The sequence below is a fragment of the Dermacentor andersoni genome, chromosome 1 (assembly GCF_023375885.2).
Source record: "Dermacentor andersoni chromosome 1, qqDerAnde1_hic_scaffold, whole genome shotgun sequence".
Classification (NCBI taxonomy): domain Eukaryota; kingdom Metazoa; phylum Arthropoda; class Arachnida; order Ixodida; family Ixodidae; genus Dermacentor; species Dermacentor andersoni.
Window position 1 is genome coordinate 18,447,741 of NC_092814.1, and position 144,179 is coordinate 18,591,919.

Genomic DNA, 144,179 nt, shown 5'->3' on the forward strand with positions numbered 1-144,179 from the left:
ACGTACATATCATACTTTCTACGTTTGCGAACAACTATTCTACCAAACAGATATATTCCCATGTGGTCGCTCAAGTCACAGCATATAACTCCACTACTTGTTATTGAGAGATCAATGTTAGGAATAAAGAAATGAATTAATGTCTCTGATGTCAGAGTAATTCGCCTTGGGTGTTGTCTAAGAACGTTAAAAGGTAAATATTTGAGCAATAGGTCAAAGTTATTGCTATATTGTGGGCTGGACAGCATGTCTATATTAAAGTCACAGCTTAAAATGACATCATATTTGCTTTTTGACGTAAATGAAAAGTAACACTCGAGAAATTCAAGAAATAGACGCCCATTTCCATTGGGTGGCCTGTAAAACACTGGTAATACCTTATTGTTGGCTAGCGCTAAAACAACTTCGACGTGCTTATACGTGTAGCAGACGTCTGGTAAGATTTCGCAAACTGATTTCTTTTTTCGTTGACAAGCATACATACAGCTCCACCGCGACTGAAAACACGGTTTACATTGAAAGTTGAAAACTGTAGTAGCGAAAGCAATAATTATTCAGCCATGACTCTGATATCATGATGACGTCAAATGAAGAGCCAAAGCTTTGCAGTAACATTTCAAACTCCTCCTATTTGTTATATTGTTATATTGTTATTATTATAGACCATGTGCATATGGGAAAGCACATCAAGGAACCATGATTGATCCGCTGAGATGATACAACTTTGTGTATGTCATAGGTAACGTGTAGAGAGAAGGATCCATTACAAACAATGAAATTTTACACACTGATACACTGAGTACATGAACCGAGACAAGCTTTGACAGTTCGCTATCATCGAGGACTACGTGCACTTTGTCCACTTCTTGTTTTCGAGTGAACACTCTGCCATTCTCATGCCAGACAAACCGGCAGTTGATCCATGTTGATTCCTTCGCAATTGCAAGCTGTGATCGGGATCTGCGGGTAAGGTTTTCACAAATATGCAAATTCTTCCGATGTTCATTGAGTGCTTTCTTTTTCCGGAGCCACTCATGTCCCTGACTTTGTCCTTCAAACCGAAAAATGATTGCTGGCACTCTGCCTCCCTTATCCGGAAGTCTATGACATGCTTTAATGTCCCAGTTACTATAATCTCAGGTACTTGAATTATACTAGGCACTTCATTAACCTTAGACAACACGTCTTCGTGCTCGTTGTAAGAGAGACCATGAAGCTCAAAATTTTTTTTCTGCTTCGTACTTCAAGTTCGTTTACGCCGGCGTTCAGTTGTTTCAGGTTGCCTTCAGCGTACGCGCATTGGTCTCTTTCAACACTTTTGCGTAGGTCAGCACGTTCTTTGTCCTGACTGTCAAGAGGCTTCATTATGCTGTCAAAGTGATCCGACATAGTCTGCACGGACAGTTCAATGCGGTTCACCTGCTGCCTCAGCGGCATCAGACAGTCAAGTTTTCTTCTCAGCTCGGCAAATGCAGCAGCAACACTCATATCTTCAAGGCTGGAGGCTGCGCTCGATGTGCCGCTGCGCATAGCACTCGTTTTACATGTAGGGGAGACGAATGCGTTTCAGAAAGCAGCGGTTTTTGTTTTTGCAGAATGATCCGTTATACGAGAGCATATCTCAAAGTCATAAGAATAGTTACGCTATTTGTTTGCATTTTACCACGCTACCAGTGGCATCTATAGACTTGCTAGCACAAAACAAATATCTGACTCGGGGCAGCCATCACAACAAACGCTCCAGCCAGCATGCTTAAGAGATGCGTCCGCTGGCTCTCACTGCTGCTGCCAAAGTTTGTCTCCGTCGGTTAGCGCACTCACATGTTCACTATGCACTTCTACTATGTTCAACCAACAAGCCCAACTGGTTACTTCCTAAAAAGGAACTGCAGAATGAAGCCGTGGATACGAGCACTCCAAAATGATCACAGAAAATTACGACCCTGATTACACACTACGTAACCTCCTCGCATACAAGTTTCGCTGCCTATGACACTTTGACATCGTATCAGTGTTGATCGCTTCTTCTTGACTTCTCCTCGGTTGATAAAACACGATGATGCCTCGCACCAGGTGATGTGTTTGTTTTATTCGGTGAACACAACGTTCTGTTGTTGATTGAAAGTGTTCTCGATCCTCTTTAGCTGTGGGCACGCAGATGCCGCATGCTTTGCATGGACGACCACGGGGTGTAATAGTACAAACCAATCACCGCTGGCATTCAAGGCACAAGGTGGTCGAACACGAGCAGGGCTAGCAATCGTGTGTGGTACGCCGTCGAAGGTCCCGCGCCGGCTTCGCTGGAGCGGCCGCCGATGGGGGCGCTCCGGTAGCCGGCTGCGCCGACGTGGTCGGAATCAGAACCGCGCGTGTCTCCGGGAGACGACGCCGCCGCTGACCCCTTTCGTGCAGGCGCGCACTTTCCCGATGCTGCTCACATCCCCCCGTCCTTTCTGATCGCATCAAACCTTAGTGCGCGCCGTTACACTGATTTCGTTCCCGAAACATTGTCCTGGCGTGGGAGCGTCGCCCTCATTCAGAAGTGAACACCGCTTCGCTCCGACGAAGCTTTATTCTAGAGGCATGCATTTCTTCTGAGAGAGTTCTCCGGGCGACGTTTTATTTCACGGCTCCCCCGTCTGTGTGCCGGCGAGAAAAGGTGAGTTCGGAAGCTTTATTTCTGGCTTCACACTTTGTCTTTCTGACGTTCTCTACAGAACGGCATTTACTTAACGATTTGGTTGTGTGCAAAGGTTGTTCTGACAACGAGCGTAAGAGGCGTTTTTATTCTGTAGGAATTTGGTCTTTCTCGTCTGGTGCAAACTTCTGGCGATCAATGCCAAAATTGGCGAGTAGAGAAAGCAGGATGCCAAACGAAAAAAATAAGTTTGGTTAGGGTTCAAAAGATTTCGCTCTATTTCAATTCTGGTTCGAAGAAATGAAAATTTACAATGCTTCGCAGCAGCGAACCGGTTCGCAAGGCAGATTGGCGCAATTCGTTTTATCCAGGCCCATGATGATACGCGGCGCACGCGTAAGTTTCATCAAGATGAGACACAAATTACCAAAAGAGTTACACATAGGCCGGGGAATCTTTGTGTGCATATTAAATACAGAGGCAATTAGTGAGAATCCCTGCACCAGCGTGTAGTCTGCGTAGCTTTGACAGCAGCAGACTCAGTTAATTGTCGTTTTGTTTCAGGCATTTAATTCATGAACGGTGGTGAGTGAACTGCGGCACTTGATGTACGGTTTCGAACACAGTGTGAACTCACATTGCATAACACAAATTACAGCTTCAAACTTTGAGTGTGTAGAAACTAAAGAAGCGAGCAGTTGAGATCGCGATCAGTTTGCTGCTTTTTTAGAAGCAGCTGAGGACATTGATGCTTCTGAGCGTTGAACAAGGACGGTCTGTGCTGAAACATGCGTCGATCTTCCTTGCGCATCTGCACGTGGCACGTACAGTCTTGCGCTGGCTAAGGGTCGACAATGAAATCAAATGCAAGCACATTGTGCCCCACGAACAATTTATGCAACTCGACAAGGGTCGTACTCTGCTTGGCTAAGCACCGAAGGTGCGTTGAACCATGGCACGTACCAAAAGCAGATTTTGCGTGCCGCTCACAGACAGCCGCATTTAGCGCGCCCTGTGAAGGTGACGGCTTTCATGAGATACCGCAGGTTATTGTTGCAACTCATGCAGCTGAACTTGTTGATATCACTCGTCGAGGAATTAGACTTTTCCGCTATCCGCGTTTATCTAGTTTATCTAGCGTTAGTAACAAGGTGACCTAACGGCCGAATTGCGAGCGTCACCAAAAATGTTGATGCCGCGGAGCCCTTAAAAAACTTTTCGGCCGCAGTGCGCAGCTGGCATGGCCGACTTCATAAGTGCAAGCGTCTCTGCCGCGATGACCGTAATTACCAGCAGATACACATGGCCTATCGCCATTATCGCACACAACGCCATTTGCGAGACGTGACAATGCGCTAGTAAGGTGCGCCGATTCAAAAAGTAGTCGTTCCAAGTATCGTGCAAACTGCTGAGCCCCAATTGTCGCCTTATGTACTTAAACCGTTTCACATCGAACCAGTAACCATTATTATTTATTTATTTATTAGTCACGTTCGGTTTGGGTTCAGGCACAGTCCAATAATATCGCTACATGTTCGGGCTCAGTTCCGCCCAAAATTGCGGTTCAGTTACGGTTTCGAGTTTGTATTCGGTTCGAGACACTGCGAGAAAGAAGAGAAAAACAAAGGGCTGCATTTCTAACCATGTTTGTTTCAAAAGTAGCCACATATGGCATTGTCACGCCAGTGGCTATCAGCCATGAACACTGACAGGCATTTATGCTTTTTATCTTCTCGAATATTCGAGGTTATACAATCCTTTCTCCGTCAGGTCCACAGAAGAGGGGCCAACGCATCTGTTCAATGAGCCAACTACTCTGGAAGAGCTACTTTTTAAAAGTGAATATACTTGCCTGCTGTTGGGACTCTTCAGTTGTACACATTGGCGCTAGAAAATACTTCCAAGTTAATTCTGTACATCATCTTTATAAATACCAGAAAGAAGAAAACCAACTCTTAAAAGCAAAATTGATGATTTTATGATTCCAAAATTCAATTTTAATTACTTAGTGCTCAACATAGAGCACAAATGCGTGATCATCCGCTGTAGGTCTGTTACACCTGTCTCAACCGGCTCTTGCTGTTCCAGCCACGTCTGTTCCCGATAATGTTCTAACGAATTAGTAAATAATGCATGCACCTACAGAGAAAACAGCAAGAATTTCATAATAAGGTTTTGTTCGAAAAATTCGACATAAAATACTCGTCTCCAACGTGCATGATGTAAAAAAAAAGAAAAAGAGACTGCTTGGTTGCTTATTAAAATACAATTCCACATGACTGCACACTTTTGTTGAGTCATCAGAGTCTGTAGCCAAAGTAGTGGGCGCGATACTTATTAACCAGGGTGCTCGGACGACGAATGTATAATTAGTGTGAATCTAATGAAAAAGCGATTTGGTTTGGAGAATAAGGGCTGTTTTGAATGTAATACGTGCCCAAAAGTAGGCTCAGGAGGGGATCCATTGTATCATAAAAGGCATGGGTCAATCACTGCTGCCGCGGCATTTTGGCAAGATCTTTTTGTTCTTCATGAGGCTCGCTCGTTCCTTTTCTCATCAAGCCATTTTCCCTGAACGATTCAAATAATGTCTTTTTCTAACCTGCGTATGTGTTTACACTTCGCAGGGCTTTTCATTCAATATTTGTTCAGCTCGTCTCTGAGCAAACTGAAAAACGCTATGCAGCCCAAATTTTTATACTTTTCAGCAAGAAAAGGCAGCTAGTGAACGAGAGCGGCCATTTGTGAGCTTCTTTCCAACCTTATTTTTTATGGTGACGAAGTAGAGATGTCAGAACAATACCAAGAAGTTTGGCACCCAGCTCCCATCGCGAGTACGGCAATGGCGCTTGCTGCTACAAATTTCCTGCCATGATGGTGTTCAACGTGATAGGCAGATTCTCCGGATCGTAGCTGACGCCAAGGTCTTTGAGAAAGGCGCTGTGTGTTTAAAGGCACCATGGTGTTCTTACCTCTTACCTTATCAGCTGTATCAAAGCTAACCTTTATTTGCCAACTCACGGCTAGGTGCTGTCTTGCCGAATAGCTCAAACTTAAAATAATATGCACATCCGACGCACATATTGAAATCGAAGTGAAGGGAAGGTTTCGAGAAGTGGTTAACCAAATGCCGCCAAAGCTTGGCCATTTACGCACGTCCTCTCGCGATACAACGTGAAACGCGCAGCGATCACCACAAAGATGTAGTTACACAATATGTGCGATTGTGGCCTAATGGTTAGCTAATCGGGCTATACCGTGCTGGGGGACCGAGGTTCCACCCCACCGTCGCAAATGTGAGTGGATGCTCAAAGAAAGCGTCGCTTGAAGGAATTGAAGCCGAACGGTCCACCCTCGAAGGTACATTGGATGTCGAAACACTCTTTCTGCACGCTTCTCTGAAATGGGCGCGTTTGCTGGGTTAACATCCTTAGTGTACCATTTCATTAAGTTCACGGTGCTAGAAGGTGTTTTGTGCGAAACACACTACTTGCAGACCTTAACATTGCTCGGGCACTTCAACGTTTCAAGTAAGTGAAAACTCATGAGCGTGTATTTCTCGGCGATTTCCGCGAAGTCCTAGTTCGAGCACATCATATAGTCCCAGTAGCTATAAATGCCAACCTGCCACTGTTATGTACATGGTGTCCCCGTCTGTGAAGTGGAAAGACACAAGTTTAAATAAAGCCACTGGCTTTATTTAAGTTGTTTCAGCTGGGTGTCGTTCTATAGATCAGCTGCCCATTGTCAGCGAATCAAAGAGCGTCAGCCAATCATAGTTCTTCAGCACATATTCTTTCTAGTGTAGCATAGAGGTGTGCGCAATATTATGCGCAATAAGTCTTGAGCTGTTTTCTGCAGTATTGGTTGGAGAAAACATTCACAACTGGATGCGGATCAGTTTACTAAAGATAAGAATACAGCATTTATTGTGGAGGTCCCTCGCCTGTCGTAAAGTAAGAAGACACAACTAATCTGTCATCTTATCTCCTTCCTGCTTTTGGCATCTTACACCTAGCTTCGCTTAAATTGTTTCACCTTCGTGCTCATATATGAATAAGTTGAAGCGCAGAAGAGCCTGGCGTTAGGCTATCAGAGCAGATAGAGGCATCCCTGATCTTGTTAAGTGCTGTATTACTCCCCCCGTAGCTGTGTCGAGAGAAGAGAGATGAAGAGACATAAATCCAATCTGGGCTGTCCTATATTACCGTACCAGTTTCATTCTGTGACCATTGTACGGTTATTACAAAGAGTGCTGAGAAATCTGTGACTAATTTCCAACCACAGTGGGCACTCTGTAAGCTTAAGCTCAGGGTTCCTAAATGACGAGGAATTTATTAATCACATGTGTATGACCTTAAAACTTCTTTCTCTGCAGACTTGCCTTTATTTGCTACTGGAAACTGTCTAACCAAGAGGTTCGCACAGTGGCTATAGCAATTTGTTCGCTGTGATCATTTTGTAGAAATAATGAGAAAGATAACGCGCGTCTTACGTAGCCTTTACGAGATGGAACTCGAAATGCCCGGCACCCACATCAATGACGTAGAAAATATGAAATGTCAGCGACAAAAGCACGACGGAGTGCGCTACAAAGGCGCGAGAGTTCGATCTCGAAACAGGCGCGCCCTGCACTCTGAGCAACCAACACGTGAAGCTTTACTCGAAGAGTGACGTCACGCTGTTTCCAAACTAATGCCAGAACTATATACTCCAAATACGAATTGCCTCATTTCGCAGATTGAATGTTACTAGATTGGGTTGTTTAATGCCCTTGCCGGGCGGTCACGATGCACGAGTCTTAGAGAGTTTTGTGCCTCTTGTAAAACCATTACAGGATGATGAGTGTACATTCATCAATCGAACTCTTACAATCCAATAAATTCAGCTAGCTATTGATTAGCCACCTTTATCAAAAACCCCTAGCCCTGATGGAATTTCAAGTGAATTTGAAGCTGTCAAATGAATTATTAGTCCCATAATATTGGATATTTCTATTACAACTTTAGAGGTAGACGCCCTTCAGGAGTCCTTGCAAAAGTTACGTATTTTTAATCCCAGAGTTCTGACAAGAAAAGCCGACAAATGACATTGTCAAACGCTGTTTGTAGATTTTCCGCAAATATTTTATCTAATAGATTACGATTTGCAATGTCTATTTTTATTGGTTCCCATCAGACGTGCGGTGGTGGTGGTATTTTAGGCCGATCCACCCAAAACAGCGCACATATCGCCCGTGCCCTTCTTCAATCCTTTTATGGTTCCACTTAGCAGCTTGCAGTGCTCCAGGTAGACTTTGCTAAAGCATTTGATAGCGTCGGTCATTACTTGTTCTTTTCTCGTGGGGAACACGCGAATATTAGCTACGTTGTGTTGAAAGGCGTTAGGCTTGGCTGCACCTGTTTTTGCTACACGCTTAGTCATTAATGGCCATCTCTCCGAACCCGTTTCTCTTTCCTCTTCAGTAAAACAAGGTCTCTGATATCCTTACTACTCTCTCAATCTTTGGCGTAGCTAAAGTGTGCAATTTCTTTTTGGCAACAAAACTCTTCCATGTGCTCCTCATAATTCATTGTTGAAGGGTTTACATTCAGCGGTTTCACCGAATCTTTGCAACCTATATTTGGTCATGATATTATGAGCCAATGTGGCCTGTCAATATTTTCAGACCAGTTATTGCAGGCGGACTTGGCCTGGTTCACCGTTGTGTTAGACAATTGGTGTCTTATTTCTTCTTTTTTCTAGATTGTTCTCAGTCATTACTTCGGGCGTTCTCGCAAGGTAATCTCGTCAACGCTTTACGAAATTTAGTAATTTCGGCAAATTTTGCTTCACGTCCATATTTGCAGCGATTCATGCGTGAAGTGATCAGTGCGCTCTTGGTAGCGAGGTTCTCAAATGAATGCATATTCTCTAACTTACGGAATAAAAAAGTACAAAGATCTAATTGAAAAGCTTTTTTAAACCTCCGTTATACCGATCGCTGTACATCGGCTTACCTGGACATACCATGTGTGCATGGGTTTGTAATATGCCTATTTCTCTACAGTCCGAAACATTCTTCTATAATATGCATACTGAGACGCTAAAGGATAGACAGTTGGGCGAGTTGGTACGGTAACATGATCTTAGCTTCTAGCGCGAAGTGAACACGGACACAGAAAGGAGCAATAAAAATTTAGTTGAGAGTTAGCGCTCGTCCTGTCTGCTCCTTTCTGTGTCCGTGTTCACTTCGCGCTAAAAGCTAAGATCATGTTACTGAGACGCTCCCTGTTAAAATGTACTAATTAGAAGAAAAAATTATATCTTCAATTAATTGTCTCTGCAATGTACCGGAATCTATAGAACACTGCTTTATTGACTGCAAAGAGGCCATTTTCTTTTGCGACGTTTTTCAAAGGACTTTTGAATACGACCTTGATGTAAATCCTCAAACTATACGATATCTTATGCCCCCTAAATGTGAAGATGTGCCTTTTGACATGCTGCTACTTATGGCGCTACACAGTTTATGAAAAACTCGCATGTTAGAACAGAATTCAGAGCCAATTGTATCTTCGCAGTCACATTTCATTCAGATGATTTCATAACTCGAAGACTTTTCAAGCGAGCTTGTATTGGCTCACAAGTTTCGGTAGCGATACGGTCACGCAAAAACCTCGTTGCTCTCAGAGCACGCCAGCTGCGGCACTGGGCGGTTTGATGAGTAGACAGCTGCGTCGGAGCGTGAGTGATTAGTAGTATTCCAGCTGCACAGGCGCGCGCTCACGCTCCGCGCACAACCAATCATAGCCGTTCCACTTTCATCGGGGAGGGAAAGGACAGAAAAGGCCCGGCTTCGTTTCCGTTCAGTTCATTCTCGACCCTGCTGCTCAGCTCAGACCAGCGAGACCACGTCTAGGCCGTTCTGCTAGCCCAAGTAATCGCTGAGACCTGCGGTGCACGGGATTGGAAGAGCAGTTGGCGCACGCGAAAACAGAAGGAAACAAAGAAGGAGAAAATTATTTTCTTTTTCTTCTGCGACCATTCGAAACGCTCATATGCACTATCTGTTTCCCGAAGGACAGGAGTATTTAGCGAGTACATTATTTGCGGCCAAGACAAGACGGAGGTCTGGAAACAAGTTTATCGTTTTCTCTTGCTCCCTCCCCTGAGTGTGTTTTATCCGCATTGTTTGGAGTACACCTAATGCAGCTACATTTTTATATGCTATTATGTGATATGAACATAATATTGGTTCACTATCCCAATTTACGAAGATAACCCTGCAAACTTTGGCTATGACATAACACGAAGCTCTGTCTTCACTGTTCGTTCCATGTGTGAGCAGTGAGGATAGAACGGCGTAGCTTGCACAGTAAACATTTCCGACGTTTGTGCCAGCGGCGTACAGGCAACTATTTACGGAATTATTTGCAGCATTGTATTGTGCTTCTTTCGTATGGCTTTGTAGTGACGCGCAGAAACTACTGTGTGCGCTTGAAGCCAATAATGGAACTTTCCATCTGAGCAGCTGCCTGATTGGACACTGTTATTGACAGGTCTTTCTTATTTTTCATGTGTCTGTATACTACAGTGCGTCTGTACTTTTTGTCAGCTTATTTTTTAATATCTTAGCCAATATTTCCCAGTGCATCTGTTATGAAGTGATCAGTGATGGTGTATAACGTGACGAAGCTGCTCCTGCGCTATGATGGACGCCACCCTGGAAAGATTTTGGTCACCTGAGCTTCGTTCGGCAGGCTACACAATGTGGTACGTTTTCTTATGGAGTTTCTCTTACAAGTGAAGTTGGGGTTTGAAAAGTGGAGTTGCGCGGACGTGTATGTGTCAACGGGACAACAGTACTAACGACGCCCACACCTGAGACTCTGCGACTATGGCCAGTGTCGGCGGCCACACGGCTTCTGGCCGTCTTAAGAGAAATGTTTAGCTCGGGAGCTCCTATGTACATTGCATAGCACTAAGAAATTTACTTTTCTTTCCACACACTCAACGCATTGTCGATTAGGCTTTTCACTTCTAAAAGATTGTAATATACGAATTGTGCAGAACCAACATTTAATAGACCACGGAAAAGAACTATTACCCAAATTCCTCATAAAAACAAATAAAAGCGTCTAGTTTATAACTCTGTGGTATAAAGGTTAAGTCTCTTGGCGTCATTTTCTCGAAAATTACGTGAACCGTCCGCGCGGCGTCGCCGGCGAGCTGCACAGCGGCCTTCTCAGCCCGACGTTGCCTGGCTGCAGCCGCGCGCGTAGCTCCACGACTCGCTTTTTCAGCAGCGGTTCGTGCCATGCGAGGAGGCGCCGTAACGCGTACCGAAGGGTAAGCACAGGCATCCAGACTACGCGCCGCACATGTCGCATCGCTTGACACGTGGCACGATGAATTATGCTGTTTCTGACCACTATGATGATGATGATTTATTGGCATTCCTTTTGAAACGGGCCGGTGAGAAATAGTCACGGAGCCTGCTTGAGTTAATCAGGTCTGCAATGTAGCATGCAACTGCTACATGTCAGGACACCTGGTGGAATACAACGAAACTGCAATGCAGAGTGTGCACGTATCGACGCTGCCTGGCGCGCATGTCACATCGCGTGACAGGTGGCATGATACCATCTTAATGATGAGGATGATGATGTATTGGCATCCTCTTTGAGAAGGGGCGGTGACAGACAGTCACCTAGACTGCTTGATTTAATCAGTTATGATTACATGCTTTCATTCTGACTTTTTGGTATACACCTCCTTAATCTTCTTGTTATTCCTCGAACCTTCTCTACCTACCTTTTACCGCTACCTATGTAACTGCTACATGGCGTGCCACTTGGCGTCATAATATGCAACTGCAATGCAGAGTGTGCACGTATCGACGTGCGCGGCGGGCATTTCACATCGCGTGTCTCCTCACGTCTTAGAAGCGTGTAAAGGGTATGTTTCGGCAGCAAGCTAGCCAGCTCTGGCATGGCGCAATGGTAGAGTAGCTGATTCCCGCGCGGCGGGCCCTGGTTCGATTACAGCAAAAACCCGAGTATTCTTTTTCTCATTCCTGGAGATAGCTACGACGGAAACCGGCTTCTGCGGCGGACAACATCGCCAACCGAAACGTCTATTGGAATGAGCCTTACGCTCTAAGAGCAGTAGATAATCCGTGAGCACAGAATGCACGAGCAGTTATAACCGAGTAAGAATTATTCTTGGGACACGTGAGAATCTTCTCTGAACTTTCCACAGCAGAAAACTGTTCGCTGCATAATGGGAAAATTCTATCCCTATCTAGGAAACATATACCAGAAAGAAATATTTTTTCACCACCGCTCAAGAAGAAAAAAAAGGCATGTTTCTTTGTGCGAGTAAGTGAACTAACAGTGCCGTTACTGTGTACCAGATAATCGAATTCACTGTGATTACACCTACGCTGTTGAGCTCGCTCACGATTCTTTTCCTGAATATCCTTTTGCCGTCCACGTGACAATTCGTAAGGTTTGTAGCCTTAGAGATGGCTCTACAACTCGAATCGTTCAACTGACGCATGGGAAGTATTTTTAGGCTCACCAATCCTGCTCTGATTTAAACAAAGCAGTTGTATCAAAACTTCCGCTTTATAATTACAACCACCCAGAATTTTTCACACGCGGATCCCATTTGTAACGATTGGGATGGCACAGCTCTGCACCAAATGAATACTTCGTATACCGGCTCTGACTCAATCTAACTCACCGGTCCAAAGTATAACTCACCAATATTCATACACAATAGGTTCAAAACGCTTCGCTGAATCATTATAGTGTTTTACACGGCGAAACGATTGGAAGGTGAGGAAAGTTGAGTTGTCCGTGTCTTCAAATCAGGTAATACGTATTCGCCAGATAACTATTGCCCCACCGCACATATTATTAACAGAGACTCCTTACAAAATGTTCGATCATATTACATACTCGCGCCTTAAAAAATTACTGGGAAAAATTGTTTCTTTACCTACCAGCATATATTTAGAAAAGTACTTTGAGAGGCCCATCAATATACTGACGACATCAAAAAAATACGTTCTCGCGTTTACGTGCCAGTACCAGAATATGATTAGGAGGGAGGCCGTAGTGGTGGACTCCAGGTTAAATTGAACAAGAAAATTTTTGCAGACCTAGGTTTCGACTTTGGCTGAATTTTTGTGGACTCCGCTAAGGTTTCTCATGACTTGCTTCTCTTAAAATTTACAATACGTAACAGAAACGTGTTCCTAGGTGTTGAAGACTGTCTTTAACGCAACTCAATACGTAACTACCAATGACTGCTTCCTTTCTTACCTATCGTGGTGGCGCAGTGGATTTTGCATTGCGCTGATGTAACTCGAAGCACCGGGACACAGCATATGACAAATCAGTCCTGCGGAATACCACAAGGTAGAGAAAAGTAAATGAAAGGAAGAATTGGCATCCTACTGAAAGTAGCACGAAGCCACATAGGAAGCCTATACGGCTTTCTTTAACAAGACAGCTTAGCAGTTGAGAAAAAATTCGTCCTAGTCCTGGTTTCAAACCTGGGACCTACGCCTTTCCAGGGTGATCACTTTACCAGCTGAGCTAAACAGGAGGCTAGCAACAACTCGAAGCGCAAGGACACTGAATATGCCAAATCAGTTCTGCGGAATTGCAAAAAGTGGAGGAAAGTTCATGAAAGAAAAAGAAATTGTCATGCATACGAATGTAGCAGAAGCCACAAAGGAAACCTATTCGGGTTTCTCAGGAAGAAAGCTTTGCAGTTGAAGAAAAGTTTGTGCTGGCGCCTATCGCGTATTGCCGCGAAAATACTTTCATACGCGACACCGTCCAGGCCCTGCGCTTTCGAGACAGCACGTGCGCACATTGACCCTACCAAATAGGTGCCAGCCGTATTTTACTTTTCATCGCAGGATTTATTGGATTCTATGTTGACACACCGCTGACTCTCATTGACCTAGTTTTGGTTCGCTAGGATTCTTGCTTGACTTTTATGAAACTGTTCACATTGGGAGGAAGGAGCACTTTACGCTAGACATGGCGTTCTAAGAGAAGTCCTTCGAGAGGTGAAATGCTCAGAGATAAAATCGCCACGCTTTGTCGGTCTTACCGCGTCATCGTCGCCATGGGGGTTCTTTCAATGGCCAGCGACTCTTCCCTCGACATTGCGAGGCTTTGTTCCTCGCGCGTGAGAGGCGCCTAGGCTGCTTTCAAACTCAGTGCGCTGTTCTAGACAGCAGCTCGGCAAGAGGTATACCGCTTGTCTTTGAGCCCAGGGAGGAATGCGTCCTTCTTTTTCCGCCCTGCTGCCGAGAAAAAATTCACAATGAGGGCAGTGAGAGGGCGTCTCGCACAACGCTCTCGTCGAGTGGCTGCTTTGCAGGAGGTGATCGCTTTTACGACGCCTCGCGCGGTGATTGTGCGATGTAACGTGGATGTATGGGGAATAGCTCGGGGGCACACTCGACCTTACAGAGATCCCGAGGCGCATATTCATCATTGCTGTTTATATATTTATTGTTACTACCTTACAGGGCCCCCGAGGAGCATTAAATAGGAGGCGGGGGATAATAAGATAACGGTAATGCAGTCCCCCATAAAACGGAACGAAAAAAAAATTAGATTTCAAGGAATCGAAATTGGTAATATAAGGCAGATACGGAAAGATACATTTGAAGGAAAAAGACTATAGCGTACGCAAGCGCAGAAACAAACGAAAGGGAATAAGCATTGGTATGCAAAACGAAGTTGGCATATGAATTTGCAGTTGTTTCGCGAAAGCTAATCTCGGCTGCCTTATCGGCTGCCTTATCGGCTGCCTGGAACTTATCGGCTGCCTGGAAGATTAGTCCATAAAGGACTTGAATATTCACCCACATTCTGATGCAGAAAGAGGAACACCACGCAATGTGATAAAATTACTGCCGTGATCTGGAGAGGCAGCTTGCCAAGCAGTTCGTACTAAACGCTGGCATGTTGGGTGGCGGCTTTACCAGAGCTTCAAGAACACCAGCGGCATCACTGTTTATTTACTCTAGTATTCTATTGAATAACCACAGCGGCGATGAATTATGCAAAGTGTATGACGAGGTTTGTGGTTCAGTGTGGTTAGTTCGCTTCTCAAAATGCGCAATTTTTGACGTACTAGACAAACAAGTGTAAAAACCGAATGGGCTGAACATTTCTTTTTCCGCTAGAAATCAAGCAGAATGAGGTCAATTAAGATAACAAAAAGGGTGACGCCGAGACAGCGACCGGGTGACTGCCGACCATATCTACTCGAAGTACTTTCCGCCTACTCTTTCTTCACTGAGCACGCAATTCTTTTCTAGTTTCCTACGTTCTTCCTTGCTTACTTTTTATGCGAAAAGAAATGCGATATGTTATTGTTGCACTAAACTAATACACGCAGCCTTTGAAAAGGCTACTGTTACTTATGCTGTTTCTGGACGAGTGAAATTCCGAAATGGGTTCTTCAATTGTGGTCTTATTCTCTTTTCTATGCCAAGATTGAATATCCTTCAAGTGTAAGTATCATTTCTTGTCTTTGTTGCCCCATTTAATTTGGAACCGCGCAAAAATGCTGGAAGCGAAGTAATCTACACAAAAAGAACGTCGGTAGGTTGTTTATTGTTAACAGGAATAAATAAGTTGAAAAAGAAATAACAAAAATTGTGTATACAGTACAATTATATTTCTCCGGATACCTTCTTTCCAACAGTGCTTTCTTAAATTGTTGCGTTGCCTTGCTGTGTGCAAAACTAATTGGCAGCAGTACAGTATGAAACAGATTAGTCATTTATTTTTATTTATATTAATGCTGCATATGATGCCCTTCTGAATACTTTGTTTTCTTAATCATATTTTTACTGTTAACCTGCTGTTGTTCTGTGTTATACTAACCTGCACTATTGAACAAATTGTCGTGGACTTGATGCACCACGTCGCTTCTACTTCCATGACGTGTGGTCTTTGTTCGGGCAATACGCTCTCGAAGGCCAAAATTTGTGGCTTGAAATTTCAGCGCGCCGCCGTGGACAGCTCGTAAGACAAGATCGCTGCTACAATCACATATCAGCTCCATGTGAAGGGGTATTCGGCCTTAGTTGAGCCCTATGACACCAAGAAAAGGGCGGCGAGCACAGCCGAGACCCATTTGCACGGTTCTCTCTCTGAATGTGTAGGCAACAGAACGACTTCCATATTCAGCATCGCTTTCAAGTCACGACCTATGAAGTGCAATGGCTGCACAAATGGTCTTTGTGCCGCAGTCGACAGATGCGTGAACCGCAACCAGGTTGGGCCCCCCACCGCGACAGAAGGCCTTTTCGTGTGAAATGAGCTCTTGCTGCAGGACGTTTAGTTGCATGCGCTCAGTATAAGCTAGCTCAAGCCGTGCTCATGCCAGGCAAGTGTGTCGTGCTGAAAAAGTTTAAAGTTGTCACACGGGCTCGTCTTTTTATATGCGTTACCGACCGAAAACTGTAGACGGCTTTGGGGATTACCATTACCGTTCTACACTTTCCAGAGGCGATATCACCTGCAACCAACTGCATCAACTGTAGGACCGTAGTGTAATGCTTAGTGAGGCGGACTACATTATATGGAATAACTATGCTATATTTCGTGCGGTATAACGGTGTACGACCGTAACACGATGCTTAGTGAAATGTAGTACACTAAAAGGAGGAAATATGCTATATAGCGTGCGGTAACGGTAGCAACGTAACGCTATGCTAAGTGAGACGGAGTAGACAATACAGATAAAGTATGCTATACATTGCGTGTTGTATCACGGTATGAGCATAACGCTATGCTTAGTGCGACGGAGCAGACTATATGGATGAAGTGCGCTATATTGTCTGCGCTATAGGTAGGCCCCTGAGGCTATGCTTAGCGAGACGCAGTACACTATAGAGATGGCGTATGCTATATTGTGTACGGTGTAATGGTAGACTGTGACTTTATGCTTAGTGAGACGTCGCAGTACACTGTAAGGATGAAGTATGCTATAGTAATCGCGTTACTGGGAAGACCGCAACGCTGTGCTTAATGGGACGGAGCACACTACATGAATGAAGTGTGCTATACTGCGTGTAGTATTATAACGGTAGGAGCGTAACGTTCTGGAGACGACGAGTGGAGCAACGTCGCGAACAAGGCGCATTTCCCGCCAAGCACAGACGGCTCTCTTTTTTAAACCTTCGGCTCGCTTGAGCGCCTCCAAATTTAAATGCAAATCTGATGGGGCTCGCTGGGTAGGCCGGACGTTGGCACGCACAGCACAACGCTCTCCGTCGATTTGTCGCTCAAATCCTTGAGACCAATCAAAATAAGGTAGTTAGCTACCAGGACCCTTTAGGCTTCGACGAAACACCTCGACTAGACGCCACGAACAAGAAACGCGTGAACGCGGCACCCAGCGTAAGAGCGGCCGTGAACCTGGATGTCGAAACCATGTTTGTTCATCTGGACAGTGTTGCCAGCACAAGTAACGGATTCTGGAGTTGCGAATAGGGATCAAATGTGCTATATTTCGTGCGATAACGGTAGGACTGTAAGCTTATGCTGAATGAGACGGAGTACACTATAGGGATGTAGTATGCTCTACTGCGTGTGGTAAATTGGTCGGACCGTAACGCTATGCTTAGTGAGACGGAGTACACTATAAGGATGCAGTATGCTATAGTACGCGCGGAATAACCGTTGGAACGTAACGCTGGGCATACTAAGATGCAGTAAACTATATTGATGAAGTACGCTGTATTGCGTGCGGTATAATGGTAGGACTATAACGCTATACTTAATGATACGGAGTACACTATAAGGATGAAATATGCTATAGACGCTTTTTTTTCACGCTGCGGCAGTATCGCATTCATAACCCCCGAAAAATTGCGCTCATGTATTTTTGACAATCATGTTCACCAAGAAAAAGGTAGTATTTTGCCGCGTAGTATATTGTAGAAACATATTCTTGAGATAGGCCATGCGGCGAGCTCATAGATGGGCATTTTTGTTGCACTTAGCAACAAAATTCGCTTGAAGAACACTCCAAAGCTACAAAAAGACTGCTGCCAGCTGGAGGGTTCTATAAATTTATAGCCTGTTGTCACTTCTTTTCCTCCAGAGGACTTAACCCGTAGTCTTCTAGGAAGTCTGTAAGCGTAGAAATGCTCTATATTGCGTCCAGTATAATGGTAGGACCACAACGCTATGCTTAGAGAGACGGACACACTATAGCGTTCAAGTATGCTGTAATTTGTGTGGTATATTGCTAGGACGGTAACGCTATGCTCAGTGAGACACAGTACACTTTTAGTTGAAGTATGCTGTAGTTTGTGCGGTATAATGCTAGGACCGTGACGCTTTGCTTAGTCAGACGGAATGCACTATAGGGATGTAGTGTGCTATATTGCGCGTGGTATAATGCTAGGACCATAACATGCTTAGTGAGACGGAGTACACTATAGCGATGAAGTACGCTATATTGCGTGCTTTATAATGGTAGTACCGTAAGGCTATGCTAAGTGAGACACGGTGCACTATAGGGATGAAGTACGTTGTATCTCGAGCTCCGCCACTGGAAAAGCTGGCGCCACCGTCGGCGTGACGTGCTATGAGGGATCACGTTGACATAGCGGCCGCGTCGGCTGCTTCGGGAGCGCCGAAGCGAGCTGAAAACGACAGTTTAAATTCCCTCGTACGCTGCGGTCCTCATTTAGTGGCGAGATTTTTCCCGCTTCAGGTGTCTCCTTTACAACGCTTGAAAGCACTACAATAGGTAGTGGCTGCCTTTGAAGGCGTGCAACATGGTAGGCTACTGCGCGGTGCCGCAGTGGCGGACGTACGCAACGGAGCCCGGTGTCAGCCTTATTCACACGTAGCCGCAGGACAAGAAGCTGCGTGAAGCTTGGCTCGCGAAACAAAAAAGCGGCAAACAGTCATCGGCTACAACTCGGGTATGCAGCAAGCACAGACGCGAGGAAGATTTCTGCTACGGCTCCGGGTCTGCAATTTTCGGAAGACGCGCAGTGAGACGCTCGCCCGAGTCCACTGCCCGACTAATGTCCTGACGGTTTGGTCTATGAACTTGTCGATGCTATAGATACTGGCAAGTTCACTGGAGTGGAAAGGAAGCGGTAAGAAGCACATTAAAAAAAACCATGGCATATGGTCATGTTTGTGTTATGAATTAATGCACTGGATTACAAAAAAGAAGCAGCAGGAAATCGCACGCTGAGAACACCGATAAGCATACATTGCGACGCAACTCGAGAAGTAATATTGAAACGTCCAATAATTTAGAAGAAAAAAAGAAGATTGAATCGTCGCGACGGCACGTCACAGTCCCCGTAGGCGTCGAAGTCTGTACAAGGAAATTATTTTTGAACAGTTCTGATAGCACCCACGCAACAGTCCATGGTTGCTTGTATATTGTCAAATGTTCATATTCTGCGGCCTAAAGCTCATGGCACGGTGTGAAAACGCGGACGTGGCGAAAGCGAAACAGTGCGCGGACAAGCATGCAGATCAAAAGCGTGGCAGTTTGGGCGAGTTGGTATGTCATGACTGTTTTAGGCTTGTAGCGCAGCTCAGGAAGAGCAAAAAAGGAAGGAGGTAGGGGTAATCAAAGGCAACGGAAAACAGAGTTTTCTCACTCTGTTTTCCGTTCCCTTTGATTACCCCTACCTCCTTCCTTTTTTGCTCTTCCTGAGCTGCGCTACAAGCCTAAAACAAGCATGCAGACGCGCAGTCGGTCGCTCCGAACCTGTGCAATCGCTGCATAGAGGCTTAATTCTATTACGCTCCGTTTAGTTATACAAACACTATAAGAACATATTTCACATATTTTGCTCTCAGCGGTTACCTACCTGTCACGCAAGAAGCCGGTTCGGGAGACTCCATCGCGGCGACCGCGCGCAGTGGCGTTCACTGTACGTATTCGGTAAAACGGTAGCGTCTGTAAACGACTCTGTGCTTTCAATTTGCCCAAGATTATTATTTAGACAGTAAAAAACTTATATAGTTTCGAAAATACTTACAGAAATGTCCGGATTAGCTACCGCGTGGTGTTTTCAGTGAGCGGTGACCTTAAAACCTATGAGGAGCGCGCCGCGTGATCCCTCATACTACGCCAGCGAGGCGCTTCCGATAGATGGCGACTCCATAACTCCTCGCCCCCAATAATGCTAGGACCGTAACGCTATGCTTAGTGAGACGAAGTACACAATAGGGAGCAATTGTGCTATATTACCTGCTGTATAATGGTAGGACCGTAACGCAATGTTTAGTGAGACAGAGTACACTATAAGGATAAAGTATGATATGTTACGTGCGGTTTAATGCTAGGACCATAACGCTTTGCTTAGTGAGACGCAGTACACTGTATATGCATGAGGGATGCTGTATTACATGCGCTATAATGCTAGAAACATAACGCTATGCTTAGTGAGACGGAGTACACTAAATATGCATGAGGTATGCTGTATTACATGCCGTATAAGGCTAGGACCGTAACGCTATGCTTAATGAGACGGAGTACACTATATATATGCATGAGGGATGCTGTATTACATGCCGTATAAGACTAGGACCGTAACGCTATGCTACGTGAGACGGAGTACAATATATATGCATGAGGGATGCTGTATTACATGCGCTATAATGCTAGGACCGTAAAGCTATGCTTTATGAAGCGGAACACACTATTAATGAATTCCGTGTGGTATAAGACTAGGATCGTAACGCTATGCTTAGTGAGACGGAGTACACTATATATGCATGAGGTATGCTGTATTACATGCGGTTTAATGCTAGGACCCTAACGCTATGCATAATGGAGGGGAACACTTTATGGATGAAGTATGCTGTATTACGTGCGGTATAAGGCTAGAACCGTAAAGCTATGCTTAGTGAGACGGAGTACACTATATATGCATGAGGTATGCCATATTACATGCGGTATAATGCTAGTACCGTAACGCTATGCTTAATGAAGCGGAACACACTATGGATGAAGTATGCTGTATTACATGCGGTTTAATGCTAGGACCCTAACGCTATGCTTAATGGAGGGGAACACTTTATGGATGAAGACTACTGTATTACGTGCGGTATAAGCCTAGGACCGTAAGGCTATGCTTAGTGAGACGGAGTACACTATATATGCATGTGGGATGCTGTATTACATGTGCTACAAGGCTAGGACCGTAACACTATGCTTAGTGAGACGGAGTACACCATATATGCATAAGGTATGCTGTATTACATGCGGTATAATGCTAAGACCGTAACGCTATGCTTAGTGAGACGAAGTACTCAATAGGGAGGAAGTTTGCTATATTGCCTGCTGTATATTGGTAGAACCGTAACGCCATGCTTAGTCAGACAGAGTACACTTTAGGGATGAAGTATGGTATATTACGTGGGCTATAATGCTAGGACCGTAACGCCATGCTTAGTGAGACAGAGTACACTATAAATGCAGGAGGGACGCTGTATTACATGCGGTATAATGCTAGGACCGTAAGCCTATCCTTAGTGAGACGGAGTACACTATATATGCATGAGGTATGCCGTATTACATGCGGTATTATGTTATTATGTTATTCTTAAAGAAGCGGAACACACTATGGGGGGGATGAAGTATGCTGTATTACGTGCTGTATAAGGCTAGGACCGTAACGCTATGCTTAGTGAGACGGAGTACAGTATATATGCATGAGGGATGCTGTATTACATGCGGTATAATGCTAGTACCGTAACGCTATGCTTAATGAAGCGGAACACACTATGGATGAAGTATGCTGTATTACATGCGGTTTAATGCTAGGACCCTAACGCTATGCTTAATGGAGGGGAACACTTTATGGATGAAGACTACTGTATTACGTGCGGTATAAGCCTAGGACCGTAAGGCTATGCTTAGTGAGACGGAGTACACTATATATGCATGTGGGATGCTGTATTACATGTGCTACAAGGCTAGGACCGTAACACTATGCTTAGTGAGACGGAGTACACCATATATGCATAAGGTATGCTGTATTACATGCGGTATAATGCTAAGACCGTAACGCTATGCTTAGTGAGACGAAGTACTCAATAGGGAGGAAGTTTGCTATATTGCCTGCTGTATATTGGTAGAACCGTAACGCCATGCTTAGTCAGACAGAGTACACTTTAGGGATGAAGTATGGTATATTACGTGGGCTATAATGCTAGGACCGTAACGCCATGCTTAGTGAGACAGAGTACACTATAAATGCAGGAGGGACGCTGTATTACATGCGGTATAATGCTAGGACCGTAAGCCTATCCTTAGTGAGACGGAGTACACTATATACGCCTGAGGGATGCAGTATTACATGCGCTATAATGTAGGACCGTAACGCTACGCTTAGTGAGACGGAGTACACTATATATGCATCAGGGATGCTGTATTACATGCGGTATTAGCCCTGAGAACCAACTACAGGGGCGCTGCTAGCGCCGCTCGCGTGACGTCAGGGCAAGGACTGGCGCCTGTCGTCTGCTACAGTTCGGGTGTTGTACGGGCGCTTTCTGCGGTGTTTTCGTTGGTTCGCCCTCATTCTCTCTGCTTGTATACTTATGGTGGTCGTCTCAAATATATTTTTACGACGTCTTCCTTTGCGAACATTTATTCAAAGAGCTAATTTCTTAGACAACAATGCAGTTCTCATAGGCAACGCTACAGTGCCAGCCGAATGAGCGCAGACCAGCCCATTGCGGGTTTTTCATGCGCGGATGGACAATCGCAAAAATATAGCATATAGGAGTACAGTTATGGTACCACACCTGCCGCGGTGCAACGAGTATGTCAGAAACGCTGGCTATGTAAGACGCCTACAACAGTTACGTTGATTTTAATCCGCTAAAACAGGTTTGCTCACGACGAGCAGTTCATGGTATAATATCGAATTTTTGCATTTCTTCACAGAAACGCTCGGCAGTAACACAGGCACTTAACTAATACTGGAGTTTAGATTCTACAAGCTCCACTTGCTTCTTTAACTGCTTGTCAACATTAGGCGGTTCTTCACGTGTTTATATTAAGCGGCGGAAATTTGAAGTAAAGTTAATGATGGCTTACAGCTATCTACAGAATACAAATAGGAATGTTCCAATGTATATTCCCTTTCCGTGCTATACGTTCAACTAACTTGAGAAAGTTACTGGTGCTTGTTGCTTGAGGAATATACATGACGAATCTGTTTGACGAACTGAAACAGGCTGCTCGGCCCAATTTTTTTAGTGATGTATGCCTGTTGGACCAAATGGCTGCAGCCAGAAAGAAGTCGAAGCGTCAATCACTAGTAGTATGGGACATATTGAAGATATCGAAATTCTCAGATGGAGGGTCAAAAATCAAGTGAAAGTATATGCAAGGCTTGTGTTGCTTTCTTTATGAATGTTTGCGATTGGATTGGAGCAAACTTTATTTAGCCTGCAGTTGGGCAAGGTTCTCTTTTATGTACCTACGAAGCGAATAGTTGTCCGCTTGTATAATATAAAGTACGCCGGATCGAGGCATGGTGAGAAAGAAGGTGCTTGAATTTTCCTTTTCAAGGCAGTCTAAGCTACGCTGTAGTAGTTCGGGAACACTTTAGCCATTCCAGTTGGCGCTGTAAGAAATGCTTTATGGTTTCAATTCGAAGTTGTAGTGAACTGATGGGTCTCGCGAACATAGCGTGCCTCGCCATACGGACAGTCGATTGCTACCGTTACGTGATCAGGGGTGTGCCATATTGTCGATGAAGGCTACTGAGGGCCACTATGAAACATTTCATCACTTTCAATTGATTGGCTGTCGATCTTAACAACGAAACTTTTCTCTCAGGTGATTTCTATTATGGTGTTTGTGAATTAACTATGTAAATACTCTACATGACGCACCGTCGTGTTAGCAGCCATGAGCAGTTCGTTTTTTGGAGGCCTGTTTCAGAGGGGGATGAAAGTAGCAGCAATCTTTTTCATAAGAAATACGTGCCTAACTATTTTTTACGCATTAATGAATGGCCATATTTGAATAGAACAACACGCCAGAGTAATAAGAATCATGATGCCAGCTTCGCTGGGCATTGTCTTTCTAACATCGGATAACATGCAGATGCCAATTACCAAAATTTTTCTTCCATGTAAAATCCTATGTCTCTCATAGCTAAATACTAAGCGAATGTTAAGTGTATAGCGAGGCATCATACACAACTTCGCGTGTTGAATCTGCAGACATTCTTTGTACGCAAAATTTACCGATAGACACGGCGCATATATACATTACAACACCAGTAGTCCCCTTTAACGCTACATAGCTTGTGATATCCAAACCGCAAAGTTTCTCGACTCACGCGCTCTTGAAGAAGAAACTGTGCTTAAGGTATGGCAGCTGAAAGAAGCCGACGTATCCTTCGATACGTACGGCTCGAGCCACCTGTACCCCAAGCATACACGAAGGGAAAGAGCGCGCGCGGCAGCCGAGCGAGCCGGAGCGAGCGGCGTCGTCCTGGCCGTGACGTCACTCGTGAGAGGGCACCATTCCTAATTCTCGCCGCTAATAATGCTAGGACGGTAACGCTATGCTTCATCGCCATCATCATCATCAGCCTGGTTACGCCCATTGCAGAGCAAAGGCCTCTCCGATATTTCTCCAACTACCCCGGTCATGTACTAATTGTGGCCATGTTGTCCCTGCAAACTTCTTAATCTCATCCGCCCACCTGACTTTCTGCCGCCCCCTGCTACGCTTCCCTTCCCTTGGAATCCGGTCCGTAACCCTTAATGATCATCCGTTATCTTCCCTCCTCATTACATGTCCTGCCCATGCCCATTTCTTTTCTTGATTTAAACTAAGATGTCAATAACTCGCGTTTGTTGCCTCACCCAATCTGCTCTTTTCTTATCCCTTAACGTTACACCTATCATTCTTCTTTCCATAGCTCGTTGCGTCGTCCTCAATTTAAGTAGAACCATTTTCGTAAGCCTCCAGGTTTCTGCCCCGTACGTGGGTACTGGTAAGACACAGCTGTTATAAACTTTTCTCTTGAGGGCTAATGGCAACCTGCTGTTCATGATCTGAGAATGCCTGCCAAACGCACCCCAGCCCATTCTTATTCTTCTGATTTTTTCAGTCTCATGATCCGGATCCGCAGTCACTACTTGTCGTAAGTAGATGTATTCCCTTACCACATCCAGTGCCTCGCTACCTATGCTAAACTGCTGTTCTTTTCCGAGACTCTTAAACATTACTTTAGTTTTCCCCGCAGATTAATTTTTAGACCCACCTTTCCGCTTTACCTCTCTAGGTCAGTGAGCATGCATTGCAGTTGGTCCCGTGAGTTACTAAGCAAGGCAATATCATCAGCGAATCCCCAGTTACTAAGCTATTCTCCATTAACTCTTATCCCCAATTCTTCCCAATCCAGGTCTCTGAATACCTCCTGTAAACATGCTGTCAATAGCACAGGAGAGATCGTATCTCCCTGCCTGACGCCTTTCTTTATCGGGATTTTGTTGCTTTCTTTATGGAGGACTATGGGGGCTGTGGAGTTGCTATAGATATCTTTCAGTATTTTTACAGACTGCTCGTCTACACCCTGATTCCGTAATGCCTCCACGACTGCTGAGGTTTCGACTGAATCAGATGCTTTCTCGTAATCAATGAAAGCTATATGTAAGGGTTGGTTATATTCCGCACATTTCTCTATCACCTGATCGATAGTGTGAATATGGTCTATTGTTGAGTAGCCTTTACCCAATCCTGCCTGGTCCTTTGGTTGACGGAAGTCTAAGGTGTCCCTGATTCTATTTGCAATTACCTTAGTAAACACTTTGTAGGCAACTGACAAGAAGCTGGTCGGTCTATAATTTTTCAAGACTTTGGCGTCCCCATTCTTATGCTTTCTTACGCTATGCTTAATGAAGCGGAACACACTATGGATGAAGTATGCTGTATTCCGTGCGGTATAAGGCTAGGACCGTAACACTATGCTTAGTGAGACGGAGTACACTATATGAATTGAGTATGCTATATTACTTGCGGTAAAACCGTTGGACCGTAACACTGTGGATAGTAAGACGCAGTACACAATAAGGATGAAGTACACTGTGAACAATAAGTATAAATATTTAAAAAATGACAGAAATTTTCTGTAGCGCGAAAGAAATCAAGTAAATAATTAACCACTGTTAAAGAAATAATAATAACCGGTAAAAAAAAAACAAATCTTTCCTTGTGATCTTTAGCATATACATCGGGCCAAAAATTAAATATAACAATTATGAGTTATATTTAATGTATATAAGTTGTTAAATAATATTTTAGACATTTCTTTCTTTTATGCAAGGCGTTGTCAGCGTACATCATGCGCGAGGCGCTGTCTGCGGTACTGGCTTGATGCCCTGTAGCATGAAGGCGGCTGCTCTTCAAGCCAACTCATGGTTGCACTGCTTCGTTTCTTTTTTTGCCAAATTTTAAGAAGTGAGTTGCTTTGTTTTCAAGTACGTTACAAGGAGTGCACAACATATTGTATTAGCCGATGCTTTCCGTGTGTTCCTGACAGAGAGCAAGGCTGCAAAACCCGCAGAGAAAATTCAAGCGGACAGTGACAAATTTTAGCAACTACGTGTTCCAACATGTTGCGCTTCGTATGATCTGGGTCCTAAATTCAGGTTTAGTTTTCTGTTATAGCACACGCAAAGGCTAGCCAGTGTCCTTGGCAAACTTCCTATTGTCTATGCTCACTTTTCGGAATGTATTTGTTTTTGCGCTGGCTGCGAGAAAGAAAAAGCGTGGGTGAGCTTTCAACGAAGCTCACTCAGCGACGTTAGCTCTTAGCGGCGATCAAGTGTCTAGTTTCTTGAAGTGACCACAAATTGCGACGGTTTTCTTCTTTGTAATATTTTATGTTATTTTCTTTGGAGTGATACGCTGGCACATGAACCCGCCAGATATGAGGGCGCATGACACCCACTATTGATTTAGTTTCGTCATTTGCCATGCTTTGAGTATTGTTGCGTTAACGGCGGCAAAATATTTTGCGTGGACGTGCGCTACACCGTTTTATTTTCAATATAGTTAGCAGGAACACTGGACAGCATGGCTTCGTATACTATTTTGGTCTACTATTTTAAAGGCAGAGCGGAAAAAATGCCTGTACCCATGCCGCGACGACGTGCTGCCATAATGCTCGTGGCCAGAAAGAATTGCTTGCCTGTCGTCTGCTTGCTTCATTTCCTGACTCTGACGAAGAATAATTGAATGTATGAATGACGGACCGAAAGAATGCGAAATAAATCGACCAAATTTGCATAGTCTGGACTGCAGCAATGAGTTTAATAAAGAAAGCGAAAAGGTGGCATGTGTCATTGTTTCACGTATCTAATATTCTACAGTTAACGTAATTTGTCCACCACTGTACATTATCAAGACATTTTTCTACATTGGGCCTTTTTCATTGATATTGTTACGTGTAGCTGAAGCCCAATGCTATATACACTCTATTTACAGGGACGCTAACGGAAGGCCAAAATGGCGACGCTATATCAAGCGCGCCCACGTCGTCTTCCTCCTCCTCAGTGCAGCCACACTGTGGCGGCTGTTCCGTAGCATCACCCCCGGCAGTAGAAGCACCGTCCCGGTGCTTAATCTACACATCCACGGTTAAAGGTGTGTGGTATGGCTTTAGTCTCGCCACGTGAACGATGTCACTTGCAGCCGACGATGACGCTGAGAGGTCAGCGGGGATGACTTCATACGTGACATCGGTCACTTGTCGCACCACATGGTATGGGCCAGTGTAGCGCGACAGTAGCTTTTCGGAAAGGCCCACACGTCGAATGGGTGACCAGAGAAGCACCAGAGAACTAGCAGTAAAGTGCACATCGCGATGGTGGCAATCATAGAGGCTTCTCTGATGCTCCTGTGAAGTCTCGAGGCGGGTGCGGGCGAGCTGGCTCGCGTGGTCAGCGTGTGCGATCGCGTAGCGGGCATATTCAGTGGCTGAATGCTTGGCCGAGGGCAACAAAGTGTCTAAGGGCAACGCGGGTTCTCGGCCATATAGGAGATAGAATGGTGAATAGCCGGCGGTGTCGTGACGCGATGAATTATACGCGAACATCACATATGGTAAGTGAAGTTCCCAGTCGTGGTGGTCGGTCGCGACGTACTTCGAAAGCATGTCGGTGATGGTCCAGTTGAGGCACTCCGTGAGGCCGTTGGTCTGTGGGTGGTAGGACGTGCTGAACTTGTGCTTCGTCGAGCAGGAGTGGAGGATGTCCTCGACGACTGCCGACAGAAAGCTGCGGCCACGGTAAGTGAGTAATTGGCGCGGAGCACCTTGCACTAAAATTATGTCATAGAGCAGAAAGTCAGCAACGTCAGTAGCACAACTTGTCGGGAGGGCTCTGGTGATTGCGTACCACGTAGCATAATCAGTAGCGACAGCGACCCATTTATTTCCGCAGCCCGAGAGAGGAAACGGTCGCGACGTACTTCGAAAGCATGTCGGTGATGGTCCGGTTGAGGCGCTCCGTGAGGTCGTTGGTCTGTGGGTGGTAGGACGTGCTGAACTTGTGCTTCGTCGAGCAGGAGCGAAGGATGTCCTCGACGACTGCCGACAGAAAGGTGCGGCCATGGTCAGTGAGTAATTGCCGCGGAGCACCGTGCACTAAAATTATGTCATAGAGCAGAAAGTCAGCAACGTCAGTAGCACAACTTGTCGGGAGGGCTCTGGTGATTGCGTACTGCGCAGCATAATCAGTAGCGACGGCGACCCATTTATTTCCGCAGCCCGAGAGAAGAAACGGTCCAAGCAGGTCTAGGCCAACACGGAAAAAGGGTTCCGGTGGGATGTCGATCGGCTGGAGACATCCAGCTGGAGGTGTGAAGGGCTTCTTCCGGCGCTGACAGGGCTCACAAGCGGCAACGTAGCTCTGCACGGAGCGGGCGAGACCCGGCCAAAAGAATCGACGTCGTACATGGTCGTATGTGCGCGAGACGCCAAAGTGTCCAGCCAAGGGAGCGTGGTGAAGTTGTTGGAGGACAGTCGAACGCAGGTGCGATGGAATTACGAGTAGAAGGTCAAGGCCGTGTGGATCGAGATTGCGGCGGTATAATGTCCCCTGCTTAAGGAGAAACATCCGGAGAGAGGCGTCGCCAGGCGTTGACTCCAGATGGTCGATGAGGGCTCGTAATGAAGGATCGCGGCGTTGCTCGTTGCCGATTTCAAGCAACAGATTTCAAAAAACACAAGCGATGGCGTCCGCATCAGTTGGTTCGTCGACGGGGTAGCGAGACAAACAATCGTCATCCTGGTACAAGCGTCCCGTCTTATATACCATGGAGAAGGTATATTCTTGCAGGCGTAACGCCCAGCGAGCGAGTCGTCCCGTGGGGTCCTTAAGCGAGGATAGCCAGCAGAGCGCGTGGTGATCAGTGATGACACAGAAGGGGCGTCCGTACAAGTATGGACGAAACTTCGCAACAGCCCACAAGACAGCGAGGCACTCGCGCTCTGTGATTGAATAATTGCGCTCGGCGGGTGATAGAAGTCGGCTGGCATAGGCTATAACGCGATCATGTCCACGCTGGCGTTGTGCTAACACTGCTTCTATGCCGTGAGCACTGGCATCAGTTCGAACTTCCGTTCAGGCAGACGGGTCAAAGTGGGCCGGAATTGGAGGCGTGGTAAGGAGAGTAGTCAGCTGCGAAAAAGATGCGGCATGGTTAGGTCCCCAAGAAAATGGGGCGTCTTTCTTCAAGAGGTCGGGAAGCGGACGTGCGATGGTCGCAAAATGCTTCACAAAGCGTCGGAAGTAAGAGCATAGCTCTACGAAAGTACGAACGTCCTTGGTAGACTTCGGAACAGGAAAGTTCGTAACGGCGCGAATTTTGTCTGGATCAGGTCTCACGCCCCTGGCGTCCACGACGTGTCCAAGGACGGTGATTTGGCGGGGAGCGAAGTGACATTTTGACGAGTTCAGCTGGAGACCGGCGCGGCGGAACACGTCAAGAATCGCTGAAAGACGGTCTAGATGTGTGTCAAATGTAGGCGAATAAACGATGACGTCGTCCAGATAGCACAAACAGGTGGACCACTTGAACCCCTGAAGCAAAGAGTCCATCATTCGTTCGAAGGTGGCGGGCGCGTTACAGAGAACGAAAGGCACCACCTTGAACTGATAAAGGCCGTAAGGGGTAACAAATGCAGTCTTCTCTCTGTCCATGTCGTCGACGGATATCTGCCAGTAGCCAGACCGTAAGTCGATAAAAGAAAAATAGGTGGCACCGTACAGGCAGTCTAGAGCGTCATCAATACGTGGCAAAGGGTACACGTCCTTTTTTGTGATTTTGTTCAGGTGGCGATAATCTACACAAAAACGCCACGTTCCATCCTTCTTTTTGAAAGTACGACGGGATAAGCCCAGGGACTACAGGAAGGCTCGATAATGTCCTTTGCAAGCATCTCTTTGACTTCGTGTTGGATAACAGCTCGTTCTGACGCAGAAACACGATTAGGACGTCGGTGAATAGGGTTCGCATCGCCAGCGTTTATGCGATGGGTCACGACGGACGTTTGACCTAAGGGCCGATTGTCAAAGTCAAAAATGTCGCGATAGCCTTGAAGAACGCGGCAAAGAGCTTCAGCTTGAGCAGGTGTGAGGCCAGAGGAAACCATCTTCTCAATGTCGACGTCAGTACCGTGCGATGATGTGACGGTATGGGCTGAGCTGTGACGATCTTCCACTGTGAATGGCTCGATCTCATCATCCTGCAAAGCGCTAATTATAGCCAATGAAATCCCCTGAGGCAGAAGTTGCGTGGTTAGCGCGAAATTGACAAGGGGAGGGCAGGTGCGGTTGCAAGCAATTGTCAGCACAGTGTGCGGCACGGTAACACCACGTGTAAGTATAACTGCCGGAATTGGTGCGACCACATAATTACCGTTAAATACAGCTGGCGAGGACAACAAGTCGACGTGTGTCACAGAGTGAGGCGGTATGCGAATAAAATCCGTGCAGCTCAAACGGCTTCGAGGCGGGTCCACAGGGCTGGCAAGAAGAGGCAAGTCAAGGCGAAGGGAGCCGCCCGAACAGTCAATGAGGGCAGAATGATTGGCAAGGAAATCCAGACCGAGAATGATTTCGTGAGCGCAATGCTCGATGACGGTGAAGAGAACGACGGTGTGTCTGTCAGCAATGGTAAGTCGGGCAGAGCACATGCCGACAATAGCGACAGTCCCTCCGTCGGCGACTTGTGCAACTCGGTTCGGGGCGGGCGTCAGAACTTTCTTGAGCCGACGGCGAAGAGCAGCACTCATAATGGACACATGCGCCCCGGTGTCAATCAACGCGCACACAGGAACATTTTCGACGAGAACGTCCAAAAGATTCTTGTTCGTGGGTAAGGGGAAGCGAGGATTTCGTGCTAATGTCGTCATTGCAGCTTCACCTCCAGAAGCTGCACTGTCTAGTTTTCCGGTTGGGGGTGCGGCGAGTAGGTCGGAGAAGGAGCACGGCGTGACGGGGGCGAGCGAGATTGGCGGCGGGAGGGACAAGGCGAACGGGAGTAGCGGGGTCGTGGCAAAGGTGTCGCAGGGTCAGATGATGGAGTGGGCATAGAAGGGGCGAAGGAAAAGGATGCAGTAGAGGGGCGAGTGTGGTAATTAGGAGAATAGCGTGACGGAGAAGTCCAGCGGCTGCGGCAGTGGCGAGCGACATGTCCAATGCGTCGGCAGTTAAAACAGATCGGCTTGTCGTCCACGGTTCGCCATTCGGAGCGGTTGCGCTGTCCGTAAGAGTAACAAGGGCGCGGTGGGGCCGTGCGTGGAGAGAGTGGAGAGAGTGGTGGAGTGCAGGCCGATGTTGGACAACTCTTGACGGACCACGGCCTGGATCAAGGAGATTGTCACCGGAGAATGATAAGGTGACGGGAATGAAGGGGCAGCCGGTTGTGCCGCTTCAACCTCACGACGAATGATGCGCGTCAAGTTGTCACATCGCGACGGCTGGTGGAAGAGGTCCTCACAGGATGACGTTCGTAAACACCAGTAAATTGAAGGCGTCGTCAGCAATGCCTTTGAGGACGTGATTAACCTTATCGTCCTCAGACATGGTCGGGTCAGCCTTAGCAGAAAGGGCCAAGACGTCGAGAATGTACGACACGTTGGACTCGGTGGACGTCTGTACACGTGTGGAAAGGGCTTTCTTGGCATTGTCTTGGCGACCGAACGGATTGCCAAAAAGGTCGCGGAGCCTCTTTGAAGAGATGATAGCTCGAGATCTCCTCTTCGTGAGTCTGGAACCATGCAAGCGGAGCTCCGTTGAGGTAAAAAAGAACGTTCGGCAGCATAATAGTCGGATTCCACCTGTTACTGGTGCTGACACGTTCGTATAAGCGGAGCCAGTCGTCAGCATCAGGACTGCCGACTCCGTTGAAAACACCAGGATCCCGAGGGGGTGAAACGGCAACGTAGGTCGGGGCAGCAGGCGGAGACGGTTGTGTAGATGAAGTGCCGCCAGCAGGAGCCGAAGTTCGTACTGGCGGCACTTCCGAAGTTCCGCCAGCAGGAGCTGTTCCTGCCTCCATGACGGGTACGGAGAACGTCCACCTCCACCAAATTAATGTTACGTGTAGCTGAAGCCCAATGCTATATACACTCTGTTTACAGGGACGCTAACGGAAGGCCAAAATGGTGACGCTATATCAAGCGGGCCCACGTCGTCTTCCTCCTCCTCAGTGTAGCCACACTGTGGTGGCTGTTCCGTAGCAATATTGTCGGAAAAATGCCTGAAGTGTTATTTGTTTGCGACGTATGGGCACTCGAAGGGTCGTGTGAGTGTTGTATATGGTAAAGGCTGCTAACATCTGGTAATGAAGTATAAATGCTGATTTTTCTTCCGTATCTGCTGTCCTACGTTAAAGTAGATGAGACATAGAGCATACGACACACGAGAGCTCGTATTAAATCGTGCTCACGATGAATATCGTTTTACCTTTCGTACCCTGCGCGCCGGCGCGGCATTTTCAGCGCTGATATTAAGGCGGTCGAAGAAACGGGCTGAGAGTAAGATATCTTTTTGTAGGGCGTAGGCCCGAAATTCTTTAGTGCTGTCCATGCACCGCCGACCAAAGCAACCCCCTGCGCCGGAAATCATTCCGGATTTTGTCTAGAATGTATTTTTCACGCTCGAAAAGACATTTATTTCACCGCGAACATAGCAGAGTCGGGCTGTATTTCTCGGCGACGCCAATGCACCGGGAGTCACATATCGCAATGAACCCCATCCGAGCACAAAGTTTCGAGGGCGTTTTGATGGCGAACGGGCTCGCCACGGCATCTCGCGGAGGCTGCGGAATCTACGGAGCGCATGTATGTGAATTCCAAAACTTTATGGGTATAAATCTCATAAACTTTTGATGTGAAACGTGCATTGGCATTCCCAAAGTTGTGCTTTAGATTTTCAGTTACGTAATTTTGTGGGTTTAATGCTGTTATAAATATTTGACGACAAAGGAGCATTGACTTTTCTAAATTCATCGGAACATACAACAAGACAAGCCAAATCAACACACTATCAGACAAGTTGACAAAGCACGCAGCGAGGTCCGATGAGACGAAGCTTTGTGGTGGATCATCTGTGTCGTCATGTCACATAAAAAAATACCGACATTTTTTTCACCTACGCCATAGCAACCATGTCAAGACACTAAAGCCAGCCAAGGTAAGAACGTTCTTATTTATTTTTTCTGCTTTGACTTTTATTCGCGCGGACACATTGAGCACCTTAAATTTTTTTGTTCTCGTTACCCTACCCGCGAGATGTTAGAGCCAGCCAGAGCGAATACATTTTTCTCGTGTTGCCCCGACCACCGCGCGGCGCACTCCGGTGCGCGTTCGGTTTGCTATGGCCGAGTGGCTTTTCACGTGGCAGAGTTTTGGACGCTTAGTGGCTAGCAGACAAGAAAAAGAAACAATGGTCGCTCGCCGCCATCACTGGGGACTCGACGGATTGCACCGCGTTCGCTAGAGCGCAGCCTCTCCGTTAAGTCTTGTATCACCGGTGAAGGATACCGAGCAGTATGCGTATGGTTCTCGGTAGACCAAGCCTCTCACGTTTTCTTCGATATTCCTTCAGTAGCTACATTAGGTGCCCAAAGTAGCCATTCGATTGCAGCCAACATACTTCCCTTTGCGTTTCTTCATTTCGGTGCCCCCGCTCCACAAGAGGAAAAAAATTGCATTGTTGCGGCGCAGCGAATTGGCGCATGGTGAAAGTTCGATTTTGTTACTTCTTCTTTTGCGGAAGATAATGGGCCACGGGACGCTTTCGTTGCCGTATACTCTTATCATATTATTCCGATACCAATTATATGGACACGCCAGGCACATTCCTGCCGTCGTCCTCATGTTTCGTATAAAGTCCAAGGGCGATAACATCGTGACCGAGCGCCGCATGCTGTATGTACGAGTGAAAGAGTATGGGAGGGGGGTGGGGTTGAATCGGTGAGCCGACGATGCTGACTCAGTCTTGTGTGTGCAAAGAAGAAAAGCGGGGAGCAAGCGCGTCGCGCGCGATACATCGGGGGAATAGGATGGAATGGGGGCGGGATCTAGGATTTTGTGAATCTGTGATTGCGCAACATGTTTATTTGCCTTGTTTGACGCATTATATACAGTGACTTTTTCTTAGATACGTAGATTTATTGGAGACTTATACATATATTTAAATATATTGTGGCGAGGTTTTGTGTATACGTGCACTGAACTTTGTTTGCACTGGCACTTTTTTGCCCTTTATCAAGCTGTATCTTCGCATTTGTATATCCCCTTGTATCTTCGCATTTCTAATGTACGAGGGCGAATCAAATGAAAGTGAGCCTACCAACCCCGCGCAATAATTGTTCGGTTCATTATCTACGAGGCATGCGCGAAGCAGAGAGGCATCTCTCATTTACAAAAGTGACACGCAGGTGTGAGGATAAAGGTTCTTTAATGCTCTCATACACTGGGTTGAGCATAGTTGCGTGACATAAATGACACTCCAAAAGTTGAAGAGCATATTGCCGTGCAGTTTTTGGCAGCTGAAGGTATGTCCCAAAAAAGAAATTAGTCACCGTATGGCTGCCGTATACGGTGAACATTGCATTTCATTGTCCACTGTGAAGTGTTGGAGCAAACGGTTCAAAGAAGGACGTGAAAGTAGCAAAGACGATCCAAGACCGGGCCAAAGCCATCGTGCAATCACCCCCCACAAAATTGCAAATGTTGATGAGCTGAGGAGACAAGAACGGAGGATAAGCATCGATGACCTTGCAGAGCGTGTGAACATCAATCACGGTTAGGTTCACGCCATAATTCATGAAAATATCGGTTATCGGCTCTTGTGTACGCAATGAATCTCCAAGATTTTGAACCACCGCCAAATCACGGGGAAGTTCGGCGCCGCCTTTACTCATCTGATCCGCTATCACAATGACGGTGACGTCTTCTTTTCTGCAATTGTGATCGGGGCGAACCATGGTGCCACTACTACGAGCCTGACACACGACGGCAAAGCTTGTAGTGGAAACATTCGAATTCACCACACCTAAAGAATGCAAAGGCCGTCATTTCCGCCGGCAAGGTGTTGAATTTCTTTTTTCGGTCGTCAGGGGCCATTACTGATAAAATTTGCTAAATCTTTAGAGACTATCAATTGTTTCCGGTATGGTGAAACGCCAAAACGGCTGCGTGTCGCAATTAAGGACAAACGACGTAGAAAATTGAAGAATGGTGTCATCTTGCTCTACGACAATCCCCGTTCCTACCTCGCTGATGTGGTTAATACAAAACTGGTAAAGTTCAAGTGGGAAACGCTGCAACATCCGCCATGCAGCTCAGGCCTGTCGCGTTGCGACTTCCACATTTTGGGGCAAGCGAAAAAACAGCTCAAAGGAACCAGATTCGTGTAGGACGATGACGTGAAAGAGTCAGCTACAGACGTTTTGAAGCAGCAACCCAAGGAGTTTTATGAGACGGGAATCACGCGACTCGTTAGTCAATGGGGCAAACATCTAAATGGTCATGGAGACTACTTTTTGGCTCACTTTCATTTGACTCGCCCTCGTACACTTTGCATAACTCCTGCTTTTTATACATGCTCTCTGTTGCGACTATATTTTCGGTGCAGTTACTCACGATAAACGACCGGTGATAGCTGCTATTCCGTAATACATTTGAACAAATGACAGCATCATTGAGATTTTTCACTGGCCGTTGCATATGTCCAATAATGTAAACACGGTTTTTGAATGACAAAGATATATGACAAAGAATGACATTAACATATTTATCTTGAACTTGTTCATTTCATGGCCTTTACATCTTTCATATCAATGGTATGCACTGTTTTGCTTGTTTCGAACTGATATAGTTCTAAAGTTCGCGTGATGTATTCTTTACTTATTGAATAGACAAAAACATGGAAGCATTGATATCAGTTATTTTGGGCAAACTTTTTGGTCCATACGAGTATATTCTTTTATGAAAAAATACATATCTTGCTTGTTTTGACAGCGCGTAGCGTTCAACAATTCATTTGCAGCATATTTGGCAATGGCAATGCAATTATTATTCATGTATTTGATCCCTCGACAAATTGTTTAACAGGAAGCTTTAGCTCAGGCCAAAGATCAGCGCGGCCTATTCAAATACATGTAAAACGCAGAAACGCTTTTCTGAGGTAACCCCTGGATCGCTTTTAATGAAATTTCTTGCATTTAAGAGGGAAAGTTAAGTTCTAGCGTCTATTGGAAGCGGAATTTCGATTTAGGGCGTGAATTTTGTGTAAAATATTTCGAAAAATTTGAAAGTTGGAAAGAAATGGAAGCACAACGTTTACAATCTAATAGCTCTGCATTAACAACAGATATTGCGGTTCTGTAAACAGCAAAGTGGACAAATTTCGTATGTCAATTTGTACCTTACGTGAATTGGTTACGTTGTGTACAAGGGTACTGGAAAAGCCGTATTTCCATAATACTACATTCTTTTGAGATTCATGTGTAACATATCAATTTTGTCCGCTGTAGATGTACTATTAAATGAAACTCACGGGAATTATGGTATAATTTTTTTTGTTGAGTTACAGAGTTCTAAACTTGATAGTTTCGTTTGCTGAACATGTGCGATTTCGGCCAATTTTTGAAAATGAATTGCCAATGTAAATGAAAAATTCGAAAACAGCAGTCAATAGAATTTGTTTTTCTTTTAAATGCAACAAAGATCTTCAAATTGGGTGCAGCGGTTGCCGAGAAAAACGAGTTCCTCTTATGCATGCATTTAGATCGCAGCTTTCTCAGGAGGCCGAGTTGCAACCCGAACGAGATGTCTGGCCACGCCACCCAGAGCGAGGACGCGTGGGCGTGCATGCACTCAACGTGGCCACGCCGCGTCACGCAGACGGCTGCTGGCCTTCGCGTCGGCTGCTACGTGTTATGAGCGCGCCTATAGCCTACGTTGCGGGCAAAGAAACTTCGCTTTAAGTCTTATAAATTAGTTGCAGGAAAGAGAGCTTCGTGTTTATGCAGCGGATATACTGTGCGTTCTTTGTTTTTTTTTAAAGGTAAAAGCCTTAGATCTTTATGTTAGAAGCTTGCGTTGTGAGATAGAGAAAATATCACGTGACCCAAGCAAGGCCTGAAGCGAACGAAAGCATGTCCAGCCGTGTGAAAGGATTAATAATTACTAAAGTTTAATTAATGATTGAGTTATGGTTGGATTCAGGTGAACTACCATGTATTATCGTGACTTTAGGTTGATTAAGGAGGATTAAGGTGCATTAAGGTCGACTGTGGTGGATTAAGGGGGATGAGTGAGGATTAAGGTGTATTAGGTTGGTTCAAGGTGTATTAAAGTGGATTAGGATAAATTAAGGAGGATTAAGGTGCATCACAATAGCCTTTACAAAGCCTTAACTTTCGCGTCTCCTAGGCGATGGCTAACATCACCTTGAAATTTTTTTTGCTGTCTGAAAAATAAAATAGCGCATGTAACATTTAGCGCAATTAGGTCTGTTGAGGTGGATTACCTGAAGAAGTTGACGTTATCTGAGCGACAAAGCGCAATTTTCAGATGGATAATTAAAACGATTAACTGAATAACTTCCTAATTAACTTCAGGGCATATGTTCCAATTCCACAACTAAGGCGAAGTACTAAACAAGTCATTGCACCGTAGGAGAAATTCGAACAGTAGCATCGTTTTCTAGACATCCGTATGCAAATTCTGCCATAAAATGCATTGACGTTACGGTCAAATTCATCCAGAACCGTTCCATGAACGCATTCTGGAAGATATAAGCTAGAACACCCATGAATTTCATTGCAGACATTAAGGTCGTGTATTTCAGAAGCCTCGAAAGGCATAGGATGGGGACACCTGGCGCAACACAATGGTAATGCGAGATCGCTGGGAGAAGCTTTCGTCCTCTGCAGATATAATAGGTTGACAATGATGATGCTATTAATGATCATCTCAGAAGTGGGGCTAGATTTACTGGTTCCGCAAAACAAGCCTCACTCTCCACTGATCAGCTTCAATTCCGTAATTTCAACGTGTACCCTAATATGAATGGTAAGATAGCTTATAACAGTTATAGAAGTGAAATCATGACAGGACGCGGATATTCGTGGTTAATATCACATTCTATGTGGCTACATAGTTTTAAAAAAATGTTAACTGTGGTTGCCTACAAGGTTTGTTAATATTGTCACAAATAGGTGACGTACAGCAACACAAAAGCAACAATACAACCAAGACAGTGGGAGAATCGTAGTTATGCACCTGCAACTAGATGGGTGGAGCCCCACATAGGATTTTTTGCTTCCTTAATCTTCATTAGCTGTTGGCTCCTTTTAAATGAAGCATAACTAAAAGAAACAGGTCCGGATACCGACCAAAATGGTTTAAAAATATACTTATGTTTCGGCTCCCACACGGGAGCCTTGTTCACAATGAAACAAGCGGCAGAGCTTGCGCCCTTATTATGTGCGGCTCAAGACATGACTAAGGCCCATGGGTGAACCTCCGTATTGATGCCATTGGCTGTTTTCAAGCAGACGCTCTTTCGATGCTAGCGCCAAGGTCCCCTTCAGCTACGGCCCTAGCGGAAGGGCTACTTTGGCAAAATGGCAGCGCACACAATTGTTTACGTTGAAATGGCAACAGGAACAGCAGCCGCGCGGTGCCTCCTCACCCTAGCACTCTTTGTTTTTATTTTTGTTTTTATTATGATGACCCACTCCGCTCCCTTTCCACCCTTCCCCATGCCCCACGCACTTTCACTTTTGCTTTCTTTTCGCCTGTCCACGGCGCGTACTTTTTTTTTATTGTGCGCACTACACCAGGCATTGTTAGTGAACTGGCACGTGGTGCGCCGTGCGTTCTTTAAGCGATAGCACGCACGCAGTCTTGTGCATACTTAGTCTGCCAGCGTATGCCAGAACATACATAAATTCCACTTCCAACGCAATAGACCTTTGGCCTTGCTTTACTGACTTCCGTTTCCGAAAAGAAATATTTTCGCATAGCTTGGTATGATACACGCTGAGAAAATGAACAAAAGTGAAAAATGCATGACATGTGCATGACTACTAAACAAGACAAAAGTTCGCAGACAGTGAAATGCCAAGAAAAAAACAAGAACTGATAAACCTGCACATACGTATATGAAAAGCGCGACACGTTCATTACTTCTGAACAAAATGAAAAAAATGCAGCAGAACCAAAATAACATGGCACTAAAAACCGAAATACACAGTATCACATCATTTTGCACTTGGGCCAACTTCAATAACGGTCGCAAGGGGGAACAGAAGGTGGTCAGCTTTTGCAGCAGACACAAAAAACATTAGCAGAAAGACCCATTCCTCATTCAAAGACCAGGTAAAATAAGCCAACAACATGACTTTTCTTTCACCCCGAATGCAATCCTTAGCAGTAAAATTACGTCACTTAAGATACTAAGTCATACCTACTGGGCCATCCTTTGTGTAATAAACACGAACTGCGAAAATGTGCATATAGGACAGTTGCAATGCTCATGCTTTCCAGAAGAAAAGAAAGTCTATCAAGTCTACACATGAAGGTTGTTCGCGCATTTTTCTCATCGGCGATTAGTGAGATAATACACAAAGACGAACAATAATTTTTCAGCTGTTAGTACGTTTGTGGAACGGTGACACACAGAAAAACACTGAGGGCGGAATGGAAAGATGGGCGAGCTACTGAAGTTGCAGGATGAGACTGGGCACAGAAAAATACAAGTAATAGACCAGGTGACAACGAGGAGGAACATTCATTTGTCAGCTTTCTCTACCGGTAAGAGGGAAATGTAGCACAATCAAGGCGCAACGACATCTGAAGACTCATGGAGCACACACATGGACAGGGCCGTGTTCGTCTACATGCGCCCTCTGACGTCCTTGGCTTTGCCCACTCACCTGTTGTCTTTACGTACCCGGAAGAACTTTGCAGAGCTTGTTTCTGAGGTATTCGTGCACGACTTCACGATGCACGAGCGGTGCGAGTCGTGAAACGGGTGAAACATCGCCGAGCACACAGCCATCGAGGACCCAAAAACTGCCCACGCCGGTCAACGCACAATAGCCCACGCTTCCCGATAACAGCAGATAACGAAAGTGCGTCGGGCCGGCGGGCGCCCGCGGAGACAGTCGAAGGTGAGGGAGTTGCGAGGGAGGGCTAGGGGAGAGGAGTTAAGAGAAGGGGTGAAAGGGCACGGCTTCCTGGATTGGCGCGCGCGGGCGCGCGCCGATCTAGGAGGCCGTACATGGGAAGCGGATTTGCTTTCCCGCCCTCCTGATGGATGGCGCCAATTACCTCTGCCACCGGAGCGGCCGAGTTTCCGAGGCTCGACTAAGGCACTTGGCATACATTGGCGGCAGACTGCCTTCGTTGAGATTAAGAGTGAGCGCCGCGGTTTGGATGATTAGGGACTCAAGATAAAGACGCGCAGCATGATTTTGTTCCTTCACAGTTACGTGAGATTTTTTGCAGTTAATCGTATGTCACGTAGTTGCGCAGTGCACGGCTACGGCATTCGACGCAACCTGTCGCTTCTGGAAGTCAACTCAGTGCTGTTCATGCCTTGCTTTGAAGTTGCCGGTTTTTCCAACGTAGACATACCGACCATCCGCACAAAGAATGACGTACACTACACCGGGCAACTTGTCCTTTTCCAGAGGGTCTTTCACATGCACAAGCTCGTGTCTAAGTTTCCGGGTGGGAACGAGCGCAGCGTGCACTTCTTATGACCGCGTTCAAGGATCTCGCTTACGTCGGGAACTTACGGTCAAGGGTGTGTGGGCACTGCGCGCGCCAGGTGGCACCCTACCGAGTCAATCAAGTACTGAGGGTATCGTCGATTCCCGCCGCACAAGTGCATTGTTCGCCAGGTGGTCTTCCGCTGTTGTGCACACATTTTTCGCCCGACGAAGAAGAGAGCCATGAACAGACCTATTTTGCGAGACACGGTGCACCGATGCGTAGCTGAGGTAGCGGCCAGTGTGAGTTTTCTTCCTAAACACATTGAATAACAGGTTGCGTACTGTTTAGGTGAGCCGTGAAAAGCTCAACGTACTGCCGTTGCGAAACACTCAAACAGTCGTCGACATATCTGAAGAATACTTTAGGTGTCGGTGAAAACAAGGACAGCGCCTGAGCTTCGATAGCCTCCATTGTTAAGTTAGCGACTGCGACCGAAATCCACGCGTCCATTGCCACTTCGTGAACTTGCCGACAAAATTTCTGGAATTTCTTGAAATTTCTCGAAAATGAGACAGTAGTCATTCTGAACGTGTCTTTTTTTATATACTTAGCACTATATACAAGAGAAAACCGCAGACGCCTAAGCTAACCTGAGGTTCACTCACAACAATAAAATAAAGCTTGTCATCGCAATGATCTGTTTAGGCTTCTAGAATTTTTAAACAAACAGCGACCACCAACACGGAGTAATGTCTCTGTTGTGCGTGTGGGTGGGTGTATGTTTTGTCCCATGGCCAGCGCTGTTAGTTTCAATGTGCATTCAGTGCCCGTTGACTGGCCATGTACTAATGTTCTGCACTACCTCAAAATAACTAGTCGTCTGGGTGGTGTAAGAAAAATATTTGTAAGTGGCTTAACCACAGGACTCAGACATGCACATACTGCACGGCTTCGTTTACTACTGCTAACAGAAAAACCTTGTGCTAGAGTGCGTGACTGAGCTATGTACAATCATGCTGCTCTCATATGTATAATAAAGCAACGCTATTGTTTTTCAGGTCAGTGGCAGAATGACACACTGAGAGAGAAATCAAGATCCACCGCTCAAGAAAGCAGCACGGCCTTGCAGCAAAAGTCTCGAGCTGCCAGTCGCGCGCCAATTTTTCTTCCATTCGCGGGCTTTTTTCACTCTCGGAGAAACACTTTTAACGCGATAGCGTTAAGGAGTTTGTGTTGCAGAAAAGCTAGTGTTGGCCGCGAACGAAAAATTCCGTAAGGCAGTTCATACATAAAAACAACTTGCAACATGGGCTGAGTGGGAATCGAACCAGGGTCTCGGGTGTGTAAGACGGAGACGCTACCACTGAGCCATGAGTTCGATGGTTTAAAGCAGGACAAAGGCACCTCTAGTGAATGCGGTGTTGCCTTAGAAACTTGCCGTAGAAAGTTATACTGCGGTGTATATCGGTAATTATGAGCATGTAAATTACAGAAGTCGCAGTTAAACGAGTAGCGAAGTACGTTTCCGCTACATTTCTTCTGCGCTTGGCGCACACGCAGAGCCATCTTGCGGCAAACACAGAAGACACCCTCCTCGCAATGTACGGCGATGCCCCGACAGATGGCGCGCCGCTCGCCTTATCCCCTTCGTCTCGTCAAGAGCATGGCGAGCGAATAAGTGGGCGGTGCGAGCGGAGTGCGATAAAGCTATCGCGTTCCACTCTTTAAGGCGAAGCTTAAGCGTCCTCCAATTTTTACGTAGCTCGTATTGAGCAACAAAAAGCTGTATCGGGAGTTTTTCATGGTGCTTCACAGTTTTCTCATTGATAAATGTTCGACAATTATAATATTTAGAAGTTTATTAATTAAGACTAATTAAGGTAGCTGTGGACCTTTGTCAAGCTGCCTCTATGGAGAGCAGATATTATCTACAGCTTCATTGATCAGTGTGATGATGAAAAATAAACATTTATTATTGTTATTAATATTATTATTATTATTATTATTATACACCTAGGCAGAATGCAAAAAATCTGAGTATCTCCAAGCGACCGGCTAACTTTACCTTGGTTCTGTCCAGCTACGTGTCATTTGCATAATTTTACTGAGCTACTGCATGAATGCATTCGGTATGTGCCGGTCTTCTATGAACCTCTCCCCTACTACGGTCACTGCGTTTGTGACCCTGGATATGCAGAAAGTAGGGGACAATTCTCAGGTGCTCGCAGACACCGGCGCGCCACGCTTCTCGAAAGCCACGCGCGGACTTCTCGGCAGCGCCACTAGATGGCGCAGCGTATTGAAAAAGAAGCGCGGGTGAGGAGCTCGGCTACAGCATGACGCGTTTCTCAGCTTTCGTACGCACCGGCGAGTCTTTGGAACGCTATGCGCAGGCTTCATGGTGGATTCGCTAGATGGCGCCGAGCGTTCTTGGGGAAGCGCGAAACAGGACTCCCGCTGCAGCGCACGCCTCATACATAAGTCCTTTCGATGGTGGCAATACAATGCGTCGCTATTTTGATGCAATGCTGAACCCGTTACCGTCGACAGTCATCGCGAAATGGGTTCCTTGAATTTTTTTCTCTTTTTAATGCGATTAGTGTTATGATATTTCACGTACTCTTTAGGGGAGTGACTGTCTATCTGCCTGCTTATCTATCTATGTCTCCAACGGTTTCCTCGGCAACCTGAGTCGCTGGGTAATCCCTCATTGAATGGCTAGCACATCAAGCTGCTTCTCTGAGGGAACAGCGTTCGAAACGAACCTTTGGACCAACTTGAGTCACTAGCTATCCGGCAAAGTGTACCGATGTGCTGCTCCTGAACAAACTGCTTTGACGGCGACACAAGCCATTGCGAATGCGGCCCTGGGCGTTCTGCAAGAGGCATGTACCAGTCTTGTGTGAACCTCTTTGACGCCGACTTGGAGCACTGAGTATTTTTTATTTAATTATTTATTTACTTTACCCTCAGATCTATTTGGCATTACAGAGGGTAGTGGGTTGTTATACAAAAAATAGTTGAAGAAGAAAACAGTCTGTAGAGTTAATTCATACAAATGAAGCTCGTAACTATCCAATGTATACAGAAATAATGGAACGAAATTAATTGAGTGAAAAAGAGCAGTCAGTACAGCTCGTACAAATAAAGCTCGCAATTATACAATGTTAGCTAATGCATCATCGAGCATGTGATTATCATTAATAGTAACAATGTCAACAGGAAGTTCGTTCCACTCCTTTGACGTACGACGCAAAAATAAGTTCAAGGCCTTTGTGTTGCATAATAGAATACCTACTCTGTGATAATGATCGATGCGGCGGGATATGTACTGCAGGTGAAGGAGGTCATGCTGGAAGGAATGGTGATACAACTTGTGGAACAGCGTTAAACGAGAAACTTTTCTGTGAGATGCTAATGAAGAAAGTGCTAGGGAAGTTTTCATAGCGGAGATGCTCGCAGTTCTGTAATAATTAGACAATATAAAACGACGGAGTTATTCTGGACAAGTTCAATGGGAGTTAGTAGATTGTCATAGCTGGGGTCCCACGTGGCTGTAGCATATTCCAGTTGAGGGCGCATTAGTGTACTATAAAGCTGCGACTTTAAGCCACATGGAGCAGTAGAAAAGTTGCGACGTAAATAGGCAAGCATGCGGTTAGCATTGTTAATTATGTACTCAATATGTAGTGACCAAGTTAGAGTAGTCGTGATGTGAACTCCTGGGTACTCGTAATAGTTAACAGAATCCAAAGGAAAGATTATTAGGATAATAATGAGGTCAGTTAGTTGAAGTTCTAGACACACGCATGACTTTGCACTTTTCAATATTTAGGTCCATTAACCATTTTGCACACCAGTTAGCTATAGTGTGAAGGTCAGAATGCAATACATTAATGTCGTCATCGTTAGAAATTTCTCAAAAAATAACACAGTCGTCGGCAGAGAGATGAAAATTGGATGTTAAAACTGATGAGATGTCATTAATATTAATGAGAAGTAACAGGGGGGCTAAGACAGAACCTTGGAGAACGCCGGAATGAACTTCGCAAAAAGATGAAGTATGGCTGTTTGCAGCAACAAATTGCGACCTCTTAGTGAGGAAACATGCAATCCACTTTAAGACGTTCCAATCAAGATTTAGTTGGTGCAGTCTTTAAACTAACAGTCTATGGCAAACCTTATCAAAGGCTTTTGAAAAGTCGAGGAAGATGCAGTCGGCTAGCGATGATTGATCAAGAATCTGATGTAAGTGATTATTAAAGTATATAACCTGTGTTTCACATCAATATGTTTTCCAGAAGCCAAGCTGTGCTGACGTGGAAAATGAATTCGATTCTAAAAAGATTAGCAAATTAGTAAACATTATGTACTCGAGCAGTTTACAAGAAATACTAGTTTAAAAAATAAGGCGGTAATTAGTTGGGCAGCTTTTATTACCAGATTTGTGCAGTGGAACCGCCTTCACCATTTTCCATTTTCTGGGAAGTGTAGACGTATCCAGTGACTATTAGAAAATTTTAGTTAGTATAATGAAACTGAAAGCATCAGTATTTTTCAAAAATGTTGTGTTAATACCATCATACCAGGAGAATAATCATTCTTAAGTGCTTCAATCAGTCGTACGACGCCAAATGGTTCAACAATCACTGGTAACATAGGTAAATAATTGTGAGCTCACAGTAAGTAATTCATTATGGCTTTCCACCGAAAAAAATTTAATGAAAGATTCGTCAAGAACAGTGGCGCAAGTTTTCACTAATCTGGTTAGCAGATGAGTCAATCAAAGAAATATCGTCGGACGGTGAGTTAATGACTCGCCAAAATTTTTTTGCGTTAGTTTGTAACACAGACGGCAAAAAGTTAGTAAGAAAGTTATCTTTAGCGGATTTCAGCGCGCCTATGTAGATAGTTGCGCAAATTTGTAAGCATCCCAGCTGGGGTGATTAGTAGGCAAACATCTGGCGGCACGATAAAGGCGTTTCTTTTGGTTAGATAGACGCTTGATATAAGCATTGTGCGAATGGTGCATATGCGTTTGAAGTGACAAAGCTAGTAGGGATATATTTCTTTGTTAGACGTTCAACTTCAGGGGCGCTATAACGTAAAACTATTCCAAACAATTCTATTCCAATTCTGCTATCTGCCCTCCACGATTGGTCAAAAACTTTTTTCAGCCACCCCCACTTCACCTGTCTGTCACGCGACGTCACGAAAATCGCGATACCTCCACATCTGATATGATGCGTACACACTTATTATGCATGATTTGATAGAAAAAAGAAAAAAAAAACAGTTAGTTTTGATTCGACGGCTTTTCGCCATTAGCCTCCGGCTATTGGTCAAAAGTTTTCGGGCTGCACCCACTTCACCTGCCTGTCACGCGACGTCACAAAACCGCGAAAACTCACCACGTCAAAGTGACGTGTACGCATTAAAGATGCATTAATATGCCGAACAAAACTGAATTTTCTTTTGAATAGCCGCAGGCTGCCCCGTTCCTAAAGGAATAAAAGATGTCTGCCGCCGATCGCTCAGGCGCTGGCTACTCGCACCTACCGGAGAGCATGGGTGTATTTGCGCGCAATAAAACTTCTTGCGTGGCCGTGTAACGTTTTCGAGCACTTTCGGCACGTTTACCACCTCATTCTTCCAACTCTTCTTTGCTGAGTGTCCCTTTTAGCGTCATTCTTAAGCTTCCGTTGCATGCCGCCGCGATTTTCGACCAGCCACCGCAAGCTATGTAAGGGAAAGCCGACCAATCGCAGACGCCGGCACCACCCTCTTTATCTGGTTATCGATTTTCAGTGCACTCGCTCTGCCCCATCGAATCCCTCTCCACTTGAGCGTTCTCCTCGCCTCTTGTCAGCCAATTAGATACGACAAGCCGCTCAGTGTAGGCAATGTTATTCGTTTTTCAAGCAAACAAAAGTGACCTCCTATGAACGAAGAGAGCGTTTTATTGGTGTGTTCAGAAAGCCCTGCGGGTGACCGCCCGGTGCTTGCGTCGGTGATTACGCAAATTTGACGTCAGGAGATTGGAATAGAAACATATTGGAATAGTTTTACGTTATAGGGCCCTAGCTACAAACATATCCCAGCTTGACTGCACTGAACGGGTATAAAAAATATTTAAGAAGATCTCTAAGAAATGTGCAAGTTCACTGTTAATCATGTCAAAGTTTGCTTTACTGTTGTCCCGTATCGTTCTCTCTTTTTTTTTTGCATTTGGACAGGGTCCAATAAATGAAAACGAAAGTAATGAATGATCACTGAATCCGGGTGTACAGGCTATAGCGGTAGCGAAGTCTGGTCGAGTCGTTAGTAGTAGATCGAGAATGCTAGTACTGTTAATGGATGTCCTGGTTGTCAACGTTACTAGTTGAGTTAGAGAAAAAACACTCAGCGCCCTTCCACTCTGTCAAGAAGGATGACCAGCGAAGCTGTGTTTGTGGGCCCCTTAATGGCGAAGTGCACCTCCGCCGCGGTTCTTGGGGATTGGCCCACACATGGGAAGTGCTTAACGCCTGCTTCACCTCCGCCGCGGGTCGGGCCGGTATTCCACTATCTTCGGGATCGGCCCACACATGGGAAGTGCTTAACGCCTGCTTCACCTCCGCCGCGGGTCGGGCCGGTATTCCACTATCTTCGGGATCGGCCCACACATGGGAAGTGCTTAACGCCTGCTTCACCTCCGCCGCGGTTCGGGCCAGTATTGCAGTATCTTCGGGATCGGCCCACGCATGGGCAGTTTTTTCCTTACCACGCCAACGACACGAAAATTTCCTTGGACGGTAGAGGTATACAGCTTCGCTGTAAAAACTGCACCTAGGTAAAGAAATTCACGAGATTGTAGCAAAGACGGCAATGAATAAGGTGGATTTGCGTTCGATATTATACTCGGAAAGTTAAAATCTTCTAGTAGAAACAGAGGATATGAGCGAATATTATTAATTGCGACATGCAGTTCATCGATAAATGTTGAAGGGGGGGAGGGAGAGCGATAGCATATACCTAATATAATCTTGTGGTAGCCAATAGTTACTATGGCCCACACTGTGCCACTTGGTCTGTGCTGCTTAGATTAAGTTAATTAAATTCTAGGGTTTTATGTGCCAAACCACGCTGTGGTTATGAGGCGCGTCGTAGTTGGGTCCGGGTTAACTTTGACCACCTGGCATTCTTTGACGTGCACCCAGTACGCGGACGGTTTCCTTATTTTGCATTTCAGCCCTATTGAAATAGCAACGCCTCGATTTGACCCCGCTACATCGGGCTTAGCAGCGCAACACCAAGGCCACTGCTCCACCACGGCAGGTTTCCGTGCTGCTCTTCAGTGAACCCATGTGACACCAACTTTAGTCACTGGGTATGTGGCGCTTTGCAATGACCAAGAATATCGTTTAAATTTATTCGATCCTCGGCGAGCGCTACGGGTGGACTCGCTGGCGCAGGGACCGAGAGGAGCTCGGCTGCATTTCGGCGTCGGAAACACGGTGTATCGCTGCATTGATTCAATGATAATCGCGCCGACATTTATTTTCAAATGTGTTCTGCCGTTTACTTTTACTCCTTCGATAAAAAAAACAAGCATACTGCCAGAGTTTTCCCTAATAAATCGTACTAGATGCCCTGCACGGACGCTGTGTATACCACATACGAAGATTAATTATCAAGCGCAGTAGAATTTCTATTTATTTCTGTTTCTTATTTATTATCATTTTCTCCGCTCTTGAATATGCACCCCTATCTCGTTTTAATAAACGCTGACTGGCACGCTCGCTTCTACGATGCATCCAAACCCATGTGGGGCAGTGTCCACTACAAGAAGAGAGGTTGATGGGCCGACTGGGGGCAACGAAGAGGGGTCAAGCACAACGAAATGGTGGAACAGCCATCTACTCCTGTTTTTATTTTAAAACCGAATTTTCCACCATACTTTAAGGAACATTGGCAAAAATCCTATGTACAAACTTAGGCGGCTACCAATTTTTCTCGGAATGCATAAATAATGTAAATCGATTGCTTGCCAGCGCCTGAAGCCGCTACATTGCGGCCGTCTGGTTTAAAAGCTAGAGAGACGAGAAATCACACTCGTAATTTGTGAAACGTCTTTAAATAATTTTCACTCATAGATGTCATGCCATGTCAACGCAAGTGAATGAAGCGGGATTAGGGTGCATTAAGGAGAGTTAAGGTGGATTAAAGTCGGTGAAAGTCGATTAGGGTGCTATAAGGAGGATTATCGTAGATTAGGGTGGATTAAAGTGAATGAAGAACGATTGGGGTGGATTAAGGAGGATTAAGAAGGACGCGCAAGGGGCGAGGAGGAGGCGAGAAGGGCGCGCGGCGGCGGCAGAGTTCAAAGAGTGGCGGTACTTAGAGACTTTAGGCCTAAAGCCTTTTGATAATTTTAATATAGCGACACTCTCCTCCCCTCTGGGCTTTCCTCCTCGATTCTCCTCGCCCGCCGGCGGCACGCGCTGCGCACGGCACGCTTTTTCTCCTGGGCTCCTGCGGACGGACCGAACCACTCTACGGAGGCGCGTTGTTTTAGGCCAGTTGCGTGCCCCAGTGGCGTTCAAAATTTGGAGAAATGATGATAACAGCATCGATAATGCTGAAGGTAACGTTTATGAGGAGGTTTTTTTTTTTTTAAAGCCATATGAACGGGGTATACTGACGTAAGAGGAGCTTTGAGGTGAGTTCCATACTCCAGAGAGTTATTCTGCCACATGATGAGATGTTTTACTTTGTGCGTCTGACCTAGTACTGCTTGTGGCACATCCCTCTGTGTGTGGCTTATTAAGCGAAAACCTTAGATTTCAGTTTCAAGGGCGCGTTGAGAGGTATAGAAAATATGACCCAAGGAAGGCCAGAAGCGAACCAAAGCATGTCCAGCCGTGTATAAGGGATGATTACTGATTATCTATGTTAATGATTGATTAGTGATTGTATTAAGCAGGATTAAGGTGGGTTAAGGTTGGTGAAGGTGAATTAGGGTGGACGAAGGTCGATTAAGGTGCATTAAGGAGGATTAGGGTGTATTAAGGTCGATGAAGAATGATTATGGCGGATTAAGGAGGATTATACCCTATTGCAAAACCCAGTGCCACCGTGACCCAGTGCGCCGGATTATGGGCCCAGTGCCGCGCGCTGGATGCTGGGGCGCTAGGCAGGTGCGGCGTACTGGGAAGCGCTGAGTACGGGTGCGAAAATGAGCTCCAGCGCGTTAAATACGCGGTGCCTGGCAACCATATATATATGTTTTTGAATACCGAAAGCAACAAAGAGCGTTTTAGTGCAATAAAAAAAAAAAACCGCTCTAACCAGGATTCGATCGTGCGACCTACAGATCTCAAGCTCGGCACTTCCCCGCTTCGCACGCCAGCAGACGAACACAAGCGGATAATTTGCCATGTCAAAATCGAGAAGCAGGTTTAGTTCCGCAGAGGTACGTCTCGCACAGACATGGTAAATGCGCTATCGCCCAGCAACTAAAACTCACGCCTGTACTACAAAGAAAAATTTGCTGTCCGTATTCAGTAGCATGCTCTGAAGTGCCACAACATCGATTTTCACTTGCGATTGGTATTTTAACTTCGAAAAAAAATCTTAAATGAACCGCCGACCCGGGACGCTGTATGGGCTGTTACTGCCAATTTCGATGGCCGTTTCTTGTTCATCACGCGACGGATATGCAATGTTTTCTTAGTTCAGTGATGCCTTTCAGTCAACACGTCTGTCTAGTCATATATCATCGTCAGAGAAGCGCAGGCTGGTGTTCTGTGTTTATGACGCGTCACATCGGCGGTCATCGCTTCTTGTGCTGGCACTGTAGACATGAAAAATTTGTTTATTTAAGAACACCGATGCAAAAGCTGAAATATAGAGGGATTTATCTTTGTTAGACTTCTTGATTCCTCAGGCTAGACGCGCCGATAGCGTGAAGACAAACTCGGCGGATACACTAGGCTTAAGCTTCGGTGGGGACCGATCTCGGCGCGCGTAGCTGGCGACAGCTAAAATGTGTGTATTTGAGCCTCATAACTTTTTTCAGTACAATAGGGAAAGTTCAAGCGCACGAATCACCTCAGCTTCGTTATCGGTGCGATAATATCAGTCAGCGATAGGCTTAAGTTCGAACTCGGAGTTCGTTCGCGTGCGTCTGAGCGACTTCTGCATGTCATGGCCACTCCACAACACTGCGAGAACGGCGACAACTCCCAATCATATGTTACGTGCGAACTACTAAAAAACGCGGCGTCCTCTGCGTTTGCGTGGTTTCGTTCAAGAATTTAGCTATCCGCCCAGTCAAAAGGGAAAACGCAAAAAATGAGAGGGATCATCAGTGTCAAATGCTCATGAATAAACAGGGCAGCTCACGCACCTTTATTCCAGGCTGCCACACGAAATAGGGTTTTATGACCCCAAGATATAGCATTATTTAGGACAACAGAATAGTGTCAAGCGATGAAATTGTATAAAGCATTTAATATTCAGCAGCGCTCGACCTTGCGTACTGGAACCAGCGCGGCACAAACACAACCAGCGCAGTTTCCAGTGCGAACCAGCGAACTGCAGCGAGAACCAGCGCCTGTACAGCACAAACCAGTGCGCCCCAGCGTCATGGCAGTGGAACCAGCGTCTCTTCCAGTGTGACCCAGCTCTTATGCAGTGTTCTCACTGGTGTCCCAGTGAGTCCCAGCGAGCGCCAGTGTACCCAGTGCGACCCGTGCCAAAAAACGCGCTGGTTTCACACTGGAAGACGCTGGTTTTTGCAATAGGGTAAGGTCGATGAAGGGGCATTATATATGAGTGGATTAAGGAGGATTGAGGTCGATGCAGGAGGATTAAGATTCATTACGGTGGATTTGGGGGAAATACATTCCAGTGCTAAAGCTTACTGCCTGCAGAATATTCTCTACAGTACGACATCATGACCACAATTATTTCATTTCATTTCATTTTATTACCTTAAAGACCCACGAGGGGTGGGTACATATATTTTGGTGAGCAAGCGTTAACACAATGAAATATGACTGGTAACATTATTGGCAAAGTTGGATGAGCACGTGATGGCTGCGATGTCGTTGGGTAGGTCGTTCCAGTCTGCTGCATTATGGGAAAAAAAATGATGCGGCAAAGGTGGTAGTTCGGGCACGAGGTCGGGAAACTTGAATCGGATGACCAGTGCGATGAGATAGATATACGGGCTGGAGGGACGATGTAGGGTGTGCGGCCTAGTGAACTATGGAAAAATTTATGAGACAAGCAAACGCTGGCAATGCGGCGACGAAGTGATAAGGGCAATAGGTCGGATTCAGCTTTCAAAGCTGACACACTGATGTCGTAAGAATATGATGAATGGATGAATCTGGCTGCTCTGTTTTGTACTGATTCGAGTGTATTTATAAGGTAAGCTTGTTGCGGGTTCCAAATGGGTGAGGCATATTCTAATTTTTGTCTGACAAGCGATTTGTACGCTAATAACTTCACATGTTTAGGGGCTTGGCGGAGATGACGTCTTAAAAATCAAATTATTTTATTAGCGGATGAAATAATGTTCGTAACGTGTGTGCTCCAGGACAAGTCGCCACACAAGGTAATGTCTAAGTACTTGCATGATAGAACCGGTTGACGTATGGGAAATGAAGTGGGTTGTGGCGACGCGTGAAGGACAAGATTTTACATTTTTGAGGGTTAAGTTCCATTAAGAAATTGGCACACCATTCCTGAATGCGGTTAAGGTCGTCTTGAAGAGATGTTTGGTCGTTATTAACCTTGCGATAAATTACACAATCATCGGCTAACATGCGAATATTACTAGAGACATGCGTTGGTAAATTGTTAATATAAATTAGAAGCAGAAGCGGACCGAGGACAGACCCTTGCGGGACACCTGACCTTACTGGGACAGGATTGGAGTTGTGGTTGTTAACGGTGACGTACTGTGAGCGGTTAGTCAAGAATTCTTCTGTCCATTTAAAGATATTAGAGGGTAGGTTCAAATATGAAAGTTTTAGTAGTAAGCGTTTGTGAGGAACCTTGTCGAACGATTTTGCATGGTCCAGAAAAATAGCATCGGTCTGTAGGTTAGAGTCAAGATTAGCATGCAAATCATGAATAAAAATGACCAGCTGTGTTTCGCATGAGAAGCCTTTTCGAAAACCGTGTTGCGCAGGATGAAAAAAGTTGTGACAATCGAGGAAGCTCATGACATTGGAGTAGATGACGTGTTCGCTGAGTTTGCAGGGTACGCTGTTAAGGGAAATGGGACGGTAGTTAAGCGGTGAATTTTTTTTACCCGATTTGAAGACTGGAACGACCTTACCGCTTTTCCAATCGCGTGGTAGTTGACCTGATAACAGTGACTGTGAAAAAGTAATAATAAAGATGGCGCACAAATATCCTTGTTATTTTTCAAAAGCTTTAAGTTAATATTGTCAATACCGGATGAAGATAAAATTTTCATGGTTTCAATTAGGGACGAAATGCCAGATGACGTGAAGACAACTAGTGGCATAGCATAATTTATCACTGAGGATGGTGCTGAAAATTATGGCGGTATTTCAGTTTCTTCCGTAAATATCGATGAGAAGGCAGAGTTAAACATAGTAGCGCAGTCAGCATCAGTGAAAACTGTGCCTGACTCGTCTGTGAGGGTTATTTTTGGTGCGTGATGCGGATTGATAACTTGCCAGAACTTCCTGGGGTTACTAGTTAGCATATTCGGCAAGTCCGAGTTAAAAAAAGGTATGTTTGGCATTAGAAATAGCGGCGACATATGATCTCTGAGCTTCGTGATATCTTACCCATCCGCTATGCGTCCCCTGAGACTTGGCTGAACGGTAAAGACGCTTCTTCTTGTTCTCCAAACGTTTCAGTGTTTTAGTAAACCATGGCTTTTGTGAATTAGAGTGAAAACTAATTTGGGGGATGAATCTATTAGTTAGACTTTCTAGTTTGTCTTTGAACAGTAACCAATTTTCTTGAACACTGTGGGAATGAAAACGTGACGAGAAGACTTGAAAAAACGCGTTAAGTTCATTATTTATGGCGTTATAATTTCCTTTGTCATAAAGACGGATGGTTTTATAGTATTTGCGGCGCCGGTTTGGCTTAAGGAGAAGGTTAGCGTGAATTACTTTGTGGTCGCTTATTTCAGGTAGGTATGTAATGGGCTGAACGCTGTCTGGGTGATTGGTTAATAAGATATCTAAAATATTTGCACAGTTCTGTGTTAGGCGGGTAGGTTCAAGTATTACCTCAGTAAGGTTGAGGTTGTTGCAAAAATCTAGGAATTCCCTTGTTTCTCCATTGTTAGCTATAGGTGCGGGCTGGTTATGCCAGTCAATATTCGGAAAATTAAAATCGCCGAAGAGGAAGATATGTGAATTAGGATGCTTTGTGGACAGTTGACTTAGTACGTTATTAAGCTGACGGGAAAAATCCTGGCTACTAGTGGCGGCCTATAACAAACGCCTAGTAAAACTGTGTTAGGTGCTGCGTGAAAGATTAGCCACAACATTTCGAAGTCAGATGAATCTTCTGTAAAGGAACATGATAAATCTTGGCTGACGGCAATGAGCACGCCCCCTCCTCGTGAATCTTTACGGTTTTTCCGAAAAACTTGAAAGTTGGTAGATCAGTCAGTATTTCGTTGTCTGTCATGTCACTGCTCAGCCAAGTCTCAGTATAAGTAGGTTGCTGCTTGATGACGAAACAAGGCTAGAAATAAGTTCACGCTTAGGAATAAAACTACCAATGTTAGTGTATATAACGGAGAACGAGAGGCTAGATAAAGAAGCGTTCTTGGCATGGTTTCCTGACCGTTCACGATGAGGTGATTGCTAATCTGATTGTGAGGGCCGAGTTGCTATTTCTTTGTCTATTTGCGTGGCGTCATCGAACATGTAGCGCTTGGGACCAATATGTAATGTCTTAAAATTCAGAGGAAACTTTGTTGTTTTTTATTTAGCGAACGCGACTATGTGCTGTCGCGCATTTCGTATTTTGAGGGAATAGTCCTCGCCGACGCTGAAGTTCGTTCCTTAAACTTATGACCATTCGATAATATGGCATCTTTAATCTTAGATGAAGTAAACTTGACGATGATTGGACGAGTGTGGTTAGATTTGTAACGCCCAAGGCGATGGGCGCATTCAATGTTCTCAGGGTTAATTGTTATACTCAAGTTCTGACAGCAATGGTTGATTACTGTTTCCTCAGAGCCTGCAAAATTTTCGGATGGTTTAGTATCGGGAATGCCATAGAATATAATATTACTACGGCGCTAGCGGTTTTCTGTATCCTCAATTTGCGCATCTAGAATGTCTAAATGTCGAGCAATCCCAGCACTCTCAGATTTCATTGCTTCGAAATCGGTTTGAAGATCTGGAAAAGCTTGGAAATGGGCCCCCAGATTGGTCATTCGCTAAGTCAAGCCGGCTATGGCAACTTCAGAGGAATTGATCTGAGTTTTGAGGTCTTGTATTTCAAAAATGAGGTCGGTTTGACCGGCGGATATATTTTTTTAATTCAGCGAGCACATCGTCGATAGTGTTAGGGCCTGGGTTAGATTCGACATCACCTGCCAAGAGCAGCAACGCACGCAAAACATTGCCGCAATCAGCTACAAGAAAAACGCAGCACTGCGGGCTCGACAGCTGTACTAAGAAATAGTTGGTAGTTTGTTTTTCTGAAATTATAGCCTTACAAGAAACCGAAGCTGAAGACTTCAAGGTCAGTGGTTACCTCCCTCATGTCACCGACGGTAAGACGAGGACAGCAATCCTGACCAAGACGGCCATCAACGCTTTACGACACGACATCCAACACCGCATCGAACATACCCTAGTCGAAATCGTACCTGAGAAAAAACAGCAGCAAAGCCTCTTTGTGTTAAACGTGTACAGCCCGCCAAAGGACCACCTAAAGGATCTAGACAAGCTAATGCGAGAAGTGAAGAAGCTGAGCAAGGGTAACGGACTGATAGTCGTTGGTGATTTTATTGCTCCCCATGTGGCTTGGGGATATGCGGCCTCAAAGAAAACAGGAGAAGATGTACACAACGTAGCCCAACAACACCTCCTCACGCTACTCAACTACCCGCACACCCCCACGCGCCTCGGCAACAGTGTATCTAGAAACACCAGCCCCGGCCTCACACTCGTACACGGACTCAAACAGTATGAGTGGAGCTGCATGGATGAGAATCTGGGTAGCGACCATTATATAATGCAAACTACCATCCCGCACCACAAAGCAACGATGAAGATTGGAAAAGCCAAGATCACGGACTGGCAGGCCTTTCGCAAAGACGAGAGCGCCATTAATGCGACGATAGACGACATAGAAATATGGATCAGAGGAATCGTGGAAAGAGCCGAGAAGCATACGAAGACAATCCAGCTGTCGCAAGTCACCCCCGCGGTCGACCCCCACTTACTCCACCTGTGGGAGGCGCGGAGGGGACTGGCGAAACGCTGGCAGCGTAACAAATGCAACCGGAAACTCAAAATTCGAATCTCTAAGCTGATCAAGGAAGCGCAAGAGTACTCTGAACAACTTGAAAAACAGAACTGGCGGAAACATGTAACAAGCTTCAAGGGACCTTAAGTAGGAAGCGCACATGGGCGGTACTCAAGACACTCCTATCAAAGAAGGAGAACAAGAACGCCACAAAACAGAAAGTGCAGAGACTTATACACAACCACCTGGGGAAAGAGGAAGACATCATCAAAGAAGTGAAGGAGAAGTTCCTCGGTACAGAGCGGAACATAACTGTAGATTCACACTTTGACGAGTATCGAGGCAAACCAAATATAGAACTGGATCGGCCCTTCACAGAAGCAGAAATCGAGAGGGCCTTGAGCAAGCTCACCCGCAACACGGCGCCGGGGTACGACAGAATAAACAACAAGACACTCCGGAACCTTGACGGACCCTCTGTAGACCCACTCTTTTAATACATCAACGAGTGCTGGGAACACGGTAAAGTACCACCGGAATGGAAACATGCCGAGGTAACCATGATACCTAAACCCAACAAGCCCATCAGCGTACAGAACCTTCGACCTATATCCCTCACCTCGTGTGCTGGAAAACTATATGAGCACATGGTGCACAACTGCATGATCGAACATCTCGAAGACAACGGACACGTCCCAAACACCATGTTCGGATTTAGAGCTCACCTGTCCACGCAAGACGTGTTACTGCAGATCAAAGAAAAAGTCATCGACAAACTGGACACGCACAGCAAAAGAGCCATCCTCGCACATGACGTGAAAGGGGCTTTCGACAACGTGTCACACGAAGCCATACTGCAACACCTCAACGTATGTAACTGCGGCAAAAATATATATAATTACATCAAAGCCTTTCTGATAGAATGCACAGCCACAGTGGGGATAGGCAACTTACGCTCTGAGAAATTCGACAAAGCGCGAAAGGGAACGCCACAAGGCTCCGTCATTTCGCCGATGCTATTCAATCTAGCGATGAGCTCGCTACCCAAACAACTGAAGCAAATAGAAGGGATTGGTCACGCAATATATGCTGACGACCTCACCATCTGGACTACGGGAGGGTCGACAGGTAAACAGCAAGACGCTCTGCAAGAAGCTGTTGACACAACGGAGAGGTACCTGGAAGCATGTGGACTGACGTGCGCACCAGAAAAGTCAGAGCTCTTGGTGCTAAGAAAGCGCACAAGAGGCCGACAACCGCAGCATATACCAGACCCGGAAGTAAAGGTGGGAGGCATCATGATTCCGCAGGTAACGAGGCTCCGCATCCTTGGACTCTTGATTCAAAAAGACGGAGCCGGGGGAGCAGAGTTGGAAAAAATTCAGAGAACAATGCAACAAATAACCCACTTTATCAAAAGAGTGACGGGCAAAAGGCACGGACTCAAGGAGGAAGACTGCACGAGAATAATACAAGCGCTGCTCGCGAGCATCATCACCTACGGGACCTCATACGTTGACATGAAGAACAGTCAACGACACAAAGTAAACGACCTCATCAGAAAATCCTACAAAATTGCGTAGGGCCTGTCCCCGTCCACATCCACAGTGAAACTACTCAAAATCCGAGTTCACAACACGTGGGAAGAGCTCGTGGAAGCGCACAACGTCAACCAACTGGAGAGATTTAGCTAACAAAAACGGGAAGAGCCCTGCTCCAAGACCTGGGCTACCAAGTCGAGGATGAGAGGCACCTACCTCAGCGTATTCCCCACGAGATCAGAGACAAGCTACACATACGTACCATTCCCAGAAACATGCATCCCGAGTACCACAAGGAAAGGAGACAGGCGAGAATACAGGTGCTCAAGCACATACTGGAACGCACCAACAGCAAAGAAGAAAATGTGAGATACACGGAGGCAGCTGCGTACAGAACAAACGACCGATTTGCAATCAGCGTGGTCGACCAGAAGGGCGAAGAACTTACAGCCACATCCATACGTGCGAAGGACGCGAGCACAGCGGAGGAGCTTGGCATAGGCCTGGCCATCGCAACATGCAAGAAGACACTGGTTACCGTGGCGACGGACTCGCAAGAAGCATGCAGGAGGTATGTGAATGGAAGGATCGGAAAGGCAGCACTTCAGGTCTTGACCAACACCGAGATAGAAACAGCACAAATCCTCTGGACGCGGGGACACGGGGTGGCGCACGCCGCGGCTCGACATCATGCACGCCGAGCCATCTCCGACACGCAGAGAACACGGGCCAAAGACTGCGACGAGGATGATGAACGGGTATCCAAGAAGTACTCGGACATCCTGGCGCACTACAGGAACTAGAGGCGTCGCTACCCGCCCGAGAATAAGACGATGAGTAGGGAGCAAGCGGTAACCTGGAAAGACTCCAGGCTGGAACCTACCCGCATGGAACACTGCTGCACGCCATGTATCCGGGCACCTACGGGCGAGAATGCAAGTTCTTCCCGCCGGACACACCCAACACTTTGCGCCATATGGTGCTGGAGTGCAGAAATAACCGCGAAGTACCACCGTCATCATCACCACCAGGCGATAACATGCAGGAAGAAGCGGATATAGAGGAAGAATCGGAAGAGCAGTGGGAGGCTCTGCTGGTGACGCAAGACCCTAACAGCCAGCTACGGTTGGTGAACAGGGCTCGGGCGGCGGCAGCGAGCCATGGCTACCTGGACTGAGGAGGCCACCCACCTTTGGGCTCAAGAAGCCTGGTCTAACAATAAAGTTTATTTCTCTCGCTCTCTTGGAAAGAGAGAATACTTGTTACCAACCTGCATGATGAATACCAGAGGATTAGTTACTTGTGCGGGAACACAGCCACCGAGCCCACAGAGCGGCGAAGGTGGTTGTAGCACTTTTATATCGGCGGGTGATGACTGTGGTGATGCGGCTTTTCATTGTGCATCCAGGAATAGAAAACCGGGTAGTGGCGTTGTCGCACAGGATGAAGCGTTGATGACGGGCGGAAGCAGGAATAGGATGCCGTTATCACAGCAGCTGGGTGCTGTAGTCGACACAGTGGCGGGGGAAAGGGTGCGTTGGCAGCGACGACGGCAAACACCTGCATGATGAATACCAGAGGATTAGTGACTTGTGCGGGAGCACAGCCACCGAGCCCACAGGTTGATTGATTGATGATTGATTGCTCAACAATCGTAATCAAAGCGCATTGATGCAATCATTTCGAATCGTGTTAAATCAATGGAAAAAGTTTTCTCTCAGAACAAAACCGCAGAAACGTAGTTTTAAAACATTCGCTATTAAAGCGAAGGTTCCCGGCCTCCGCCTAGATGTCGATATCAACAGCAAGCATGCACGACCATGTGAATACTCCCTGCACATGCCTGTATCCATGAGAAAACCAAATAATAATCGCCGCCCACTCATGCGTGCGTGGAAGTGCGGTTCACAGCCAATTCCAGAAATGCAAGGTGTCCTTAGGTATCGCCTAAGAGACGCGAATGCGAAAACCTTGTAAAGCCTAATGTAATAAGTTTTCACCACACCACCTACTGTAATTACCTGAATCCACCTCTATCAACCCTAATTTACCTTAATATCCCCTAATCGATCTTTATATTCCTTTATCCACCTAAATCCACCCTAATCCTCCTTAATACGACTTAATCGTTCTTTATGCATCTTAATCCTCCTTTATACACCCTTATTCACCTTAATCCCCTTAATCCCCCTAATCGGCCCTAATACTCCTTCATTTACCTTAATTCACCTTAATCCACCCTAATCCACGTTAATCTTCTTTTATCCATCCTAATTTACTCTAATCCTCCTCAATACACCTTAATCCTTGTTCATGCACCTTATTCTACCTTAATGCTCCTTCATACACACTGATCCAACTTAATACACCCTAGAAAACCTTAATCCTCCCTAATCCACCCTTACTCAATCACAAATGAATAAATAATTAACTTCGCTAATCATTAATCTGTTATACACGGCTAGACATGGTTTGTGTCGCTTCTGGCCTTCCTGGGTCACGTGATATTTTCTGTTCAGAAAGCGACCTTGAAACATAGATCTAAGGGCTTTCGTCTTAAAACTTATAAAAAAACGCAATGTGGACTAGATAGCGCTCATCACCTGCAATACCACAGGTATACTTGTCACTAATTATTTCAGGGCCTGCATTCACTGTATGACTGATGCACACATCGACGCAAGCTGAAGATAATAGCTCCTCTACAAGCCGCTATTTAAATTTTCAGTAAAACAGGCAACGGATCCTAACAATCGCCAAAAATGCAATGGAGAGACTGTATTTTCGTACAGAAATGTTCACAGCGGAAAGCAGAACGTATAGGGCTGCATTTCCCACTGAATAAGAACAGTTGGCATATTAGGGATATTAAGCATACTGAGGACAGCCACATTTTGAGGCAACGTACAAATTGCCGCAGCAAAAACGCTGGTGGGCAGGCCGGGAGAACTGAAGAATACAGCATTAGGGGATGATTTGACGCGAGCCATAAGAAAGACGCCTCACCTCGAAAACAATACTATTCTTTGTCGGAACGATGTTCTTTCGGCCAATGTTATGCAGCCGCTGCTTCCTGCGCAAGCCGTCACGCTTCCCTGTGGTATCTTCAAAACTGCATAACCATCTTCAAGCTTCTTGCTGCAGTGACTCAGCAAGAAGCCTGAAGCCAACAGCTACATTTACTCATGTCGGCACATACTCAGTGACTCATTTTGTCCGATGGTGGGTTTCGAACCCTGTTCCCTCGGTACAGCAGCGCGATGATCTAACCGTTCGACTATAAACTGCACAGGGACCCAACATGGCACGACAATGATTAGATAGATAGATAGATAGATAGATAGATAGATAGATAGATAGATAGATAGATAGATGGATGGATAGATGGATAGATAGATAGATAGATAGATAGATAGGTAGATAGATAGATAGATAGATAGATAGATAGATAGATAGATAGATAGATAGATAGATAGATAGATAGATAGATAGATAGATAGATAGATAGATAGATAGGTAACCGCAGGGTAGTCCAGGAAGTACTCTAAGAATGCTAACGCACAACTATTCAGGCACAACTTAGTTGAGATGCTCTTTACACGCTTTGCAAAATGAGAACGGGCAGGATATGCCGACAGTGGCAGGAGGAAGGCCTTTCCACGTTTCAATCTGCCGCCATGCGACCAACAACAAAAAAAAGCGAGGCTAAAAATATTGATGTTTGAGCGCATAGTTGTGAAACCTGCTGTGTGTGGCTGGTCTGGTACGGTATGCGCGATGCAGGTGTGAAATAGGGTGCTTGATGAAATATAATTTGAGCTAATAAAAGAGCTGAGCGATGCACCGACAGTGAGCGTGTGTTGGGAGACCGGATTGTACGTTTAGGAGGCCAATGCTGATGTCATAAGAGTATGAAGGATATATGAATCGAGTTGCGCGGTTCTGCACTGAGTCAAGAGCGTCGATGAGATAAGTTTGGGGCGGATTGTAGACCCCGGAGTCATAATATAAATTCGGTCCCACAAGTGTTGCATAAGCAAGTAATTTTATATGTTTTGGGACGCTGCACAGATGACGTTTCATCAGGTGATGGTGCATAGAGGACATGCCACAGATGACATTTCACGAAGTCATGAACATGCGTCCCCCAGGTCACGTTGTTACACACAATGACGCCGCAGTATTTATAGTTGCCAAATAATTGCAGAGGAAAGCTTTTATTAGCGCACAGAAACCTGAGAGCATTTTGGCCGCAGGTGAACAGCGTGGATTCGTATTCATCAGCATTCATTAGCCAAGAGACACACCAGTCTGAAGTAGTAGCAAGGCCATTATTTATAGGGATTTGATCAGAAGTGTTACGTACAGCGTAGTCTGTAAAGTAGTCATTGGCGAACATACGTATATTACAAGATACATGCAAAGGTAAGTCATTAAAACATATTAGGAATAGGAGCGGATGAATAACAGATCCGTGGAGGATACATTACGTTACTGCAACCAGGGCAGTAGATTGCGTCAGGGCAGTTGTCTTTTCATCCGCTTTCATTGACAGTAATTTATCATTTCTTTAATTTAATTAATAAGTACAATAAAGTAATTTCCGCTATGTTTTCCTTGGTGTCTTTGTTTTTTGGCTTCTCATGATCTGATTAATAAATATCAGGCCCTTCGCTTAACCCCATTTCTTCACGTTCTTATATAACGAGTCTCGAATCCGGCAACATTGATGCCTTTGGGTAGCATGTGCGGCTTTATTGACCGGCTGCCTTCACCCAGAGAGATCACGTACTCCTGACGCCTGCGGCAGAAAGGATGTTCCACATCCGCTGCTAAGGTTTCTATGTGTTGACACTGGCTAACACTCCCAAGGTTAGTTCTAGTAGTAACACATAAACACCCAAGAAATTGGATGGGGAAAACGTGCCGCGATAGCTCAGTTGGTTAGACCATCGCACGCGTAATGCGAAGACGTGGAATCGTTCGCCACCTGCGGCAAGTTGTTTTTTCATCCACTTTCATTGCCACTAATTTATCACTTCTTTAATTCAATTAATAAGTACAAGTAATATCCCCTGAGTTTTCCTTGGTGTCCTTGTTTGTTCGCTTCTCATGATATGATTAATAGATATCGGGGAACTCGGTTAACCCCATTTCTTCACGTTCTTATATAACGAGGGTCTCGAATCCGGCAACACTGATGCCTTTAGGTAGCATTTGCGGGTTTATTGACCAGCTGCCTTCACCCAGAAAGATCACGTACTCTTGACACCTGCGGCAGAAAGGATGTTCCACATCCGCCCCCAAGGTCTCTAAGTGTTGACGCTGGCTAGCACTCCCAAGTTGTTTTTTCATGCACTTTTATTAGCACTAATTTATCATTTCTTTAATTCAGTTAATAAGTACAATAAAGTAATTTCTCCTATGTTTTCCTTGGTGTCTTTGTTTCTTGGCTTCTCATGATATGATTAATACAAATCGGGCCCCTCGGTTAACCCTCTTTTTTCTCGTTCAGGGCCGCAGAAGGTTATTTGCCACAACAGATTGTGACCAATTAGGAAGAGATATTGTCATTCATAAGACAATAGGATGCAAATTTAGCCAGGATAGTTTCGCAAGCAATTGTCGTTGATAGTCTTTATGAAATGTTTTACTATTACAAAGAAAGGTCGTCTGCATTAGCATGGAGGTTTGCTCGAATGTTATGCAGGAAAACTAAGTTGTGTTACACATGACAACCCTTCGGAAAGCCTTTGCCGTGCAGCATGAAATGAATGCTTGTTGTCAAGAAAACTTAAGACGTGGGAGTAGACGACATGCACCATTATTTTACAAGGGACTCTTATTAAGAAGAGGGGGTGGTAATTCGGTGGGGAATCATCTGTTACCCGATTTGTAGACAAGAACAACGTTCCCTTCTTCCAGTTATCTGGATTGGCTCATGAAGAAAGCCACCGCGAAAACTTTAGTGATTATGTGCAGTGTTCTTTTTTAGTTTTCAGAATAATTTTGTGCACGCTAGCTGAGGATAACACCTTAATTAATTATCTTATGGGCGAAATTGAATTTTCACAGACGTTGATCGTCGACATGTCAGGACCAAAATCAAGCAAAGTTAAAGGTTCGTGGCCGTGCTCAGTGAAAACCGTGGCAAACATGGGGTTGAACAAATCAGCAGAATCCGCGTCGGTAATCACTTCATGCACAATTATTTCTTTTTAAAAAAATTACAAGCCTCGTTTGAGACATAGGGTAAGGTGGGCGTCACAGCAAAAAAAAAAAAAAGTAATTCATTGCGGCAGTCCAAATTAATATATACGTACATAATAATATACAATCATAATGTGCACACAACGCTATATACAAAGATTAGATTGTGGCAATAAAAAAAAACGTTACTAAAGCTCCTAGACAAAAAAGGCAAGAAGATACAGTCCAGACAACACAGAAAACAACGATGCACAAAAATAGTCACTCTAATGCCAGTCAAACTGATCAAACGCGGACAATAAATATAAGGATAACATAGTAAAGAATAAACTGACAATTACAACAGAAAATCGCAGGCAGCGCATAAAATTGAAAGAAACAAAAACAACAAAAACATCACACTGTTTGTCGCCGTTATTCGGTGAAACAAGAACTGATGGGCTGGCGGAATTTGTCACGATTTTTTTTGGAGACGAGCGTTCCATAACCGCATGAAACGAGGAAGCGCCGACCAATTCATTGCCTACATGTTTGCGTTGAATTGCGTAAGGTTGAGGAGATTATGCAATCAACGTGATAGGCAAGGTGCTCCTTGAAGCCACAAAGAGGATCCTCTAGTAGCACGATAACACTTGTGAAGTAATGATATGAGTGGAATGTCATGACGGGTACTTAAGGGTGGAAATGAAATGTGTAGTTTTAGTTCTGAGATGTTTGAGTCGTAGTTATAGTTACACGAAATAAACCTACAGGGCCTATTTTTAACTGATTATAATAAGCGAACTCGGTTATTATGATAATGTGGCTTAATTGGAGAGGCAAACTCGAGATACGGACGAACAAACGTCAGAACAGCTAGCCTGCGGATGTTAAAGGGTAAATTACCCAGGTTTCGGCGTAAGTACCCCAGTGAATCCGAAGAATTGGCACATATGGTGGTAACGTGATCGGTCCAAAAAAGGTTTGGTACGAGACTAATGCTTAAGCAGTTGCATGTATTAGCTAGGGACAACAGGTTTTTATCCATGTAACAAGAGAAGCTTGAGATTGTGTGTTTACGAACAAAGGATATTGCTTTGCATTTAGACGAATTGAGAGTCAGTACCCAAGTGTTATACCCATCCAAAGTAAGCTGAAAGTCGTTTTAAGAAAAAGGTGGTCATCGGGGCTGGCTATAGGACGGCCTAAAATGCAGTCTTTTGCGAGAATTCGCACGCGGGATGATAAGTTATTGGGAATATCATTTATGCATATTATAAATAGCAGCAACCCAAGAACGCTAAATTGTGGTACGCCGTAGGTGCCATAGAAAAGGGGCGAGGAGCGTTTGTTCACAATGGTGAACTATGAGCGATTGTAAAGAATGTGCCGGAGCCAAGTTAGTGCCAGTAAATGTAATTTTAGTGCGGTTAGCTTTGAAATCAGGCGGCAATGGTCTTCGCGGTCGAACGCTTAGGAAAGGTGGAGGAAGGTGCCATCAATATGTGGTTACGATTTATGTCAAAGTCCACGTTGGTTGTTATTTCTAAAGGCTGTGTCTCGCATTACAAACCTTTCCTGAAACCGTGCCGACAAGCAAAAAAGAAATGTTGTTTGGTTGGAGATGGTGGTATTCACTCGTATATGCTCCAGTATGTTGCAACAAATGCATGTTCGGGAGACTGGCCGGTAGTTTTCAGGTGGAATATATGTCGCTGTTTTTGAATGTAGGCGCTACTTTCACAATCTTTCAATCTGATGGCGCTCTGCTGTAGTTAGTGATTGCCTGAAACTATGATATAACATCTTGCTAGAAGTCAGAATTGTGTTTATTAGTATTTTGAAATTATTATCGGCGCGTAAAGATTGAAACATTTTAAGGTTCTTTAATAGAGATACAATGCCGTCGATGGTAATGTCGATAGGAGTCATGTACTGGTTCTTGAGATCAGTGAGCTACAGGTAATGGGAGTGACCTTTGTGCAAGATGGATGAAAAATATGCTGTGAAGGATGAAGGGCCCTCATTGTCTCAAAAGGAGGTGTGGTCACTATGGTGTGAAGAAATGTGATTAGTGTCGCAATCAGTAGAGATGATTTGCCACAGCTATTCAGGGTTTGATTTCAGCAGAGACGGAAGTTGACACGAGAAATACTTATCTTTAGGAGCGCATAAATCGGACTTGTAATTTCTTAAACACTGATTGGTATCTTTCCCAAGGCGATGGGGCGCCCAATTGTTAAGCGCTCTGGTGTGCGCGTTTCTTTTTATTTCAAAGCAGTGGAATAAAATTTGTGAACCAAGGGTTTGATTTATCACCGACATTCTGGTTACCGGGATGTGCTGATTTACCAAGGAGCGTAATTTGTTTGTAGCTGCTAGAAATTTTTACTGGTACACTAAGTTGTTTACTTAAGCTTCCGGCCATTTCGCAGTATTGGGGTTTTGGTCTTCTGAAAAGCATAGTTTAGTATTAAGGGCCCGTAGCGACTAGTTGAATGAAGATCGAGACGATGCGCGCCTTCTATATACCTCTTGGTTGAACTGCCTCTTATTGGCGACAAAGCTATGTCTCCGAGGCGGTAAGGTAGGTCGAGGATAGAATTTTTGACCTCGAACAATTATAGGCGTTCTTCATAGGGTCTTTGAACTTCCTATGGGCAGCGTGCTTAGTGCTAGTGCAAACTGTTTCCTTCACGCAAGGGTACCAGTGCCTAATGATCAGTTTCGTGATCTGTTAGTCTCTTAGTATGTTCGCTTATTCTTTTGTTAGTATTACTGAACTGAGCCTTGAAGCCCTGCATTTCTGCAGTTGAGTGCGCTTCGCTCGTTCACAGGTTACGCAGCTGAGCAACGAAGCTCTTAGAAACAGCGGAAGGCGAGGCGTTATCTTCAGTATCCCCAGCTAGATTAGTAATGAGCGAATTTCCTGAACGAATTCCGTAGCATTAGCGACACTGCACTGTGTGGTTGGTAGCAGAGCATAATGGCTGGATGTCTAGGCGAAAAGGGCGTACCCAACGAGGGAATTAGTGACGACTGCAGTGGGACTAAGCATTTTAGCTTAAGAGCTTTTATAGTTGATGGACTCGTTGTTATTGAAACCATCCATGCTTGGTGGAGTGTGCTGTCAAGCATCGCTCTTGCGGAGGGGAGGTGTTGATAGGCTGCGCCCCGCCAAGACAACTGAGGTCGCTGACGAAAGGCGGACAACGTAGGGTCAGCGAACGCACTTCCGTTAGGCGTAACCACGAGGCACACATAAAACGTCAGTTCATGTCAGTGCACCTCTTAATAGAATAGCGGACATAGTGCAGCGGCTTCTGTGATTTTCCTAAATTCTTGGGCCATGTGCGCCGGGCACAAATGCAGCTTTAGTCCTCGTGACATCTCAGCATGCGACTGATTTCAATTACGGCCCAGCGCAGTGCAGCTTCTACTCCGTCGAAATGAGGCACTTTCTCAGCCCAGCTGAGGACAACGGGCCGCGTCTCTCCAAACAGACGCCGTAAGTATACCCGTCCTTTCTCCTCCTCCTCCAGAATGAGCAATCGTGTCAAAGTGCACATTCTTAAGCACTCACCTTAAGGTGTGTGTTTGGCTACGTGTTTTTCGTGCGTACACCTCTCATCCGCATTCTTTTCTCGACAAGCATCATGCATCGTCTTAGTTCTCGTGACACAGTGTGTCGGCCTGATTTTGCCTTTATGCATCTTCTGGGCAAACATCTCATAAGGTAAATGTTGCAACCAGTGTGCGCAACACAGTGACATTTCTTTCCAGGTGCACAATAAATCAGTCGCTATGTCATTATCATCATACTATTATTGTCACCGCCGTCGTCACCTTGCTGAATTCGCCACACGCTCGCATCGCGGGCGCGATTTCTCGCCCTGCACAAACATGTTAATCCACCTGGCACGAAGAATGCGAAACAATGTTAGATGCAAAATGTTTCATATGAGATTGATTCCTCCAGTGCGTGAAGTCTGCATAATATTTTGTAGACATTTTGCTTAGCGCTGCTTAATCGCTTACTGCCGCAGCTCTAACTCGGCTAAAACTAGAGCTGCGAGCTAACACTGGGTTTCTTGTAAAGGCAGCACGCCTGGTCGCTACCAAGATTAGGCGTCTCTGAAAGTGTGACTGAAGTGGGTATTGTTACTCGAACCACGGACGCGTAATAAAGGACTACGATTCCTTATGTCTTGTACACGCCACAACGCTGGTACGTTGATGGCGTGAAGACATGAGCCAGCTGTTGCCGGGGTAGTATATTACAACTCCTACACCGAAGTACGAGGGCAAATTGCAGCACAGTCCTTTCGCGGTGCAGACAGAATGAGCCCTGCAGATGTTGTAAAAGGGCGAGGGAAGCGAGAGAGGAAGGGCAGCAACGTTGGAATGAGCCAATCACCGTTCGGACTCTAACGAGTCCAAATTGGCACCTGTGTTCGGGCCGAGTCCCATAGGGTGCCAATGAGTGAAGTACACACATTTGGGTCGTCGCACGGCTGATGGTTGACACGTTGATTGAGGGGAGTGAGAAAGCCATTCGGCCAGAATGGCGATGAGGCTCTCTTGCCTGACACGTACAAAGAAGAATGGAGGTCGACTCCGGGTCGTTGATTTCGGCTACGATTCGCCGGCCACCGTAATGACCGGGGTGCACAACTGTCCCCGAAACGTGGCACCAGCGAATGCAGCAAGGTGGCACTGAATAAAGGGCGAGGTTTCATGAGTTGAGCGCCACCATTAGCCTCAGGTGGCTCCTGTTGTTCCTCGTGTTCCAGGACAATGAGCGCACCGCGCTGACGAAAACCAACATTTCAGTTCTGTACACATTAAGAAAACATACCGCTTGCATACATATTGTAGATACAATTAATTCATAGTACTGTGCCTTGAGAACACAATACTTTGATTTAGCGACGATGAAATGTGGGGATGGAGTTATCTTTTTATTTAAAACTTTTTTATAGGTTCCATTTGCTGATGTAGCTTTTCGAGTAAAACACACGCATCGAATGCGAGAGTGGCAAAGTGCGGTGCTGCATATTTTTTGAGGTTTTGTAGCGGTTACTGAAATGATGATGCACTAACTTTTTTTTCTAACTCTTTGTTTTGCGTTGCGATCGCATAAAAATGCGGCAGCCGCCAAGAAATTATTCTGCAAAGTGGTATGAAATGCCCCGTGCACAGGCCGACGGGGCCCGGTCTGGAGCTGTGAGCAATCACGGCTCTCCGTGTTCGGAACCAGCACGGAGTCGGATAACCGGTAGTGATGCATTGCATATTCCGTGCTTCCCTTTCATGCAACAACAGGAAGGGAAGAAAGCCGAGTGTGGAGATGGTTGTCGACGTGTGCAGCGGCGCAATATGTCGCAAGTGGAGGCAGTCGAAAAGCACTGGAACCTCTTTTGTCAGTAAAAGTTGGGCAGCGTATAGTGGTATCAGAAACTGCTTCCAAAATTGCTGCTCAGTGAGAATCGGCGCGCTATAAATGCCCTTGTTTACTGTGGTTTGCTTTTACAACTCACTGAACATCATCACTCATCTATTATTGAGTTCTCACCCATTGGTTAGCTATATGACCATGCAGGTATGTGCAAGGAAACAAACGTATGCAGATCAAGCGCACAGGTTGAAGCCTACGTGAAGCAAAACATTAGTGAAGCGGCTATATAGATGCTACACAACTAATGGCAATACGTATAATTGTGCTTACTCTCACTTTATCCACCCGGCGAAGTGGTTTATCGGCCATGGTGTTGCGCCGCTAAGCCCGATGATCAAATCCTGCCCGCGGCGGCCGCATTTCACCTGTGTCCCATGCATTTGGGCACATTAAAGATCCCCCACTACACGTGCCTCAAATCCAGCCTGTAATCTTATGCAATGGTTCTGTTCAGGCACCGCAAAGGTCGCAAATTTTATATTGACACGTGCACTTGTTTATCTTTCTTAGGTGACCGCTTTTCACCGGCTAAGCAAAGTTTAACGTTACCGCTCCGCCCAGGACAAGCCTGCATGTACCGGAAGTTTCTCGTATGTTATCGATGATTCTATCCGTTGTCTGTTGCCACCGAACTTTGTGTAATCTGATTCTATGTGCGACACGAATTGTGTGGTATTTTCTGAAAGACACGCGGGCACCAGCGATTATTCTGGAACTTTCGACGAGTCGTCTATAAAAGCCGACGCGCTTGACCCGCCGATCAGAATTTCAACGATTGCCGCCTATGTTCGCCGCTATCGTTCCGCTTTGAATGTCACTTGCATCTGTCGGCACAAGCTCGACCAACAAAAAGTTAGTTTCGTCATTCACAGTTTTGCTGCTGTGTTCTTGATGGTCACTACAACGTGACAATATCCATATCTTTCAATTTACACATACATGAATGCACATGTATGGTCTCTATACCGTTTGTGCTTTTAAGTGACCCGTTACTATTCTCGAGGATTAGCTAAAAATGGGTACACACCCTGTCGCACACACCGATTGACTAAATAATAAAAAATAAGCTAAATAACAAACTGCAGTTTAGTACACTGCTCTATTCGATTAAGAGGTCACTGTGCTCTCCTATGAGCTGATATTAGGTGTTCACATTTTATTTCAAATTTTATTTATTACACAGAAAAGAATTGCGCTTACATGCACTAATTTGGCGGTGAGCATATAGGTTCATATAAGCCCAGTTGCTTGTAACTGCATTGTGAGCACATGTCTTCGAATATACAAGGTCTCCTAGTTAATTTTTGCCAAGGTTTAAGTCTATGCCAAAACACTCTAGGAGGACGCGACTAAGCTCGTGTTGTCGGCTGCCGCATGGAGAAACACCCTATTTTTGCATTCTGAATAATTACAGCTTTATTCAAGACTATATTTAATTAAGAAATTCCGCAAATATTAACTTTAGAGCACAACTGCGTATGAGAAATGGGCACAGCGTTCAAGAAAACATCTATGTCAGCCACTTCTGACATCCTCCCTGTTACGAAATATGTTTTTGTGAGTCCAAAAGGCAAACGACGAAATATACAAAAATAAAAGCACGTTACATGCCCGCTTGGGCACCGTGACTGTAATACTGTCAGACGTTTCGCGTTGAACGAACACCTGATTTAGCCTGGTTTGTTACCTCTAGAAAATTGGCAGGGCAGCGACCGCGAAGCCCGCTTATCGCTTTCATCATCAGCCGCTATAGAATCACTTCAACTCGATGAAATCTGACTTTTAGAGCGCAGCTGTTAAGCGCCCGTTCCTGCGTTTAGCTTCGGCGTCAGCGTACCTCGGTGGCGTCGGCGTAACCACGTGAACAAGTAGAGCGAAAGAACAAAGAGTGAACGTGAAGCCCAGCGGGGGCCGAAAAAAGTCGCAGTTTCGCCAGCAAAATAGACGAAACCTAGCCTTCGAAGACGTGTACATAAGAAGAGAGAAAAGACGCTGGTTATGTGGTTGTCTTTTCTCTCTTCTTCTGTATGCATTTTCGAAGCCTTGGTTTCGTCCTTTGTTTGTCAGGCTATGTACCAACAGGCCCAGCAGCAGACTCTTCGCCAGAAAGGTGAAACCTGGGATGCGATAGCAAATTAGCAGACAGCCATACGAAGTAAGGATATCACTTTTATCGACCGTATCAACTTTCGCTTGCTAACTGACAAGCATGGTGTCAGCGCGCATTGCAAACATGAACATGTCCCACTCGATGATCGCGGACACTTGTATTGGAAAGGCTGGCGTCAGCAAGCACGACATCAGCAGCGTGCGAAGTGACCTTTGTGTTGTCTATCGCTTCAACGCAAGCTGTCAACACACGGCACGCACAAAGGTATGAGCCGTCGACGCACCTAGACAAAACGGGTGAATCTCCGCATGGCTGCCATGGGCTGTTTTCGAGCAGACGCTCTTCAGGAACACCTTAGACTTGTGTCAAGCAAAGGATCAGGCAGGATTCTGTAAAGGCTACTCAACAATAGACCATATTCACACTATCAGTCAGGTGATAGAAAAATGTGCGGAATAGAATCACCCCTTATATATAGTTTTCATCGATTACGAGAAAGCGTTTGATACTGTCGAAACCTCAGCAGTCATTGAGGCATTACCGAATCAGGGTGTAGACGAGCCGTATGTAAAAATACTGAAAGATATCTATATCGGCTCCACAGCCACCGTAGTCCTCCATAAAGAAAGCAACAAAATCCCAATAAAGAAAGGCGTCAGGCACGGAGGTACGATCTCTCCAATGCTATTGACAGCGTGGTTACAGGAGGTATTCACAGATCTGGATTGGGAAGAATTGGGGATAAGAGTTAATGGAGAATACCTTAGTAACTTGCGATTCGCTTATGATATTGCCTTGCTTAGTAACTCAGGGGACCGATTGCAATGCATGCTCACTGACCTGGCGAGGCAAAGCAGAAGAGTGGGTCTAAAAATTAATCTACAAAAAACTAAAGTAGTGTTTAACAGTCTCGGAAGAGAACAGCAATTTACAGTAGGCAGCGAGGCACTGGAAGTACGTGGTAAGGGAATACATCTACTTAGGGCGGGTAGTGACGGCGGATCCGGATCATGAGACGGAAATAATCAGAAGAACAAGAATGGGCTGGGGTGCGTTCGGCAGGCATTCTGAGATCATGAACAGCAGGTTGCCATTATCCCTCAAGAGAAAAGTGTATAACAGCTGTGTCTCACTAGTATTCACGTACGGGGCAGAAACCTGTAGGCTTACGAAAAGGGTTATACTTAAATTGAGGACGACACAACGAGCTACGGAAAGAAGAATGATAGGTGTAACGTTAAGGGATAAGAAAATAGCAGATCAGGTGAGGGAACAAATGCGAGGTAATGACATATTAGTAGAAATCAAGAAAAAGAAATGGCCATGGGCAAGACGTATAATGAGGAGGGAAGATAACCTATAGTCATTAAGGGTTACGGACTGGATTCCTAGGGAAGGGAAGCGTAGCAGAGGGTGGCAGAGAGTTAGGTGGGCGGATGAGATTAAGAAGTTTGCAAGGACAACATGGCCACAACTAGCTCATGACCGGGGTAGTTGGAGAAGTATGGGAGAGGCCTTTGCCCTGCAATGGGCGTAACGAGGCTCATGATGATGATGAGTCGCCGAAATGGACTATGTCAAAATCTACTTCGACGCTATTTCGTAACATGCAGGATCATATCCGACGTATTCATGCACATGAGGTCGTGCGGAAGGCATTACGAAATCACAACGTCGCCGTGCGCGTCCTGACGCCGTCCACGGTGCGTTTTAAACCATTCTACGAGCGCTAGCGAACTTTGTGACTTCGCTTAGTGGTTGCTTTATATTTCTTTACTATCTTTAATTTTGTTTCTAACACGGAAGTGTTTCATGCCACACACTGTGCGACAGATGCATACGCTGTGCAAAAGATGCAACGGGCAGAGCGCCCAACCATCAAGACAGATACATTGTGTGCACACGCTCGTCACGAACGCTAATATTGATACCTACGAAACTGAAGATGTTAACTAACACTCGTGCGTTCAAAATTAAAAAGTGGCGGTACCATTTTTCGACAATGCTTGCCATAATGTCGATTACGGTCGCAGCAGACGCTGTGAGACAAGTGCAACGGGCAGAGCATCCACACTTCAAGGACAGGTGCCATATTGAGACAGGAAGAGGACGTGGTACCCGTAGGCACCGCGTTCCAAATTTCATGTACTCAAGAAGTCAGCATTATTCGGTACATTGATCTTGGCGTTCTCCATTTACCCGGGTTTACTGGGTGCGGTTCAGGCCAGCGGTTCTTCCCAGACAAGGGGGCTGCTGTGGAGCAGCACAAACTGAGCTACTGCGCTCACCACACAAACAGCCATGTCGGTGTTAGAGAACTTCAGCCCGACGGACCCTGCGATTGCCTTAACGCAGAAGAGGTCAAGAGAAGAGGTGCAGCGTGACCACACGAGGGTGCGACACGAGCGGTTCTGGCTCTCGGTTCCATTAAAACGAACAAAAAACACGTGGATCGACTGGCGCAACGGCTAAGTCAGGATACCATAGACGCATGCATCATCATCAGGTACATTCTATGCACACGCCCGTCATGAGAGCACGCAGGTGTGTTAAAGTCAAGGATATATCCTCATTCTAGTAGGGCCCTGCACCTGGTGCAAGTGCGTTATTGAAATAATTGAATTTCTCGAAGTAAACCGTGTCATAAAATTGGCAAAGTAGGACTTACACCTAACCTGCAGACATGATAGCATCGGTCTGTAATTAGAATATACGAGAAAACTTAAATATGTTACGCGGGAAATCAAACATAAAGCCCGTTTTCAGGTGATTTCCTGATATAGGTATTATTCTTTTAGTCTGGGAGGGAGGTGTAGGAGCACAGACGGAAAAATTCCGACCAACTAGAGGCTAACAGCAGCGCTATAAAAACAGAGTTTGACCAGTCCCAATTCCCATTCTTTCTTTATTTTTTTTTACTGTCGTGCAGACCATGCATGAGGAAAGAAATACAAACAGCTTATATGAGGCACAGTGATAAAATAAAAACAAAGTTAGATATTGATGTTCTATATAGAGACGATAAATTGTGTTGGGATGCACCTGCAATAAAAATTCTGCTTCTAATGCATCACTAAAAATTATTATACAGCCAAATTACTATACAACACTACAATACTAGGGCACAAGTATTGTAACAAAAGAGAAACCTTAACCTAAACACGATAGCGGAAACTAACACACAATTGCCGTAATATGCTGCAGCAAGTGCTTATGCAATATAATCTTTGGTAAGGTGCGTAATCCTTCCTCTGTTCACTTGTCTTCAGAATATGTGTTGTCCTGTTCACCCCTCTTGCATTTTTCTCTAAACCTGCTTTTGTCCCAGTTAATGGAGAGCTTTAGTACTGCGCGATGACGATACGTATGCAGCACGCAAGCGCTTTGCGGAACGTAGGAGCGCGCGTCATGTGAGGGCTTTTAATACTGCGAAATGCCTACGTACGTAAGCGGGCGAGCGTTGTTAGACGCCGGGCGTGTCGGACCGCGTTGGTCGCGTCCGGCAGTGCATGGAACCATCGGTCGAACTATAGACGCTGTTGATATTGCCAACGTGATGTAACGTGTGGATGCGTTCCTGCTACGTCGAACTATGTTTAGGCCTTTAAGAGACTCTACTTTTAATACGGATGCAATACACGAATCATATCGAGGAAAATAAAAACCGCGTACTCGCTTACTCATCTATGGTAGAGTGTATAAGCGCGACTGAACGAGGACGCAGAAAGAAACAGATGCACAGACACAGCGCTGTGTCTGTGCATCTGTTTCTTTCTACGTACTCGTTCAGTCGCGCTTATACACTCTACCATGGATTCTAACCAACTATAGCCCGCCAACGTGTTTTAACCAACGCTTACTCATGCTGGCACGGTCATTTGCGACGATCTGCGCCAACAGGAGGTCGAGCCTTTCGCGCAAGCAGTGCACACTGAACACTGTCTCAAAAACAAAGTCCCTATTTTTGCTCTGCTTTCCCACCGTGCACGATCCAGGAACGGCATCTGCGCGTTCACTTCACGCAGCAAAGCCAAATCGTAGGCCATTGAAAAGTACAGCCTTTCACGCCACCATTTCATAGAATAAAGAACCACCATTTTGTGAAACTCCTTTGTCTCGTGCTCTCCCGAACAAACGAGAACCACGAGAGCAGCACCCAAGACTCCCTACGTATGCATGCAAGAATCGGATGCGTGCGCACGCGGCGGCCGCTTACGCATCCCGTGCCGTTCGAGTTGCGTTGTGCACATGCGCAGTTTGCACAACGTAGCGATCTTACGTACGCAGCGTACGCAGTACTAACGCTGTCTAATCGGGAGCCACAATATGTTTCCGCACGAGAGCAGCGCGCCGCCCGTGGTGCAGCAGGTGCTGCCCCAGCGCTCCTCTGGCGACCTGGCACAGAGCCAGGCGCGCGCAGCACCCGAGGGCTGCTCGCCAACGACGTTTCGATTGATGAAACGCACCGAGGCGTCGCGCGCCCAGCCAGCGAAACAGTTCAAAACTTTTCCTGGCAGAATGCGGTGGAAAAGCAGTCTGTCGAGCGATCAATTTCAACTCTCGGTGACCGACAAACCCTGCTCTTAGCGCATGCTCCTACGCCTTTTCACCTTTGTATAGCGTCTTCTGGTTTGCAGCCTGGTCCAAGGAGTCTCCTCAGCAGTACCTCGATAATAAACAAACTTGCCTCGACGCCCCCGGCAGTATCCCTTCGGAACACACACACAAAAAAAAACGAAAACGTGTGGCGTGTGATGAGGCAATACAAGTACCAGGAGCACCAAAGTGCGAACGCCTGTCCTACTCGGCACGCTCATATTTCGCAATTTAACGAAACAGGAAGAAATTTTCACGAACATTTTAAAAAGTTTAATGAAAGATTACGCAAATATTTCTAGAAAAAATGCACTAAAAATTATGTGAGTCCTAGGTACTGTGGAATGAATGCAGCCATACATGTTTCGAATTTCGATCACGATACTTGTGTGCTAATGTTGTGCGTGATCTCCACAGATTTAGCAAAGAAAAAGAAACATGAGGAATGAACAGCAGCGGGAGGCAGGAGGTCCAGATGAAAAGGTTATCGAAGGAAAGCATTGCAATTTATGCACGAAGGAACAGTGACAGTACCCAATTATTTATTTGCTTGCTGGATTTTTTACTGGTTCGCTTTCTTGTGTTGATTTGTATGTTTGTTTGTATCACTGTGTGTTACTTAACTCTAGCAAGTAAAATGTTACAATCATTGGAAGCAACGTGGAATTAGTTCAGAACGCTACTTCACGGATAAAGTGAAATAGAGAGTGAAGAGTGAAATTGGACCAGTCTTGTATCGGCGTATCTGCTGCCACTGTGTTGGTGATAATTAGCGACCACTTGATAGGCAAATGTCTCGTCCTTCCCGCGCGTCAGGGCCGCACCCTGTTTGTATATAAATGAGCATGCATTGCACGTAAAGAACTTGTTTGACACTGACTTTGTTTTGGTGCTGCGCCTATATAAATACCTATTTATTTCCTGAGTGCCTATATATGCCTATTTTTGCTCTTAGCCCCTGAAAAATGCTTTTTTTTTTTGTAGTGCCTGTTCTGTTGCGAAGGTACATTCATCTTTCCACAATACCAAGCAGCATTGGCAGATGCTGTTGCTAAAGACAACGCCTTTATATTATCACCTAGCAAATAAGGGCTTCTGTTGTGATGCCTGTTGTTCTTTTGAGGGTCTCCGACTATCTGCCTGACACTAGTTATCAATACGTGAGGCGAAACGTCTGCTTCTTCAGCAACGGATGGGCACGCAACTCCATGTGACGCTGCAGGCGGGGATTCGAGAGAAAAGTGGGCAGCAAATTGACAGATGTGTACTGCTGGCTGGGAAAGAGTGCTAACTGTAGAGCATGCTGCACGCATTTCGAGCGGAAGCACGCCAAGTTGGCTGTAACTATTATGTACTCTAGCTCTACCGTGTCCTATTACAGCGCATCCACTTTTGCATGATTGTACGGAGATGACCAGCCTATGGCGTTTCCTGAAAGCAGTAAGCTCTGGCGCTCGCGCAGCTTTCTTTATTTAAATGAGCGTATGTAAGTATGTACACCGTGCTGTCTGCTGGTAATTGACTAAGAAACTTTCCGAAGAATAAAGTTGCATCAATATAGAAAAAGCACTTACGCAACAGTTCTTGGGAACAGTTCACGAGTCGTGACACAGCTACGACACGAGAAGGCAAGTTGAGTGCACACGATGTGTATGCGTGCTAATAATCTCTCTATTATAGTCTGCTACAATATAGCTTGTGTTGAACAAGAAACATATTTGTTTTTCCGCTCAAAGAAACTTCCGATGTCCTCACATCGAAACACTCAAGAATCCCACTAAGCGTGATAAAAAGAAAAAAGATGAAAAGTGAATGCAAATATGATTCATTTACCTCGGTCGATATTGAGTGCTTGTTTTCATGCTATACAAGCTTATTGCGAGTGAGAAGAGGCATAATGTGGAACTTCAAAACATAGAAATGATAATAACGTGCTACTGCGATAGGTTTTAAAAAGGTGTCTAAAGGCACAGTATCGAACGTTTTTTTTTTCCTTACTCGAACATTTGTTGGTTTCAATTATTAGGCACTATTTTGAAATTTTCTAATTAACGGTTTAGCGTAATTCCTGGTGTATTTTGTGTTTTTCGTCCTAGCTCCAATAGATATGATTGCGAGCAGGAAAGTGTGGCTAATAAATATACACTACCTGCTCATTGTGTCATAACATATGTATTAAACATTTCGGTTTCAATAGATGGTTTGACAAAAAGCGAGCTCTCGTGGGCCCAAGAAAGCCCTGGGAGTCGATGGCATGCCGAGTGGAGTGCGGGTCGCTGGGCCCGACGTTCACCAAGGAAGAGTGGGACGCGCTCCTGCGAAGTCCTGTCTTTGAGGATCAAATGCTGGCCGTCCAGCGCGCCCGCGATCGGGCCGGCAGACTAGATCTGTCAGTCCCGTCGTGGGATTAGCCGGGTGCGCGTTTTATCGCGCTTTGCTGGACCAAATAAAAGTTTATTCACTCACTCACTCACTCACTCACTCGGCAATGAATATTGAATACAGAAACAAAGTTGCGGTTTGTGAACAATCTATAGTGCGAATTGCGGCCCCTATGATACCTAAAATGAGGCTATAAGTGCCTATTTTAGGCGCCTCAAGCACGCAACTTTAGTTACTAAATTCGGGCCTCTCTAGCAGAGTCTGACGACATTAAAGCTGAGAAATTAACACCTGCATCGGTGCGCCGCAGGATGTAAATATTCTTGGTCACACAAACAGATGCGAGGCCACCGCTAGCACAATGCCAACGCAAATAGAAAATAAAACTCTGAATATATAAATAAGGTCTGACACTGGTTCTGTAAACAGGAATGCCAGTCCACGACGGTGAATGGGTCAAACAGGAAACACGCATCAGCGCACCTCGCTCGCTTGACATCCGTGACTGAAGTCACGCCGACTTTTAAAATGAAATACCTACGCGCTGCATAGTTCCGAGTAGCATTCAGACTCCGTGAAAAACAAGCGATTGTCCTGCGAACGAGATGCGATTCAAACCAGTGTTACCCGAGGGTAGATTTTTTGCTGGCTTTGTGTACCTTTCTTGTGTATCCACGAGTAATCTACAAGTATAATATCAGCGGGATGCCTATACTTAACCGACTGGCCGGAATAACAAAGAACCACATAACCACGCGACGATTCCTTCTGGGCTATATGTAGAAGCGCGGCGATGGCGGCGTTGCGGAAGTGCCGCCACCAAGCGAAATCTTTCACGGGCGCGGAATCGACGGGCCCGTCACGACTCGCCGCCTGCCGGCGCCATGCAGGAGACATTTGCATGAGCCGTCAGCAACTCTCGAGACCAACGGCGGCAAAGGCCATTATCGCTGTGAACTCCAGTTGAACGGCGCTCCCGTCTCGCATGGCGCCCACGCACAAAGGCACGTGAGCGCTGTCTTTTTTTATGCAAGATTGAACTGAGAGGCAAACTTGTTTTTCAAGCTCAACTTCAGAGCGATATTCTTTGTTTGCTTTTTTTTAAAAAATCTCTCGGAAGATGCGATATGCTGTGAATATATTATGTTGGAAGCCAAGAGTATGTGCGGCAGCACAAACGAATGCCACTATTGAACCTGGTTTGTTCTTCTTCTGCGCTATACAATCCTCCATTCATAAAGATTCTATGCAAAGCATCTGCTTCGCATGGATGCTCGCAGAGTGGCCTTGATTTGCGCACAAATATCACAAAACGCTCAAATATTTTTATACCGCATTGGAAATACCTGAGGTGTTCCTTGTCGATATGACGTCTATGCTTCATTGCAAGTCATATCTCCAACGTGATTACATTTCTCCTCGAGCTCCCTAAGCTCATTAAAATAAGTGTGCGCATTCTTCCGTGCTCGCAGACCTCACACGCAAAGGGCAAACGGGGGCTCCTTTCTCGAACGCCCAGGAACCGAAGCATGCCCGGCACGAGACAAACATGATAGTTTGTGTAATTGGGTGCCATAGAGTGACTAGTTATCTTGCTCTGACCCCTCATCGTATAACATTTTTCTAGCTAGACAAGTCTCCTTTCGTGGCAAATGCGTGTTTGCTTCCTTGCTTCACCTCTAAGCACGTGTTGAGCGCTCACGAACCCTCGGCCAAGAAAGGTGAGTAATCAGGCGCGTAACGGCTCTGGGCAACCAAATGCCTATATATGTGTATAGGATTGAGCCGTCCTTGAGTTGCCCTTGATATAAGTTCGCCGAAGCTATGAGCCTTCCCCTGGAAATGCGCGCTCGAAATGAGCACATCCTGAGGCACCACTCCCGCACCTTTGCTGCCCCTCGGCAATCAGGACGAACAGCTGTGAATAACAGCGGTCCCAACTGGTGAGAAATGAGATGCCACTTTCGCACGCTCAGTCATTTATTGCCTTAACTTAGCTCCTCAGCTCATGGTTACACGAGTGGGTATCTCTCTTTTAATCACACATTTTTTTTCAAAACTAACTCGGAAGCCATTACGCAAGGTATTCGTGCCGGATATAAAGCCAGATGCAGGCGGAATTGAATGGCGGTGGTTTACTGGCATAAAAAAATATTAACTTCTGGAGTTTTGCATTCCAGAACCACGATCTCATTATTAGGCACGCCGTAGTGAGGGACTTCGGAATAATTTTGCTCACCGGGGGTTCTTTACGTGCGCACAATGTACGGTATACAGGCGGTTTTGAACTTCGTTCCCATCGAAATGCGGCCACCGCGGCGGGGATTTGATCCCGCGACCTCGTGCTTTGTAGCGTAACGCCAAAGCCACTTAGTCACCGTGGCGGGTGTTTAGGCGCGTGGTTGTCCCGTCGATCAGTGAAAATCTCCACTGATTTAGTTTAGGCTGTTGTGTTGCGACAGATAGGAAAAAGGTCCCGTGAAGTGCCTGCCTTTCGAATACCGCAACTTGACACAAAAAGCCAGGATGCAGCATCAACATGCCACGTAACGTTACATCGCTGTGTTTGCCGATGCTGTGTCACATCACTGTGTTTGCCACTCGGCCCCTTCCCCCTCGGAAGCGCAGAAGAGGTCGCCCACGCGGCTGGGGATGCCGTGGCCGCCTGCAACTCAGCGCATGCGCAGGGCAGTGTTGCCAGGTCGGACAAGGTGGTGTAGCCCAAAGCTAGAGAAACTGTAGCCTAAATGTAGCCAAGTACAAAAGAGAGCAAAACAAATTTGTAGCCAATATAGCTATTTTAATTTGTATATCCGTTTGCCCATTAGACTGCGGTAATCCCTTTTTGCACAACCCGTCGTAAGAAAAAGTCCGTGACGTTGCGATGGTCGACCCTTGACATCCACTACAGCAACATAGTGCGTGTACATAGAACACCTTTTTGGTGGCTCCGGAAACTCAAGTTCCAATGAATCGCTGCTGAGGGAGAACCTGTCGAAATGAATATCGAATGTAAGCACGAACAAAAAACTTGGAGGACGCTTAAAGCCACTGAAAACTGGCCAGAATGTTTTGTAAGACGTTGATGGAAATGAAATGATCATGATTTCTAGTGATAAAACCAGGCACGCTGTTCGCAATTGAAGTAGGGATTATAACTTTAAATTGGCAAAGAAAATGTCAAACGCCAGTAAGTGGTGAGGTCTGGCAATGATATATTGGTACTTCGGATGTAGTCTATGAGATTACTGTAAGTAAGTCGGCTGTTATGAAGTACAACATAATTATTGCTTAAAATTGCAGTTGCTATAATATTAGACACTTGCGCATTATTCTGTGCTTCGGAAATCAAAAGCGCACGCATGGCTACGCCAAACGCTCAACTGCGTGTCACGTGTAAAATCGTCGTTCCGTTTTCAATCCGATTGGTTTCACTTTGACAGTTTAACTCTTTCTCTACCGCGCCCATTGAACATTGTTATCCCGCTAACGATAGTTTGAAATGCCGCTTTCGAGACCTTCCGCGCCGCTCACGGACAAATTGCGCCATTGGACTCGAACGACGAGAACCACATTTATGTTTTCTAAGCAGTTAGATTTTTTTCTCGGCAGGCGGTAATTTTTTAATGCGCTCCGAAGTTTCGCGTTTGCCGCGATCGTCAAAGTATAAAGCAAAGGTGGCCACCTCCGGGAGCGGTGCGTGCGCTTCGAAAGATCGCGGATGTCGCGATTCTCGTGAGTCGGCGGCTGATTTTATCGGTGGATGTAGCAGCAGCGAGTGTCAGGATGCTGCCGTCGGACTCTGATAGCGAGGACGGCACAGAACAGCCCGGAACATGCGCGGCCGCAGCCCGGCACGCCCTGCTGTAGTGCTCGCAGTTAAATCTGTGTAGTCGGATGCCTGTTCAATGAAAATTTTTATTTTTTAGTGCCCATTAGACTGTAATACATTTTGTACATCTCATAATTTGTGCTACATAATTTTCTTAGTATATACGAGCCTGTCCTTACAAACTTTGTTCAATTTTATCCCACAATCTTTGTTCTGGCAATTAGTCTTTTTTTAGGACATAAATCTCGTTAATAAAACCTTAATGCGTGAAAAGTGCATTCATTCTGCTTGTTGTTTATGTATTACTTAAAACATTTAGTGCAGCATTTCCTTCAGAAAAAGAATCTGGCGTAACCTACAAAATACACCTACTTTCCCCATGGTAGGGAAAGATTTAAATACCAAAGCAGCTGAACAGGAAAAAAATGAAAACACGTAGCTATTACCGCAAAAATCGTTAACACTTCGGAAAACATGATTCGCAGGAACGTTGAATTGCTAGGCAAAATACTTTGTCGCAGTTACGGCCGCGCTTAATTGTCGTCTACTCCCACTAATGCTGGCGTATAATCACTACCGCGCTCACCAACACCGCTTTCGGCAAGCTTTCAGTGAACGACTACATCCTCACTGCAGATACAAAATTCTGATAAAAAATGCTTCATGGCGTGTTCCGCGTTACCACTTCTTGATTAGACACTCTGACCGGTAAGCTTTCCATTGCATTAAAATATAGGTACCATAAAAATTGCTTTTCAGTCCGTTTAATCTTCACCTTTAAGAGTGGAACGGAAGAGCATTCAAAGATCCCTGGCTGCTTCCCACGCTTCCCGGCAACTGCAGCTTATGTGATCATAATGTTTACCTGCAAACGCTGGAGGCGACCGATATGCGCGAAGGCGAACTTTTTGGTTCTTTTTGTTATCGCACCCTCACGGCAGGCGCCGGCGCTGCCGCGGAGGCGAGTGCCATCTGGATGGTGTTGCAAGGGACCGAGCGGGGCACGCCGCTCCTACTTGGCAGTAACCGCTTGTCCTCGTTTTTTCCTGTGTCCCCTATGCCGCTTAGCACTGTACCAGTCTCATGGAAAACCGACTAGCCCAAGCCATCACCCTCCTAATAAGACGTCGAACGGCAGCTCGTAAAATGGTTTGTGTTCGAGGTTCCGCGTAGTAAACATATGTTTTTTCGTATATTCAAGTTACATTTCGACGCTACCATGTCTGCAGGTTGAGTGTAAGTCGTACTTTACGAATTTTCTGACGAATTTCACTTTGAGAAATTCTATTATTTTATAACGCATAAGCGCTAGCCGAAGGGCCTACGTGGTTCGGGATCATTTTTCTCACACATACAACGGTGCCGACGCCGGCTTTTCTGTGACACGGGGCCGCTAACGCTATCGCGTTAAAGTTCATCTCGCACGCAAAGGAAAATGGCAATAAAGCTTACCGTGAGAAACGCGGGGTAGGTCCAAAGCTGTGCCCAGCGCCATAGTTCAACCAGACGCCTTCGCTATGGACACACTGGAGCTTGTCATCTACCCGTGTTTTCCTTCTCTCATGCTGGCGCCACGATTGCCCGACTCCACTGCTCTCCGTATCTGAGCATAACCATGTTAGTACAGTGTACTGTCAAATACCCTCCACTCCCAGGCTCATCCTGATGCCCGGTGATCGGGTGTCGGGATAAGACGAAGATGAGACGACGTTGCTGGCGTAAATGTTAGCATGGTGAAGCGCGGTGTAAATTTAAGTGCGTCAAGGTTAAAAGCCATCGGCTCAGAGAACGATGCACTTGGGGGGTGGGGGGGCATTTCGCGCACACACGCACAGCCGCGCCGTCGGCTCAGCCAGTTGAAACATAGCCTTCGAGATTTGTTTCTCCTCGATGAGAGTCAGCTCTGGAGCGAGGATTAAGGTGCCACTTAAAGCCGAAATAAAGCCAAGTCACAGATTTTCAGTAGCCCAAATATAGCCACGTAGCCAACTTTCCCAAGTCGACGCCAAAAATTTTTTTCTGTAGCCCAATTTGGATATACATAGCCAAACCTGGCAACACTGGAGCAAGGCGCCTCCCCTCTGCTTCTCCTACGCTTTCCGCCTCATTCTTTGGCTGTAGCCTTCGCCTCCGCTTGCCTCCTCACGTTGTCTTCGCTCTCGCGTTTGCAATAGTTTACTTTTTATTGCGTTAGCAATTATAGGGACACTCCAGTTGCATTTCTGCCGTCGCCGTCACCGTGACGTTCCGTATAAGGTCCAAGGGCTGTAGCACCGTCGCCCCGCGCTGCATGTGCGAATGAAAGCGTGCGAGGGGAGTCGACAATCACCGCTCAATCTCGCCCACGCGAAAGGGAGGATAGCGGGAAGGTGGCGCGCCGTTTTCCGTTGCGCGTGGGGCAACCAACGCTGCCAGGCACCGCGGCAGGAAGGGGGGCATTTTACTCCGGCTGCACTCCTATGTGGACGCTGCGCCCGGTCGCGCGGTCGTATCTTCACAGCGATCTGCGTTGAGGGCAGAGTCTAGGCGCTCAGTGTCGCCATGGATGACACGCCGGCTGGGCCGTGTGTGCTTGCGCTTCAGCGCAAGTGAGAAGCTGAATCCAATCGTCCAGTAGATGTAGCTGGACGGCAGGCTGCAAAATCTCAAGCAACGGCAAAGTTGCCTGCTGAAACACCTGAGCAAAGGGAGGTCAGATTAGCACGTTATGAGGAGCTTACCAAGCGCGGAAGCGTGCCAAGATCGAAGCTACTGCAACCGCCACCGTCGTTCAGCAACACGAAGAACAACAAGGAGAAGGAGAAGAAGCCGTGGGTACAAGCAACGACACCCACAACGAACGTTTGACGAACCACACTCTTTAGCTGGCGGCAAGCTCGACTGCGATGGCTAGGTTTCACCGCGACTTCACGGACAACTCGTTCGGCAGCGTGTGTAACGTATGTGAAAGGCTGTGATCCAAGTTTAAGGAAACACTCTGTTCATAGCCTTTACAAAACCAAGCCAAACAGGCCTTTCGCTCGTGGTAACTAAGTTTACAAGAATTAAACCTCAGCCAATTTTTATGCATGACTCGCCGAAGCTTGCAGCTTAATCGCTGGTGCACACGTGCCTTCCGGAAATTACGACACAATTCGCGTCCCGCATATAATCAGATTGCACAGTGTTCATTGACAACAGACAACGGATAGAACCACCGCAAATATTCGAGAAACGTCCAATACATGCAGCCGCGTTCTGCGCTCAGCGATATCCTTTAACATTTGTTTGAGTTAGAGCGGTCGGAGAAAGATAAACAACAAGTACACGTGTCAATGCCCCCTTTTAAATAAAGCTACAGAAATTCAGGTAATTATCTCCTAATGCGTAGCATTACTTGCCTCGGCTCGTACTTTTCTTTCCCTATGTTTAGCTTAGTTTATGCTTGCTCATTCATCACCCCGAATATTCAGGTAGGCCCACTCCCCATATCACCTCAAAGTTTCGGTTTACCCACTCCCAAATTTGAACTTCGCCCTCCACAACCCCATGCGTTTTCAATGTAGCAGTATCTATTCCTATGGAAAAGTGTCGCTCTCTGGGTTACAGACACGACTTTGCTACCAAACTTGCTCGTCAGCGAATGCTACGCAATAAAAGCATCATACCGATGCTGCAAACTAGCGCAGGAGCGAAGAAACAAAAGTACACGTAGCTCGTCAGCGGGAGTAGAAAGGCTTAAGACTCATCACGTGGACTACTTCAGGTCATGCGCGGCGCCACTGTGAAGACGAAATGCCGTCTTAGACGACCTCATAGTCCAGTGCGCTAATACGCCGGAGAAATGGCGTCGCAAAAGTTTCTAAGTTCTCGTCAGCGTATCAGGGTCCAAACACGGACACAGCCACCGGGCTTGGATTCCACGTAGCATCGTCGAAGATTGTAGTGTCGGCTGTCTGTCTTTTACTGGTTCGTGATGCGCTGGCGGGCAAGTTCTGCTTCTTCAGCGCGTTGCAGATAGGTGGAAACGTCGGCTTCTCTTCGTCGGTAAAGTGTGGCAGCATGATGTCGAGAGTCGATGCCGCATTCCTTCCATAAACCAGCTTGAACGACGTGATCTGCGTTGTTTCTTGCACCGCCGTGCAGCAAGCGAAAGTTACGTAGGGAAGGACCGCATCCTATATGTGTTGTGTTCGACGTCGATGTACATGGATAACATGTAAATGGCCTAGGGACAACGTCGGTGTTGCCTTCCAAGTCCTCAACGAGGCTTTTCAGTTCCGGGGCTGCTCGTTGCTGTTCAGTGAAGGGGAGGATCTTCGTCAGTTCGACGTACAGCAAACGCCCCTCCATCGGTTGCTGCTTTTAGTTTTCCGGTTATGCGCTTGCAGACCGGCCCAGGGCTCGGCCAGCGTACGGTCGGCGTTGCGGGGACAGATAGTGGTCTGGTGACGGTGAACGCGAGGGTCGTCGAGGGCTCCATTCAGTGGCGGCGAGGTAGTCAGCGATGTCACTTGGGCGTTCCTCTTGCTGCGGGCGCGTTGACGGCGAACCCTGGCAGTCCCATCTCGCGGTAAGGACATCGGCCGGCAGATGTGGCCGGCTTCTCCGCAGTGGTAACAAAGCGGACGGTGGCCCGGAGCGCGCTATACGTCTGTCTTCCTTTGGGGCGTGGTCGGGGCTGTAGGAATCGCACCGCTGGCACGAGTTGTTGGGGTCTCGGTGCTGACGCCCGTTATTGCCAATGGGTCGCAAGCCCCAAGGGTAGCGTTGGCCTGGCGGCCTGGGGCACTGGAAGCATCCGAAGGTCCCGGCAAAGCAAGAGAAGACTGGTAACAGAACAACTTGTTTATTCTAACATAGCAAAAGAGCGGCCGGTCAGTTCGACCGAAGTGGAGAGACGGGAGAGCACGTAACTCAACAGTACAAATCGGAGCCTCTCTCCTGGCGTCCGGGGGCAGCTGCTCTTATACTCTCGGCGTCGCGGTCCAAAAGGGAAGGTCACGGGATGAAGGTCACGGGATGAAGGTCACGGGACGGCGGAGCATGAGCCCACGACGGCGCGCACGGTCGAGCCGAGAGACCTGCTGAACCGAGTGCAGTGACGCATCGCCAACCCGCCCACACGACGGCGCGAACGGTTGAGCCGAGAGACCTCCAGGCTCCTCATTCGGGGAACTCCGCTCCCCGGCTGCCGCGCTTTGACAAGCGAGGGCACACACACACACACGCACACACGAAGACACGTGGCACTGAAACACGCCTGGACACGCTTGGCGGGGAGGCGTCGCGGCGGCGTCGAACGGGCCAAAATGTCCGCCGCTTTGAACGAAGCCCCGGCGTCCGTTGCATCCGCGCCGGCATTACCGCGCGTTGTAGGCGAAACGTAACAGACCGCCCCGCCGGGGGAAGGAGATCCCGATGGTCAGGGGACTGCATCCGCTGTCCGGAGGGATGTCGCTCGATGATGCTCATAACCGAAGTCGGGCGTCCTTTGGCGTTTCTTGAGCGCAGCGCACAGAGAAGGCCTCGTTCTCACGTTCAGGTGCACACAGGACACTGCAAAGTGACTTCGGGAGAGTTGACATTTTTGTTCTCGTTTCCGGCAAGCGTTAGAACCACGCCTGAAAGTCAACCGCTCAGTCAGCAAGCACGGCACAAACCTCACTAAGCCCTGCCAGGCTCTTTCCCCTTTTATACTGCTGCCTAGTTCCTTACAGTAGTTTAGCAGCACTCAGAACGCGTCCACAAATCGGAAAATTGCACTAGAAAGCACATCATCACTTTGAAACACTATACAAAAGCAATAGGTTAAAAAAAATCCTGCCTCAGGAAGAAAAACATCAGTAACAAGCAATTTTGAGGCTGATTCCCACGTTAGGGGCTTCGACTTAAGCCATCGGCGTTACCGTTGAGACTCCCCTTTTTGTAACGCACCTCAAAGGAATATTGTTGCAAAGCGAGGCTCCAGCGCAGGAGGCGGCCATTTTTGGGAGAGATGGTCTGCAGCCATTGGAGAGGGCAGTGATCCGTTTCAATGATAAACCTCGAGCCGGCTAGGTAACATGACAATTTCTGAACGGCCCACACGATACACGCACACTCTTTCTCGGTGGCGCTATACGCCTGCTCACGACTGGTCAGCTTACGACTAGCATACAGGACGGGGTGTTCTACTTCTCCATTTTCCCGTTGGCACAGTACAACGCCCATGCCTCGCTCACTAGCATCACACTGAACAACGAACCCTTTTGTGTAGTCGGGCGATCGTAGCACAGGCTGGCTTGTTAGGGCGCTCTTTAGGGCGCTAAAAGCTCTTTCCTTCGTCTCATCCCAGACGACTGTTTGCGGCTCTGTCTTTCTTAGAGCATCCGTCAAGGGAGCCGCGATATCAGAGTACCTGGGGATGTACCTCTGATAGTAGCCGGCGACACCTAAGAACGACCGAATATCGGTCTTCGTGCGCGGTTGCGGGAAGTCTCGCACAGCGGCCACCTTTATTTCAGAGGGGCGGCGACGACCCCGACCAATCACGTGTCCGAGGTAGACAACCTCGGCCTGTGCTAACTGGCACTTGGGAGCCTTGACTGTCAAGCCCGCATCGCGCAGGCGGGTTAGCACTGCCCGCAAGTGCGCCATATGCTCAGGCCAGGATGCGGAGAATATCGCTACGTCGTCTAGATACGGTAAAGCGAATTCTTGCTGTCCCCGCAACACTTTATCCATGAGGCTTGAAAAGCAGTATGGCGCGTCCTTCAAACCAAAACTCAAAACTTTAGGACGGAATGTCCCCATTGGTGAAATGAACGCCGCATACCTACTAGCCTCTTCTGTAAGTGGAACCTGCCAATAACCCCTGACAAGATCTAGGGTGGAAATAAACTGAGCGCTACTCACTCTCTCAAGGCGCTCCTCGATGTTAGGGATCGGATAAATTTGATCCTTAGTGATGGAATTAAGCCTGCGGTAGTCGACGCAAGGACGAGGTTCCTTGCCCGGTACCTCAACTAAAATCAAAGGGGAGGTATAATCACTCTCACCCGCTTCAATAACACCGAGCTGTAGCATTTTCTTTACCTCAGCCTCCATAATATCGCTCTGGCGGGGTGACACCCGGTACGCCTTGGATCGTACTGGCTCTGGGGAGGTAAGTTCTATGTCATGAGTAAGGACAGAAGTCCTACCAGGCCTCTCAGAGAACAGACCTTGAAACTCTTGTAAGAGCTGGTGTAGTTCGGTTTTCTGCTCAGGCGACAGCGATGCTTTACTTATTAAGTCACTAATGACTTGATCGGTGTCTTTCCTGTTCGTCACTGAGCCTAGTCCCGGAAGCTCGACCGGAAGCTCTTCGGGCACGTTTACCATCATGCACACCACTGCTTCCCGTTGCTTATAGGGTTTGAGCAGATTACAGTGGTAAACTTGCTGTGCTTTCCGCTTTCCTGGCAGACTCACCACGTAGTTAACGTCCGACAGTTTTTGAACAATCCGTGCTGGGCCCTCCCACTGCACGTCGAGTTTGTTCTTTAGCGATGTGCGCAATATCATGACCTCATCGCCCACCTCAAAACGACGGGCCCTGGCTGTCCGATCATAATAAACCTTGGCCCTCTGCTGGGCCTCTGCCATTGCTTCACCTGACAACTCCTGTGCCCTTCTTAAGCGTTCGAGGAGCTTAAGCACGTACTCTACCACGACTGGGTCGTCGCCCCTGCCTTCCCATGATTCTCGAAGCATGCGAAGCGGAGATCGCAGCGAGCGACCGTACACCAGCTCAGCTGGCGAGAACCCCGTAGCCGCATGCGGCGCGGTTCTTAAAGCAAACATCACTCCAGGCAGACACAGCTCCCAGTCAGTTTGATGTTCAAAACACAATGCTCTCAACACGCGCTTCATGACGGCGTGGAGCTTCTCAACGGAATTCGACTGGGGGTGGTGCACTGAGCTGTGTAACAGCCTTACCCCGCACCTTTCGAGAAAGGCTGTCGTCAAAGCGCTAGTAAACACTGTACCCTGATCTGACTGGATTTCTGCAGGAAAACCAACTCGCGCAAATATGGACAGTAGTGCATTGACTATCTCAACTGAGCTGAGTTCTTTAAGCGGCACTGCTTCAGGGAACTTTGTCGCTGGGCAGATCACAGTCAAAATGTGTCGGTACCCCGTGGCTGTTACCGGCAGAGGTCCCACTGTATCAATAACGAGCCGTCTAAAAGGCTCCGTAATGATAGGTACCAACTTCAACGGTGCCCTCGATTTGTCCCCTGGCTTGCCCACCCGCTGACAGGTGTCGCATGTCTTCACAAAGTGGTCTGCGTCCCGAAAACACCCTGGCCAATAGTACTCCTGCAAGAGACGGTCCTTAGTTTTCTTAACTCCTAGGTGTCCGGACCACGAACCCCCATGCGACAAGCGCAACAGATCCTGACGATAGCATTGAGGCACGATCAGCTGATCGAACTCCACTCCCCTGCGGTCTAGATACTTCCGGTACAGGACCCCACCTCTTTCCACAAAGCGAGCATTTTTTTTTGCGATACCTTCCTTGATAATGCAGCGTATGTTTTCTAGGCTGCCATCCTTCTTTTGCTCGGCTATCAAAGCCGACCGGCTGACTTTTAGCAACCTGTTAAGTCCGTCTGACGTAGGCGCGATGAGCAAATCTGGAGACAGCTCTTCTAACTTTCCCGTGTCGGGAATTTCCTCTCCAGTATCTGCTGCCTTTAACGCTACAGGCTCAATTTTATTCAGTTCGGGCGTGCTCTGAATACCAGCTTGCTGCGCCTCTGACCCTTTTTCATCGTTCAACAACGTCGGCCCCGCAACTACCGCCTTTGCAGCGAGCTCCCGAACCTTCGATCTGGTTAAGGCCTGAACGCTAGCCTCACCAAACAAAAGCCCCTTCTCGCGCAGGAGGTGATCGGACCTGTTCGAAAATAGGTACGGGTACTGGGGGGGCAGCATAGATGACACTGCGGCCTCCGTCTCAAGTGCTCCGAAAGGTCCTTCAATAAGCACTTTTGCTACCGGCAGACACACGCTATGAGCTTCCACTGCTTGCTTGATCCATGCGCACTCGCCCGTGAACATATCGGGTTCTACGTAAGAGGGGTGAACTACATCCATTGTAGCTGCGGAATCGCGAAGCACTCGGCACTCTTTCCCGTTCACGAGGAGGTCTCGCATGTAAGGCTCGAGAAGCTTCATGTTCTCGTCAGTGCTGCATATAGACAAAAACACGACTTGTGTTTTTGTTTCTGGACACTGCGCCGAAAAGTGACCCGGCTTCTGGCACGTATAACAAACGCGTGCTTGCCTCGTCTCGAACCGCTTTCTGCGTTCGGCTTCGGTTGCCGCCGTCTCCTTACGTTCGGTCGGACTGCTTTCACTCGCATCCGAACTACGTGTGTCCCCCTTTGCTCTCATGGGCGTGAACTTTGGCCTCTCAAACTTGGAGCCAAATTCACCCTTTTGACCGTCCTTAGCTCCACGAGCCCGACGCGTCACAAACTCCTCGGCTAACTCAGCGGCTCTAGCCACCGTACTAACGTCTGGCCTATCCAAGACCCAGTACCGCACGTTCTCAGGTAACCGACTATAAAACTGTTCTAGCCCGAAACACTGCAGAACTTTCTCGTGGTCACCAAACGCTTTCTCTTCTTTGAGCCACTCCTGCATGTTTGACATAAGCCTGTACGCAAACTCTGTATATGACTCACTTCTGCCTTTCTCATTTTCCCGAAACTTCCGACGGAACGCCTCCGCTGACAGCCGGTACTTTTTTAGCAGACTCGATTTCACTTTGTCGAAATCCTCTGCCTCCTCTCTCTCCAAGCGAGCGACTACGTCGGCCGCCTCGCCGGGTAGCAAAGTGAGCAAGCGCTGTGGCCACGTTTCCCGAGAGAACCCCTGCTTCTCGCACGTTCGCTCAAAGTTAACCAGGAACAAACCAATGTCCTCTCCAAGCTTAAACGGCCGCATCAGGTCAGTCATTTTGAACAATACTCGTTCTCCTGCACCGTGTGCCTGACTTCCATTACGAGCGCGTTCCATCTCTAACTCGAGACGCTTCATTTCCAAAGCGTGTTGACGGTGGCGCTCTTCTTTTTCTTTCTCTTTTTGTTCTTTAAGTTCGCGCTCATCTTTCTCTTTCTGTTCTTTAAGTTCACGCTCCTGTCTTTTTGCCGTCTCCCTCTCCTCAATGGTCTCAAGGCATTCCGACAGCTCGTCATCCTCAGCTTCTAACTCAAGAATAGCCCTTAGCAGTTCTGGTTTTCTGAGTTTGTCTGAGACATCCAGACCCAACTCTCTCGCAAGCTCCAGCAATTTCGGTTTGCGCAACGACTTCAAATCCATGGCTGCTCTGAATGCTGCTTTCTCTACTGCCTACTATTGTCTTGCCGCAAACTAACCCGGTAGCAACGACAACCACAATTACCAGCTCTGTTTCTAACACTAACAAAAGCCTGGCAAAACTCAGAAGAAGAAAGTCCCGCACTCACCAAACCTTGCAGCCAAGACTTCAGCGCAGTCGTTCCGCTGCAGGCAACCAGTCATCACACAGGGCTCGTTGCGCTGCTCCCGGATGGTCGTTGTGCTGCTCAGCATACAGTCAACCGCATCTCTTCGCTGCTGGCCTCCGTTGTCGCGATCTCACCGCTGGCAACCAGATGTTAGAATCGCACCGCTGGCACGAGTTGTTGGGGTCTCGGTGCTGACGCCCGTTATTGCCAATGGGTCGCAAGCCCCAAGGGTAGCGTTGGCCTGGCGGCCTGGGGCACTGGAAGCATCCGAAGGTCCCGGCAAAGCAAGAGAAGACTGGTAACAGAACAACTTGTTTATTCTAACATAGCAAAAGAGCGGCCGGTCAGTTCGACCGAAGTGGAGAGACGGGAGAGCACGTAACTCAACAGTACAAATCGGAGCCTCTCTCCTGGCGTCCGGGGGCAGCTGCTCTTATACTCTCGGCGTCGCGGTCCAAAAGGGAAGGTCACGGGATGAAGGTCACGGGACGGCGGAGCATGAGCCCACGACGGCGCGCACGGTCGAGCCGAGAGACCTGCTGAACCGAGTGCAGTGACGCATCGCCAACCCGCCCACACGACGGCGCGAACGGTTGAGCCGAGAGACCTCCAGGCTCCTCATTCGGGGAACTCCGCTCCCCGGCTGCCGCGCTTTGACAAGCGAGGGCACACACACACACACGCACACACGAAGACACGTGGCACTGAAACACGCCTGGACACGCTTGGCGGGGAGGCGTCGCGGCGGCGTCGAACGGGCCAAAATGTCCGCCGCTTTGAACGAAGCCCCGGCGTCCGTTGCATCCGCGCCGGCATTACCGCGCGTTGTAGGCGAAACGTAACAGGGCTGACAGGCGGGCGGGCTGAAGGCGGCGGTGGCAGAGGCTGGGGATGGAATGGCGGCGTGACAGGGCCTTGGCGCTGTCGTGGATGCGGACCCTGACGGCGAGCAACGGAGGCGTAGATCATCGCTTCAGGCTGGGGCTGTTGTCCGGCTGCACTTTGTAAACTTCCAGTTACCGCTGGATTTATTCTCTCATTACGTCAGTCATCGAAGTCACCTGAGGCTGCGGCATTAGGAACATCCTCCGCAGCTCCTTCCGCACAATTTCTTGGATAACCTCATGCAAGTAGTCGGTGTGAAGTGCTTGGACCTCATAATTTGACGTAACCATTTGGCGATCGTATTGTTTTGTGCGCATTTTCAGCGTCTTCTCGATGGCCGTGGCTTCCGATGAAAATTCGGCGATGTTCTTTGGTGGGTTGCGAACTTGTCCGGCGAAAAGTACTTACTTTAAGACCCTCATCTGCAAACGAACTTTCTTTTCTTCTGGCACGTCAGAGTCAGCATGACGAAATAAGCGGGTCATCTCTTCAGTGAAGACGGCGACGTTTTCGTTATGCAGCTGCGTTCGACGTTCTAGAAGTTCTTCAGACCTTTCTCTCAGTACGACGCTCGTAAAGACCTCAAGAAGTCTGCTGCGAAACAGGTTGGATGACTGCTGCGTTAAGGTGGACTCTCTATTCTCAAACCATGTCCGAACAGATTCATCCAAAATGACATAGGCATGGCGCAGCGTGTCCTCGCAGTGTTACCTGTTGAACGTCACGACTCTTTCGTGGGTCTCCATCAAGGTTTCTTGGTTTTCAGCCGATGATGCGTGGAAGGTCGTTGGCTGCAGCAGGACAGGCAACGCTGAAAATGTCATCCTACCTACTGACTTGGTGTTGGTCCTTCTGGGAGCAGCCTGTAATCCGGCGGCAGGTTTTGTAGCCTGTGGCTAGCTCGATGGTCCACGGCCACGTTGGTAGTGTGTTTTCGGTTCGGACTTGTTTTACGCTTTTGCAGAGGCGTCCAGTACTGAACACAAAGCACCTACACCAGATGCCACGTTGTAGTGACGTTAAAGAGCACAGTAGTGAGAACTGTGAATCAGAAAACTAACTCTTTATTGAGCGAACCTGTGTGCAGAAAAAAAATTGGACGACGCTGAAGCTTCGCCTTTAAGAGTCGAACGTGATAACGTTCAAAGATCCTTGACTGCCTCTCATGCTTCCCGGGAACTGCAGCTTATGCAACCGTAATGCTTATCAGGAAACGCTGGCGCCGAACACTATGCACGAAAGCGAGATTTCTGGTTTCGGCGTCTTGCGTGGGCCGCAATGCGGCCGAGGCGAGCGCCATTCTGGAGGTGTTGCAAGGAACCGGGCGCGCCGCTCCGTGGCCTCCAAGATATGCGGTCGCCGGTGCGCGCGAATGGCAGACGCCACGGCCAGTTTACGAATGGTAGAAATGCTGGAAAAGGGGTTTGTTTGAGCTTTCGCGTAACGTAATTATGTTTCCTTGTATATTCAAATTAAAATCCTACGCTATCATGTCTGTAGATTGTGTGTAAGTCATACTTTACAATTTTTCTGCCGTGTTTTACTTTGACAAATTAAATCACGCTCAGTAACATTGCGCTACATGTAGGGCCTGCGTGGTTTGGGTTGCATGGTTGGGAATAATTTTTGCCGAAACCATGGTCGACGCTGGACGCGGAATTTTCTGCGACACTGGCATGTTAACGATGTCGCGTTAAATTAACAATCAAGCACAACGATAGTGGCGAGCACAGTCAGCGATCGTCGAAAATCCCATCAGTGGGTCAAGCGCGTCGGCTTTTAACGCGACAGCGTTAAGGGCCCTGTGAGGCAGAAAATGTGTCGGACGTCGTTTCGGCAAAAATAATTGTGAACCACACATGCCCAACGACGCAGGCCCTCCATCTGGTGCAATGAAGTTACTGACGTAACAGAATTTCTCAAAGTAAAATACGTAAAAAATCGTAAAGTACGACCTACACACAACCTACAGACATTATAGCGTCGGATTGTTATTTTAATTTACGAGAAAACATAATTCTGGTACGCGAAAATTAAAAAAAAAACCACAAGCTGCTTTTCCAGCGTTTCTACCATTCATAGAGCGGCCGTGGCTTCCCAGATTTGCGCGCGCTAATCTGAAAGGCGCCCGGTAGCTTGCAAGACCTCCACGTGGCGCTCGTTTCCGCCATATGGTGGCCCACGCAAGAGGCCGCGTTTCAACTAGAAAGCCCGCCTTAGTGCATAGCGTTCGCCACCAGGGTTTCCAGGTAAACATTACGATTACATAAGTTCCAGTTGCTGGGAAGCGTGAGTAGCAGTCAGGGGTCTTTGAATGCTATTGCGTCCTACTCTTAATATGAAGCTTAAGCGTCCTCCAAATTTTTATTACACCAAGTCGCACGCCATGTTGCAGTTCCATAGGTGGAGGTACAAGCTAGATAGAGAAGGTTTGAGGAAGAAAAAGAAGATTAAGGAGATGTATACAAAAATGCTAGAATGGAAAAAAATCACCGACGATTACGATACTCCCTAAGGCACACACGTACGTACTCCCTCGCACACATTCCTAAAGCGCCGCTAAATCAATCTCGAGACTTGACAGCTATACTGCAGTCAACATGTTCCTATCTATTTCACTCCTTTTGGGTGGCGGTAGTTATCGGCATCTCCTGGGGTGTGAAGGCCAGTTTTCTCATCGATGGGGTGTGAAGGCCAGTTTTCTAATCGCCCGCGCGATTAACTTGAGATGCGTTCAGTTGTCGCCATGTATTGCATGGGTCATGCGCATCGCTGTTGCTTCGTTAGTTCAACCTTCTTTTATCAGACTGATGCAGGGAGCAGAAAAGGGATTCGGCTCGTAATCAGCTGGTCTCTGTGCTCGAGGAACGAGTTTCAGCTGGAGAAAACGGCAGTTGCGTGTAGCTTTTCGTTTTGCTTCATTATTTCCTCGAGTAACGGCTCGCCGAGACGCTGGCAGATCCTAGGAACGATATACCCGCGATATGGGTTAGATAAGGTGGAAAATAAAATCATGCGAAACGGCGTCCATCATCAAGCTCTGCAATAACCGTTAAACCCATAAGCAATATGACTGCAACCCGTTACCTTGTCTGGTTTTTCTCTAATTGTACAGAACTTATCGTGCAAAATTGGCAACTAGAAACAAGAGTCGCAAGGAGTTGAGAAATTGTTGAGAAAGATTGTTGAGTTGAGAAAGTTGAGAAACAGTCAAACAGGAAGAAAAATCGTAAATTAACACAGTTAACTGTTGTTTGTGAAAATATTTATGGATGAACTTATTTTTTATTTAAGAAATCACCGCCCCTTCCACTCCGTGAAGGTGGTCGAACAGCAAATCTGTGTTAGTTACACCGAGTGTTACACGATGTAAGTCAAACGTCGCAAGCAGTCTATATTGTAAATTTTTTGTTTCACCTAATCAGGCAGCTTCTTCCTCAGGAGTACGCAGTACTCGTGGTCTCCCCATAGTCGTACCTTGGATGGAATGTGCGGAACCACTAATCCAAAGCTCCCTATATTCGGTGCAAAGCGCACCACTGGACATGCGGGCGCAGCAATCGTTTTGACGATTGGTTGGATTGGCTTGAGTATTAACGCGGCTGCAGGCACTTCATGTGCAATGCTTGCCGGCAGCGACGCTCTCCTAGTATGACGTTTCCATCACTGGGCGCTGTTCGATGGCCGCAAACCGCCAGCATAACATTTGTTTCCTTCGCAGCAGGGCGGAACCAATCGCCGATAAATTCGGTGCCCATCTGTCTCAATCGCCGAAAATGGACTGTGTGACAACCGTATAAGATTCGCGTATAAGACAGCATTCTCACAGGGGGAAAGGTCACTTCAACCTCTTTCCCCCTCTCGAGCTCTTCTTTTCCTCTCTTGCTATATCACGTGGCCCTTTTTTAGCGAAGTTTCACAACGACGACACAGGGTCCTCATAGACAGCTTCTCTGTAATAAATGCCAGCGTTTCTTCAAATCACTGGCGCCCTTCTGTCTGAGAATGCCAATCGTCTGTTTTAGCTCTGGCTCCTGGTGGGATGTACGCTGAAAGGTTCTCCCATGAAAATATAATCAGCGATGTCTTCTTTGGTGGCAGGAACATGAATGCTGCCAGCACTGCAGGTGTGTGTACGGTGCCACGACTACACACTGTTGAAGACACGAGCGTTGCACGCAAATTTCAATACCAGTCTCCTGGGTTAACACAACGATCACCTTAGTGCTAAGTTCCGATTTTTCAGAGTGCCAAGTTTTGTTTGCAATTGATCAAAGACGACAGCCGAAAAATAACCTAACAAGCCCAGGTTCGAAAAAAAAGCGACGGGAAGGCAACTGAACGTGCTCTACAACGTGTGAAAATGCCCGTTAGTAAGACGCCCCCTTGAGTTAGACTTTGGTGTAGTGGTACTGTCTCCGTCTCCCACGTGTAAAGTGCGGGTAGATCCTCAATGTCGCTGCACTTCTTTAAATTGTAGAGTAGAGAAAACGTTATAAACACTCAGTTACACCATGGTCACAAGTTGACGTTGGCGTTGCGGTTTTCCACTTATGGCTACGAAGGAATCTTACGAGCAGAATATACAGACGATCGTAAACGTACGTATTAATAGATATGTACAAGTTATCAGGTGGTTATCACACCGAAATAAAACCGGAAACAGCTACTTTGTAGTTTTTGTATTGCATATACGCTCGCAGCAACGCGGCGAAATCGTGTGGCGGCAGCCGTGTCTTTTGGCTTCATGTAGCGCAAGCCAGCGAAGATAGAGGGTAGTACCGCTGCGTCTGCAACCGCCATGCGCAGTTCACTTATAAATTTCGCTCCATGTAGCACAGGCTTAGCGAGAAAAGCTGCGTAGGCAAGAGACGTGGAAGCCCACTTGGTTCAAATCAACCGGAAGTAGACATTTGCGTCACCGCTTGAAGCAGGCGGAGCATGGCGACGACAGTGCGGTGTAAAGGCTGAGGAGGAACGTCGCGACTTGAGGGGAGCGTAATGTCTGACCACTCGTACCTCTTTTATCATAGCGCGCTCACGCGAAATTCCTGTCGGAAAGCATTCCTTGAGAGGTACCCTCTGTGTCTAGGCGTACGAGAAAGCCGTTTCAGGGACCCTTTAAATAATCAAACTAGGAATGCAGCATCGATAGTAGCCTCATAACTTGAGTAACAACCATGTTTGAAGATGTCAACGCCATGTCGACGCCCGCCACGTCCTTTCAATCAGACGTGCATCATTGTTCATCGCGGCTCCTCGTCTGTTTGCCGCGCGTGTGGCAGCGGAATACAGAACGCTGGCGGTGAAAGCCTTTTAGCCTTTTTATTGCGATAGCAATTATATGGACACTCTAGGCGCATTTCTACCGTTGTCACCGCCGTCGCCGTGATGTTCTGTGTGAAGTCCAAGGGCGATAACATCGTCGCCACGCGCCATATGCTGTATGCGCGAGTGAAAGCATGCGAGGGTGAGCCGTCGATGGCGGTTCAATCTTGCGCGCGTAAGGGAGGAAAGCGGAGAGGAAGCTCGCCATCTTCCGTCATGCGCAAGGCACCGGCTGGAGGGGAGGGAGGGGGGCGTTTTACTCCGGTGGCAGCTTCGTACGGCGCGGCCGCGCAGGCCCTATCTTGAAAGCGATCTGCGATGCGGAAGTGTTCCTAATGCTGATATCTTCGTGTGCGTTGTGTTCTCGCCGCTTAGTTCGCGTTGAAGCGAGAGGCAGCACGAAGGCCAATTAGCTCGCTCCTGCAGCCGCGCTTTCTCATTCCACCGTTTTGACAGCGAGTTTCTGTGGCCATCGAGTGAGATTTGTTCATGCTCGCTTGTGGACGCATGACATCATGCTCGTTAATTTAGTTTTTTTTTTATTTGTTTCCACAAGCAATGAGGTACATGGTTGTGGCGGAAAAAACAAGGGGAAAAAAGCTGCGGAGAAGCAGCTTGACTGGCCCCAGGTTCCGTTTACAATGGCAGCAGCAGGGCAGGTGGGAAACGGTAAGGGAAAAAAAAGAGAAGAAAAAAAGAAAAGAAGAATAGAAAAAAAAGAGCAAAAACACCAAGGGCAAAAAATTACTAAGTACAACGGTACGCAGTCAAGATTGCAGGAACATATCACGCAGATTTTTTGCGGAACAAGTGAGCACATCGATATTGCATCTGGTGAGATCATTGAGTAAACTGGGCAACCAGTGGGATAACATTTGCTGACCATAGTTAGTCCGAAGTTGAGGAACACACCAAGTCTCAGGAGCTCGAGTTGTGTAGGGGGTTTCTCGTTTTGTGAGATTAGCGAGAGAGCTGAGGGTGCCAATATTTTTCGCATATCTTCTGTAGGTTGAAAACAAGCGCAGGTTTATTAGGGCAGGCAATTTAAGGGTTTTAAGCGCGCTGAGTTACCGTGCGAGTGTTTGCAAGTTGGTGCAGTCAATAAAGCTACTATCCTTACTTCATATAGCTGTCTGCTAATTTCGTATTGCAATCGATGCTTTGCCTTTCGGGCGATACTGCGACATTTTTATCAACCTTTTAGCATGCGCGACAACAATAGCCTTTACTCATAATGTTAGGCCGGTTGTGTGCCACTGAGTTATGCCACTGATTTATTGGTACGTATAAGCCGTTCAGTTTGCACCATGAAAGGAATAGGCATATCCGTGCCACTGCTGGGCCACACACTGGAACGCGTCGGAGCAGCGGTAATGAGCAAAGCGAGGGACGCAACATCTCCTATTTATTCTGTTAGTGGGCCAGCCCGGCCAACAATTGCAAAAGAGTTATGGCGCACTTTGGCGCTCGACGAACGGCGGAGGGAGCTTTTGCCGACAAATTAATTGGGTCGCGCAGCTTTTACTGCAGTTGGCGCCGATGAGAAAGAGCGGCAGCCTCGCGTGGAGTTTGCGAAGCTCTGAATCCCTCCGGTCCTTTCGGCTTTACGAACAAGCTTTTTTCTTCCTTCGGGGCAATCGCGGAAAGTGGCTAGCGGCACGCGGACTTCCAAGAAACTATTTGGCAACTTTGAACACTGGGTTGTGTAGAGTTGAGAGCACATTTTAATTGGTTTCAATGCGAAGCATTCTTCGGCTGATCCCAGGCATTTAGCTCTAAATAGATACTGTCTCGGCTATAGAATAAAATTAAATGTCAAGTGTCCGATGGTGGGATCAAACGTGGGGCTCCCAGCGCAGCAGCATCCTGCTCTAAGCGTTAGGCATGCTTGGTAGCACGAGGTTCTCTCGTGCGAACGCCAACTAACTCTTGGAGGCGACTGGCGCGTGCGTCCCGTAACTTAGCGCGACCAGGTGTTCACTCGGCCACGGACTCGCCACTGTCTCCCCCGTGCGGATCTGCGAGAATGCCAGGCTAGCTCGTTGATGTTGCCTCGTGGCAGATAGCACCTTGCAATTCTATGTCAGGCTGCGCAGTCTTCGAGAGCAGCCCGCATTCCCCAGTCCTCGTATAGGAACTATTACTACGAAAGTGTTGTGCGCTTCGGGATCGACCCAGGCTGTCGCGTTTATTCGCGGGAGTAAATGCAGAACTGACGCCATGTCGTAGCTGTCGTTTGGCTTCTGTCATCACAGACGCCATTGCTCACCTTACACGCAAACACGTTCGCCCATCCGTCAAGATGCTGCACAGTCAAATGCCTGCAAAATGCTTCGTATAGCATTGCTATCTGCAGTGCACAATTAAGGATCTGCGTAATTTATTATTTTTCCTCCAGGATTTTAAGCATGTGTTTTTTATGCTTAGGCTAGCTTGTCTATGTTGAACAACAGAGAGTTATTGTGTAATCGAAAAATACCGCTAGTGAATAGAAAAAGAACGATGGTGAATATATGGAAACGAAGGCGCGATCTATTATTGACAGGTGCGCCTAACTTTGTTAGTGTCCCAAATCATGTCCGGCTTTTGAAGAGATAGTACCAGTACTTACCCGTACAAAAAAAATTATTGAGAAGGCATTGAAATATTGTTGGTCAATGTTGAGTTTTTTATTGAGGAAATATTGAGAGTATGTTGGAGAATTGTTGGGTTGAGTGTTGAGCACTCTTGAATATTGGCCACTGAAATCGAATTGAAACACCATTGGGTACCTCAATGTTGAATAATTGTTAAGTTACCATTGAAAGTCCATTGTGCTTAGACGGCCCGTTGTGTTCGTTTTGTTGAATGGTTGTTGAGTTACCATTGATTCTGCGTTGAACTAACGTTGTGGTAGTTCTGTTGACCTGTTGTTGAGTTATTATTGCCACAGCATTGAAAAGCATATTGTTGCACACTTGAGATGCCATTGAGATTTCAGAAGTCGCCATTGAAATATGATTGACGTTTCGTTGGGCGAGTATTTTTATTCATATATTGCAATTGCTTCGCTGTTCACACTTGCATGCCCCGGTGCCTGCTCGTAACTTTCCCAAACACAAACAAAATCAAAGGAGAGACTGATCAACTTGAAGTACCTTTATTTACACTAAAGATGCGTGCACGTGAAACATTATTACAGTACATAAGGCACCATTACATCGAACCTGGAGACATAGGCTAGTACCTACAGCACTCTAGCAGTGTAAATACATATGAAAAAACCTATACATATGAATCAAATCAAAACGATCGTTGTGCTCTTCACTTTCGACTTAAGTTTATGACTAGAAGGCAAAGCGACTCAAAAGCCAGGCCTTAAGCATACCCCTGTAACAACCAACTTTGAACACATGAACACTTGGAGCTGCTTGCATGTGAATACACAAAAGACATCTGAATATGTTACATTAAAATGTTGCGCACACTAACACATCACAGGAAGAGCTACGGCTGACTGTGAGAAGGCAAAACAACCAACTTGAAACAAATGACTTCACGTAAATATATACAACCTTTAGCACACGTCTTTCACCACGATTAAAATTTAATGAAGTACCAAAGTAGACTTGCCTGAGCATTGTCTTCAAGATATAAAATAATTGGGAAACATGAAAATATATATAAAATAACATCACTCAACTTAGCTATTATTTGACGAGACAATTTAGAAAGTTGTCGGGCATGATGAACACCTGAATCGTGTTTCTGACAAGCCAGGATTGCTTTCTTCAGAAATAAACTTGTAAAGCTTTTGTGTAATGAAAGCAGCTTATCTCCCTGGCACAAGTCAAGAACAGTACACCATTTGATTATGTTAATGTGGGGTACAGAAGAGTTCCTTAGTGGCATTTGCTCAATTTAGTGAGCTCATTTTCAGGTAATCTTTCTGGACCTGCACAAAGCTAATTAAAGCACTTTTTGGGGCCTTTTTTCCTATACCCAGCAACTAAGTGCTACCTCAGTCAATAAAGAGATAAGGAAAGGCTAATACCTTGAACGATAAGAGAAAAAATAATTATTTAGCACAGAAAATTGGTAGTAACACATGGCTAACACAATTCCAAACAGCCAAATAGATGGTCACCTGCACTTTCAGTATCAAGCACCCCAGAAATAGTCATAAAGTATGAGAAAAGGTTCCAATGACTCGACAGCCAGATTGCTTAGGCAGTGAAAAACGCCAATAAATGCATATACGAAACACCAATTACCTCAATTTCGCAGATAAAATGTTATTAAAATAGCACCAGAATTTTGCTGCATAAAATACATAAAGGTTGCATAAAAATTGGGACAAAGCAGTAACTGAAAGACAGAGGGAGCTACAGCACCCATGTTGAATAATATTACAAGGAAAATGATATATATGCATATTTAAGTTTACAATTTTCGCTCCAACATATAGAAAAAGAACGCATGCACTTAGAGCATAAAAAGGTTCATGTGCCTGGAGAATGCAGCGCAGTACAAAGAAGCGTCATGAGAACAGAAAAGTAGATCTCACTACGAATCAGGCATGTGCCATGTCATGCCTTGAATGGATGAAATTCATAAATCTTACACACAAAGGAAGTTACCATCACTCTTATTGGCTTCCTCAGGGGACTCCTTGAAATTGAACTAGAAAAATGTACTCAGTGTCAAAAACATTGAGAAGATAAGACCCTATAGCGTTCTTCCTGAAATAAACAGCGCAAATAACTTCATGTATCAATTCTATGGACACTTCGCCAATTCGATGTACATTTATATTTCACAACCACCCAAACAGAGACGAGAAGGGTGAATTAAGGTAGGAACACACATGAACGCTGACTCAAGTAGAAGTTTCTTCGTGAAGACGAAGATTTTAAACACACTGGCCAACTTCACAAAGAAAAAGCCATGGATGCGCAGCATACACAGCCCGGCACAACAAAAAAGGACCTAAATACGTCCTGTAGAATAAACATGTGCGTCAAAAACTAACAAAAACATGAAAACTGAAAGGTTTCTCCTGTAAGTGATATTAACGAGAAGTACTGCAGCAACTCTTTCCCACTAATGGTCACAGAAATCTTGCTTATGAATATTTCTTCGTGATCAATAAAAAATGCTTCCATAAGTCCTCTTGTGTTCTGGTCTTTGTTATGAAACAATCGTTCTTTCTGCTCTATACCGCAACACCAGAGGAGTTCCAGAAGCAATATTTATTGATCACAAACGAAACAATTGCATAACCAAGTTGTCTGTTGCCCTTAGTGGGAAAAAGTTGTTCTCAAAAGAGTATTTCCCGTTGGGTAGTATCACTTATCGGACAAATCTTTCACTTTTTCAATAGATTTGACCGATTGTTCTCGTTTTTCACGCACGTTTATTCTACATGACATGGCTTCATATTTTTTTCTTGTCGCACGTGGCTGTTTCTGCCACGCATGCACGGATTTTTACCTTTGCCAAGTTGACCAGTGTGTTTAATACCTTTGTCATCAAAAGCAAACTTTTAGTAGAGCTTGCGCTCGTGTGTGCTCCTACCTATTTCGTCGTCCGCCTCTGTTCGTGCTGCTGTTTACAGTACCCACGTATCACTTGGTTAGGCTGGTAAACATTCTCACAAACAAAAGTAAATGCCTCCCCTCAAAAGGTAGCCCATTCTTTACTACCAAACGCCAGAGCAAATCGAAAGTAAGCCTTCACAGCGTCCATGCGGCAGCTAGTACACCACAGAGCAACACAAAAGATAGTTGGAAATCCCACTTGATGGAGAGTGGCAACAGAGATGCAAGCTTGCTAGTGAATCAGCCACATATCAACGAGTGTCTCTTGCACGACGCCAAGGTGCTTTTGGCGTAGAACACTTTAGCATCTGGGAATTTACTGCATACGTAACCTGTGAGAAGGGAATGTGGACAGAAAATGATATTGCGCGGATTAAGAATCTGCCACACACTGCACATAACTACGCACGAAATAGAACTACACACTATACTGGCAAGTAAAAATTTGCGACTCTTTACGAGTGCCGTCGAGAAAAGGAAGAAATGGGTTGCTACGGTAAATGTTAGCTAAAACACGCACAGCGATGTTTCACAGTGGGGAAAATATTCCCGGCTCTCTCGCAGAACCAAAGACCACGCGACAGCGCATAGCCCATACCAAACAGATATCGAATCTTTGGGCAGAAGTCCAGTAGAAGGAATGACCTAAACATACGCCGACAGCGATGCGAGCGTGAGCGTGCGTGTACTTCATTGTAGCTAGCCGCTCCGGCGTGGCTCCGATCATCCCGCGCGATTTGTGTGCAGAACGTCGCGTACACGCCCTTGCGCGTTTTGCGCGGTAGCGTCCGCGCAGTGAGCTAGCTTTATGCACGCGTCATTCTTCACCGCGCAAACGGTGCTTGAGTGCGACGCTTAGCTCGAGGCGACAACGCGCCGATTGGCGCTCCTTTCGCTTCTGGAAACAACGCACATTCGGATCGGTCCAACTCAAAGAGGCAGCAGAGAACGGTGGCATGTTTCGGTTATCGCTTATTAAAATTGTACAGTACGCCTTCAACGGCAACCCGCCGCGCTAGACGATAAGGTGAGCCCGTCGGCGGCTGTGTTCTTTGACCACGTCACCACACCTCCGTTCATTTGCGCTGTGTATCCGTGTACAGTCACCGCGCGGAAGCTGTGACTAATCGGTTGGCCGTTCTCCGCAAATCCCAGAGAGGCGAAATATATTTCGCGGTGCGCCGCTTCATTAGCCGCAACCTAAATCGAGGCGCGCTAACCGCTACGGCACAAAAGGTGATCACACTAACCGTATGGTATACGATGAGCCACAACGGAAAAACAAATAATTGATGTTCCACGTGCCAAACCAACGATCTGATTATGAGGCACGTCGTAGTTGGGGACTCCGTATTAATTTTGACTTCCTGGAAATTTTTACGTGCATACAATGCACAATGCACGAGCGTTTTTGCATTCCGCTCCTTTGGAATGCGGCCGCTGCAGGGATCGTATCCACGACCTCGAGCCCCAAATTGCCACGGAGGCCGCCATAGTTACGAAATGCGTAAGCGTGAAGTGCAACACTGCCTTCCGGTACGAGTGTGGTACAAGCGTAGCACAGCTGCACACCTGCTGCACGATTATTTGTCGCGGTTCTCCGAAACTCGTAGTGCTTGCCTAAATACCTTGAAAGGCAGCGCGCCTCTCACGTAACGGAACGCGATAACAAGCGCTTAGACGGCATACGTGAGCCCCCATGAAAGATGACGTGGCCACTAGAAAATTATCACTGCGCAGAGAAGCCGATCCTTATGTTCCAATTGTGTTCTCTCATACAAATGAAGGAAACGTTATTAGACAGGAACAAATGAAGCAATGCAATTTTACGCACATGTGGCGCCGCTGCCTCTTCGCCTACCATTGTTTCAAACGAAGTGACGGCGGCAGCGAGAGTTAGTATCGCGCGCATTTGCTCCGGGGCATGCGGTTTGCTTCAAGAAAACATGTCACGCTCGTCAATGTCAAAATAGAAAAGAAGGCTACGTGCCCAAGAAAACGAGATTACTTACCTATCTTCAGAAGTGCGGCTGCGACTGTTTCGGGGTGCCTCCTCTCCAAGAGGCATCATGGCCTCTGCCGCGCAACTCATCAAAACCGTCAGGCTCGCACATCAGTAGAAGACTAGTTGTTGGGTGAGCCAACCACTTCACCGGATAAACGTCCCACTTATCGTCGTTAAAGCATTTCACTAAAATGTGCGTCATGATGTCCGAAAAGAAAATACTTTCATCAAGAAGCACGAGGCGTGAACCACCGCACAACTGCAACCGAATAACTGAGTCCGAGAGCCGTTCACAGCTTCACATGGCTTCACTATCGTATTCAATTATAAAAACCTTTCAAACACAATATAACGGCACTTAAGAACGACTAATTGATTAGCAATAATTTTTCATCAACTAACCTTCATAAATTTTTAAGAACTACCTAATTTATAGCGTAAACAATAAATACTACGACCAAAATATGCGACTACGAAACTAGCGGTAACCATGTGTACTGTTGCAAAAGTGTGCGCAAAACGAAGCTCGATTGCGCCCGTTTGCGCGCACACATACACACTTGAACCTACCTTAACGTTTGTCGCGCCACCTAGAAATAAACATTACTACTAGTTTTGCTATTTTTACAAAAATAAAACTTTTAAAATAGTTTGTAGCATCTTTGCAGATGACGAGGTGACAAGTAAGGTACAATAAAAGTCCGTTACCTGTATTTCTTTCATTTCCCTGTGGTGTTCTTAACTGAACATACGAGACCTGCAGGCTTGGAACATGAGAAGACGACAGTTCGGCGAGGCTCAAATAAATCGCGTGCTTCTTGCAAGGCGAGTAACGGGAGCAGCTGCAGATACAGCGATTAGCTGTGATACTGTTGCGGCTGTTGCTGAATCTTAAGCTCTTTGAAGTCAATGGTTATAGCGGCTGCGCGCTGCGATCTCAAAGCGCGTTCATTCTTTGATCTCTAGTACCACGGACATTGGACAAAAAACTATATTTGCTTTACGGACAGAGGGTACGTCGCAGGAAATTCGAAGACATCACCGTGTATGTTTGTAGCGTGTGCGCGCTTGCATCCTACGGTTCCCACAGTGCGTCCGATGCTCGAAGGTAGCGTCGTCGCCTGTCGGCACCTGTCTTATCGCCGGCCGCGCTGCCGCCGTGTCTACTTTTGGGGAACTCCACATGCGCGTAGTCACCGTGTTTGCAAGTGAATTTCGCATTCTTCTGCTCCCCGAAACGTGCTCATTTCGGATCGTACCAATGGTTATGTCATCTAGTGTATGTTAAAACGACGATGGCATTTGTACACCGGCGAAGAAATAAATCGTTATGACCTTGGGCGATCATGAATCTAGTCTAACGTTGCAGTTTTTACGTAGCGAAAATGGCTACGAAAGTGGGGCGGTCCCGGAGATAGGCGCTTCAAAGCGCCAGCTGTAGCGACAGCACCAGGAAGTGTCACGCGGCGCACACGCCAAGCATTTCAGATTACTAGCTTTCGAATGAGAGGATTATGCGCGCGCTCGTGGCTTATTGGTTAGAGTACCGGGCTCGACGGCCGACGTTCGATTCCACCCCGTCGGTCACACATAATTTTCTATTAATGAAAGCGAGGCGAAAGAAGAACCTACCTGCCGCAAAGTGACAGGAATTAGGTTGGAACGCATCGCAAAACATGTTTGGAATGTCTTCATATGCGATTTCTAATTATTGTATACTGGACTCAACTGCTACACAACAAAAGAACAACTAGAAAAATCAACACAAATTACCCAATAAATTGTTTGTTGAGAACACTCAACGGTAATATTGTTGTGCAAGGATTGAGTGAACTCAATTGCTCTTGAAAATTTGTTGAAGTCCGTTGTTTCAACAATTCCCCAACAATATATCAATGGTTAATCAACACTCATTTTTGTACGGGTAGTGTCCAGACATTGTTCATCAATGCAATCCTTTCAAAAATATTTCTGTACCACAGTGTTATCTACCTACGTAGTTATACCCAAAAAATTACAGTAGGAGCGCTATGCAGGAAGGCCCGAGTTTGGCGAAACTCTGTACTTTCCAAGCTCTGGCGACACGCACAAATAACCATCAGACAAGAAATTCGGATCGCGTGGCACTGTTCTGATTTATTCTACACAATGCGTCGCACGTCCCTCGATAGGCTGTACTCACTTTCGTAGGCATGTCTACATATTTCAGGGGGCATCTCCCACATTCAAGCATTTAAGAAAAAATGCCTTTCGTGTCCCAGTAGTACTACCACAGCGCAAATTTGTTTTATTCAACACAAGCGTCACAGCTTTTGTGCCGCTGCAAAGGGCGAAGGGCTAAGTGCGGCAAAGGGCAGTGACGGCCAAATCGAAACTGCCCTACATACGCCATTGACGTCGTAGAAAATTATCTTGAAGGTACGGGACTCCGCTGTTCCCCTGAAAAGTCGGAGCTTCTCCTATACCACCCCACACTCCGTGGACACCCCCCACAGGGCTCCACGAATAAACGCCAATACGAGGAAATAGAGCTCAACCTGAGGGATCATCATCATTATCATCAGCCTGGTTACGCCCACTGCAGGGCAAAGGCCTCTCCCATACATCTCCAAACACCCCGGTCATGTACTAATTGTGGCCATGTCGTCCCTGCAAACTTCTTAATCTCATCCGCCCACCTAACTTTCTGCCGCCCAATGCTACGCTTCCCTTCCCTTGGAATCCAATCCGCAACCCTTAATGACCATCGCATATCTTCCCTCCTCATTAAATGTCCCGCCCATGCCCATTTCTTTTTCTTGATTTCAACTAAGATGACATTAACTCGCGTTTGTTCCCTCACCCAATCTGCTCTTTTCCTATCCCTCAAAGTTACACCCATCATTCTTCTTTCGATAGCTCGTTGCGTCGTCCTCAATTTAAGTAGAACCCTTTTCGTAAGCCTCCAGGTTTCTGCCCCGCTATTATACACTTTTCTCTTGAGGGATAATGGCAACCTGCTGTTTATGATCTGAGAATGCCTGCCAAACGCACCGCAGCCTATTCTTATTCTTCTGATTATTTCCGTCTCATGATCCGGATCCGTCGTCACTACCTGCCCTAAGTAGATGTATTCCCTTACCACTTCCAGTGCCTCGCTACTTATTGTAAATTGCTGTTCTCTTCCGAGAATGTTAAACATTACTTTAGTTTTCTGCAGATTAATTTTTAGACCCACCCTTCGGCTTTGCCTCTCCAGGTCAGTGAGCATGCATTGCAATTGGTCCCCTGAGTTACTAAGCAAGGCAATATCATCAGCGAATCGCAAGTTACTAAGGTATCTCCATTAACTTTTATCCCCAATACTTCCCAATCCAGGTCTCTGAATACCTCCTGTAAACATGGTGTGAATAGCATTGGAGAGATCGTATCTCCCTGCCTGACGCTTTTCTTTATTGGGATTTTGTTGCTTTCTTTATGGAGGACTACGGTGGCTGTGGAGCCGCTATAGATATCTCTCAGTATTTTTACACATGGCTCGTCTACACCCTGATTCCGTAATGCCTCCATGACTGCTGAGGTTTCGACAGAATCAAACGCTTTCTCGTAATCAATGAAAGCTATATTGATTACGAGAAAGCGTTTGATTCTCTCGAAACCTCAGCAGGCATGGAGGCATTACCTGAGGGATGGCAGACCCATACCCGTGGTCCCTAGCATCCGCGTTCTTGGTATGACCATAGAAGCCAACGGAGCTAACTCTACGGCTATCTCCAAGATCCTTCGACAGACCGCTAATACATCCAGACTGCTGAAACGAGTGACCAACCGACGAGGGGGTATGAAGGAAGAAAGTCTCATCCACCTCGTCCAATCTTTTATCATCTGTCACATTACTTACGTTGCACCCTTTCTCAACTGGTACAAATCTAAAAAGACTAAACTGGACATCATCATCATAGGAGCCTATAAGCAGTCCTTAGGACTACCCAACCGCACCAGCATGGAACTTCTACTACAATTAGGTATCCACAACACGCTAGACGAGTTAATCGAAGCCCAACGTTGATTTCAACTAGAGCGGCTTACGCTCACGGAAATGGGCCGCAGCATTCTAACCAAGCTTGGTATCACCTACCACCGTCAACATGGAGACAAACACCCGATACCACGCGACATTCAACAATGGATACACGCCGACCCTATTCCTATTCCGAAAAACATGCACCCAGACCACAGCAAAGAACGCACGAAGGCACGAGCTACCTCCCTCATCAAAGCTTATGCCAACATTGCGGGCGTCAGCTTCTTCGACGCAGCTGAGTACCAAGATGGACGGCGCTTTATGGTGGTTACCACAGCAGGCGGCTTGCTCCGACATGCTGCCAGCATCGTTACCCAAAATGCTGAGACGGCCGAGGAAGTGGCCATCGCCCTGGCCACTCCTGACCCAGCCTGTCACACCATACTGAGCGATTCTCGCGCAGCAATCAACAACTGTATCAAGGGTCGTATTTCTCAGCAATCACTCTGTATCTTACAGCAAGCCCCGCATTCGTCTCAAAATCAAATCACCCTCGTCTGGATCCCAGCACAGGCCGGCGTTGTCCACCCTCACCTCACCAACCTCAACGAGGTTACACACTCCGTAGCACGAGGACTATAGTCAACCGTGCCGGAGACGGTGCAGGTGCACCTGCAGGACGCGACCGCCTTACAAGATACAACGACCTTGTGAAGTCATTTTACCTCGCAAGAAGAACCTTCCCCACCACTCACCGCAAGTTAAACAGAGCACAGGCAACCACCCTTCGCCTGTTACTGACGAATAGATACCCCTCCCTCACACGCTATCACACCAAATACCCCGACATCTACCCAAGCCAGACGTGCAAGGTCTGTAAAACTGAATCAGCAACACACCCCCACATGCTATGGGAGTGCAAACATCAATACCCAGACCTTGATCCCGTGACCCTCTCGTCGAGATGGCTCGCCGCCCTGCGCAGCTCCCATCTCGACGACCAACTCTGGGTGACCCAGCAGGCCTACGAAGCGGCGAAGAGGCAAGACCTCGACGTCCCATTGTGGGAGGCCTAGGCCCAGCCGACTGAACTGCTGGTGCTCATTAAAGTTCACTCTCTCGCTCTCTCGACATCCATTTTAAAGAAAGGAGACGCAATTACCACCATGCGAAAACAATAACCGCGGATTTTTCTATTAGCATCGCGTGAGCATTTACAGGCACATCATCTCAGTTCTCTGATTTCTCGTTTTCAGTGCCACGAGCATTTACGTGCTGCGTGTAGCAAAACGTTACTCAGGAATCGAGGCAGAGTTTGAATGAGCACCTTTCGTCAATTTTTTCCGCATTACACGGGGACCAACGCTTCATATAAGAAAGAAGGGGTGGTACAGTACAGCAGAAAGGAACGAGCGGGCACGCCCGAGTCGTGACACGCGATTGTAATTAACGCCCGTTTTCTCAAACACTCCTCGAATCGAACCTATCCCTCCACTCCACTGAGTTGAGTACAGTGCCGCCACTCGACTGAAAAAGACACTTCTCAAGGATAGCTGTGGAGTGTGTGTATGGCGCAGTGACTGCTCTTACTGAGGGGCGACCCTGCCTTCAACGTTGAGTAACGTTGAGTTACTCAAAGTAACAGTTGAGTAACGCTCTAGAATTAATGCAGGCGTAAGAATCAAGTGAAGTCAAGGCAAGACTAGAAAGCAACAAGACCACAAAGCGTAAGGAAGGACTGTCTGGGGAAGGTGTAGGCACAAGCGACTCGCACAAAGTGAGACGCGAGGTCTAACCGAGCACACGTGGACAAGCACTTATGACAGTCTGATCGACGCATTCCTTCCTTCCTTGTTGAAGAAGGCTAAAAAGCACGAACTGGACACAGGCGAAACACACACGCACGCACTCACGCACGCAAAATGTAAAAAGCACGAACGAAAAAGCGAAAAAGGCACCTCCAGTGTGAAGGCACCTTTTCGAAAAAGCGAGAAAGGCACCTTCACACTGTAAGATTTGGAGTCGGGCTTGTAGGACGATCGGAGCAACTTGGGGCGACAGGACAAGGCAAGCAGGGTTTATTTGCAGTATTTACATTTCAAACATGGGACACATTTACACAGTCTAGCGTGACTCCCAAATGGAGCCCGCAAGACGAAGCATACAGCAAACGAGCACACAGCTCACGAGTACATTGACGAGCACAGAGCACGACGACGAGCCCACACTAGCCGCCAACAACAGCTGGTTATATCCACTTCGTGTTCCCTAGATCCCTAGATGAGGCAAAACGTTCGACGTCAGTGTAAACAAACCGCCCCTCTGCGGGACATTTTACCTCTCTGCGGGACGTTTCACAAACATACACACGCACACATAGGTTTCAGTGCCCCCTCCGCGGGCAGACGACCTTTGCAGCGCAGTCGCCAGGTGGTCACGCCCGACCACAGCCGGCGCCTCTAAATTCCGGAGCTGCCTTTCTTCTGTTCTCCGAACGAGGCGCTTGGTGGATGAACGCCGCCGTAGTCAAGTTCTCCAAAGAAAGTTCACGGTTGGTTAGAGCTGTCCTCACTGGTTCTCTGAAGGGCGCCCCCACCGCGGGTGGATTGAAACACGTGCAGCGGGCTGAAATAACTTGCACGTTGCCGCCTTGACAGGCCCTTCCTAACAGCTCCTCCATGGCCCGGAAAATCTCGCCTGGCCAGTGCTGGCAAACGCTGGGCAGGAAGAGAATGGCTGGCGAGCAAGACGATGGCTTTGCTCTCTGCAACCCCTGCGCACTTGGAATGCCTTAACCATCTCACAACAACTGGCACAGAAGAGTCGATCCCGGCAACATAATACTGCTCAGCGTTCAAACGCCCGGAATCTGCTGTTAACCTACCAGGCTGCCCATCAAAATTTGAATACAAGCCACTCAACTGGGAGCCCTAAATTTTGCCCCGAAATTTCGTGCCGCCAAAGCGAGCGTTCACGTTCCTCTTGAGTTCGACGAAACCCGACCGTGGCGCTGCACAAGAGTAAAGGTTTACGCAGAACTGAACCGGAGGCTCTCAACCACCAATACCCGAACATATTTTAAGCAGCCTAACTTCACGAACAGCCTGTCCTTACCCTATCGCACTGGCGTACTTATCTCACGTACTGTTGCCACTGAACAGTCTGGCCAACTCCATAGGCACGTAATTACAAACGCGCTAGCTTTGTGGTCCCTATTCCGAACGTGTACTTGCGTCTTACGGAAACGTTTCATCACGCACTCACATTTGTTCCTTTCGTCCATACAGGACACGTTCCTTAAACGAACAACCAAAACTTCCGTAACTTACGCAACACAGAGGAACCTTTAAACAAATGTGTCTTCTAATAACCAGCTCTATGCACGGGTACTAGAGAAGTCAGAATACGGCTGCCCTCAACACACACGAGCAACCCAGATATAAACCTTCTGCTTCCTTCCGTCCGCACATGACACGCGCTAATGGACCTAAGAGCTCTTAGTGCAAATCACGTACTTACTGAAAACCTACACGCTTAAACTTAAAAAATAAAAAACACATAAATAAGAAGGTTAACTAACACACATGCGCGTTACCATAGGCCTCTCAACGATAACCTTGACCTTCAGGTTACTCACACACACACACACGCACAAAGGAAGCCTATATACTCATTAACTAACACTCGCGAGACTAAAGTTTTACCTAAACCTCATCTTTCAAATCTCGGAGCTTCTCAAACGAAAACACAAACAAAGCTCATTCGTTACACATTGAAAGAAATCCTAGTCTCAAATCGCGAAAATTTCCAAGTGCTAAAACAAACACACCACGTTTCACTTCTACGGAAGCTCTCTTGGCCTCCCGTTCCAAACGTTTCCGACTGACTCATACTTTTGAGCCGTACTCGAGGTGGTCGTGGTTCAAAAGCTACTCTGGCTACCGAGGAACAACAAAAGGGTTGACTCAGTATCAGCTCTTCCAAGAGGTTAGTCTCCTACCAATTTGCGTCCTGGCGCCCCGCTTTGATCACGAACTCGACTGACCGCGTCTCGACTCCCTACCACCTCGTCTCGTCTTGCCACCTGGAGCTCCTTCGCCCTACATACTGCACTCCGAAAAGAACGACGGAACGACGAGGAACGTAACTGCCCCGTGCCCATTGTCCGCGTCCATGCAGAACATGCTTCTCGGTCTCTTTTTGACCGGTGGCTCGAACGTCCTTGATGCGACAACATCGTCAACGACGACCGCACCTTTCTTTTTCTTGCGCCCTGGCTTTTTGTGTCTTTCGCCGTCTTTGGCTGCTCTACATTAGCCACCGCATTCCGATCTTTAGCGCGCTTCTTTCTGCGGCGCTTTCTCTTTGAACTCCCTCTCATGTCGCCTTCTCGCGCCTCGTGCTGGCCGGAACACATTTCGTCGGCCCGGATTGGTCTCTTACCTGCACAGTATGAATGATTCCTGACTAAATCATCGCTCTCGTGGCTACCTAGACTGGGGGAGAGCTGCACCGATCCCTGAACAATGCAGTTGTCTTCTCTTAAGCTACGCAGCTCGCAATCCTGAGAACTACCCTCAACTGCATCGTCCAGCTCGCACTTCACTTCGGCACGCAGATCTGACCTGACATGGGTGCTCGCGTCTGTCGGGTCAGCAGTACTCTCTACTTCGCTAGCAACTTCGCTAACATTACAAGCGACGCACACGCGCGGTAACCGTGCCAATTTGTTCGCAGCTGGCCTAGCTGTCTCTACAGTCCTCTGTTGGCACAGCACCTCGTCGCTCCCCCTCTGGCCTTTAACGGCCTCTGCTGCCACTAAGGCATCGTTAGCTGCTAGCACTTCGAGTTTACTTGTGAACGTGCTGCTAATCTCGAAGGTGCTGCTACTTCTCTCGGCTTTCGACCAAAATCTGCAGTCGACTTCTTCCCACTTTCGTTGCGTCCAGCCTACAGATTTCTCAAGCCGCTGTTGACTTCGCTCGATTTCCTGCTCCAAACCTTGAATCTCGTTGTTCAATTCAGCAACATACTGCCTCGTTACTTCTGTTAGGTCTTTTTCCTGCGAAATGCTTTTAGTTCCTGCCTAGCCTTTTCCTGTTCTTGCCTAAATTCTTCCTGTTCCTGCCTAATTGCTTCCTGTTCCCGTTTTTTTATTAGAATTCGGTTACCAATTTGTTCAATGAATTTCAAATCAATGTTACTTTCGAGAATGGTTTTACGAATATCTGCTTCCGTCAAGTCCTCCTCTACGTCTACCTCGATCTCTTCACACAACCACAACAGGTCAGCTCTCGTCAAACACATCAGGACCATGGTCGCTACTTTAAGCTTTGGCTCTGCTGTCACACAATACTTGCTGCGATACCCACGCAAATCAGGATAGAAGTAAAAGATCCCCAGCGAATCAAATCTACACACACAGAAAAATGGAAGCCTGGTAAATCTTACAGCCAAAACCAAACGCTTACCCACCGAAGCAGCACCATATCACCAGCCCTTCTCCGCCGTACCCAGTCAGTTGCAAGAGGTGGCCAATCCCAAGTCGCCTCCAACTTGATCAGGATACCGGTCGGTCACCATGTGCCAACGTCCGTGAGCTGCCGTGGCTGTCTCCTGAGTCGTACGCCGATCTACGAGCCGTAGGCCGATCTAGGAGCCGTAGGCCGATCCCACCGCTGCCATCCAGATGTAAGATTTGGAGTCGGGCTTGTAGGACGATCGGAGCAACTTGGGGCGACAGGACTAGGCCAGCAGGATTTTTTGCAGTATTTACATTTTAAACATGGGATACATTTACACAGTCTAGCGTGACTCCCTAATGGAGCCCGCAAGACGAAGCATACAGCAAACGAGCACACAGCTCACGAGTACATTGACGAGCACAGAGCACGACGACGAGCCCACACTAGCCGCCGACAACAGCTGGTTATATCCACTTCGTGTTCCCTGGATCCCTAGCTGAGGCAAAACGTTCGACGTCAGCGTAAACAAGCCGCCTCTCTGCGGGACGTTTAACCTCTCTGTGGGATGTTTCACCAATACACACACGCACACATAGGTTTCAGTGCCCCCTCCGCGGGCAGACGACCTTTGCAGCGCAGTCGTTGTGGTGTCCATTGTCCTGCGTCCCCGTAGCCAGGTGGTCACGCCCGACCCCAGCCTGCGCCTCTAAATTCCAGAGCTGCCTTTCTCCTGTTCTCCGAACGAGGCGCTTGGTGGATGAACGCCGCCGTAGACAAGTTCTCCAAAGGAAGTTCACGGTTGGTTAGCGCTGTCCCCACTGGTTCTCTGAAGGGCGCCCCCACCGCGGGTGGATCGAAATACGTGCAGCGGGCTCAAATAACTTGCCCGTTGCCACCTTGGCAGGCCATTCAACCACGCGCACTGTGCGTTTGTGTGCTTTTTTCGCGCGTGTCATGCAGTTCCAGTTTTTTATCGCTTTTAAGAATTGTCACCGTGCCCAAACTGGTACTGTGGTCTTTGTAGAAGCGTTCTATGTTGCCTGTGCATGAAAGTATGCTGCGCTATAATAACTGGTATAGAAGTAGTCTGAGCTTTTGATATTTTCCGTAGTATGTGATTGAGCTCTGACTCAGCGATCATGCCACTCTAACGTCACTCACAATTATTCGGAGATTCAAACTCACTAATGATTGGCAGACACATCGCATAGCTACCAAACCACTCGCGGCCCCAACCGATGGTTCAGGAACACACTATAAAAAAAAAGAAGGAAACGCGGTCACTAAGTGTTAAGTCCGCTGTATACTTGCTCAGTTTGGGCGCACAATTGAAAAGAGGCAGGACTGCGCCTCGAAAGGCCAACGTCATCGGTGGGCCCGCATCGAGCGGTCTTAGCCATGGCAGCCAGACTCGTTTGTCGAGTGGAGTTTGACCAAAGGGAAACGAGGAGTTGCGCCGGAAAGGTCGCAGCACGTGTCGTGAAGCAAGTATTGAGTCCATCTTACATACCTTGCTGGTCTTGTGAATGCATTTATTTTATCGGTGATTCAACTCGCCATCTGTGGCGGGGACGAATATCCTCCACCTGCAGGGAACAGGCGTAACCAACCTGTGTGACTTATTTACTCTGGACTACAAGCACAGGCGACCACACGCGTTTCTAGCCGTCGTAGCTGGTTCTGATGTCTTCGATTACGAAGCCATACTGGCGATGAGCCTGTAAGCTATAACTGTCCGAGCTCAACTCAGGTACTTCAATTTTTATCGAGTTTGCGCCTCCATTATGTCCTAATATCGAGCCCAGTGGAACTGTTTGTGATATAACAAGAGTATCTGATGCAGCATTATTTATTTGCACGTATTGTGGCCTGCTTGTGAAATATTCTGAGGAGGTCTAGGGCTTTACCACGGATGCCATATCTTTCCAATGTGCACGAGACAATATCCTACTGGACGCAGCAAAACTCTACGAATATCTAGGAACAGCCCACTGGTGCATTTATCTATACTAGCGACTATATTTTTTAACAAGAAGCAAAGCTTGTTCACAAGACCAATTCTTAAAAAAAATCCACATTGCAACCGTCTTATCAGATTATATTTATAAAATAAGTTTTTCAGTGTACTTCTGATCGTCTGTTAAAATAGTTTGGTAATTATTGGAAACACAAAAGTAGGCCTGTAATTTGTGATTTCATTTCTATTGTCTCCTTTATGAATAGGGTAAATTCGGGCTATCTTTAAAAGGCCGTGGAACACGCTAGTCGTAATTATCGCATTCATAATGTAAGCTACAATTGTGCATAGAAACTTTAATAGAGAAGTTGGTTTACTACAACCTTAGGCATCTGTTTGCTAGTGTTTCCATTCTAGTGCTATGCATGGCTCACCAGAGAGCACAGCGGAGCGTAGCTGCCGGCCTGACGCCCTCGAGGCGGGGATAGGCGGTGGGTGTCGCAGGCTGTCATCGTAGCAGTATGCGCGCTGTTCACAGGTTCGCGTTCACGCATTGCTCGTGGTGGACGCCCGTATGTCAGGCAACATGAGGGACACGACCTGTATGATCTGAAGGCTTTTTAACGTGTAATTAGTGTTGTTGGTGGATGTGTTAATTAGTGCGGAGGAAATAATGTGTATGCAGTCATAGAACTGATTATTTCTCAAAACACATGTCCCCAGTGCATGGGATGAAGACCACGGATCTCTCTTTCACGGATCTATCTTTCATTTATTTTTGTCATTACTCAATAATATAGCCCATCCATATGTATGAGAGCAGCTATGCACCAAATATCTGGTTTCACAATCAGGCTTCTAGAGGGGAGAGTGGGATATTGGTTTTGGTGAATTTCACTCTGTATTATATGACAGCAGGTTTTGCGCGTAAATTAGGGGAAGATAACACGTCAAGACAAAGGCACGAGCGTACACTTCCAACCGAATTTTTATTGGAGGGAGGTTTATACCGAGACATCATGTGATGTGCATCGTTGTCACCCACCGGATGTCAGTGATATCACGTGTGTACACAAACTTCACCCTCCTAATAATTAAGTTCAGTTGGAACTTTACACTCGTGCCGGCGTCTTTACGTGTTGTCTCGCGGTTCGCACGAATGACCGGTGGTCATGCAACTAGTGGCGTCCCTAGCACTGAAGGACAGCGCATGCTTTGTAGGTCTTTGCACAAGTTCGTCCTTATTATCTATCATCGTTTCATAATAATTTGCCCACAGAATTATTATGGGAAATAAAATTTCTTGCGTCATTTAACAATTACAGCCAATGTCGCTTCTTTGCTAAAGCGTTAGTACGCGTCACTGAATCTCGGTACAAATGGATTGCAACTGCAAACGCAAACTTTATGCGTATGTGCGGGCGCAAGGGGGCTATTATAAGCTATTCGTTTTCGCGATGCGAGCGTAGGAACTGGGGCCGCGGTAAGAAACAGTTAACATAACAGCACTTAGACGTGATCATATTATTGTTGCTCAGATAAGCATGATCCTGATATATGCATGACCTAAAGTGGTTTCGAAACAGCCAGCGTCTTCTAAGGATACAGGGCCCGTGATATTTAAGCTGTTTTCACCGGATACCCCACCTTAGGGATACAGATACATGATTACGTAGCTTTGCTGCCACTTCGAGTGGATGTTAAGAAAGCAGAGAAAGGCGTAATACAATTGCTAAGGTGAAGTCGAGTAAACACTGAAGACATTGAGCCGTATGTTTAAGGTAAATTGGAAAGCAGGCCAAATGAAGGCAGAAAATTAGCCTGTCCAAACTATGAGTTCGCGTTTACACAATCGGCACAAAGCCCTGCAAAAAATAACAGCGGTGATCTTGCACTTTTGGAGACGTAGCGTTGCTAGGAACCGGTCAAGCGAATCGCCGCTTAAGCACTAATGCGCACTAAACGTATTCGCTCTCCCATACTAGGGGTAAATGGCTGTATTTTGTCTACATCTATTGTGGCTACCCTTGAGCATTTGTAGGGGGTTTGCATGCAACAAGGGTATTTTTACACCTATAAAAGGTCTTCATCAGCCTCGAATCACTTCCGCGCCACCATAAAGATGTTAAGGACCGGTTTCAAGCTTTAGGAATGCTTGTATGCGAGACCTGAAAAGCTGGTATACTATCGTCGGTGTATGCAAGATTTCTAGTCAAATCAGGCTCTTGAAGAGAGAAAACAATTATGAATAGCTGCCTTGCTTAAATAAAATCCATAATGCAGAATAATTTGGCACGGCAGTAGATTTGTTATTTAACTAAACTGCCTTTCATTCAATAGACAGCTTTAAGCTTCCACGTTGGTTCACTACTGGAATACTACAACAAATAGTCAATCGCATTTATTTGCGTCTGGCATCAACGGCTCACCCCATTGGCTTTCCTCAAAGCGAATCTCTCTCGCATTTCTGGCACTTGCATCTAAGGGTGACAACCGAGTGTGAGTTGGCACGAATAAAGGTGAGCAAGAATTGCTACTCTAAGCGTTCAGCAGGCCTGTGGCGCAAACGGCATTTAAGAAGAGTGCGGGCTGTCTTGCACCCGTATCATTTCAAGGACCGCAGGCAGGGAACGAGCGTGCTGCTGAGGGCAGCGACATGGCAGCTGGCGTAAATCATCTCGTGAGAATGACGGGAACAGAAAAAGCACTCACGAACACCTCAATTTATTTCGAAGTGGAAACGCGCGGAGGGACGTGCTAAGGCACACGTTAGCAATTTGTAGCAGGAAAGTCATCAGCAAATGTGTTCGCAGGCATGCTGATGTCATGCTAGCCAAATTGCGGGCCTGAGTTAGAATTTATTTATTTCGAGTTAATCAAACGGCATCAGTATACAGGAACGCTCAAGATGGTCAGGGGGACCTGCTATGCTATGCAAATGCGTATAGAAAGCAACAGAGTACATCACAGCGCAAGCATACATCCAGTTCATACAACACTGAATATTTTACATACAATAACAGAAAAATGACCCCCGATGCAAGTCTTTAATGATGCACATAGAAATAAAGTATACAGATAACAACATATGAAAATGATGGGTTAGAGTCAGCGCACGTTAACGTTCAGTGCGCAGGAGAATCAATCAATCAATCAATCAATCAATCAATCAATCAATCAATCAATCAATCAATCAATCAATCAATCATCCAATCAATCAGTCAATTTATTTAACGAGCCCAGTAACAACACTCAAGTGTATGTTCTCGTGCGCAGAAAAACGAAAAGAAGACCGGCGGAAATGTGAAACAAAAAAAAAAAAGCGGCCAAATGTTACGGGATAAACCATTACAAAAAATAACGGTATAAACAACAACATAATCAGCAATAATACAGCAATAACGCACATTTCAGAGACGGAGTACTTACATGGAAGGAGAGATAAAGTATGAGAAAACCGGAGATGAGCGCCGCTGAACAAAAGGCTCATGAGAAAGCGTGAAGCACGGAACAGAAAGAGTGAGTGAGCGAGTGAAGTAATTTTATTTCGTTCCAGAGAAGACGCAGGGGAGACCCCGCACCACCCGGCTAGTCCCACGTAGGGACCGCCAAGCCGAGCTTGACGGCCCGATCGCGGGCACTCTGGACGACCAGGGTTTGGTCGTTGAGTTCGGGGCTGCCCAAGAATGCAGCCCACCTATCCTCGCTGAAGGAGGAGCCGATGGCTTCACACTCCCACAACACATTGTCCAATGTTGCCCTTAGTCCACAGGCAGGGCAGTCCGCACTGGGATATCTTTCAGGGTATATCGCATGAAAAACCGCGAGTTTAGGGTACACACGGGCTTGTAAAAGTCGAAGGGTAACCGCCCGCGCCCTGCATAAGGCGGGGTGCGGGAGGGGGAATACCCGTCTTAAGCAAGGGTTCCCCGCGGGGCAGGGGGACTGCTGAGGCGGCGCGGTCAGTGAGTCCTCGCGCGGCCTCGTGTGCGCCCTCGCTAGGGTTAGAGGGAGAACCCTCAATCGACCCCAAGTGAGCGGGAAACCAAATGAGAGAATGCGGAGAGATACTTTTAGCGCTTTCGAGAATGCGGAGGGCCTGGGGGGAGACCATACCGGTTTGGTAGGCCTTAATGGCTACCTTGGAATTACTGTATATTGCCTCTCTGCGACCATCGAGCACAGCCAGCGCGATTGCAACCTGTTCGTCTACCACGGGCCTCGAAGTGTGTACCATAGCGCAGCAAGTGAGCCTTGAATGGGAGTCTACGATGAAGACGGCGAATGCCTCTTGTTGGACGGCATCCACGAAGCTTGCCTCAATGTGGTTATTGCGGACATGCTCGAGTAGAGCTGTACCCCTGGCCCGACGTCTGCCGACGTTGTTTGCGGGGTGCATATTGCAGGGAAGGGGCGCGATGTGCAATTGAGACCTGATGTCGCTGGGAATCCTCACGGCGTCAGGGCACTGGTCGACAGGATTGAGGCCCATCTCGTCGAGTATCTTGCGCCCCGTCGGAGTGCCGGATAGCCTGAGCAGCTGTGAGTGCTCTTGTGCCTCGATAATCTCTTCGAGCGTGTTGCGGACTGCGAGCTTCAACAGGTTTTCGGTGTGGGTGCTTGCAGGTAGGCCGAGGGCAAGCTTAAAGACCTTTCTGATGAGTGAATAGAGCTTGTTCCTCTCTGCAACATGCCAATTATGCATGGCCGCCGAGTATGAAAGGTGGCAGAGAACAAAAGCATGTATAATGCGGATGAGATTGTCTTCCTTGGTTCCCCGGTGCCTGTTGGCGATCCTACGAATGAGGCCGAGAGCACTCTCCGTCTTGGCGGTGATCTTTCTGAGTGCGTTTCCATTGGAACCGTTAGACTCGATATACATCCCCAATATTCGGAGCGAGTCCACTCTGGGCACCGGAGACCCGTCACCAGTGAAAAGCCGTATTTCGCTTTCGGACGCCGGTTTCCAATCACGACGGCCGCCGCCTCTGGGTCTTTTCTTGTAGAGAAGTAGCTCAGATTTCGATGGAGAACGTCTGAGCCCAGTGGGGCGGAGGAAGCGCTCGGTCGCATCGATGGCGCTCTGCATGGCGGCTTCAACTTGGCCGTTGCTCCCGCCGACGCACCAGATGGTGATGTCATCTGCGTAGATGGTATGGTTGATTCCTTGAATCTTAGCGAGCTCCTTAGAAAGCCCGATCATTGCGATGTTAAATAATGTTCGCGAGATGACTGAGCCCTGAGGCGTGCCGCGTGAACCGAGGGGGACCTCTTGCGAAAGGTATCCTTCGATCTTGAGCTTGGCAGTTCTCTGGCTAAGGAAGGATCGGACGAAGTCGTAGGCCCTCTTCCCGAGCCCGAAGCCGGCAATAGACTGGAGAATGAACTCGTGTGAGATATTGTCGAACGCCTTCTGCTGGTCTAATCCAAGGATGGCTCTGGTATCTCCCGTGCTCCGGTCGATGATCTGATGCTTTATCAGCTTCATGACGTCCTGTGCCTAGAGGCCGGCTCTGAAACCAATCATATTGTGGGTGTACATGCCATTGGCCTCGATGTTGCACCTTGTGCCGGTTGAGCAGTGCATGCTCTACAGCCTTACCGACACAGGACGTCAGAGAAAGTGGTCTTAGATTCTCTATTCCTGGTGCTTTACCGGGTTTGGGGATGAGTACCGTGCAGGCCGCCTTCTACTGTGTGGGGACTTGTCCACTGCGCCAGACTTCATTAATCCTTTCATTGAGGAAGTCGATCGACTCATCATCGAGATTCCTCAGCATACTGTTAGTGACGCCATCTGGGCCTGGGGCAGATTTTACGTTGAGTGAAAAGAGGAAATCTCTCATCTCGGCCGCGGTAAAGTCCTGGTCCAACTCCGGCACCGCAGACCCTGCGTAGTCCGGGAACTGGGTAGGGGCACAGCTATCCGCGACCGGCAGGTACTTGTCTATGAGCCTGTCGACAACCAACTCGTCCGGGGTAGAGTCCGTAGCGAGGTGGATGGCTCGCGCGAGGGATCGTCTCTGGCTGGATCTGGTGCTGCCCTCATCGAGAAGGTGTTTGAGCAGACCCCAGCTCTTGCCTGATCTGAGCTGACCCTCGACGGATTCACAGAGCTCATCCCATTGTTGCTTACACAGGTTCTTGCAGTGCTGTTCGATCTCCCTGTTAACCTCCGAAACCTTCTTGCGGAGCCTCCTGTTATGCTTCTGCCCCTTCCATCTCGTGAGGAGGGCTTGCTTGGCTTCCAGCAGGTGCGCCAACCTGCTATCCATCTTGTCAACGTCGAGCTCAGTGACAACCTCCTTGGTTGCCGCCGCGGCGTCATCCCTGATCCTTTTACACCAACCTTCAAAATCTATCTCGGCCATCGGTGCCACATACCACATTTTAAAAGATGTCAAGATGAAAAAAATGACACTTGTATGGACTTTGTATTCTGCGGATAGGCGAGTGTCTGCTGAATAGGGCAGGAACGTAGGAAGGTCTATGTTCTCTGCTAGTGTTCTGCGGAACCCACAGTGAATGAAAAGGTAGTAGATCCGTATATAAATCATTCCATGAGTGATCTTGTGAAAAAAGAAGGACGTCTGGCCGACTACGTTTGCGGCTAAATTATAGAAATCTACAATAACTATTCAAGCTTGAAAAGCTGTTGGAGTGCAAGGTCAGAAAACGATGTTTATAGACACTCACAATCTTTTTCTGTACGCGTTCGATTATTAGCTATTTGAATCGCTTGTCAATTTCCCCACCACTGAAGTGTATTCAAGTACCGGAAGACATAGCAATGTGAGCAATTTGAGCGAGGTGAGCTGGGTACGCAAATAGGGGATACGCTTGCGAAAAATCGAGTACCTTTGCAGACAAAACCAAGCATACGCAGGCCTCATGGCCTATAGTGGACGGAGAGGCTTAACCTGCTATCGAAAAGCACACTGAGATCGCCTATTTCAACAATACTCGTGAAGACGGCAGGATCGTCTGAACAGGAGGAGGCGAGGTGTTTTACGCGGATATGACAAAATTCTGGTTTTAGATTAGCTTAGAAGACGCCCATTAATTCGGCACCATTCAGAGAATGATGATAGGTTGGACTGTAGAGCGCGGCAGTCTTCAAATCTTTGCATCTCCTTAGATATTTTGGTGTTATCAGTGTAAAGAAGAAATTGAGACTTCTGGAGCGCCGAGGAAACGTGATTAGCAAAAATTAAGAAGTGTACCAATCTTGGGGCACTGTAATTGATACCGTATATGCAAAAGAAGATTGGTCATTCATGCTCACGAAGGAGGACCTGTCATGGAGAGAGCTGCGCAGCAGAGCTGCAATAGCATCTTCAACGCCGTAGTGCGTAAGCATTGCAATAAAAATAATAAATAAATAAATAAATAAATAAATAAATAAATCTATCTATCTATCTATCTATCTATCTATCTATCTATCTATCTATCTATCTATCTATCTATCTATCTATCTATCTATCTATCTATCTATCTATCTATCTATCTATCAAATGCTTATTATAGTGCCCAGGAACAGCTATCGAGCTTTCGTAGTGGTGCACATAAAAATTAATACGCGATACAAAATGCACAAAGAAGACGTGTGGTAGACAAAACATTGCCAGATGTAGAAACAAATAGGAAAACAGAAAACGAGCAGGCGGGCGTAAATGGGAGTTCATTATATAACGTGATTAACTATATACATTTATACAAACACAAGAAGTGAACTCTGAAATATGTCAAGACAGGCAGAATACTGATTACATGTGTGTTTTTTAGTCGAGCAATAGGAAGGTCTTTAATGCAACAAGAGTGCGCAGAAAATACGGAATGTTGCCTGGCATTGTTTTGCTGCACATATCCAAATTTTCTGTACACGTAATAACTAGCGCCTCAAGCGGCCGCGGCGCGAAGCTATTGCGTTTTCAATTGAACTAGCGAGGCTTTCTATTAAAAGTACAGGTCGATTATTGAAAAAGGCAGGTGACACAGATGCCCTAAAAGACAAGCCACAGGAACCGAATGCAGTGACTATGTTGTGGGAACACGGTTGTTCCCAGAGCGGTTAAATATTCCGGAATGGAAGCCTACGGAAAGGACGAAAATTTGTACTCGATTTGCCAGACAAAAACAATGACTGTGATGAAACTACGCTGGCTATCGTTATAGTTAGTGCATCCTGTGTAGACCGAAGGTGGCGTTCGATGGATGCCTATCTTGGCTCTCCACACATGGCGTAGCGTTGTTGCCAAGAGCGATTTTTGAACCACAGCCATGTATGTGCGGTACCTTGATAAACCCAAGCGCATCGTTGCGGAGTCGTCGGAGCCAGTGGCCGAGTTATGTAATCGCCCGCACGTGTCGTCCCACGTGGCAGCGGTTGAACAGCGCGCTTTGCGATATTTTTTAAAGCCACACAGCACCTAGTTCCACAATCTCCCATGAGAGAGCACGAACAGAAAGCTCGATCTTTGGTTTTGCTTTTTCAGTCTTCTTTAAATGTTATACAAGGTGTTTTGTTTTAGCTTCACCAAATGAAAAAAGAGACACCTGTGGAAGGTAGCCGCATTCTAACCCTTGAACTAAATTACTCCGTGAGGCAGGCATTACTTTCACGAGCGATCAAATAATTGACAAATTAAAAAAATTTCACTGATTGGTGTTTATGAATAATGTTCAGCACATATTGCAATTTACAAATTGTAGCTAGAAAGTTTGCAAGGCATACAGACATGGAATGAAAGAAGATCGCACCGGTTTCGAGATATGCGCAGTCCAACGTGCGGTAAAAATGCACAATTTTGCCATTACCTCTTTCAGAAAAACACGTTGTCTTATACATTGAGGTAAAGTAACTGGAACGCCCATGCATTTAATCGCACATAATAAAAATTAATATCTCCAAAATGGTGCCATTGCGAGAACCCGTTAAAAGTGGGCAGGCCTCGCAAACTCACCCGCTACGATTCGTAAAATTTAATGTACGCCGTAAACTAATAATTGAAAGTTAATGAGTGCAACTATATTCATTATTCAATCAAGTATTCTAAATCCTCATAGAACTATAATGGCCACCTCGCGGAGTAACTTAGTTCAAGGTTCAGAATCGTGCTATCTGCCAGAGGCAAAAAAAAAATTTGGTCAACCTAAAAACGTATACCTCTTATTTTGTATTTTTCCTCTTCAAAACGTAAGAATGTTTTGCTCATTTGTAAAGTCTTCGCTTTCATAACAAGATATTATTTCATAGACTTCGACAACATAACTTTAAGCAATTGCGTGTTCTCCTGCTACGTAAAAAAAGAGTTGGTGCAGTCTAGCACGGAAGACACATAAAGCGCATGGTTGTGGCAGGCAACTGAAACCACACGATATATAGTGACCTAACGCTTCTTATACAGGCCTGCATAATTGCAGTTGACAAATGAAATAACAAACCTAGGTTTTCTTTCTTGAGTAGGAGATCTAGAGGACGAATGGGGCGAGGACAAGCAACGTGCAAAAATGACAAATCAGTGCTAGGCTTTCCATTCTCTACAGAGCTCACTGATGTTCAAAGAGGGATCGCTGTTTTAAAGACGAAGGAAACATTTTGCTATACCGTATATCGTATCTGCATGCGCATCAGCCGTATGCCCAAGCCGTCAGCATGCCGCTGTAGGATGTACGACAACGCACTCCCCCTTTTACGTACCGAGTGCGCTATAAATGCGGATGCTCAATTAAAAGCTATGTACACTGGCTGTGTCGTCGCTTGGCTTCGGCAAGCTGAGAACGATACCTTGTGTCAGATGTGGGATGGTGCGCTAAACGGCGTGCATAATATGCACGCCGTTTAGCTAAACGTTGTTCCCGCTCTTCATCCGTTTCTTCCGCACGCCGCCGCTTCTTAGCTGCAGCACATCGTTGCAGCTTCACCTTATACACATCATCTGACATACCGTGGAGGATTCGCTAGGACGACTGCGACGAGCCGAGTTGGGGGGCCGCTTTTCCACAGCTGGCATGACGTCACGTACAGCGAGCGCCCCTTGCGGCAGCGGCGCGCAGCAGCAGCATGGAGGATTCGCTGGGACGATCGCGACGAGCCGAGTTGGGGCCCCGCTTTTCCACACCTGGTATGACGTCACACATAGGTCACGCTAAAGGTCAGTGGTGGATTCTCCGGGATGACGGCCAAGAGCGGAAACCTCGAGCAGTATTGCTTTCGCAATAAAAAAAGAAAAGTGCAATGTTCAGCTATGCAAAGTTCTAAAGATCGTTAGGGCTGGTAGAACGGTTTAAGTAGGACCACATGACTATTCCGGGTCGTGAACGGTGCTGCTGTGACAACGAAATGCCGTCTGGCACGACCACATAGTCGAGTGTGCCAATGCGTCGGATGATCTTGTAGAGTCCGAAATAGCGACGCAAAAGCTCCTCGCTAAGTCCTCGTCGTCGTATTGGGGTCCAAACCCAAACACGGTCGCCGGGCTGATACCCGACGTAGCGTTATCGAAGGTTGGAGTGTCGGCTGTCGGTCCTCTGCTGGTTCTTGGGCCGCAAGCGGACGAGCTATCGGGCTTCTTCGGCGCGCTGGCGATAGGTGGCTATGTCATGATTCTCTTCGCCGGTGACGTGCGGGAGCATGGCGTCGAGTCATTGTCGGGTTCCTGCCGTAAACCAGCTTGAACGGCGTGATCTGTGTTGTTTCTTGAACCGCCGTATTGTAAGCGAACGTTATGTACGGCACGACGGCATCCCAGGTCTTGAGCTCGACATCGACGTACTACATTGCTAGCATATCGGCGAGGGCCTTATTCAGGCGCTCCGTAAGACCATTCGCCTGCGGGTGGTAGGCAGTTGTCCTTCTGTGGCTTGTCTGGCTGTATTGCAAATACAGCCAGACAAGCCACAGAAGGACTGGATGACTGGACTGTGGCTTGGATGAGCTCCACTGTAAAGGCCGTTCCACTGTCGGTGATGAGGACTTCTGAGGCGCCATGTCGCAGTGGGATGTTGTAGACAAAGAATTTCGCCATTTCGGCTGCTCTACCTTTCAGCAGAGCTTTCGTTTGAGCGAACCGGGTGAGGTAGCGCGTCGCCAGGACGATCCACTTGTTTCCAGATGTTGACGTCGGAAAGGGTTCCAACAAGTCCATCCCGATCTGCTTAAATGGTCGGCAAGGAGGCTCGATCGGCTGTAGTAATCCCGCTGGCCTTGTAGGTGGCGTCTTGCGTCGCTTACAGTCTCGGCATGTCTTGACCTAACGGGCGACGTCGGCGGACAAGCGCGGCCAGTAATACTTTTCTTGTATCCTCGATAGCGTCCGGGAGAACCCGAGGTACCCAGTGTCGGATCGTCATGTAGGGCGTGCAGTACTTCTGGAGGCAATGCTGGGGTAACAACAAGAAGGTAGTTGGCGATGCTGGTGAGAAGTTCTCTATGAGTACGTTGTTTTGAAGCGTGAACGAAGACAATTATCGCCTAAATGCCTATGGACAACGTCGGTCCCATCCAAATACTTGACGAGGCTTTTCAGCTCCGTGTCTGCACGTTGCTGTTCAGCGAAGTCTTCCGCGTTTATCATTCCAAGGAAGGCGTTGTCATCCTGGTCATTTTGTGGCGGCGGGTCAATAGGGGTGCGTGATGGGCAATCGGCATCTGAGTGCTTAGCCGCTGAGGTTTCCCATTAGTGCACGCAATAGAAGCTGCTTCTGACAAACAATGGTCCATAGTTAACGAAGCCTTTTAGCGGAAGGGATGCCACCAGCGCTCCCGATAAGCACCTTCGAAAACGAAACACGTGTGCGTAAACAGTGTTCGGTTTGACGTACGCACTGAAAGGCCATCAACTTGGGAATGTTGTGCACTGTACTGCGGCTTTGTTTCTGACACACTACTGCTATATGCCGAACTAATCATTTGGCAGTTCGACCCGAAGGGCGAAGCATTGACAGTTACATTTACATTATGGGGTTTAACATGCCAAAACCACTTTCTGATTATAAGGCACGCCGTAGTGGAGGACTCCGGAATTTCGACCACCTGAGGTTCTTTAGCGTGCACCTAAATCTAAGTGCACGGGTGTTTTCGCATTTCGCCCCCATGGAAATGCCGCCGCCGCAGCCGGGATACGATCCCGCGACCTCGTGCTCAGCAGCCCAACACCATAGCCACTCAGCAACCATGGCGGGTGAGCATTGAAAGTGATAGCAGGATTTAGCGTTGGGCCTCGTCGAATGGGGGTGTTACTACTATACGCGGGAGCGACATGCTGTCTCGAGTAGCACGCCATGCAAATCCTGCAGAAGGAGCAGAGCGAGCCGGGCGAGGCTTCTTACAACGCATTGGTGTTGCATGCTGCACAAACTCGACGTTGCGCAAGATGAGACAAACAGAGACGGCGCCCGCCAGCGCTTAGTGAAGTAACTGCTCACCGCAGAGTATAAACACAACAAGGAGCGTATGCCTGCTGCGCACAGAACTCCAGCCTTTCTCCGCCACGACTAAGGTGTGCACCCACTTGGCATTGTTGTTTCTGCAGCCAAATGCGCTACGCGTCTCTGGAGATCCTCGCACGCGCCTTCTGCAGGACAGCCCGACAACAGCGACAGTGCGGACTTGAGTGAATGCGCCTCGAGCATCCGTATAAATGATATCGCAATAACTTTAACTTGAAGCAGAACTACTAGCGCTAGAATTAAGGTATACACCAAATGGACGAGACGAATTGAGGAAACTAAGGCGCCCGCATGACGCCGGCAATTGACCCCTTAAAAGCATACAGGAAAAGTAACTGTTTGTTGGCGTTCTTTCCTCAAGACCTGCACTGCCTTCTAGCCTTGCTTACAGCACGTCGGAAATGCTTCGCCTTGTTTGGTACTTGGAAACCTGGCCTCAACTCTAGAACAAGGCTGTAGTGTGTTTTTCTTGCACATCGTGATTTTGCTGTCGCTTCCTGGAACATCGTTTGGGCGTTGCAGTGGCGCCAAGCTAATTAATGACGTCGCTCGTCATCTCCGTGCAATGGCGCTTCTTTTGTCTTTGTGGGCTGAGAATGGCGGTGTAACAAAAGGACGCCTCCCTCAGAATGAGTTCTTTGTCACAGCCTCGGAGGTCGCCAGCTCTCATTTGCCCACACCCTCTATACTCCCTCAGTTTGCAAAGGAAGCCTCTTCGGTCTCGATGCAAAGGGCCACAATAACGGCCTTTCTCGACAATGAGAAACAATTCTTAGTCGAAGTGAATCTGGCTTCTGCCGCTTTCTTCTGCCGGCGTTCCGCGCGAGTCTCTAATGAGTATTCTGTGGCCAATTTATGCACTGATGTGCTAGTTAACCTCGCACTGGTGAAGACATTCCCCAGGAAATTCGATGATTGCTGTTTTACATTCTCAATAAATGTCAAGAATAGTAAGCTTCATATTATTTTCGCTAAAGTAGGATAAATAAATGTATACTTATCATAGTTCAGGCATTCACTTACATTTCTGGCTACCTTATCGCGATTAAGTCTTTATCTACATTATCATTTTTTAAGAGGCAATTTTGCAGATCCCGTAATGCGCGTAAGTTAGGAGTGCTTGAGGAACCATCAATGATCTAAATATATTTATAATAGCTGAGAGCATGGCCGTATCTTCCAGGTTCTACAAGTTGTCATGCTTGATTTATCAAATTCAAGTGGCCCTCAATATAACTCTTTGTAGGACAATAGGACACATGTGTCCTACATTATTACGTGCGTGAAAACGCTTCTCAGCAGCAAAGGGGAGCATTTATCTCATTTCTTTGGTGTTGTCTTCTGACCAAAGGTTTGAACGCTTCATGCGAGAATAGTTGTTGAAATCAGTACTAGGCTGGTGACAAGTATGCGAAATCTAGAAAAACTGTTTTCATTGTTCCAAAACTTTCTAAATTTGGCCGACATTTTCTCGCGAAAAAAGCTCTCTAGTCTGCTAATAAGGTATCCCTCATTCCTGAATTGAGATTTACGCTTTTAACTCGTAATAGACGTCAATTTTTGTATCATAAGGGGATAGCTACTCTGCAAACCTCGCCCTTGTGAATGTACGTGCAAAAGCATGTACAGTCTTGGTCAAAAAACTTGAACCCGCTGTCAACGGCAGGGGAGCGGCTGCGCTCCACTATCTGCCGCCGCCGGCCCGCGCCGCTGCTCGCTTGCGCCGAGGATAAAGAGGGAAGCAACCCTCTCACTCTCAAGCATCCTTTGATAACAGCGCTCATGAAATACTAGTGCGACGTTCGTTCTGCCCGCTGCGAGGTCGTGGTGCGGCCGCCGTGGTACGGCGCTTCGTGGGAGTAAATGCGCTCGCCTGGGCTTCCCGGCTTCCGTGCAGCGCTTTATACTATAAACATTGTCCTAATCATCGAAATTACTTATTACAATTTTATTCTACACATTCAAAGGCGAGAACCTTCGCATTATGCCTTTAGATAAACGTGTTGAATATGTTTCTCAGTGCGATGAAAACAAAAGATAAAATATAAACTGACATCTCTCAGTGCTCTCTAGCGTTGCTCCATGTTTTATTGTAATGCGAGAGCAATTCACTCATCGTTCGTTTAGAAAAGACCAGAAGCTGTAATGTCGGCTACAAAAGCTCTCTTCGGAAAAGGCCTGTAACCACCGTTACAATATTTCAAATACGTTGACCGCACTTCTACACTAAGGAACGATCACACGATTGCATTTGGCGTTGAAGTTCCTTAACTAACCCGTCGGTTAGATTATGAAAACTCTTCGGGATTAAAAGACTTTTGCCCTGCCTAAGTAGCAGATTGAGTTAGACCCATTCCCTCGGCATTTTGGAAAGTGCCCACTACCTCGCCTTTTGTGATATCTTCGTGCATACTGCCTCATTGTCGTTAGGGCCCACTTTCAAGCAAATGTGAGGCCAGTGTAAGTTCATACCGTTTGCTTTGGGCATCACACGTTTGAATCGCGTACAGTAGACCACGACCAGGAGATTATAGGAATCTCGCACAGTGAAGGCGTCACATCGGCGGTGCTGCCGCTGTCACAGGTTCACTGGAGGAAGTATTTTTGATATAGATTTTTGAGGTATCGTTCGTCTCTACGAGAAAGGGCTTCACAGGTAGTTTAAAAAACTTGGTTATACGTAGCGTCCCTTCAACCAGAGACCTTGGCTAGTTTACAGTCAAACACATGAGCAAGCTGCAATTGTTCAGGGCAACCAGTCCAAACCACAATCAATGCCTTGAAGGCGTGCTTCTCTCCCCCCCCCTCCTCTGATTTCGTTGAGAGAGGCAGGTGCTACCCTGAAGATTATGCTATCTTAATTAATTTGCTATTTGTGACATCCATGATAACAAATACGAGATGCCATTGTGGCGCATTATTTAATATATCATTCAGCTGCTGAAGTCAAATCTTAGCTACGATCCTCGCAAAGTGCCCGTGTTCGAGCAAGCGCAGGACTATTCATAGCATTGTTCCTTTAATTAGGTCCCGAAAAATATTAACTGATGATTACGATACTCGGAATTGCGAAATTTGAGCGTATCGCGTATTTGAGCGTATCGCGTACCGCCGCCCGCTCATCCAGCATACGCCGCAAACGGCATGGGTCGGGTGGCTTCCGCTTCGCCACCGTCGCGTTCGTGCCGCGCTCGCCGCACTAGTTTTTCACGAGCGCTGTTATCAAACGACGCTTGAGAGTAAGATAAGTGCGTCCCTCGCCCTCTTTATCCTCGGCGCAAGCGAGCAGCGGCGTGCGCCGACGGTGGCTGCGCCGCGACAGCGGTCGTAGTAGCAAGTGACTTTGAAGTGGGAGAAGTGCTGTACCGTAACTGTCTCTCGCTTAGGAGGTCACCTCAACAGTACTGCACGGGGGAGGGTAAGCAGAATAAAGGAGTGAAGAGAAATAAAGATGGAGGAGGGACGAGCGTAGGTCCGTGAACAAAAAGAAAAAGAAGCGTGAAACGGGGCTTATGGCCGCGTATAAAGGTTGGAGGATTCAAAGAACCCAATTAGAGCCGGAAAGGCCTGCTGCTCCCCGGCCGTTCGCAACGGGTTCAAGTTTTTTGACCAGGACTGTAGGTGCAAAAAGGCACTAATGCTGATGGTGTTTGACGCTCTGGAGACATTGAGCACAAACATTTTGTTTATAGCCTCCGGTGTGCCACCTTATCCGTCATGCTTCGGTCCATTTTAGGAGGGAAGTGGCTACATGCAATTTTCATTGATATCCTGAAAAATCAGCCGAACAAATGAGTCCCACTTATCGAAAACGCTATTAAGTGTTAGTGGGACAAATACATCCCCCTTTTTAAAACTTAACGGCTTGTTGTACAGAACTGTAATTAGTTTCATACTACTTTTAAGCACCTCATTCACTCATATAATACAAGAGAGCTGATAAAGTTGAAGAGTTTTCGCTTACGAGGGAAGGGGCCAGAAATAATTTTGTGTTGAGAAGGGTCAATGCGGCATATGCGTCTTACTTCGTCAAAGACCAATTAGTGTCAGGGGGACAAATGTGTCCCATCTTTTTAAATAAACAGCTTGGTTTATGTATGAAAGTGAAATTTGTTGTCAAATATTTCTAAGCGCCCTGTTTACTCATACTTCGTAAAATATATTAAGAGTTTTGTAAGAAAAATACATGATGTCCTACAAAGCGATAGTCTGTGCGCCAGTAAATCTCCCTGCCCCACAAATCAACTGCCAGACCTTGTATTCCCGAGGCCGCTCGATTTCATCCAAGAACCAGTTACTTAGTCCAAAGGCCAGTCGAATGTCAAAGCTCCAGTAAAGATAATCATAAAACTGAATTTCACTAGGCTCCGTATTTGAAACCCAGTGCACGTGAAACTGTTAGGGTTTCTATTGATAGCAAAGGGGACGAGGGAGTGCAATATGGGGAGCTGTCGTTCCGAGAAGCCCAAGCACGGGTGGGTCCAAGAACATATAACGGGTATCCCGCCTAACATGAAGCCGCTTTGTTTACGAGTCTTTTTAACAGAAGCTGTCTATGCTGATGAAACCAACTGTTTGTTGTAGCCGCTCACTAACGAAGCAGCCAGCATGTCTTATGTTTATCAGTAAATGCCGTATTTGCTCGTGTAAGGCACGCCCTCGTGTAAGGACCGCAAACCGAATTTGAAGTAGAGATATTTGCAATTAAGGATCATGAGCCATTCCACTCTGTGGAGGTGGATGACCAGCGAAGCTGTGCAGTACACGATAAAGAGGTGACACAGAATGTTGAACAAAGGTGCGAACGCATTTATTGTCTCGATGGGTGGTCATCGTGACAAATGTACGCACACACATTTATTTGTATACCTTTGCGTTCATTCGTGTTATACATTCGTTGTACACATTCGTTATATTCATTCCTGTTTTCATTTCGCGATATCTTGAGGCAACGCATATGAGACCGAAATCACCACCGACGGGCAGTGGGCCAGTGCCCTCAGCGCCTTCGCATTATGGACATTATGGGGAGGCTGGCATGATGAGCGGCAACGGAGCCAGCTGTGGGAGAGGACGAACGTGCGAGCAGTCGCACGACGTTGTGTGGGCGCGAGCAGAGCTAGCGTGACTTTCTGTACCGCACGCCGCGTTTTCCAGACCGTCGGGGATGTGAGCCACTTAAACGCTCTCTCCGTAAAACGTTTCACTACGCGTAACGTGTATACCCCCATGCTGGTTAATGTAAGCAGCTACTAGATAACACAAGCTGTCCAGCCGATCAATGCATTGGGATCATCCCCAGATAACCCTGTCGCCACCAAAAACTTTTGTCACCTACTCAGGCGAAGTGGTGCTGGATGGGCTTATCAAGAGCTTGTGGCGGGTGGGAGGACGTTACTGGAAGTTGTACTTTAAACCGTATACTAGCATTCCTCATCGGGCGATCGAGTGGGAATCACGTGCACGGGCTATGCTCACGTCTTTTCACCTTGCTAGAACCATCATACCTTCGCTGCGGACGGCCACGTGCAGTTTGCCTTCGCCGACGATCAGCTGGAAACCAACGCGAACGCCTACCAAGTTCGTGTGGGCGCCTGACTGGTCGAAACAGCGTAACCTCAGGAGCGGGCATCAAGCGAATAAAGCTCCCAAGTGATTTTGCGCAACGTGACCTAGACTGACAGTGTCAAGACCCGGTACTTCGCCAAGACCCGCACGTGGGGATGCGTGAGGGGCGAACGCACTTGCAGCAACTGCCATCACGAAATTTCCAGTAAGTTTCATTTTAATAGAGCACAATTAACCAAAGTATGTAAAACAATTCTCCGCTGTGCTGGCGCACCAGAAAATTAACGAACGCGGCTCTATATGCCGTCGCGATACATTTTTCAAACTGCCCAATAATTGGTATATTTCGCCATATTGCCCGATTCTGAAAAATCAGTCAGCTTCTGCAGATCGTTTCGTAGTCAGTAGCTAGTGGTTGCGCTATTTGGGCAATTTGAGGCTTCAGTGAGTAGCCAGAAGCTTGCGTCGCGTATCCGTACCCAGTAAAAAATGCTAAAGAATGTACAGGCCTTACACCAGTAAATGCGTCAGTGATTATGTCATTATTATACAAACTATCTTTACAGTCACTGCGCCAATATTAACATTAAGCGCACCTATCCGGCACTGGACTCGCCAGCTGCGCTCTTCGTGCGCAGTAGCCAGTTCTATTACACGGCACGCAACGGCCTTGCGTCCGCAACGCATTTGCGCATATTAAATGCCAATGCTTAAAACATAACCGTAAGGTTCAACGTGGCGTGTTTGCGGCATGAAACTCTCGCAGTCAGGCTTTGCGGGATGTTGCCATGCGTTCTTGCGAGATCGCTTTGCTAGTGCGACCATCAGATATTTTGCAAAAGCGGGCGTTAAGGTGAGCAAAGCAAGCGTTTGCTGCATTTTTCAGCCGCACTAGACGTTCCTTAGTAGGGAAACCCGTAAAAAAGCCGCACTGCAACCAGAAAGGCAAAGTAAGGTATTAGACAACCACACAAGGTAAGATTCTCAGTTTTATCGGCTGTATAAGTTCCAGTAAACATTAGCCTGCTATTTAAGTGAACAAGCATGATGTCAAGCGCGCAAAGGCTAACCTGAACAGATCTCACTCGGTCACAGTGAACACTCGCTCTGCCAACGCTGGCGTAATGAAGAGCGCTGACCGAGAATGCTTGGTGTTTCATTTTCATCGAGATTATCCAACCTGCAGCACTATAGAGACAGCACACATGAAGCCACCACTCATCTGGGCTTGCACAGGTTCTACACCCACCGCAGATTATCCAAGATAGCGCGTGCGGTCCGGGCATGCGCTTAGCAGCGCGGGCAGCCCAGTGCAGCCGCGACCAGGCTATGGCAACAGACATGCACTCACCTGACGCCCCCCCCCATAGCGCACGCTTGATCAGCTTACCGTGCGCTCACTACTTCGCCAAGCATGCGCTCTGTAGTCATGTGACCTTGGGTGCGTGGAACAGCGCCCAATATTATACTAGCAAAGAGAGCAGAGGGGCGTGACTGTTTTGGCTGTGCCACTCGAGCCGCTACTCACCAAGCGCCTTCACGTGGTCTAAAATCCCGTTAAGTTTTACGCCGCGCTGAGGTGTAGCCCACTTTATGGACGCGACAGTTGTGTTTGCGTCATTGCTATCAACATCGCAATCCAGCGCTAATGTGAAGAGTGCGGGCCTTTCATTAATCAGCTATGGTATCTGAGGACAGCGACGGTGTTGTCTTGTGCAGTGAAGTATATGAAACGAGTCGTTGCAGTACAACTTGTGTTCAAGTATGGACCGGGTGTAGCGCGCCCAACTGTACAAGCCATACTGAAAGCAGCAAAGGGCCAAACAATGAAATCTTCCTTACCTGAGTAAGGAAGCATTCATTGCGGTGAGGCTACCTTATGTCACTATGTAAGGGCCCCTCAGTAAGGGCCCCTCAGTAAGCTGTAAGGGCCCCTCAGTAAGCTTCCTTACTGAGGGGTAAGCTTCCTTACGCCGCTCCTGGCCCTGAACGAGCGCTTCACCTCACTGCTTAACCACGTGACGTTTGCTTGCGCATGCGCGCTGTCGCCCACCTGCGGAAAAGCGCGAGCACGGTACGTCTTGCCTGGCATGTTCGTTTCAGTCACGCGTGCGGCATGGAAGCGTTGCTAGGCGTTGCTAGATGCTGCACGACGTGGGCGTGCCAGCGTTGCTGGAGCAGATCAAGTTTTGCACTGTAATGCGCTACTTTTTTTAAGTTTAGTAAACAAAACTAGAAGAAAGCGTCCACGCTTCTCTATATTAGTTCAAATTAAAGATTGTGCGATGATACAACATTTTTTTATTGAATAATGGTGTTCGCGTAAAGCTTTTAAGAGATAATCTCGAACCAAGGCATGCTGCAACCGCTCCTTACGTGAGGACGGGTGAAGGGAGCTTCGAGAGTACGCTTGCTTCCTCCGTCGGTCCTTCGCTGTAAGGAGGCCTCACTTAAGGTTAGGAAGCGCCCGAAGGAAAGGAACGTTTCATTAATCGGAGTAATGATCGGAGTGGCCGAGAAGCTCGGGCACATCGAAGACGTCAGGCACACCATCTACGCGGACGATATCACGCTATGGGTGACCGGTGGCAGCGACGCCCACATCGAGGGTGCGCTGCAAGCCGCTTTCGACGCAATAGAAGACCAGCTGGAAGGCACCGGACTGAGATGTTCGCCGAGCAAATCGGAGCTTCTCATACTCCCACCTACCAAAAACAGCAGAAGCAAGACCAGACAACGCGAAAACGAAAAAATCAGAATCGTCACCAAATCCGGCAACGTGATCCCTGAGGTCGGCAAAATTAGGATCCTAGGCATGGTCATCGAAAAGCACGGAAGAAACGGCGAAACTATCACCCATCTCAGGGCAAAAGCAGCCAACGCGATTCGACTCCTAAAACGAGTCACTTCCCGAAAGGCTGGCATGAGAGAGGAGAGCCTACTTAGGCTCGTCCAATCCTTCGTCATCAGCCACGTCGCGTACGTTGCAGCCTACCACAGATGGCTGCAACACGAACGAAAGAAAATGAACGTGCTCATCAGAAGAGCGTACAAGACGGCGCTGGGCCTGTTCGAGTCCACGAGCACGAACCGCTTGCTACAACTAGGATTACACAATACGCTCGAAGAAATAGCCGAAGCGCAACGGACTTCTCAACTGGAGCGGCTGTCCATGACCAAAGCCGGGAGGAAGATACTGGACGATCTGGGAATTAGGCGCTCGAACGAGGTGGAGATGAAGCTCCCCGTCCCCGAAGAGGTCCGACGCCAGACCAGAATCGACCCCATACCGAAGAACATGAATCCCGAGTTCAACAAGGGAAGAAGAGCGGCGAGGGCCAAGGCTCTCATTGACCAGCATGCCAACGACGAACACGCGCGGTACGTGGACGCGGCCGAATACCAACGGAACGCCTTCGCAGCGGTGGTCATAGAGGCGTCAACCGGTGCCACGAGAACGGCAGCGAGCGTGAGAAGCGCCGGAGCGGAACAAGCGGAGGAGGTAGCCATCGCCCTGGCCATCGCCGACGCAGACTGCCACACGGTGCTGAGCGACTCAAGACAGGCGGTGCGAAACTTCGCCAAAGGCCAAATCTGCAGGGAGGCTGAGCGCGTACTGCGAGCGGTCAAACTAAAGGAACGAAAAGTACGACTCAAGTGGTTCCCGGCGCACGCGGGCGACGCATCGGGATGCAATGAGAACCATAATGAGACGGCACACGCCGCGGCGCGAGCGCTAACCAACCGCGCCCCGGCGACAGACCGTCCGACGTAGTTCGGAACCAAGGACCGCATGACAGATTACAGTGAAATCACCAAGGCCTACCGCTTGGCTCGCAGGACTCTCCCACCCCCGCACCCGAGACTGAGTCGAGCGGAGGCGGTAGTACTGAGACAACTCCAGACCGGATCGCTACCGAGCCCGAAATTGATGAATCGTATGTACCCCGAGACATATCCGACAGATATGTGCAGAGTCTGCCGGAGGGAGACTGCAGACTACACGCACGGCTTGTGGGACTGCGTCAAATATCCAGAAGATTCAAAATCAAGAACACTCCCACCGCGGCTCGAGGCAGCCGCGAAGAGCTATGACCGAGACGATCAGCTCTGGGCCGTCCAGCAGGTCCTCGAGGCGCTCGAAAGGCAGGGACCCAGCGAGCCGGCAACGGCGAGCGGAGACCCGCGCCGAGTAACGGCGACTTCGAGGATGACGTTGTCTCCAATAAAGTTGTCTCCAATCCAATCCAATTTCATTGTTTGGGCCAAAGTCTCTTGCGCATTTCCATGCGGATGGTCAGTTGTGCGCCGGCGACTACAATGGCGTCTGGAATGGGCGGCGACTTGCCGGTTCAGAAGGGAGCTTAGCAGTTGAGTCGGCGCATATGGGTATCGTAAAATGCTCTATGCATAAAGTGTGCAGAAATTTAAAATACTTTTCAATCTGTGCATCTGCACCATACGGATGGGACAGTGGCGCTCTTGCGAACGACGGTCACGATGACTGACGCTCTGCCAACGGTCGCTAGCGTAATCAGTCGGTTGCGGCTGCGACAATGCGCGCGTACGTGCGTGCACTTCCTAGTACAAATAATTCGTCTCGGCAATGATGTCGCGTATCAAACACCATGGAATTGTTCATGCCTTGTGCGTTTTCTTCAGTATGGGAGGGGAGGTCGTTACAAGGGGGGAGGGGGTATTCTACGACGGCTGCTGGGTGGTCCCCATCTTGAAAGCGCTCTGCAATTGGGTGCGCAGAGGGCTGAAAGCTTCGTGTTTTCGCTGCTTCGTCCCGTTTTACGCGCGAGGAAGCACGGATTCACTCGCTGATGCTAATGCGAGGCTTACATCGTTTTGACAATCATCGCGTGTGTTCATGTTTGCTAGTGCGCATGTGGCGCCAAGCTTGTTAATCTAATTAATAAGGGAATGTCTACAAATTTAGGCGGCCTATAAAACTACTATCCTTACATTGTATAGCTGTCTACTAGTTTGCTAGGTCTATCAATACTTTGACGGTCAGGCGAAACTCGGACTTTTTTATTTCGCAAACACTTTGATGCAGCGGCTTCTCATGTTTCTGATTCAGTAACTTTCCTGGGTACGGTCACTATCTGATTGTTTATTTTCTTCGTAATCTTTCGCGGGTGTGCTTAATTTGGGTACAGTTGTGCTTGCCTCGCACAAGGGCCTGGACCGTAGATGTTTTGTACTTTGTAGTAAGGTGTAGCAAAGACAAATTACCAATACTCACTCCCTTACTCCGTGTAAGGCCACAAAACTTATAGCTTCTAACATATACGTGTCCTTTGGCCCGTGACCAATGATTCGGCGCAGTGTCTGTTCGCTTACTGATACGTGGGCGTGAGTTTGAGTGTGAGTTGGGGCGGATGTGCCCAGATAACGTGCGAGAAATTTACTATTAGATTCTGGATTTTTGCACTCTTAAGCAAAATTACACCCTTTTGCCACACAACGATAATCGTCATCTCTCTTGTCCGCATTTTCTTTCTTTAACGCGGCGAGCCCAGTACTTCCAAGTCATGAACGGCATGGCCGTTAACAGCATGACAGAGCATTCTGGACAGGAAAGTAGCGAGCGCAGCGTTTTCAAGGAAGGAAACGCAAGCAAGACAGATGACGATTATCGTTGTGTGGCAAATATGCACCCCAAAGGGTGTAAATTTGTTTCGGAGTGTATATGCTAAAACCACACTCTTAAGCAAAATGACACCCTTTTGCCACACAACAATAATCGTCATCTGTCTTGTCCGCATTTCCTTTGTTTAACGCGGAGAGCCCGGTACTTAACGAATGGCATGCGCGTTACCAGCATGACATAGCATTCCCGACAGGAAAGTAGTGGGTACGGCGTTTTGAAGAAAGGAAACCCAAGCAAGGCAGATGACGATTATTTTTGAGTGACACAGACACACCCGAAAGGGTGTACCTTTGCCTAAGAGTGCACGATATGAATATATGAAGCAACCCTAAGTGGGAGGCTCCAGAATAATTTTCGCTACGCACGGTTGTTTAAAGCGCCCCGATGCACGACCTACACTGGTGTTTTTGCATTTCGCCCCCATATAAAAGCGGACGTCGTGGCCGGCATTTGAACCTGCGCTCTCTGGCGATCTGTGGTAATCAATGGCTCCTGTGCGACAAAACACCACCTATCATCATCATCCCGCGCCCTCGGGCTTAGCAGCTCAACTTGAAAACCACTATGCCACCACGGCGAGTAAACTTACTACGTCCCTGTGCATCGAGCGCCGAGTAATACTCACTCCTGCCGACGTTCCGGGGAAGTGCTTTCTTTGTTGGTTAGCGATTCAACAATGGCGTATGAGTGATTTTTTTATCCTCGAGGGAAGCAGTGCAACGCGAAAATCCAGCAACACAGGCGCTCTTTGTATAACAGTGGTTCGTGAACTTGGCCATAGAGATTCATTTAATTTCTTAATATGCCAGTGAATATTTTTTCTGCCAACTACTGCTCAGATCTTCCTCTATTGTTCTACATCCCCCGCAGGGGCATGTGCGTGGGCAAGCCTTTGGCGTGTTGCGATACCACGTACCCGAGCACAAAAGGGTTGGACCCTCCCTCGTGTAGTCGTGCGCGGCTTAGCCGTGCCTGGGGAAAGGAAGATCCTGGTGCGATGCCGGATGTCCGGAGCCCCTTCGGCGGAGGCCACTTTGGCCTCCGCTTCGAACAGACGGCGGCTCCAGACTGACCCACCTCGAGGAAATCGGCCGTCGCCTTTTCCTACCTTCATCCCCAATCTTCGTCTTTCCCTTTTGCTTTCAATCTTTCCTGTCTTCTATTCACTTCCTGTTACGTCTGCTTTTCCTTGTGGCAAGGGTTAACCCTGTGTGGGTAGCCACATTTGGTATGCCATATTTGGTTATAGCAGTAACGTGCAGCTGGCGCTTACAGGTTCTACACTTTCTGCGGCGTCCCTTTGTTGGGCTCGATAGTGAAGAGCTGGCATTGCGGCCGAAAACTCCAGAATTCCCTATGGTCAGTTCCTTCCCACCGCTCCCTGATTGCCCTAAAGAAAGACGACGCACCGAAGATGTGTTTCAGTTCTTTGAAAGTCAAAGACAGGATTTTCCACGATACCATGTCATTCACTCGGAAAAAGCAGAAAAACAAGTACCAACCTTCTCCTTTTTTTGCTTCTAAAGCTCTAAATGAGGCTTTTGGACCAGGTTATAAGGCATCGATGATGGCAAGTGGCGTCTGTTCTTGGAGCTCCATGCATGATCAAAAGCATTATGAAAAGTGGCCCTGTTTATGGTGTCATTTGGGACGTTCGAGTAACGGCGACCCTGCACTGTACTATGAACACCACCCGCGGCGTCATCTCAGATGATGATTTATTAGAGCTGACAGACTTAACTATAGTAGGGCTTCAGTGAGCAGAACGTTATAAACTTCAAACGGATTACTATGAGGCGCGACGCCAGAGAAATCCAGACTAAGCTCCTGGTGCTCACTTTTGGCTCAAGTGCTCTGCCCGAGTCCATCGATGCCGGGTACATCAAACTTCGTGTCAGGGCATACGTGCCGAATCCTCTCAGGTGTGTTAAATGCCAGGGATTCGGCCATATCTCACAGAACGACCGAGGCCACCAAACTTGTGCGCAATTCAGTGTTAATGAACACTCATCTGAATCTTGTGAAAACTTTCTGCAACGTGTGTACTGTGATGGAGAGCACGTCGCATACTCGCGGTCGTGCTCATCCTTGAAGAAAGAAAATGAAATAGTGACCATTAAAGCAAAGCGAAATAACTGAATGACGCACGCAGGCGGGTATCCTACCTGTACATCTTTGCCGATGTGATGCGTGAGGAGCAGCGACACAACGGCTTCCGGCGGCTGTTGTCCGACCCACACGCAGTGAGCCGACGGTGACGCC

General features: G+C 47.1%; 2 long non-coding RNA genes across 2 annotated transcripts; one reads left to right on the top strand and one right to left on the bottom strand.

Annotated features, from left to right (window-relative positions):
- The first annotated feature begins 2,384 nt into the window (after positions 1-2,384).
- LOC129380401 (uncharacterized) lies at positions 2,385-78,764 on the top strand. The gene is made up of 2 exons (XR_008608404.2): positions 2,385-2,659; positions 78,497-78,764. It is a non-coding gene; the product is annotated as an uncharacterized lncRNA (long non-coding RNA).
- A 23,587-nt stretch (positions 78,765-102,351) lies between these two features.
- LOC140215554 (uncharacterized) lies at positions 102,352-107,101 on the bottom strand. Its single transcript, XR_011892427.1, has 2 exons — positions 106,820-107,101; positions 102,352-105,139 (listed from the first exon to the last, which is right to left on the bottom strand). It is a non-coding gene; the product is annotated as an uncharacterized lncRNA (long non-coding RNA).
- Between the last annotated feature and the right edge of the window lie 37,078 nt (positions 107,102-144,179).